The sequence below is a fragment of the Marmota monax genome, unplaced genomic scaffold, assembly GCF_021218885.2.
Source record: "Marmota monax isolate L192 unplaced genomic scaffold, Marmota_monax_Labrador192_F-V1.1 WCK01_AAM20220418_F8-fsc00017, whole genome shotgun sequence".
In the NCBI taxonomy this organism is placed as follows: domain Eukaryota; kingdom Metazoa; phylum Chordata; class Mammalia; order Rodentia; family Sciuridae; genus Marmota; species Marmota monax.
The window spans coordinates 859,172-981,067 of NW_026695241.1; the positions used below are offsets into that span (position 1 = coordinate 859,172).

General features: G+C 38.7%; 1 protein-coding gene across 3 annotated transcripts; it reads right to left on the reverse strand.

The window, feature by feature from the left end:
• Nucleotides 1–39,946: 39,946 nt before the first annotated feature.
• Nucleotides 39,947–119,419, reverse strand: Vrk1 (VRK serine/threonine kinase 1). Of its 3 annotated transcripts, none has more exons than XM_058577722.1 (14): nt 119,304–119,386; nt 104,051–104,186; nt 84,674–84,839; nt 79,581–79,636; nt 70,287–70,356; nt 69,343–69,430; nt 65,890–65,998; nt 65,653–65,745; nt 63,422–63,554; nt 62,538–62,658; nt 62,186–62,244; nt 58,751–58,929; nt 44,695–44,782; nt 39,947–40,366 (listed from the first exon to the last, which is right to left on the reverse strand). In XM_058577722.1, exons 3-14 carry the CDS (start codon nt 84,831–84,833, stop codon nt 40,335–40,337), a joined length of 1,188 nt encoding a protein of 395 aa, XP_058433705.1. In that variant the 5' UTR covers nt 84,834–84,839; nt 104,051–104,186; nt 119,304–119,386; the 3' UTR covers nt 39,947–40,334. The 3 variants fall into 3 exon arrangements, with proteins under 3 accessions (XP_058433705.1, XP_046296468.1, XP_046296467.1); XM_046440512.2 differs by having other exon boundaries at nt 44,695–44,785; XM_046440511.2 differs by lacking the exon at nt 104,051–104,186 and having other exon boundaries at nt 44,695–44,785; nt 119,304–119,419.
• Between the last annotated feature and the right edge of the window lie 2,477 nt (nt 119,420–121,896).

A 121,896-nucleotide genomic window follows, 5' to 3' on the forward strand; every position in this document is an offset into this window, starting at 1 on the left:
AACACACGACAGGGTATGTGTCCGTAATGAGGCATATGCATGCCAGCGAGCCTCGGGACGCGCGAGGCTGAGGGCGGAATGCTGGAAGCGCTCCTGGTGCTGCGGGTTCTCATTAGGGCCTCGCGCCTCCTCCGAGGGAGTTTCCATCATTAAAATAAATAAATAATAAATGCGCTCCTAAGTGAACAACACACGGACAAAGCCCGAGTCTGTGTTGTTGTTGGTTTTTTGATTTTGTTTTTTTGTTTTTTTTTTCCCAAAGAAAAGGAAATTCAAACATTTTTGAGGCTCCAAGATACAGTAAAGGCCTTCTTTGCAACCTCATCCTCCATCTTTTTGATTTGTTTCTTCATTTTCCTCCTTTAACTTCACCAAGATAAGGAGTAACAGACTCCAGGATGGAACAAACCTCCCTCCTGTGCTTGCACAAGTGTTTGAGAGGGGGCCCGAGTTCCCAAGCAGGGCAGTTAGAGGCACCTCACAGAACACCTGGAGACACTGCTCCTTCCTGGCTTCCAGGGCAAATCGCGGCAGTTTTACCCCAATCAAAATGCAAACCCCTGGGAAGGGGAGTGAAGGCAGGTAAGATATATCACTATGGAAAATTAGCACAGGAGGCACAAAGATAGGGAACATTAGGGATGGGAGAGAGGCCTGTTGTTCTGTTTTATTTCATTCTGTCATCTTTGGTTTCCCACATGGGATCTCTGGAATGGGTTTCCCCACGAACAGCAATGTTTTTATGCCCATGTTGCATGGATGTAAAAAGAAGTGCTATTGGATTTTATTGGATGGATGGATGAATTGATAGATGGATGGGTAGATGGGTGGAGGGGTAAGTGGGTGGATGGATGGATGGATGGTTAGATATGTGGATGGATGGATGTATGGATGGATTGATGGACAGACAAGTAGGTGGGTGGGTGGATGGATGGATGGATGGATGGATGGATGGATGGATGAACAGTTGGATAGAAAACTGAATGGGTTGGGTGATGGATGGATGAATGGTTGGACGGGAAAGTAGGTGGAGTGATGAATAGGTGGGTGGGGTGTGGGAAGATGGATGGATGGGGAAATGGGTGGATGGATGAGCGCAGAGGTAAGCCCACTGTGAGAGCTCACAGGTATGGCTGGGGTAGGTTCTCTGGAGAATCAAATGCCACATTAATAACTTAGACTGTGTTCAGGTAAAGGTTTGAAGCTGGGAGTGAGATGGCCAGGTCTGCATGACAGAAAGGTCACCTGGCTTCAGTGTGTGCCATCATGGCAGTTCCATGGAGCCTCTCCAGGAAATTTCTTAATAAACCATCCATTTAGAAGTGACTTATTAAATTTAGTGCCACAAACTTCTAGGTATCGATTCTGGGTGTATTTCAGACAGGGTCCTTGAGGTACGCAACCTAAATGCCTAACGGCTTAAGACAGCAGTTAACTCTCTGCTCATCCTTGACATCACAATGTCCATAATGTCTCTGTTCCAGACGGTTCCTCAGGGACCAAGGTCCCACTATCATGCCCTTCCACCATCTGGAACATTCTGCCTCCTTGGTCACCAAGATCTTGGAGAATCCCATGTGGGCTTTCTCCTGCTCCAATCCTTGCCTTCCCACCTGTGAGCAGTGCATGGGCCAGAACTAGCCACATGACCTGTCGATCTGCTGGGCAATGTGGGATGACCAATGGAACACCAGTGAGCGTCCCTGCCTCCGCCATCATTGGGAGCATCCTCAAGCTAGAACAACAGAGTAAGATCAGTCTTCCATCAAATGCCCACAGAATGATACGAAAGATTAGAAACAGCCTAAACACCCATCAAGGAGACCAAAATAAATTAATTATGCTACACCCATAAATAGGAAAAAAGAACTCACTTATGCAACAGTATGAAATAATCTCAAAGCATCTTAGGAGGTGCAGTGTGGCACAGAACAGGAGGTACAGAATCCTGACATATACACTTGTTGGTATTTGTGAAATGTCTCTGATAGGATGAGCCAGAAGCTGCACCGCTGGTGTCTTTAGGAGGAGGGTGGATGGCTGGGATAGGGTGGGAGGGACAATTTCCAATGCTATCTTTTGAATGTTGAATCACGACCTATTCAAAATAACAAATGCATAACCTGTTCAAAAGTACACAATTATATTGTAAAAACCTTTGTCATAACACTGAACCTTTCACAGGCCTAAACAGGAAACTACACATACACACTGACACACACACACACACACACACACACACACCCCAGCATGACTGAGATGCTCTGAGCTGCTGCCTTGTGCCCCTCTGGGCCTCATGCAAAGCCACCCAGTTACAGCTGTGGCCACAGGAGCCTAAGAAGTTCCCATACCTCCGAGCAAAGCTCTTTTGTGGCTGACCTTGCTAACACTGGCCTCTGGAACTCAGGAGGAGCCACTGCCTTGATTCCTTGGCACAAGACACCAAAGCTTCAGGACCTTTCCATTCATCAGAGAAGCCTCGAGCTAGCCACGTTGCTTCTGGACTGGGACCCTCAGAGGCCACAGACCTTGCTGAACAGCTTCCCCTGCCACCCCAGGGACCACACGGCCCACATCCTGGGAGTTGCACCTCCAAGCCCAGGCCAGCCTCCGGGGTAGGTCCGGGGAGAGGCAACACATCAGGGGGAAGCCCCTCCCAGCTGGCAGTTCCTGTCCAAGGATGGGCCCAGGAGCAAGATGATTGACAGTGATGGTAGCCACTGCCAGTGGCCTTGCCCCTGCCCAGTGGAACAAGAGCCCCAGAACCCAGTGGTGCGGCATCAGCCAGGCACCGGCACATTTGGCAGAGGTGGGAAAAGACGAAGACTTGGGTGGGAGGCAGCCTGCTTCCGGGGCAGCCAAAGCAGCAGGCACATGGAACAGGCCAGTAGCCATGCGAGAAACCCTGGGCCAAACCCAGCCTGGCAGGGGTGGGAGCCCCACCGAGAGGGAGGCTCATGGAGGCTCTGGTCCACCTAATTAATTTCAAGCGTTTGGGGAAATCAGAGAAAATTTGCTGAAGACAAATCCCAGACCTCCAATTGGACAACTGCTCCCCTGCTTATTTACCCCTCAAGTATAGTTCTCATGCAAATGTGTCCCCAGCCAGCCCTCTCCTCCTGTCAGTCCCCCTCCCTGCCACCAGCCCTCCTCAGGAGGAGGGCTCCCCCACTCCAGGGAGAGCCCAGACTAAGCTCCTGGCAGCCCCTGATGTTACCCTTGCCTCACCTGGGCAACAAGTGCGACCCTCCAGGTGAAGATTTCAGTTGTCACGTGTGCGGGATGCAAGTCATGAGTCTGGCTGCTGAGATCCTGTGAGACCACAGAGGTCCCAGGTGGGGGAGGCCTGCTCCAGAGCACACACACGCATCGACTGTGTCCTAATCGCTGTTCTGGACATGGTCCCCAGGTCCTGCTCTAAGGGAGGACACACCTTGTAAAACAAGCAAGAGTGGCTAGGATGACAGCCCATAATACTCACAGCCCTGGAGTCCCACAGGGCTGCAGCCAAGGGTGGAGGCCAGAGGCAGGGGAGGGAGTGGACACTCCCAGGAGAGGCCAGGAGGAGGAGGCTGTGGAGCGGGTCAGCAGCGGGCAGAGGGAGCAGGTGTACACATGCGCCATAGAGGAACGAGCCGGGTGTGTTCCAGAAACTGGTGGAAAGGAGGGAGAGTGGGCCTGGGCAGACAGAGCCGGGGAGCTCACGTGGGGAGGGGAGGGGATTCTACTCCAAGGGCAGCGGGAGGCCATCAGGGGGATTTAGCAGGACAACTGGCAAGTGTGAGAACAAATTCAAACTTCATTAGAATTCATACCACCAAAAGACCCACTCTGGGGAGACAGTGGGCTCAGCCTTCGTATCTGTGGGCTGCACATCCACAACCCAGTAACTGAAGATTGAAAATAACCCAGGGGAACTTTGCCTGTACTGAGCACGCGGGCCCTTCCTGCCCCTGAACACTCCTGAACCACCACTATGGACACAGCGTGGGCACGGGAGAGGTGCTACAGGCTCTCTAGAGACGACCTAAGGTACACAGGAGCACATAGGTAGGTCACATGGAAACACCATACCCTTTAATTACAGGGAGTTGAGCAGTGTGGATTCTGGTATCCGCAGGGATTCTGGACCCAGTCCCCTTTGGATGGCAAGGGACACCTGTATTTGCTACTTGTATAACCAGCAAAGGGAGATAATCCAGGACATATACAAAGAGCATCTACGAATCAATAAGAAGACAAACACAACTGAGGAGGAAAGAAGCCCACAAATAAGAAGATAACCACCTCAAAAATAGTTGGGAGGCTGGCGGGTAGTAGAGGATAGGTTTAGTATGTACAAGTACCGGGTTCACTCCCTTACACACAAAAAAATTCATAATAATAATTAGGAGAAGCAAATTTGTTGTCCATGGGTTTGAGAAGTTGTGGAGACTCAAGAGGGGACACCTCCGATTAAGAAGTAATCGTGTTTATTTAAGAATAAAATAAGAATATATTTCTTCAGTTTGCATAGATGTGTCCTTCAGATGGCTGCTGTCGTTAGCATATAAATATGTACTTAACAAATGGAGCTTTTGGTTCCTTCTCTTGGTTAAGGGGTGCATGGGAAGCAGCCAGAACCGGAACTTTTTGGGGGGGCCTAGAGAAGATGACGCTGGCCTGGATGAGGCCATGAGGCAACCCCATAAGCCACTGAGGCATGGAGAGGGTAGAACTAGCTAAATCAGGGACAGCATTCTGCTGGGGTTGAGGTGACAGAAGAATGGACATGAGTTTTACCCTTGGGGCATCAGAGTTCCTCTGAGTGACAGCCGTAGTGCCCTGCCACTGCAAGTCTGACCAGCTATCAGTATGACCAGAGGCCTGATGGGGTCCAGAGGCAATAGTCCAGACCCCATGTCCCCTGAAAGAGGTATGCCCAGGCCCTGACCCCTGACCCCTGTGACTAGGACCCAGTGGAGAGTTAGGGCTCTTCACCGACAAGACACAGTGGGGACTCTGGGTGAGACCAGGCTGGAGCCAGGAACCCAGGACGGGCGCTCTTCTCAGAGGGATCTCCGAGGGATGCCCGGGGGATCGAAGACACACAAGACGCTGCAGGGAGACCCTGATGTGAGTGCCGAGGCAGACTGCAGCCAGGCTGCCACCCCCGAGGAAGGCCAGAGACACAGGAGGCCTGCCCTGGCTCCGTGGGAGGACCGCCTGCCCATGCCCTATTTGGATCTCCAGAACCTCAGAGAACAAACGACCCGTTTGTGGCAACTGTCGAGGCTGCCCCAGTGGACAGCAGGGCCGGCCGGATCCCACCCGCCCCAGGAATCAGGGCCTGGGTCGTTCGGGTTCGGGACAGGGCTGTCACCCACCAGATCATCCCGTGAAGCAGCAGCTCAGGGCTGGACATGGCCTCCTGATGCAGGCTCACTTATTTTCTTCAAGGTCAATAGCTTATTGGGGGAAGTAATAGACACACACAGAACCTAGGAGAGGCTGGGGAGCCGTGTGCTGGGTGCTGGTCCCAGTTCCCCCATGTGGAGCTGTGAGCCTCTGAGACAATCATGTCCTTCTCTAGGAAACCAGGGCCCTCTGCCAGTGGCCTTGCTAAGGAACACACCGCATCTGACCTTCAGACCACCTGCCGAGGACCCTGGTGTGTGCCTGTTAGCCTGCGGCACCTCCAGTGGAGTCACCACCATGGTGACGGTGACGTTTCTAGCCTGGGGAGGGCCGAGGAGGGAACGCTTCCTGAATATACGATTTGCAAGCGTTGCTGTGACGGTCCCCCACACCAGGCACACCGGGCGGCAGAAACAGCAAAATGTATGGTCTCAGCTCAGGAGGCTGAAAGCAGGAAATCAAGATGTCAGCAGGGCTGTCCTTCTAAGGCTCTGAGGAAGAATCTGCTCTGTGCCCATCCCCTGCCTCTGGCAGCTGACCGTGCTCCCGGCTTACACATGCCTGGACGCCCCTGTGTCTTCACATGGTCCCCCCTGCGTGTCTGTGTCCACATGTCCCCTCTTACGAGGACACCAGACGCATCAGATGAGGGTCCACCCCAATGACCTCGTTTTAGTATGTCACCTTCTATAAACTCTATCCCTAAATAAAGTCACATTTCAAAGAACTGGGGGCTGCAGGACTTCAATGTACCTTTTGGGGGAGGTCACAATCAACTCATGAAACTGGAACCAAAAAAAAAAAAAAGGAGTAGAAAATCATGTTCAAGCAGCTCTTCCTAGCCTCTCACCGTCGTGGGGACAGACTGTCCTAGAAGTCAGTCACCTGGGGAGGGAGGGAGGGTGTGACATTGACATCATGGCTGGGGTCAAGCCCGTGGCCACACGGCCTGGTCTGAAGTCCAGCTTTGTTCTTTTCTAAAAGCGGAGGCGATTTTCTTAGACTCGGTAAGCCCTCACTGCTTCTTCTGTGACATAAGATAAAGTTAACAGTCCCAAGCACACACGTGAAGTGCCCAGGACAGTGCCTAGCACAAAGCAATCCCTCAATAAAGTCTTCCTGTCCCCAACTTCTGGAGACTATGGGAATGTCATTCATGTGTGATGAGAAAGTGGGATCATAAGGGATGACAGAGACACAGACCAAGAAGTCGGCACCATGTTGATGGGCTACAAATGACCTTAGCTCACTCACGCACAGAAAAACAAATGGACCCAGCATCTCACTGAGGCTGAGGCTCGTCCCCACCAACGAACCCTCGGAGGGAGAAGGTAGGTTCTCCGTTGCTCCCACCGTCGACTAGTAAATGGTGTAGACTTATTTACCAGGCAGAGCAATTATGTATAATTATTCCATAATGCAAACACATTATGAATACTTACAGAGCCATTTTTCCCTCCTCCCAAGGAATCTGGCTGAACTCTGTGTTAAAGATATTTTGTGTAATTGAAATTTGGAACAGGTGTAGAAAGGAGAAAAGAGCCCTCCTAACTGAGGTTAAGGAAACTGCAACAGCCTCCTTGTTAAAATAGGAAAGCTATTCTGGAACAGAACAGAATCGAATTCTTTGTGGAAGAATCCTGCGCATTAGGGGATCAAACACACATGTGCTGAGAAATCGAGAACACCAGTGAAGGGCCCCCCAACATACCCAGTCCTAACATGTCACTCTTCTTCATCGCTTCACATTCTTAGCGTTTCTGAAATGATTCTTTATCGCTCACTTGTCCATGGCCTGCCTCCCTGACTCCAGGGAGAGAATTGTTGGCCCAGTTAACCAGTATGTACTTGTACCCCTCAGCACCCAGAAGAGTGCTGAGCAGGCAGTAGGCACTCAATAAATGCCTGTTGAAGGAACAATACACAAATGCGTAAGTCCCTCCCTGAAGGGAAGGAGCAGGAGAAAAGGAATTATCATTGAATAAGCACTTACTATATCCACATAAGTCACATGATCTCATTTAATTCACACACAATCCTGGATTTGGAATTTTACTCCCAGTGCACAGATGAGGAATCTGAGGCTCTAAAAGGTGGCATGATTTGCCCAAGGTAAGCCAGGTGCAAAACTGTGAACTTGGCCTCTCACCCAGGCCTCCACACCGGCCACCCATAGACAGTCTTCTGTATCAAACATAAAATGATAAAAGCAGCATTGGGTACAAGTAGCCAGAACATCGTAAGTCACCCAACAGGACAGGCCTGATGTCATTGAACAGGAGCAGTCAGACACAGACTATTTGTAAACGGGAAAAGAGGATCCGAGGGGCAGGGGAGGCCACTGTTGAAGGAGCTCACTTTCCTGACATTGGAGGGAAACTTGAACTCTAGCCTTGCGGCCTGAATGTAGCTGTGGCCTACGTCCATACAGAGTGGCGGCAGTCGGCCATCTGCCCTGGCCCTGCCTCCAAGGACCTCAGACGGTAGACCTCACCCCCCCTCACTTAGCCTCCACACACATCCAGACCGATCTCACTTAAGAACCAGTAAGGGCCTGTATTCCACCACCCTCACAGCTGCTGGACAGTCACCTGTCCCCATCTGCCACCCCACCTGGGAGAGTTAGAGGTGGGGACCCCACTTTATAGGGAGCATGAGGCGGATAAGCCCTCCTGGGGGAGAGTGTATTACCTGAGGTGTGACAGATGAAACTCACCCTGAGCGTCACCCTCAGGGCCACAGGAAGAGACTGTGGACCTGGGGTCACACAGGCCGTGGCTTGGATCAAGGCCCCTCACACACCAGCTGTGTGACCCGGGCAAGTCACTTTCCTCCCATGCTCAGATGTCTCCGCTATAAAAACCAGTCCTTGCCTGTGGACTCACTGCTAAGATTTAATTCACTGGGACATTGAGAATGGGCTTCTTAAACATTGTCACTGTTGGATTAGGTGGACTCTTGGTGAAGGTCCTGCTCCCAATGTGGCTACAAATCTCATTCTTCCTTGAACAACCCTCCAGAAAGCTCCCTGTGTCCCGGAGCGCCTGGCTGGCAGCTCCCTGTTGCTCCCCGCTGCAGGGAGCTCGGTACTGTCACCAGCATGGGGGTCTGCATGCCCCTGCCATGCCTGAGCTTCAAAACAAGACTAATCAGTGAGCAAAACCAGATCTCTTCCTGTCCACATGACCCAGAGAAAGTGACTAGTACCTGGAAGGCACGTGGAAATTCACAGAGAACTCTGCGGGACTGGAAAACATTCGCAATGTGTAAGTCAGCAAAGGCTCACCATCTAGACTGTGTAGGACGCTCCTGGAAATGGGTGAGAAAAAGAGCAGACTAATAGAGAAATGGGCGAAGGAAAAGATCAGGCTAGCTTCAGAGGAAGAAAAAGGAGCAACGAATATGGCAGAGGGGCCCCCTGCAGAGGGAAGCAGAGAAATGCCACTTACCAAGGGGAGTCGTGGGGTGCTGGCGATGCTGCGGGACACGGAACCCCTTGGTCAAATCAGATGTCCCTTGCCTCAGCGCCTCCTGCTGGTTTACAGCCCAAGGGATACTCCCACCAGCCAGAAGGGGACACGTGAGGGCCAACGCGCCCATGCAGTGTCACCATACGTCACTGAAGCCAAGGCTCACTGCACCATAAGACATGCCAGCGTCTGAGGCATTAATAAGAAAGGCAGGAGCGAGTGCTGCTGATTAAACAATGACCAAGTGCGTTCCTGCACTTAGAACTTTCATACTCATTGACAGGGCTCTTGTAGCTTTGCTCAGATCATTTGTGAGTCATTCTTGTCTCCTGTGCATGCAGTTCAAGGACAGCATGGTGGAACTGGCAAGTGCCACCCCCCACTCGTCCTCCCGACCCAACTCAGAGCCATCGGCACCAGGGACCTTCCAGCGTGAGCCACAGAGCGTCTCCCAAGTGTGCGCCAGTCCCCTTGCTGGGGGCCAACCCTAGTAAAGAGCTTGTATGGGGGCCCCAGTGGCCACACATCATGACCGCAGAGGGCAAGTGTAAGAGGCCACCCAGTTTGAGATGCTAAATGTGCACTTAGGATCTCTGAGACGTGGCATCTGTGGGGTTTTCGGGCATCAGGGAAAGTTGAGAAAATGAGGTGGCAGGCAGCTCAATGGTGTGAGGGAGGGGAGGGTCCCACCCTGCTGGCAGCTGCCCCCGTGTCACTTTGCCTCTGTAGAGGGAGAACAGTCACACCTGCCCTGGTGGGTGACTGGGAGGCTAAATGAACATGTGGAACATGCAGGTGCTCAACTCAGGGCCTCAGTTTCCCCTTCTGTGAATTGCAGATTTTAGTAGTTGGAGGATCGAATGGGTTGCATGAGTGGCCTCTCAGCATTTCTAAGACCCCACTCTGTTGTTAACTGCTTGTTTAATTAGTTGTTCCACTTCTCCCCACTCGGCTCTCCTGTGCCCTCCCACCACACAGCCAGCGGCTGTGGCAGGCATCCCGGGTGTCATTGCCTTGGTTCACAAGAACAGCGCTCAACAGCTCCCACCTGGAGCTCTAGCTGTTGCAAAGGTGAAACTCAGAAGGGCAACTCTTTTTCCTGGGACACACAGCTCTTAAGGACAAAGTTGAGATCTGAGTTTGGATACGGGGCTCAAAACAGTCTCTCTGTAGCTGCCCTTTTCACCTTGAGGCCAGGTGAGAGGCTCAGGCCAGGAAAGGAAGCAGAAGGAATTCCATGTATCCCGAAGCCGAGTCTGCTGTGCATGCAAAGGCCCTGTCCATCAGGAGACCGAGGACCGGGGGCAGCTGCCAACAGGGTGGGGAACCCCCCCTCACACCACTAAACTGCACAGAAATCAGTTTCACTTGCTGGGGGCAAGCAGGGTCAGCTTGGTGGACAGACCACCACAGGCATCTCTGCTTGACCTCCAGGCAAGGCACACAGCATCTGACTCCCGAGCCCCCGTCCCTCTGTCCTTCCTTCTGCCCAGGAACACTCTGAACCTAATCGGAGGAAGATGATTGACACCCCAGGGATGATTCTGATGCAGCTGGGAGTCAGGGAAGCATCTAGAAGAAAACCTCAGAACTGGCAGAAAGAGCAAGGGCAGCCACTCGGCAGGGGGAGAACCCTGTGAAGAGGAAACAGCAAGTCTGGGGGTCAGACAAGGACCCACCCCCACCTCTCCAGCCAACCAGAACTGGAAGTCCTGGCCAGAGTGGCCAGCAAGAGAAAGAAGCAGAAGTCACCAAGTGGAATGAAGAAGTGAAATGGCCTTCGTTTCCTGATGACGTTTCATATAGAGCACTGTCATGGTGTGGACGTGAGGGGTCCCCCCAAAGCGCCTGTGTGAGGCAGTGCAACAAGGTTCAGAGGAGAAATGATGGGGTTATGAGAGCCTTGACCCAGTCAGTGGATTAATCTCCAGATGGGATTAACTGAGGGGTGACGAAAGGCAGGTAGAGTGTGGCTGGGGGAGGTGGGCGTCAGGGACGTGGCTTTGGGGCATATAGTTTGTATCTGGTGAGTGGAGTCTCTCTCTCTCTTTCTCTCTCTCTCTCTCTCTCTGCTTCCTGATCACCATGTGAGCTTCTTCCCTCTGCCACACTCTTCCACCATGTTCTGCCCCACCTTGAGCCCAAGGAATGGAGCCAGCCTTCTATGGACTGAGACCTCTGAAGCCGTGGTCCCCAAATAAACTTTTCCTCCTCTACAATTGTGCTGGTTGGGCTTTCAGTCACAGCAGCAAAAAAAAAGTTGACAAAAACAAACACCCCTAAAGATTCCACATAAAAGCTGTTAGAACCGATGAATGAATTCAGTGAAGTCAGAGGACATAAAACCAACACAAAAAAACAGTGACATTTCAGCTACACCCCTTCTCAGTATTTATCCTAAAGAATTGAAGTCATCGTGACACAGTGACACAGGCACACCCATGTTCATAGCAGCACAACTCACAATAGCCAACCTCGGTGTCCATCAGTGGATAAATGGATAAAGAAAATGTGGTCTATATACACGATGGAGTTTTATTCAGCCATAAAGAATGAAATCGTGTCATTTGCAGGAAAATGAATGGAACCTGGGAACATTATGTTAAGTGAAATAAGTCAAACTCAGAAGGTCAAGGGGTCACATACCTTCTCTCATAAGAAGCAAGAGAGGGAGAGGGAAAGAACAGCTATGGGGGCAGGATCTCACGAGAATCAAAGGGAATCAGTCGAGTAGAGGAAAAGGGCCAGGGGAAGGTAGGGAGGGAAAGGGGGAATACTGGGCCATGTGATGTCAGCCAAATCATATAGTTATATTGTCTACATGTATGAAAATGTAACAACAAAGCCTACTCCTGCAACTACAATACACACATAAAAACACAGGAGAAAACACTTACTGACATTTCTATGTACTCACAATCAACTATTCAAAAAAGAAACCAAGAAAACAATTCCATTTTGCAGTAAGTGTTAAAAAAGAAAAAAGTATTAAATACTCAGGAATAAATTTAACCGAGGAAGTAAAAGACCTGTACACTGAAAACTATAAAATGTTCATGAAAGAAATTACAGAAGACATAAAGAAATGGAAAGGTGGCTCATGTTCATGGATCGGAAGAATCTGGATTGTTAAAATATCGACACGGCCAAAAGTGATCTACACCTTCAATGCAATCTCTATGAAACTCCCAAAGTCATTTTTCATATAAGTAGAAAAAGTAATCTTAAAATTTGTATGAAACCATAACAAAACCCGAGTAGAGAAGGCAATCATGAGCAAGAAAAGAAAAAACAAAAAACACTGAAAGAATCACAAACCTGACTTACGACTATACTTCAAAGCTATAATAACTAAAGCTTCGTGGTACTGGCAAAAAATACACACACACACACACACACACACATACACACCTCAATGGAACTAAATATAAAGCCCAGAAACAAACCCACAAAGGTAAGGCCAACTGCTTTTTTAAAAATTTTTTTAATATCCATTTTTTAGGTATAGATGGACACAACACAATGCCTTTTTTATTTTTTTTTTATGTGGTGCTAAGAATCGAACCCAGGTCCTTCCCGGGCTAAGCAAGCGCTCTACCGCTGAGCCACAATCCCAGCCCCAGGCCAACTGCTTTTTGACAAAGGTGCCAAGATTATAAAATGGGGAAAGACCAGGCTTCTTAAAAAAATGCTGGTGGGAAAACTGGATACCTACATGCAGAAGGGTGAAAGTGAAGCCTTATCACATACAACATTAAAAAATCAACTCAAAATGTATTAAAGACTTAGACACAAGACAAGAAACTATAAATCTACCAGAAGGAACTATAAAGCATTGATCTGGGCAATGACTTTTTTGGAACAGGGAACAGAAAGCAAAAATAGACAAATGGGATTACAGGGAGGTAGAAACACACAGAAAACAATCAACAACACACAGCGACAACCTATGGATTAGGAGGAAATATCTGCTTGTCATACATCTGATAAGTGGTTAATATCCAAAATACATAAGGAGCTCAAACAACTCAGTAGAAAGAAAACAAAACAAAGAAAACCCAATTAAAAGCAGGAGACCTGATTCGACATTTCTCAATAGAAAACATCCAAATGGCCAACAATTGTGAAAAAATGCTCAACATTACTAATCACTGGAGAAATGTTCAGTAAAGCCACAGTGACACATCATCCCACACCTGTCAGAATGACTGTTACCCAAAAGATGAAAGATTACAAGTACTGGATGAAGGTGTGGAGAAAAGGAAGGCTTTGCACACTGTTGATGGGAATGTAGGTTAGTACATCATCATAGAAAACTGTGGAGAGGTTCCTCAAAGAAATAAGTAAATAAAACTGAAAATGGAATTACCAGGTGACCCAGCAATCCTACTTCTGGGTATTTACCCAAAATATTTGAAATCCGTCTCTTGAAGAGAGACCACCATACCATAGTCACGTCAATCTCAACAGCCAAGCTGTAGAATCTACCTGCCTCAGTTGGCAGATGAATAGGCAAAGAAAAATGTGGTGCATATACACAACAGAACACTACTCATCCATAAAAAGATCGATGTCTTCACCACACAGGAGTGCTGTTCGAGGTGACAGATACGTTCAATCTGATTTAAACATTATACAATGTATACATGTATCAAAACACCCCATTACCCTATAACGATGTACAGTTTCATGTGCTTATACATCAGTTAAAAAGTAGATTCAAATTTTTAGAATTCTGAATTAAAAAAAAAAAAAGAATGAAATTCTGTCCTTTGCCACAATATGGATCAAATTTCAGAACATCATGCCAAGTGAGAGAAGCCAGGCACAGAAAGACCAGCACCACCATTCTCACCCAATGCCGAATTCAAAACAGCTGACTTCAGGGAAGCAGAAGGAGGAAGGGTGATGACAGGGGCCTGCCACAGTCTGGCTGGGCACAAATGCCACAGTCTGGCTGGGCACACAATCACGAGCCACCACACAGCTTGTAGATTCAAACAGCCACTCTTTATTCCCGAACTCACACCAGCCGTCTACAATCACGTTCTGGGGAAATCCACGTTCTCTGCCCAAATCCACCTCCACTGGGTTTCTGTCTCCCAAAATATACTGTCTGAATCCCGTGAGAACTCAAGGGGAACTCAGGCAGCAGGATACGCCCTATTCCCAGCAGGAATAATCTTAAACCTTAAACCTGGAACCTAAACCGGGAACGCCCTAATCCGCCTTGGTCCTTGAGCAAGGTCACCTACATTCAATGTCACTGCAACATGGGGTACGCTGGCAAGGAAATTGTCATACCTACTTGGCTAATGGCTCCCAGCAGGGGCCGGGGGCTGGAGGAACAGGGGACGATGGTCCAGGGTACAGAGTCCCAGACAGAAAGAATATGGCGGCTTTTTAGATCTATAGCACAGTGTGGTGAATAGGGTTTATAATAGAGTATTACACGTTTCAAAATTGTACAAAAGAAAGTAAATTTCAAATGTTTTCACCACAGAAAACGTTAAGTGTTTGAGGTGATAATATGTTAATTTGATTATTCCTCATTGTGTTCATAAATTATAACATCATTGTTTGCCCTATAAATATTACAACTATAAATATAAACATAATAAAAGATGAAATTTCCTCAAACCCACCAATAATTTAACTCATAATTCAGTTGGTTAGCAATTTGGGTGGACCTCCGCTGAGAGGCTCTCCTGCTGGCCCGTCAGCTCAGACACTTGTGCTGGTTAAGTGGAAGCTCACCCATGTGCTGGATAATCATCTGATGGCAGCCAGATTACAAGGGTACCTGGGCCACGCATCTCGCTCATCTTCCAACGGACTATCTCTGGCTTGTCCACATGGTGGAAGAATGACCAGGCAAACCCCTAATCATTTGTAATCATCTGTACAAGTTGAACACGGGACACAAGAGGGATAATGATGATGTTACATCCCTTTTCTGATATTCAGTTGGCTAACACATGTCACATGGCCAAAGAGAGGAGAAATGGACTCTATCTGTTGATGGAAAAGAAGACTTGTGGCCATTTTCACAATCTGTCATTGCCATTATTTCAGAAATGTCACAGGTGTCTAAAAAAGAACTTAGGAAGTCTTTGTCAACAGTCAGATTCAACGGAAGCCTGGGAGTCCCACTGGGTATGCGAATGTCTCACCTCTCTCCCTACTTCCCAGCTCTCTGTGATAAAAGCCAGGTATTTTGAGTGGCAGAATAGCTAATGGCAGAAATAGGTTTGGCTCTGTTTCAAAGGGCCCTTCCCCTTTGGGAGCAATGGCTGAAGCGCAATCTTGGAGCACGCCTTCTCAGGGACAGCCACAGCCCTCTGCGTGAGGCATCATTCTGAGGATGGCACTTGGAGCCTCAGCCTCCACAACCCAGTGGGGAGAAGCCTGATCTCACTTATCTCCTTCTCAAACAATCATTTGAAATCAATGAGCTCCACTCCACCATCCTCCTCCCCCGTGATTACGGAGTTGGAGACAGGGAAACAGGCATCTCTCCTCAGAGCCTCCACCAGTGATTACCATCATTGCATAATTGCGGACATCAGAAGCAACGCGGTGCCGCTCGTGGCCAGGCCCAAGCTCCCCGTCAATGACACTCTGAGTTCAGCTGCCAGAACACAGGGAAATGCAGCTAATTGAGACTAAAGACTGCTCTGCGCAACTTTCTAATTTCCACAGTCAGTTCCTTTTTATTCTGCAGTGGTATCCTTTGGTAATTGACTTTCAAATACTACTTGTTACATATCACACTTAAACAGGAGAATTTATGGCAGAATTGAGCTGCCCAATGGATCTCGAAGTGGATTTCATTAGGGGAACCTGCTCTGCAGATCGGAGGCCCCTCCACAGTGCTGGCCACACGCTGATGCTCAGGAAAGGTGAGCCCGTGAGACATGTCCACAAGGTCCTCAGTGTGCAGGAATCACGGACCCATCTGTGTGCGTGTATGGCGACCGGGCACATGATCAGAGAATTCTCTTTTTTTTCCTCTCTCATTTTATGCTACCCAGTGAGTTTAGGAGGACAGGTGGTCAATGGGAAACTGAAGTTCATCAGAGTTGGGGCACTCATTCTCACGGCTCGCCAGCATGCACATCAGCTCATGCCAAGCCCTGGAAACAGACGTGAACAAGGCAGCCCCAGACTTCAAGATGGCACAACATAGGGGAGAGGTGGGGGGAAACAAAAGGCCAATAAATTATAACAATGCTGCAGGTGAGTATACCTAATGTTTATACACATGCAAAACAGGGCAAAGAGGAGAGTAACTCTGTGGGTCCTGGAGGAGGGGGGTCCAAGTTAAAACTTGAAGGACAGCGAGGAACCAACCTGGTGGAGAGGGATCTAGACAGCCCAGGCAGAACAGCAAGGCTGCCTCCTGCCAGGAGGGAAGCTCTTGGGAGACGCTCTGGCAAGGCCATGGCAGAGCTGAGACCGACCTCAGCCCCCACGTGACATGACAGCAGCACACGGTGGCAGGAACTCTGCAAGGGAGTGGCCGTGCCCCACTCCTGTGCTCCGTGGAGCTTTCCTGATGCTGCTTGGAAAGCCGCACACTCATTTTCCTGGGGCTGTCACTGCTCCAACCTCATTTGGATTCTTATTTTTAGAATTGCCACTGGAGTCCATTTGTAAGCCATAGAATGGTTTTGTTTTTATAGCAATGCATTGTTTTTGATCCCAAGTGCTATATTCCTCAGCACAAATACCCACTTTGTTGCTAGATTTGGCTCCAAAGAATTTGCAACTATTCCAAGCATTAAATATACCCTCAAAGGTTGATGATGGCCACTTCACTGAGCATGTACAAAGAAATGCGCTCTTGTAGAAGGAGGAGACACCTCAACCTGCTGCCTTTCTCACCCCTGGCCAGGGAAAAGGCACCTCTATCAGACAGGTCAGCTACCAGGACACACTGGACTACTCTGGGCAGGCAACTGGCTAGAAGGCCAACAACCTGTATGTCTACGGGTGACACTTTCCCTCCATCCAGTGGGACTATTAAATTGGCTCTGTCCCTATGTCTGCCTTGAACGTTCAGCCAATTTTTCCCCCTCATCCCAACATGTCTACACTTCAAACTGGTGTTGCACCAGGCCAGCCAGAGGAGCCTGAAACCCTAAGGTTTGGATTATGGTGAGGAGGAGGGTCCGCTTACCTTGGTAGACAATGTATTTATTAAGACACAAACAAGGCTCGGGGCAGAGCGCTTGCCCAGCATGTGTGAGGCACTGGGTTCGATCCTCAGCACCACATAAAAATGAATAAATAAAATAAAGATATTGTGTTCATCTACAACTAAAAAAATATATGTGTGTGCTTAAAAAGAAAGAAACAAACAACATGGAATGCTTGTCTTAAAATATCTGACCATTAATTAAAAGACACATCTTATGAAAAAAGCAAAGGCCGAATGTTTTCTCTGATAAGAGGATGATAATCCGTAAAGTGGGGGGGCATGGGATGAGTGGAGGAACTTCCGATGGGCCAAAGGGAGGGTGGGGAGGGGAGGGGGCATGAGGATAGGAAAGTCGGTGGGATGAGACAGACGTCATTACCCTACTACATGTATGATTGCACGAATGGTGTGAGCCTACTTTGTGTACAACCAGAAGTGAAAAATTGTGCTCCATTTGTGTGCAATAAAACAAAGAGCATTCATTCTGCTGTCATGTATAACTGATTAGAAGAAAGAAAGAATAAACTTTTAAAATCATAAGACTTAAAAAAAAAAAAAAAGACACACCTTATATCCAGTCAACACCAGAAAGGTATATTCCTGTTAAAAGTGATTACAAAATCCTTTCCTTGAAAGGATCATGATCTGAACCCAGATGGGGACTAGGGACAAAGAGCCGTTTCATGCCCAGCGTGCCGGCCATAGCTTCTCTTCCAGGCTCTGTGCACCTGTCCTCACACAGGGGAGTCTCCCCCACCGGAGACTGGTGTGAAGCCACCACCCAGAGGCCTGGCCCCGGGAGGAGATGGGCTACGCTGCCCAGCCAGCACTCAAAATCACATGCTGTGAACTATTGGAAACAAACCCCCAGGGCCACACAGGGCACCCGAGAGGAGGACTGGCATTTCTAGCTGGGAATTGCAGATCGTGGCTCCACGGGGGGAGGTTGGGGGTTCCTGCTCCTGAGGGCAATCAGGGCACCTGGCTGCCCTGCTTTCCACGGGTGCTGGCGAGCACTGTGACACTGTCACTCACTAAGAAAAGTCACTTCCCAAAATACCATATGCTGCAGGTAAATGGAAGAAAGGTCAGAATGATGTCGGCGTGCGTGTTATAAACCACTTCGTACATAAAAATTGCCTAATTACTGGAAGATACGGAAGAGGATCTAGCACTCTGTGAGCAGCTAACCCTCCGGCTGGCTTCCATGGGGCCACGTCTTGGAGCAGCTTAACCCATCAGCTCTCAGGCTGGCTTAGCTGCCGAGAAAATGCCAAAATTCTGTATGCCCCCAGCCCTGCCGCATTGTTACGTAGAAAGCAATCTGTAAAAACAGCATGAAAACATCATATGTATTTGAATCTTTGTATTCATTTCATACTTAAGTAATGTGACTAATCATTGTTTTTTTACCCTTTGTCCTTGGATTTTCATTATGAAGATTCAAAAGGTATAAATTTCATCTATTAGGTTTGGGAGCATACATAGTATGTTATTTGAATGAATTAAATTTTGTTGACGTCTTTCTGCTCAGCCAGATTCTGAAATAACGTGGGCAAACCTCGCATCGGCCATCATCTGCTTATTTTGCTTGGTATCTAATCTCTGTGCCCCCAAATCTACAAATGGGGTTATTACTCCCCCAAATCCCTTTGAAAGCAACATTTCATTAAAAATTCACTTTTTTTTTTGGCTGAGTTTTCATTATATTGTGGGTATCAAGGACCAAGTTGGACCCAATATTTCTATGAGCTTGTTGAAAAATACAAGGACAGATATATAGTTGTAAAAATAGCCATTTGTAGATATGAAACAGGGAGAGAATGGGAAGGACAGCTAAGCCGGACAGTGGCATCAGGGGAGGCTTCCCAGAGAGAGCCGTGCAAGACTCCTACATCAATAGGAGTTAGCAAGGTGGAAAGAGGAGAGGCTGCCGGGTAGAGGGGGTGCCACATGGTGAGGACATGGGGCTTGACATCGGTGGCAGCTCATCTGCAGAGGGGCAAGCAGCTCTGGAATGTGCATGCCGGACAGGCATTCTGAGCGGCAAGACCATTGCTTCCAGTTGGTTTTCTGGGCAATGGATGTGGGACATTCCTTAATCTTCCTTCTTTTTATGGAAACCCTCAGGGTATGATTGTAAATCCAGGCATTAAGTTTATACCTTTGTTTTAGGTAATAGGCAATATTAGAGAGAACACATAAGCCAAGGTAACAGGTTCCTAGAGACACAGAGGAAAGTTAGGGGACTGAGAGAGCAACGAGACCATGTCTCTAAGTGAGTGTGTGAGTGTGTGTGTGTGTGTGTGTACCCTAGGGGACATCTGGGATAGCTCTTGGGTCGTTTATTGAGGTAGAGGGTTGACTAGTGACAGTGATTACATGACTTAGGAAGAAAACCTCAGAAACAAGAGCTACTTCATCAAAAAGGAATAATAATTGCAGAGCAGACACTGAGTTGTGTATATCCCAGGAATTGCCTGGATGCTGGTCACAAAAGCAAGAATACCCCCAAGATCCTACCTGTTCATAGGAAGGAAATGTCTATAACTATGGTGTGGAGGGAACCACTTTGATCTCTTGAGGTCTCGCAAAAATATTGCTTCCTTGTGAACCTCACCCACCAAATGTATAATGCAAATATCACCCGGTACGTTCCCTTCACTGGAGTTCCTTAAGCTTGTAGTTTCCTTGCACTGTTTTCTAAATTTCCAATACTCCCATTTCCCCAAAGATAACAGAAATATATCAACCAGAACTCTTCCCAAAAGTCAATCACACAAGAGAAATTCCTTATCAAATGCACTGATCATGCCAACACAGAGGTTCCCACTTAATCAGTCTTTCCATTGGTGCAATAGCTTCTGTGACCACAGACATGGAGGGCATGGGCCCAATGCCGATGAAATTATGGCCCTAGTTGGAAAAATTCGATTCGCTTAGGATGTAACAGCATACACCAGAAGGAAGCCAACAGCCTGAGACACCCGTGCAGAATGGGAGACCCAGTCTCCAGAACTTTACTGAGCGTTTAATCACTGGCTCACCCTTCTATCCAATATCCTACGTCTACCAAGCACCTTGCAGGTGCCAGCAGCCGTGGGGATTCTAGGGAGAGAAAGAAGTATGTTTCTTGCCACTGAAGAGCAAGCTGTGAAGACATGACTGCAGTGTGGGGGCTCAGCCTCAGAGGGCTACACCTGCACCGTGCAGGATGGAGAGGAAGAGTGGTACCACCTGCCCTTCCCTAAGAAGGCCATGGGGCCCACTGGGCAGGCTTCGAGCAGGTGGAGCATTTTATCCAGACCTGGAAGGACAGGGAGGAATTGCATGCACCTCCAATTCTCAGGGGTGAGTCTGGGACTCTCATGTGCCCCCAGTCTAGATGGTTATGCTCTTGTGCCACCTTAGCACTGGAGTCACCCACAGAAGACCTGCAGACTTCAAAATGTATGGGAGCTGCTTGTGCTGAGAAGAGCCATGGACTCGCTGTGGTGGACCTTAGCTGGATTCCAGATCTGCTATTGGCTTAGTGACCTAGAAATGACAATGACCACCCAGATGCTCCTGCAGGACTGGGGAACCCTCCTCCCAGCTGCTCCCAGCACCAGTGGCTGGTAGCTGCGGAGAGCTGCCCACAGTGAGAAACAGCCGCCTGACCCTGGGGCAGCCTGTATCTTATGGTCCACGGGGAGTGAGGGGAGAAACTTCAGCCAGGTGTCTCCAGCGCTTCCTAGGACTGCCTGAGGCTTTTCTTGTGACGGCTGCAGAGTTGAACTTCTTCCCTGCCTGGTCCTGCTTGCCTCACCCCCACCTGCAATGGGGTGCTGGAGCTGGCAGCCCAGCCGGTAGAAGTGGACGCCATGCCCCTTGCCCCACTCTGCACCTGCTGACATAAAGCTCATGGGAGAATTTACACCAGGAACCAGGAGCCCCCCCAACCCCCACCCCATGGCTGTCAATTGCAAAGCCTTCTCAGGAAACCTCCTGGTCACAAGACTCCTTTGTGTCCCAGAATCTATTTCTCAGGGACTGAACTCAAGACAATTGGTGACTTTAGGAGGGGTACATCTGCAAACCAGCCAGGCCACTGACTTTGGGCATTTCACCTAATCTCACCTAGCCTGTTTCCTCATCATAAAATGAAGCGCTTGGTCTAGACCTTTGAGTTTGGGGCTGTGCTACATGGAGCTCTTGAAGGCCCAGGGTATCTTAAGATCAGGAAAAGGACGTCAGATCCCTGAGAGGTCTGAGACCTAAGTACTAGAGCCTCATCTACAAAATGGGGACAGTCTCAGGTTGTGAGACATCCAAGACCACTGACCAGAGAGCTCCTAGCAACACCAGCCTACAGGAAGCTCCGCAAAGGAATGTCAGGTTGGACAGTGCTCCTGGACAGGGTCCCAGGAAAGCAGTCATCACTCACCCACAACCTAAGACCTCAAACACGTGTCAGGCGATGACAGGAAACAGCCGAGATCGCAGAACACAGCATGGAGACAATCACCGACCAATCCAAACCCAAGATCTTCACTCCAATTTCTTCTTCTCTGTTAGCGCCATAAACAGAAGACAGTTGGAGAATTCTAGGAGAGGTTTTCAATGGCCAAATGGTCTGTTGGAGCCACGTCTTTAGAACTGCATTTTGCTTCCGCCACTAGGCTACCTGCTAGTGCCTAGGAAAGCGTCTGCCTTGGGGCTGTGCAGGGCCCTGGTTCTTCACAGCGGAGATCACGGTGCCCTACCTCCCTTTGTCCAGCCACAGTTGAGGCTAATTGTTACCATGGAATGGTTGCGGCCGCGCTTCTCCCTAGCAGAGGGCAATGGAGAGGACGTCTGGTAACACAAGACACAGCATCATGCCTCCCCTGGAAGCAGATGAAAGCCACTGTCTTTGACATTCTGTCGAGATCCTCCCTGATTCCCAAACTACGTGTTCAGGAATATAATCTGAGACGTTGCTACTGCGTGGCTGCTCGGCAGTGTAGTTCCTGAGCTCTGTCTCATAGTATCTGAAAATTAGCAGCTGCTGTGTCTCAGGTGGGGCTTAGCAAGTAGAAATGCAGGATGCCCAGCTGAATTTGAATTTCAGATAAATAAGGATAATGATTTTAGTATAAACATATCCTTGGCAATATTTGGAGCATATTTTTGCTAAAATTCAAATTTAACTGGACATCTGCTATGGTTACAATGTTTGTGTCCTTTCAAAATTCATGTTGAAACATAATCCCCACTGTGGTGGTATTCAGAGGTGCTGTCTTTTGGGAAGTGATTATGTCTTGAGGGATTCACCCTAGTGAAAGGGATTGAATGTCCATTCAAAAGCGGCTTCAGAAAGCCCCTGTCCTTTTGGGGTTGTCCAGTCTGTGAGAGGCACTGGGTTTGATTCTCAGCACCACATATAAATAAATTAAATAAAGGTCCATTGACAAATTAAAAATATTTTAAAAGAGAGAGAGAGAGATCCTACCCTTTTGCCTTCCTGCCATAGGAGGACAATTGGTGTCTTTAGGAGGGGTACATCTGCAACAAGAAGGCAACATCTTGGTAGCACAGAACTAGCCCTCACCCCATGTGGAATCGGCTAGCACCCTGATCTTGTATTCCCAGCCTCCAAAACCATGAGAAACAGACTTCCAGTACTTAAAACTTACCCAGTCTAAGGTATTTTCTTATAGCAGCAGAAATGGACTAAGACAGCATCCTATATTTTATCTGGCAATCCTAACTTTATGGACTTCCGGAAATCAAAAAAACGTAAGAAAAATTGGTGAAGTTCCAATTGAAGCAGCTTCAGCCATTTCTTATTCTGTGTTCTGAGGGCATCACTGCAAGTCATCTCCTCTTGTCAACTCTAGCCTCTCTAGTAGAAGGTCACAGTTGAGAGGAATATGGAAATATGCTAATGAAGGAGACCCAAACCCCTCTATGGCCCAGGACTTGCCCTGCAGCTGTAGACCGAGATCCCAATGGATTCCTGCATTCCTGGACCAAAGGCAAGAGCACAAAAGCAGGGCCCATCCAAAAGGCTCTATTTCTGTTGACTGTAGTACAATGGGATCACAGTTCACCTGTCCACCAAGACTTACAGCCAGGGGGGTTACTGAATGAGAAAGTCCACTAGTCATCAAACAACCCTTCCACAAGCTACAAGGGAATTCAAGTCTCATACTGAACATTCGTGCCATTTAGGCCATGATCTGACGTCAACACTTGACTGTGGTTTCTGACTTCCTATTGCAGAGGTGAGAAGTCACTCGCATTGGCCACCAAGTCGCTCTGGTTCTCCTGCTGCAGCCAGGGTCACAGAACACTGAAGAGAAGCAAATCTCTGTTTTTTTGTTTGGTAAGATTTTATTTTTTTAAGAACAGTTTTGGGTTTGTAGCAGAACTGAGAGAAAGGTATAGAGTAGGGTTTATTATTGGTGTTATGCATTCCATAGGTTTGAACAAATGGGTGACTTATTTCCACCATTATATTATCATCCTTGTGATTTTTATGCTACTGAGATTTCAGGACCCTGTTACTGCAGCATGACTTAGCCCATGCTAACTAATGCAATCAATGTTGAAATATTTGGGTGGTTGGTGCAGGGCCCAGAGTGTGCAACTATCATGTTACTCACAAGGATTACAGCTGCAGAGAATTGTAAAACTGTGGATTTTGAATGATAATGATCTGTCAATGTAGCCTCATAAGTTGTAACAAATGTGTCACTTTGGTAGGGAATATTGAGGATGGAGAGACTGTGTATATAGTGACAGGGCAGTGGCTGTAGGCAACTCTGTAGGCTCCAGAACCAGGGTTGGGCTCTGATGCTATTGTACAGCTCGTTAACTATGATTCTGGGCAAGCCACTTGACCTCTTTAAGCATGAGATTCCTGGGAAGTCACAGCTCTCTTGTTATGAAGATTAAATGAGACAATACCTACCAAATAGCACAGCGGCTAGGCACAGTGAGCACTCAACAAGTTAATATTAATAATTTTATTTTATTATTAATAAGATGGTGGTTCTAACTAAGAATTCCCACAATGCATTTAGCAATCTCCACTTGAAGTTTCCAGAGGTGAGGAGTTTATAGCCTTGGGGTCTGCTGGTTTCATTTGGACTTAAATTGCTATCAGTCATTGCTTGTGTTGGGCCATCTCCCTTTAACTTCCACTTCATTGGGCCTAGTTCTGCCTTCTCCATTGACTCAGAAAAGTCTTATTCTTGTTTCACTTGACAGATTTTCAAATACTCAAAGACACTGACCTTCTCCATCGTGCTCCCCATGATCACCTCTGCCCTCCTTTCCAGATTAAATAATCCATTTTCTATTTCCTCATGTAACACGGTTCTTAACTATGCTCCATGCTGACCCCCTCATTTGGAAGCGCCTCAGTTTTTCCAGGCCCATGTAAATGGGGCACCAATATGAGAGGTCTGTGGGTGCCAAAAGGAGTGAGTCTGCTGGGTGGCCTCTAGTGCCACTGCCCTCAGTTGACCTGGCCTAGGAGGGCGTCCAACTCCAGCCTCCTGCTCCTTCCCCACTTTGCTGTTTTGCTTGTCTCCTGCCTGTTCGTGGGCAACTGACCTTTTTCCATTAAAATATATTGATTTAATTTGCTAGTTTCCATCATATTCTAACCATTAATTCATTCCACAAGCATTTCTCTGACTCCAACCATGGGGCTAACACTGTGCTTCATACTAAGGCTAAAAAGATCTAGACAAGAGATCTGAGGGCTGCTGAGACGGCAGGCCATTGGTGACTCCTCTGGGTGAGCTGCACCAGCCGGCTGACTCCACCCAAGGGCACTGTGTCCATGCGCTTCCACTTTCCCCAGGCCCCTTTGCCTTGTTTAAATAAAGTCACACTCTCTTTAGTCCTCCTTAGTACTAGCAAAGTAAACATATGGCGGGGCGGGGTGGGGTGGGGGAGGGAGAAAGAGAAAAGAAAGAAAACTTAAAAAGTGAAGAAAGAAGGAAAAAGATTGAGCAGAGCATTATCTACTGAAATAATTTCATGCTATGGTGGAACACTGTCATTTGAAGAGGAGTACAACACTTGACCATTTCAGGTCTCTGGAATTTTCCACAATCATTCAGAATTCCCCAACAGTGCCTCTGCCACCACCCACTAGCACATTCTAGCTGTCCCCTGGCGTGCACTGGTCAATGCTTGGACACTTGGATTTTTGAAGTGTGAGATTGTTCCTCTGAACTCCACACTTCTCTTGAGCCTTGAGCATGCCTTAAGGAAGAATTTTCCTTATTAGGAGAACTGAAACAAACACGGAAATAGTCCTGCCTATTCTTTCATCTGCAGCATGAACACAGAGCCTGGCAGAGTACGAATCCAATCAATATGTTAAATGAGAAAATTTTCTGCAAAAGTAGAGAGGACGTAGGCAACTGACCTACAAAGCAGAGGAAGTCCTTGAAGCACCCCCTACCCTGAGCAGCTCAGGATTCCACTTTCCTCTGGGAGCTGGAAAGGAGGTGGAGGGTTGAAGATGAGGAGGCCCCTCTACTACTCAGCATAAATATACTTATATACTTTAGAGCATAAATAAATAAATATGGTGAAGGATAAAGATGAATAGCTCAAAAATTAAAAAAAAAATAGGTGAGGGTTTCAAAACATGGCGCCAAAAGTTCTTCTAGGCTTCGTACTAATATGAAGCAGAGAAACTAGAAAAAAGGAAGAAACCCAGGAGCAGCTCCTCACACCAACAAGCACAGCACTCTGGTCTTTGAGGGCCATTGAGTCAACACCACATGGTGTGACAATCTGAATGACCTCCTTCCTCATGGGTCAGCCTGCCACCACTCTTGGCACTCTGGAGCCTCTTGTCCAGGGCTGCAGGGGAGATTCTGGAAAGTGAACAATGAAGCCCCATTGCTCCCTTGAGTCTCACTCTCCAAGCCACCTCCCTCCTGTTGGCAGTCCTACGTGATAGGGCTTCCGCGGAGCTCACCCTTCATTTCCTCGCTCTATCCTTTGTCTGTCTCGCTCCAGCCACACCATTCTCCATGTTCCTCCAACACACCAAGCTCAGGCTTCCCACTTGCTTTTGCCTCTATCCAGACTGCTTTCCTCCTCCCTCCTCCAGGCCTCAGCTGTAACCTCACCTCCTGGGAGAGATGTCCCCTGGGCACACTAACAGAGTGTCTACCATCCAAAAGACCATCTTCAGCTTCATCTTTCTGTTTTATATTCTTTGTATTTGTCACTGTCTGAAATTGTATTTATATATTTCTTATCTTTTTTCCCTTACCAGATTATAAGTTCCATAGAGCACAAATCTTATCTTTCATATTCACTACAGTATCTCTAGAGTTTAGAGCAGAGCCTGGGACAAAGTAAGTCTTCATTATTTGATAAAACTATTGAGTTCCCAGGACAACAAATGACAAGAAGTCTCACCAAATCACATCACCATGAAATATTATAGCGCCAAATATAACAAAAGGCTCCTAAGAGTCTCAGAACAAAAACAGAATCAGAATTGATGAGATTTTCCCTCAGCAACATTAAAGGCTAGAAGACAATGAGTGTTTGACACCTTAGAAAATCTGAAGAAGATAACTTCCAACATATGGTTCTATACCTAGCCAAACTATCTACCCAGATGTAAAGGTGGATCAAAGATATCTTCAAACATATTAAGACTAAAAAACAAAAACAACAACAAAATTCTTCCCATTCACGGCTTTAAAGAAGATTTTGAGGTTGTTCTGGTGCAGAGCAGGAAAGAAATCAAGAAGGAGGGAGCTTTGATAACCAGGAACAGGAGATATGACACCGCAGGGTGGTCAAGAAAGTTCAGAATCATGTCAAGGAGGAATGTTAGGTAATGACGTGTGCTGAACCCAGAAAATTTTTGACTTTGGAGGGTACAAGGAAGAAGGTTCCAGAAGAGTGTCCCCCAATTAAAAGAGAAGAAAAATGAAACTGAAAGCTACTGGTGGTATTCTAATGGATCTGGTAGAATAATTGCAAATAATAAAATATGTGCAGAAAAGTTAGAAGTAATAAAAAATGAGTGAGACAATTTTTAATTCCAGAAGAGGACTTTACAAAAAAATGGAAAAGATATCACAGTGCACTAAAATAAATAGGATCTACTAGGTCAAAATAATTTAACTCCAGATTATTGATTTATCTAAAAAATTTCAGTACATAATTGTGGAAAACAGAGCATAAAGAGAGCCAAATTCCTATCTACATAGCAAGACCTCAATACTAAATTGATAGTGGAAAAAAAAAAAGTAATTTTGTAGAAAGCTATTTAATGATGTAGAAAAATTCCAAGCTATGTAAAGTTAAAAATAATATCAGAAAATACTTATATTATAATCCTCTTTATAAATGCATATATGCATGCAAAAAAATGACAGTGAATTCGTCAATGTCCTGGGATGCAAGGTCAAGGCATATAACTTAATCGAATATTTTTAAGCTAACAATGAACCTGTGGAAAACAAAAATTAAACACACAATATATTTACAATTACTTCAAAGAAAATTAAATACTTAGATATACACTTAATAAAAATAAGTACAAGATTGGCATATTGAAACTTAACAGAATACTGATGAAAGACATCAATTAAAAGCCAAATAAATTGTCACATATATGTTCAAGGATTAGAAGAGTCAACATGGTAAACATATCAATTCTCCCATAATTGATTTGTCATTTTAATGCTATTTCTATCAAAATACCACCATGGTTGTTTTGTTTTGTTTTTAGTAGATATAAATAAGCTTATTCTAAATTTCACACAGAAAGACAAAAGTTCTAGAACAGCTAAAACAAACTTAAAACTCAAAAGTGGAAAGAATCAGTCTAATGTGAAGACTTACTATATTGATATTTTAAAAGTGTGAAACTGACAGAAAGGTGGACACATAGAAGAGAATGGAAATCCCCCAAACAGACTCATTTATAAATATTTCTAAGTAATTTTTTTTATAAAGGTGCAAAATCAATTCAACAGAGAAAGAAAAGCTTTTCAGAACATTGTCCTGCAAGAACTGAACACCCATAGGTAGGAAACTAAACTTTGACTTAACAAGAGATAAAAATCTTTTGTAAGGAAGTCGACCAGTTCAGGATGAAAGACTCTAAGACAACAACATGGCAGGGAGCAGGTTACCTCTTGTGCACTGATTCAAATTGGCTCTCATTCCAGCCCACTGGCAAAGCCCAAACCCATAGCTTCCCCAGTGCAACCCATTAGCCCTCGCCCTTCCTTGTCTGCAGGTTGCACTGCCTGCCAGAAAGAGTGGGCACTCCACAGGCTCAACTTAGAAATGTGAAAAGTTAGCACCCAAAGACGGGTCCTTAGGTGCATTTCACATGCTCTTAGGAAGAGCCCGCATAATAAAGAGTGCCAGTCACCCTGAGCTCTGGCCAGCTTAGTGATGCACCAAGTGATTCTCCCTTCTTCCCTGCTATTCCACCCTGTCTCTCACTTCTTCCGGGGGGGGGGGGGGGGACTACATTCACAAGTAAACTACATACATGCCTTTGTCTCAGGCTCAGTTTTCAGAAGTTCCTGGATTAAAAGATGACATTCTTCTAGAAATAAATAGCCACCCAAGGAGTTGGGAAAAAAATAAATAAATGACAGCTCCAAGTGACCTCCCCTCACACACACAGACTCAGAACTCCCCATCAACTGGTTAAAGTTTTACTTTTTCATATCAAGAAAGCCAAAGATTACCAGGCATTTGAGAAAACCAACTAAAATTGAAGTCAAGACCAAAACAGGACCAGCCACCATAGCACACACCTGCAATCCCAGAGACCCTGAAGCCTGAAGCAATAAGATTACAAGTTTTCAGCAACTTACCAAGACCCTGCCTTAAAATCAAAAACAATAAAAAGGTCAGGGGATATAACTCAGTTATAGAATGTTCAAACCCCAGTATTACAAAATAAATAGACAAAACAAACAACAACAACAAAACAAAGACCAAAACAAATAGCATAACTTGGAAAAATAGAAACTATGAGGGACAATGAGGCTTTAAAAATTATAACAAAAATTCTTAAGAGATATAAGAAGAACCTGCATCTGTGAACTAAGATCAGGATGATTTTTTTTTTTAAATAATGGGGATTGAACCAAAAGTGCTTCACCACCAAGCTACATCCCCAGCCCTTTTTAATTTTTATTTTGAGACAGGGTCTCTCTAAGTTGCAGAGGCTGGTCTACTTGCAATCCTCCTGCCTTAGCCTCCCAAGTAGCTGGGATTACAGGTGTGCACTACCATACCAGATAGAAAATTAAAAAAAGAAAAATTAAAAGGGGTGGGGATATAGCTCAGTTGGTAGAGTGCTTGCCTCGCATGCACAAGGCCCTGTGTTCAATTCCCAGCACCATTAAAAAACAAAAAACAAAACAAAACAAAAAAAAACAAAGAGCTCCTAGAAATTAAAAACATGATGTCAGGGAAAAAAAGTCTTCAGTCCAAAGATCTAGAAGAGGACATTAAGGAAACTTCCCAGGAAGTAGTGCAAATAAGACAAAAGAGAAAATGTATAGAAGTTCCAGAGAGAACAAAGAAAAGGGAAGAAATCAACAAAATCTTCTGACAAAAATTCCCAGGACATGTTTTCTGATTAATAGGATGTTCCCAGAAAACAGACCCACATCAACATATCTTTGCAAAACTGAGGTCATTCGGGAAAGAAAGAAAGCCCTTCAAACATCAGGAAAAAAAAAATAAGCCATACGCAAAGACCAGAAATCAGAATAGTTCCAAGTCTGCTCAACAGCAGTAATGGAACCAGAGATAGTAAGCAATGCCATCAAAATTCTTAAGTGAAATTATTTCCAAATTGATAATTCTATACAAGTCAAACTATCAATCAAGAGGAAAGGAGGGACAAAGACATTTTGATATAAACAAGATTTCAAAAAAATTGTATCTCCCATACAACTTTTCCTTAAGCAAGTAATGGTGGATGTGCTCCCAGATGAAGAGGGTAAAGCAACAGGTGCACACCAGATCAGGAAGCAAGTAACCCAGCATGAGAGAAGCACAAGGCCAGGGGCAAGAGTAGGGGCGTCCCATGAAGACCACCGTGCAGATGTGCAGCAGGCAACCACTGCAGGCCAGCAGGGCTTGGGAGACCAGTGCCTGCCTGCGTAGGCTTGAGTCGGTCACTTCCCTCTGGATTCCACTTAGAGGTGAAGCCAAAGTATCTTCCACTGATGGAAGTAATTAAGAAATCTTCAAAGGTAATGTACAATTGAGACCAAATATATTCCCTCCCTTTATGAGTTAACGTTCACATCTGGCGTTTGAACCCATAGCTTGGTGAGAAGCTCTATTAGTCGGTGTTCTCTAGAACAGAACCAATAGGCTGCAGAGCAGGAGAAACCAGTAGCTCTAAGAAGCTGGAGCCTCAGAACTGGAAGGACCAATGATCCCAGACTAGGAACAAAGGCTGGAAGCTCCCTGGAGTCTCTGGTCAGAGTCCAGTTTGGAAGAGTGAAGGAGTTGGAGTCTGAAGACCTCAGAAGACCACAGAAGTGACTGAAGCACCACTTAAGAATGGAGCTGGGTCTGCTGCTACTTCCTCATTCTGCCACCTTTTGTTTCAACCAGGCCCCCACCAAGTGGACTGTGCTGCCCATATGTAGGTGGGTCTCCCCCTCAGTTTGCTGTCCCACGTGCCAATCATTCCTAAAAACACCCTCACTGACATACCCAGAATCTTCTTAATCTTACCCCCCCATCTCTTAATCCAATTGACAATTCGGATTAGCCATCACAGAGACTTTATCTCAATAAATTGCAACATAGAAGCTATAGGGACATTAATTCCCTCTCTCTCAGGCCATTATTTTGGGCTCCTTGTTGCAGAGGTTCTGCCCATGCTTGGCTGGCTGCAAGTCAGAAACACCATGGGAGAAGGGTGTGATGAAGAGAGATGTGGGAGACAGAGAGAGACTGAGATAGGGAGTAGGGGACCCCACTGCCTACAATTGCCATCCAATAGTCCATTCAAATTATTAATTCATCAAATGGACTAATCCACTGATGAGGTCACAGCTCTCCTAGTCCAATCTTTTCCCCTCCGAACATTTCTGCATTGCCTGACACGTGAGCTCTTTGGGGAGTGAACTAGATTAGAATTTAATTTTTCCCAAGATTTTAGTTTTTTAACACAATATGGTCTTATTTTCTACCCAGATTTCTTGGAGGTCCATGATCTTCAGTATAAGATCTTTCACTATTTACCTTTGTCCCTTTTGATTTTTGTGTCCTGTATTGAGAAAACAAAACTTTCCTAAAGATCAGTTAAAAATGAGGCAGGGGTAGATGAGGGTTAACTGCACTTGGAGCCCACAACCCTTATCAACTAGAGGGGCCTTTTAAAAACCCAGCAAAGTGGTTGCTGCTTCAGTCTGCAGAGAAGCCATCAAGCCTGACCTCTCAGAGAGTCTGCGACCTGATTTCCAAAGTCAGTTCTATTTTTATCAAAGGCCAATTAGCTACACATACATTTTTAATAATGTATTAATTTCACTTCATATAATCTAACAGTGAATTAAATGGCCTCTTTTGCCCTTTTCCATCAGCTTCTGGTATAGAACAAATATCACCAGAGACCTTCCAGCATTTTTGGTCCTTTGTTAAGACACATGAAGCCCTTTCTCTACCTGTGTCAGGAAAGCCACATTCTGGCTGGCAGTGCCTCAGCCCTCTGGCGAAAGCTGCAGAAGCAAATGGGATGAAAGATCCTGTGTCACTGTGGGCAACTACATCTGTTTTAAACGGAAATACAACGTAATGAATGTTTGGGTTTCTCTAGAATTACTTCCACTCAGGTGCTGTCTGCCCAGTGGCCTTCTGTAGGGAAGACACTTCAGGTAAAGCTGAGGTGGCTCTGGGGATGAGGGGCAGCTAACGGGAAGAATGGTCAAATACAGGGAGATTAAAATCACGCAGACCAGCGTGGCACTTTAGAAACTGTAGGGTTTAATTACAATTCCTGGTTGTCTTCTGGATGGGCCAGCAAAGGACATGATTTAAAGTGGTTGTTTTCTTCTGTACATTTTGAAGCAGAAGAATGATTCATTTCAAAGCTGGATGGTGGCAAAATGGAGCCCTCTGTGGAAGGAGCCTGTTCGGACTCAGCTGAGCCAGGTGAGGGGATGTCTTTGCCTTAAGTTTTGCTCAACATCTTCATTCCCAGGGTTCTCTCAGTTCGAAGATGAAATGTAAACGGCACACACCCTGTGCCCCTCTGATCTGACAGTCTGTATCATAAATCATAAAAATGTGTGAAATTGAGTCTTTTTTAAAAAGTGGAAACCTGACCCAGTGTTCTATCTTGGAGAGAGGAGGACTCAGCACAGATACTGAACTCCTGGTAAACCAACTCGCCATCATGGGCATGTCAAAATGGGCTTCTGGATTCAGCTGTAACAATGGGGACTATCAATTAGGCAATGAGCGCTCTGAGCCCATGTGCTGGCTCTGCTACAATTTTTTTTTTTTTTTTAATGTCTGGCAGAATGTTTTACAAACTGAACCCAGCAAGACTACAATCCTACCAGAAGGTGCCTCAGATGGTTTTGCTAATAATTTTGATCAGCTGAAATGGAGAAAAACATCATTTCAATTATTCACTTTTCAACAACCGTCAATTTTAATTTGGAATATTAAAGGCCTCTTTCTTCCTCCCTTTATCACCATCAACCAAGTAAATGGAAACCCAAAAGCACCCTCAGAGAAAGGAAAAAGGGGCGGGCAGTGACATTTTTGAATATGGCAGCATGCTAAAAATCTTGTTCACCTGCATTTCTCACCACTGTGAAGGTGGGTTCCGCCTATGTGTAACTTGTGGATGGAAAGTAAGTAGATTCCTTTAGGAACTCGGGGGAGGCTGGCACTGCTACTGCTGCAGAGATGCAAGTGTGAGCCACCATATATTGGCTTTTGTTTTAATAGCCTTTTAACCAACTTTGTTAATGGACTGAATGCAATTTAGATATGGAACTTGGCTAAAACGTAGCTTCAATTGGCTATTAAAATTTAAGAGCCAACTAAGATAGCTAATTACAAAAAAAGCTCCAGTGATAATGCTGAGCAGAATTAGTAATAGCAAATGACAGTCTGTCTAGTCTTATTCCCATAGGGAAAGAAACTCTTAACTGAGAAGTCAACCAGACAATGTGCAACGAACCTAATTGCATTACTGGTATTATGGCATACAAATCTGGCAGCTCGCTGGGACAAAACAGGGAGGAAAGTCTGTCAAACTCAAGTCAGAAAGCAACTGACCCTCTTTTACATAGCGGTTAGAGCAGATTTCAGAATATTTTCTTTTTACTGAGTTGATGGGCAAATGCTCTTTTACTGAGGAACATTCCTATAAAAGCCTAGTGGGGAGGAAGGGACAAGGAGGGAGGAAACAGACCTTCCAGGACGCACACTGCTGAAGGAGGCTTCACCTGGCAGAGTCCCATTCTCCCTTGGGATATTTAGGTCTAAAAGAGGCAACAATAAATATCTGACTGCTAAAAAGTTGAGCTTAAAGGTGTTCTGCTCCTTTGCTTCGTTACAGATGCCCTCATCATGGCATGGCGAGTGCAGCCAAGCTCTCCTGTGAAGATTTAGCGTGCTTGGTGGCCACTTTGAATCGAGGTACTGGAGTCTTTTAACATTCCCTCGTCAAGTGTCTCCCTGCTGTGCCTGTAAATGTCAGTCCAGTTTTTTCACGGCTGTGCGCACAGATTAGAAACAGCAGGAGAGCGGGGAGCATGACTACAATACCAGTAAGGACACTTGTCTTCCTGGCACTACTCAAGTGATTCTTGGAATGCAGGACCCTGCTGTTTTCTAATATTTACACACAACTGGAGTCATCAAGAGCAGTAAATGCAGTCTAAAGGCAGCTCGATTCTTTTGTGTTAGGGACTTTACATTCAAATAGGGATATCAACAATACCAAAAAAAAAAAAAAAAAAAAACTCCTATTTTAAAGTTTCATATTTCCCCTCAATTTTGTCACTAAAAGACCAACCAGGTATTATCATGACTGTTCACTTAGCTTGACCCTCCCTTCCAAACACTTTCTATGTGCATCACACAGTTCATTGGGAACAGCAGGTGTTTGGGATTCTTGACCTCAAATTGTGTTTTTGTAGGCTGACCTCTACAGGAACAAGACAGGGTCTTGGAAACCATTTTGATGTCATTTCAGCCACCTGTGTTTGCTGAACATTTTGCCTGACATATCTAAGACTTACCTTGAGAGTGCAGCATCCAGAACATAGCTTCATTCAAAAGCCTGCTTCGGAACTCAGAAAAAGGGGAAAACTCACCACAACTGTGTATAAGAAATGTCTAAAGGACCCTTCTGCAGATTATAAATGGTTGGGTAAATTATGTATTTTGTCACAAGCTTTTAGATATCTGCCAAGGATTGTACCTGAAACTTGGGCTGCCAGGGGGGTGGGGGGTGACACAGAGCCCAGATATATACCTTTGCAACTCAATGTCAAGCAGACCAAGATGGGGACATTTCCCCAGTTGAGCTGACTCCTGTTAGCACCAAAATATCCTACACCAGTTAATGTAATAATAAAAATAATAATAATAATGTAATAAATGAAGACAAGAGAACGGAGTTTGCGTGGGCTTTTGTGGGGGCTGCATGTCTAGAACAGGAGAAGTCTTTGAAGAGATCTTCAAGACACATCTCTTGTGTGCCATCCCTCTCTCTGGCATCTCCTTCACCTTTCAAACACCTCCAGGGACATTAATCTACAGCCAGCCCTAAGTGTGCAATGGATACTGTGGATGAAGAGCTTTCTGTGCTTTGTGTGCTGGTGCTAGGGCCTAGTTACCTCCAGAAAAGATCAAGAAATAAACTATTACTCTCTACTTTCTTTACAGGCAACTTAATAGAATCAGGATGTACTTCCCGATTGTAACTTCCCCTGCAGTCACTGTCCTAGGACTTCCCAGTCCTCAGGGTTAAGGGGCCCTTCAGTTGATATACTCTTAAGCACTAGCCCATATGGGTGTGATTTTTGTAGTAGTGGTGAGACCGTAAGTGAATTTCTTCTTTTGTGATTTCTGTTAATGCAGTTTGGATAATAAATGGGTCCCCTATAGGGAAAGCCTGAGGAAGTATGCTGGGCCTCTTGGATCTGAGAATTTTACCATGGACTACTATCATGAACTTCCGTACTCATTTTTGGTCAAGTGGAGGTCAGAGAGAATATTAAGCACAGCAATTTTCCCATTTTAAAGAAACCATTGCCCAAGTGTTAAAAGCTGCTTGTTTTACTCACTTGTAATCACCTTTCACTACTTTCACCTTACCACCCCCTCTACTCTGGATTCACTCCTCAACTTCCTGTTTTTGTACGATAAGCACAAGCATTATCTTACAGATCACCCCAACTCATATTTCTGATATTTCAGAATACCATTCTAACTAAGATCAAACTTAGATAAGTTGTGAGGCTCTATTTTTTTTTATTTAATTTTTTTTGGTACTGGGGACTGAACTCGGGCACTTAACCACTAAGACAAGTCTCCAGCCTTATTATTAAAATTTGAGTCAGGGTGTAAGTTGCTTAGGGCCTTGCTAAATTGCTGAGGCTGGCCTCAAACTTCTAATCCTCCTGTGTCGGCCACCCAAGTCACTGGGCTCATAGGTGTGCGCCATAGCACCTGGTATAAGGGCTGTATTTATAAAGACCTTTTTACAGCATTTCTTCTTTAGTGTGCTTTGTACATCTCTGTATCATAGAGCTCAATGAATGAGGGGGCTCAGAATAACCCATGGATCTTTAAAAAAATTTACAAAAATTTTATCCATACAACTACTATACTATGAAAACTTATAAAGCTAGAAACTAAGGTAGGAATAACCATGCCAAAGGGCAAGAGTGTGATTTTTGTAGTACTGGTGAGGCCATAAATGAATTTCTTCATTGTGATTTCTGTTAATGCAGTTTGGATAATAAATAATAAAGTAAATAGCCTTAGTTAAATCAGTGTGGTACTGGCCTAATGAAATGAAACAGTCCAAAAACAAACCCTGGTAGAACTCAGGATGAACACAGCAGGCACCACGAGCCAGTATGCAGGAGGGTGGGGCAGATGGTTTATTCCTGCAGTACTGGTTTGCTCCTTTCCGTGTGAGCCTTACCTCATGGCATAGACACACCAAAATAAATTCCACACAGGCTGCAAAATTAGAAATTGTTAAAACAAAAAGTCTAAAAAAAGTCACAGTAAATATTTCTGATTTCAGGATAGAAAATATTTTAAAATGGTGGCAAAATTATGATGAAAAGATCAATAGATTAAAGCCATAAAACTAATCTTCATGCTGGGTGCAGTGGCGCATGCCTGTAATCCCAGGGTCTCAGGAGGCTGAGACAGGAGAATCACAAGTTCAAAGCCAGGCTCAGCAATGGCGAGGCACTAAGCAACTCAGTGAGACCCTATCCCTAAATAAAAATACAAAATAGGTCTGGGGATGGAGCTCAGGGTCCAAGTGCCCTTGGGTTCAATCCCTGGCACCAAATAAATAAATAAATACTAATCTTTATAAAAACTAAAACCATATCCAAGAGGAAATAAATAGGAAAAAATAAGTCAGCAACAAATAGGACAAAGGGTTAATTAAGGTCATTAACATATAAACAGTATACTAACACAACAAGGAAAAAAAATAGAATGATGGGGCTGGGAGTGTAGCTCAGTGGAAGAGCACTTGCCTAGCACATAGGTGTGAGGCACTGGGTTCGATTCTTAGCACCACATAAAAATAAATAAAATAAAGGTATTGTGTCCATATACAACTAAAAATAAAAGTTAAAAAAAAAGAAAACCTATAAAAAAGGAAAAAACAGAATGTCTAGTATATAAATAAAGAATCGTTCAGGTTCACTAGAAATCTAACAAAATTTACCTTATCAAATAAAAATAACAATGTCTTAGTTCGATCTGGTATAACAAAATATCAGATTTGATGATTTAAACAACAGACATTCCTTTCTCACAGTTCTAGACACCGGGAAATCCAAGTTCAAAGTACCAGCAGATTTACTCTTGAGGAGGGCCATATCCTGGTTTTTGCAGATGGCCATGTGTTGAAGAGAGATCATCTGTCTTTTGTGGGCACTAATCCCTAGAGGGGCCCTGCCCTCAAGACTTAATAGGCTCCACCTCCTATAACCATCACTTGGGAATCAGCCTTCAACATGAATTTGGGGAGGACACAAACATTCAGTCCACAGCACTTAGGATAAAACCGTAAGTTTTAGGCTTTCCAATTTACTGGTCAAGGCATTAACGAATAGACTTTTATAAAATAATTTGAGAACATGTATCCATTTCAGTCTTTGACCCAGCGGTTCACTTTTTTAAATCTAAGGAAATATTCATACATGTTGACAAAGATTTCTACCCAATTTTGTTCAAGAATTATTTATAATGTATCAAAAATGAAAATAACTTCAATGTTAAATATTAGGGAAACAGTCATGAAAGCATCATACACCCATGAGAAAAAAAATTAAAACACAGAAGTTATATTCATAAAGCATCTGTAACTACATGAAAAGTATTTCATGTTAGTTTTAAAAAGCAGAATATTAGCTTTAAAGTATTTAGACTAGATAAAGTGTATAGAAAAGTTTAGAAGAAAATGTGTCAAAATACTGACAACACTAACAGTGGTTGCCTGTGGGTGGTAGTAAAGCTGTTTTGCCTTTTGACACTTGTCTATATGTTTTCAACGTTCTACGACAACCACAGATTGTTAACACACCATGATAATCAGAAGAATACAGAACAATGAAAATAGGATTTTAAAGAATAAGAACGCTCAATGGCATATAGATAGATTACACACCAACACATAAATTATTTATATTTCAACACTAATTTACTGTTATGGAACTTAGGTCTTTAGATGCACACTTAATTAATTCAAAGAAATGATCAGGGTTTTATAGCTCTGCTGTACTGGCATTTTGTCTTCAGAAACACAAAGAAGAACTGTTGAAGAACACCAAGAAGCTACTTTACACTGGGCTTTAGTTAGTTATCTAAGACTTATCAGCTGCTATCTAGAAAACACACAGCACACATAAATTCTATCATGTGGGACAAGAGTTTGGAACAGGTGCTGATCCTCAACAGACTAGAAAACCTCAGCTCACTAAGGACCCAAGAAAATGGCAGAGAAAGCAGGACACAGTGGTGTTATGACAGGTTAGAATATGGAGGCTGGACTGTGGGGGGGAACAAAAATAGAAATCCACTTCTTTCGGATTGGAAAGAAAATAAAAATAATGCAGAATACTGGGGGAGGGGGGAGAACTAAAGAACTGCAAAGGGCAAGGAAAAAAGCTTACCACTGAATGCCAAGTAAGTTGCTTAGCCACTTCTTAAAAATAAAGGGTGGAGGAAAATCCAGTGCACAGTAGGGAATAAAAGAATATCAGAACAGGGGCTGTGGCTGATACATCAAACTGGCTAGCATGGATAGTAGTTTTGCATTAACTTCTGTAGCCCTGCCAATACAGTAACATTCGAGAAAATGTCAGCACTTGTTTAAAACAATATGTGATGAAATATTTGTTTTCTTAATGTTTAACCAACATGTTTTTCTATGTTTTTGTGTTTTGAAAAATAAAAAGGGCTACAGCATATATACAAAAACACATCACACACATTTTATCCTATTTTAAGCATCAATGTGTTTAAAACAGAACTTGAGAGTTGATTTAGGTGTTACAAATAAACTTGGGCCCATAACACTGAACAGTACTAAAATCCAACATTCTACAGGAAGCAGGACTCCCTGCCCAAAATTTTATTCTCTCTTCTGTAAAGACACATAACTCGATACCTTTGGGAGGCATTAAAAAATTGATTTTAAAAAACTGTGCAGATCTGTTTTGCATTGAAAAATATCTGCCCATTATAGGGACAAATACTTCACATGACAGTTCTACACTGGAGAACCAAAAGTTATTGTCTTTGGGTTGGTTCAGTTTCTCAAACTTGGTACAACCTTGAAAATTTTTGGTATGCCATACCCCACCTGTATTATTACAAACTTATTATGTTTCTATATCAACTCACTTTTTAAAAACCCAAATATCTATTTTAGGCTTGTCCTAAGCTGTAGAGAAATCAACACCTTAATGTGCCAGTAATATTTTGAATACTTGTTAAAATACTTTAACATTTAAATAAGACTGTGTCCACACACTACTTTAAAACACTGAATATGCTACAGGTGATAAGGTGTTCTACCCACTGGAAAATATGTCTGATCCCAATTTTCTAACAAAGTAAACTATGAGAAATATATCTTGGAATTATTCATAAATATTAAAATTCTGAGGTTTTGTTCCCAAGACACCTTAAAACCTCTAATCACTGAAATTTTATAGTGCTTGGTTTGATGTACAAATAAAAGTTTTATTTGCTACACAAATAAAACTTGTAAGAAAATCATCTCCTGTGAATGAATATATCCGGTAGACAGGAGTTCCTTAAAGGCAACCAGGCTCTACACAATCTGTGACAGTGTCCCATGTGATCATTTATCCCATTTTCTTGTCAGAAGGCTTACATACTCATACCATTCTTCTATAATCTAATTTTCAAATATGTGTGTTTTCTCTCTCATAAATACACTGTGCCTACTGCATGTTTTTATAGCCCTTGCCCTTGTGTGCACCTCATGTCTCATACAGCAGGTGCTCAATAAACATTATGGAGAACAACAACAACAACAACAATCAATACAAACCAAACCTTACCACCACAAAAAAAACAAAAACAACAACAACAACAAAAAAAACAAAACATATTTATACCAAGCAAATAATGAGACCTTTATTTTTCAATTTTCCTTAAAAATGAAGACTCCAAACATTTCTGTCCACTCTGAGAAATGCACAATGATTAGAAAAGTGTATTTTCATAGTAATTTTTCTTTTATGTACTCTAAAACTTCATGCACACACAGACTGAGATAGCTTAAAGAGCAAACCTGAAGAATTTGGAATTTCATAAACTAGTCTTTAATAAACTGTACAAGGGTTCATTTTAATTAAAAAAAAGTTTGTTTTTCAAAGACATAGGTATTTAATTATTATTCCCACCCCTCAACACTCCCATGAAAATAAAACTTAAAACAGAAAAGGAGAAAAAAAGTCAAATGAAAAGGAAAAAAAAGTTGGTTCACTGCATTTGATTTACTTCTGGACTTTCTTTCTGGTTCTTGAACCTTGAAGAGAAATCAAAGAAATTTAAATCATTAATTTATATAAGCAAAAGAACAAACGTACAAATACTTCTATCTATAGCTATTAATACTTTAAAATCTAATAGACTCTGATGATCAGTTTGTGGATGAAATCTCCACAGAAGGTACAACTCAACATCATAAAAATCTTAGAAAATTATGTTAATTCTTTTAATATGTCAAAAAATATGCTAGCAAAGTCTATCTGCATTAAGAACTCCTCTACTGGTAAAAACAGATCCAACTTACATTGGTACTAAAATAGTTCTCCCCCAAATTTAAACTACTGACCCCAAATGTAAATAAACTACAGCAACAAACACCCACTTCCTAGGGGTAAGTGAGAAGGCGAAGCATGCCAGGGATTTGGGGTTTAAAGTTTCACCTGTGCTCTTTAAGTACCAGACTAGGTTAGAATAAAAACCTTTCCCACTGGGAATCAAGTGGGAATCACACGGCTCCCACCAAGTGGTCTCCTAGACAGGCATCATGTTTGATGCTGTTCAAAGTCTCCAGTGACAATCCCTGGCCCTCCACCCCAGCTGAAAGAAACAGGGCTGCTGGAGGCTTGCTGCAGCCAGGCCACACTGCCTAGTGCTGCCATTTCCTTCCCAGGCCTCCTACTTCTCCCTAAACAGAGCAATGGCACCAGAGCGAGGCACAGCCTTGCAATTCCTGATTTATCAGTGAACACTTTGAACAGCAAAGAGATCTACATTTCTTTTCTGAAAAGGACACAACATGTTCTAGTCTGGGACAAAATTTCTACCATGTATATAATAATAGTCTCTTACTATTAAAGATTTTCTTACTGTGGGTTTATTTACTTACTTAACTGGAAGATCAATTTAAAAAGTAACATGTTATTTCTGCAAGTTACAGTTTATTCAATTACCATACATTTCAATTACAGCAAACTTTAAATTTATATAAATTACCCTTTTTCTTGTCACTTAAAATACACAGTGTTTGAATTAAAAACTTGAGATTTTTTTCTTAAGTTTTTGTGATATAGCCTTCTATTAAAATTACACCACAGCAGATTTTTAGGTTTGTATTTCAAGAATTTTTAAATTAATTTTACATCAAAAATTGGAAGTATTCTGGTTGTGAGATTGACAAAATGATGTATCACAAAAATCAAGGTCAATTGATTAATCAATACAAATCAATAAAAAAATTTCCATAAATTTTGAATTTATGGGCATATTACAAAGAACAATACAGCTATATCCAAATAGCACTATTCTCATTAATGTCCTAATTTGACATTTTGCTCTTAACTATTACTGCTTACCAGCTTCGGTCTAAAGTTTCTCCCAGCAAAAAAAAATCAAAATGCTATTGCTAACCTGAATTTATTATGTAATTAGTATGAAGCACCTTGGAGACTCTGTTGTATTATTAATTCAACATTTTCCCTAATACTCAATTCTGATTGTTATAGAATAGTCTGTTTTCTTTTCTCTTTAAGTTAAAACATAATTGTTTTCATAATACACTATTAATGACGATAGGTCATAAGATCTGTGTAAAATCTGGTATTTGAAAAATAACATATATTAGTTTAGAATACTCTTCTATAATTGTATAATGAAGACAGTAAAAAAACAAGTGGGAAACTTCTTTGTAGGGTGCCTTTAAAAACATGTATTTCTTGACCAGTCATTCCTTCCCGAAAAAAATCTCAGGAATGGATAAAAATCCATGATAATTCAAAAATAACACCAAGAGTAATCTCCATTTTATGAACAGGAGGGACATGGTATACTAGCCATAAATATCATGGTTACATTAACTAATTTTTAGTACAATTCTAAAATATTGGCATGGTTTTGAAATGCCAGAATATGCACTTTTTTTTTTAAGGTTTATCATTCTGTAAATGGGGAAAATTACTTGCAGCAAATAACCAAATTTTCTCAATTGGTAAAAATTATGCCTTGCATAAAAATAAAAGGATTAGAGGCCTCTGTTCTTCTTGAAAACCACCCCATCACCCCTCTCTTTTTCTGAGAAAGCCCCCACAATGCCCGTGCAGAAAGCTTTCAGAGTACGTTCTCACACAATGGACCCCCAGCTATTCAAAATGAGCTTAGGTGTATCAAGAAAATTATACATGTTTTTAAAATGGTCTAAATAGATATTAAAGGAAAGTTGCTCCCATTTTGCTAGGCACAGCATTCTGAAAGATCACACAGTGAGAAAAATCTCTTACCATATTGTAAACCATAAATTGTGTTTGAAAATAAAATTGTTAATGAAGAAACTGACATTTCTAAAGCTGCTGTTAGAGGTACCTATTCTTGAAACATGATTATGACACAAAATCTTAAAGCCCTAAAACACAAAATTCACTGAATTGTATTATATATTTCTTTAAATTTTTTTTTAAAAATCAAACAGACTTACTCCTTCAAGTTACATTAAACTGAGAATACACACACATGCATGTTTATTTATATGAGCCTATAACTTTTTTTTTCCTTCTTTTTGCTCAAAAGCAATCACATTTTACCATTCCAAATAATATTTCTCTTAAATGAGTATTTTTAAAGTAAAATACCTTGACTTGCACTTTAGGCGAAAAATGAATTACAATGGGAAAACTTTTTTAAAAATTAAATAAAGCAATTCAGAGTTTATATGAATAAGGGGAAATTTGATCATTTTTTATCATCTTAAGTTATATCAAAAAATCTGAACTGTTCTCCTTAAATTATCTATGAGTCTAGTCTCTTTTCTCATTAATAAAATAAAAATATTAATATATTTTCTTACAGGAAAAACTATCAATGTGAGGACCTTACATTAAAATTTCAGGCACTAAAAACATTTTTCAAATTTTACTAGAATTTAAAATCACTTATCTATCAAAACAAATACCTCTGGTGCTCATTAAGCCAAGTTCAGGTAACAATGGCCTGCAGGCGGTTAAGAGAAGCCTGAGTCTTCCCACACACAGCTGTGACTCCGCTTGCAAGCCTAAGTCTTACTGGGCAGCAGCCTTAACTAGAAAAATGCACCCTTCCTAAACCAAAAACACCAGTCTTTAAATGTAAGGGATTTTGAAAAGTAAGCATATCACCCTATCTTTATCAGTGCTCCTTAACTTGGTTCCCACTCACTGTCACAGGGGCTGCTGCTAGCCTCTAGCTGAGACAGGCTTCCATAAGTTGCTCCTTGGGGCGCCTCACTTCCTAACAACAAAATGAACAAGACAGGGGAGGAGGGAGGGAAAACAGCAAATAACAGAAAAAAGGGGACTACTTCAAAACCTTTAGTCTCCAGAGTAAAGTTATAGACTGCCTCCTCAGATACCTCATGGTTCTCAGTTAATGCAGATATGCAGATAGGCTCTAAGCACAACATATAATAAAGAAAATGTTAAAAAAAAAGTCAATCAGGACAAAGATGACTCTCTCTGAAAGTTGAATATTTTGCTTTCCATACACAGACACCAGGGAAACTATCAAAGGGAAAAGTAAAATCCATCACTGCCTTAAGTCAATGGGACATTTATACTATAATGAATTTTTTACCAAAAATAAGCCTTTGCATTAGAAATCAAGAAACAGTCCAGAATCAACAAATAATAAAAAGGTAATGAGATAGGAGAGAAATCTTGAAAAAAAAGTTTTTCTGGGCAGAACTGACTCTCTTCCTCCCTTACTCAAGCAAACATCTCTCCTGAAACCTGGAGCACACTGACTGCACATGTGAGACAAAGTCCACTGAGTCCTGCCCTTGCATATGCTGCTCTGCTAATGTCATTTCTGGAGGTACTCCATTATCAGAAGTGCCTTCAGCCCAGTTTATCAGCCACCTAAGAAATGACTTCAGACCTTGCCTTTCGCCTCAAGGGCTTTGAAAGCTGACAATGTAATGCTTCTTCCTTGCCTCCTAACTTGAGAGAGAATTGGCAGGCTTCATGGGGACTAACCAGGCAACTCAGCAAGAAGTTTGCAAGTGTGCTAAGCCGTACTGACTCCTGACCTTCACTTTTCTCTCCAGGTATGTGGATCAGTGGGAGGGAGTGGAAGTTACTGGTCAGAGAGTTAAGAGTTCTGGCCTCTACCTCCTGCCCTTTCACAACAGTTCTGCCATTTAATTGCTTGGTGCCAACTCCCAGTCCCAACTTTATGACCAATGTTAAGAATAAATAAGATAATGTGTGCATAGAAGACATTGTGATACGTGCTATGCAAATATAAGATTTATATATTTTGTAATAAAATCAAAATGTTATATAACCCAAATAACACATCTTTGTGCCTAATATAGAAGGTATGCAAAACTGTTCAACTTACGGGTTTGTGCGGCCTCCTCTGTCTGTATATTTGAGCATTCCATATCTTCAACACTAGATTCGGTGCTTTCCTCTATTTCTTTCTTTCTCTTCTTACATATAAAAATAGAGAGATGCAGTCTGATTAACTAACTAGTAAATATACAAACCTATCATAAATTAGTAATTAGTATTTACATGAATGTATATCAGTGTGGCTGTGTCAAAACATATGGGAAGAATCTTTATAATTTCAGGGTAGTTATTACTTAAGAGAAGGAATGGGAAGTGGAACAAAAGGGGAGTAAGAGAACTTCCGGCTACACAGTCTGGATGATGGGCATATTTGTTCTATCCACCTCAAAGTTTTCATATTTAATATAGTTCACCGTTGAAAGCTATGTTTGACCATTAGGATGATCAAAGAAACTCACTTTCAAAATGAAACGTTTTACAAATTTGCTGTCACCACTCAGGCCAATGATAGTCATGCTTCTCACTTTCAGATGTGGCAGGGGTGGGGGCTGGAAGGGGAAGGGTAGCTACTTGAAAAATGGAAGAATACACACCTTACCTCACATATTGTGTCAGTGGTTACACAACACCAATACTGGTGATAAAATCATACTCATGAATCAATAATGACAAACTTCTAATAAATTCTCTTTTTTAGAGTACTTTTTTAATAAAAGTTTAAATATGAAGGTCCTAACCTTTACTGTGAATGAACAACCTTAAAAGTATGAAGCTTTCCTAAACTTTCAAAAACCACTATTCATCTTCCAGGTTGGGTGTTACCATCCATTCTTCCCAAATATTCATCCAATTTCCTCTTATTACATTCTATCATTAAAACATTTTTAGCTAATCCAGTCCTATGTCAAGTTTTTAAGTTACTTAATATCTCTCTATATAATTAACAAGGGACATTTGTCATGAGTATAAAATGTATTTTTTATAACTTTGTCCCATGTAGTTTCAAATTTAAATGGGTAAAAATCCAAATTTTAATTCAGAGCTTCTGTAGGTTACTTAAAATAAGTTTGTACCATTTAGGAAATTATCTGATATGTCCCAAATTTCAGAGAATCACGATGCACCAGAATGTCCTCACTTATAATTCCTAACAATTAATATGAAGTTAGACTCCATCTCAGAGCTTTCCTTGCTGCGGGCCATTTTGTATATCGCTATAAAACAAGATAATACCTGCTGACAGCACATTGTTCTGTCTCCTAATGGCAACAGTGGGTTCTTTTCCACAGAGAACTACATGAGAAAGCTGAACTCTATTCAAGCTACATCATCTTAAACCCCACAAATGGTCAGAACTGTTATTATCTAGGTATTACAATTAATCCCACTGTTTCAAAACATGCTTAAGGTGGCTGTGGAAAAAGATCAGAACTCAGAGACACCCACCATGTCCCTAAAGAAAATTCTTCACAGATACAAAAACAACAACTTGACTAATCTTAAACTTTAAAAGGCATTCATTTAGCCGATTTGTATATGGAGGTATTGTTTCTCAAAAATAGCTCTAAGAGTGGCTATAACTTCACATAACTGATGAGAGAAGGAGAGAGTGCCTTACATCTTTCTTTTCCAAAGTGTTGCTTCATGATTACCATCTAAACCCTGCTGGGCTGAACAGATTGGTTCGATAATTACATACAATAACTGCAGTGGGCAGGTAACCCTCGGCTGGCACAGGGCAGCTCCCCCGTGAGAACTTCCATATGCAAGCTGCACTGATGGAGTGCATTAGGTGCATCCTGCCTGCCGGTGCACAGGCCTGATTAACGCCAGCCAAGACTCCAAGGTTAGCATGTCAGCAGATTTGTGATGCATTAGGCAGGAATAAACACAGACACTTTTGTTCGTTCAGACCAAAATTAAGGAGGAATATTTCAGTACTATATTGCTTTCCACACAAGAGAGAATGCATTTTCCAGTTTGGGGAGGGCAGATTTTTAAATACTCATTATAAAGGGAGCTATCCAATATTTTCTACCCAAGAACCTAGAGCATTCATCTTATTTTCAAGCTTATTTAATAAAAAGGAGCTTTCTTAATCTCCATGCAGGTAAATTACATAGGAATGAAAATCAGACAGTATTCAACTAACAAAAGAAATACCTGTGCTTCAAGACTGGATCTACATTTTGGCCAGGTATCGCCTGCCCAACTTTTCTGATAACATATGTAACTGTGATAGCAAGGACCAATGGTCAAAGACCAATGGAAAAGGCCAAAGTTCTTCAAGTTTAATAGTATTTAAGTATGTTATTCATTTTATAAGGCGATGAGTAAAACTCCAAAAACTTGCTGTAGGCTTTCTTCCGAGTATCTCCAAATGCCTCCTTTCATGATGTGTCACCATGCTTAGGTTTCCAGAATCACTTATAAAATACACTCAGAATAGGGTATTTTGGGAATATCATATCGTTAAAATTAGGTTTATTTCAAAGGGCATTAATATACATATTACACATTACATTCCTGAGTATACAAATATTCTAGGTTAAAATTTAGTTAATTAGGAGCTTCTCACTTCCCATTTAGAAAAAGGAAGAGAAACCAGCTAAATAAATTTAGACTGATAATGTACTGATGGTCTCAACACTGACTGGAGACCAATAAATCTGTTTCAATGGAAAAAAGAACAAAAATCTTCAAAAACAAACCCCCAGACCAATTCTCTGCTTCCCAAGTCAAGCACCAAAAGATTACCTCCAAATGCTCTTGGTAGTCTCTAGGAAAAGTCTATCAGACACACAGCAACATCCAAAGGAGACTTGAGTGCCCTGGCAGTGTTATTGGGATTCCCCTCCCCTTATTCCAAAATCATACATATTTATTTTTATAACAGAATTGACAACCTAATATTTATAAATGTTTGGTATTGCACATGTGTTAAAGAACTCTGAATATAAATTATGTGACTGCTCTAATTATTTAATCTTATTTGATTAAGTCCATTTGAAGTCATCATGCAAATATAGACAATTTACAAATTATTACTATATTCCTTAATAATAACTAAAAATAGGATATTCATTGCCCAAAAGTATCTGAAAAAAATGAAAATACAGGATGTATTTTCGATGAAGGGAAAGCAAATCCATGATTTAAAACACAATATTTACAAACTAGAAGATTTAGTTAAAATCCACGGGACAGACAGGAAAAACTGGGGAAAGAAGAAAGCCAGAGGAAATTTGCTCAGAGTTTCTCAGTTGGCGGTGGCAAAAAGACTAGAACTCAGAGCTCCCTATCCTTTCCACAGAGCTATGCTGCCTCCCTATGTGACTTTTTAGTATGGAGCAGCAGTTTCCCATTGTTGTGACTTCGATGCATTTTTTCCAAACAGGTACAGTGCACAGATGTGTGTACTTCTTGATGATCTTCACACCCCTCTGTAGAATCTTCCTCCTATGTATGGCTCTTCTTGGGAAAGGACTGTTTTGCTCATTTTTCTAATCCTTGCTGAACTTAGCACAGGTTTGATACGTAAATATCCATGGATGTTTACCCACAGAGCAACTAGTCAACTAGTGTTTTAATAAAGAGATGATTTCAATATCTTACCCTGAATCTCACAAAAACTGTTATTATTTGAATGAACATTAAATAATTACAGATATGTTGTAAGAAATGCATGGAAAGATTAAATATAAGATATAAAAAGATGCTAAGCAGGTTAGGAAATAAGTGACTTATAAAGAAGAACATGTGAATTTGAAGAATAATCTAAACATATTTTGCTAGAAAACATTGAAGTGCTTTGCTCTTTTAAATGAGCTCAGTGATGAAGACTGAAATATTAAAAATTTTCTTCCAAAATAGTACTGATCTCCTTCTGAACACAGGCAAAGAGTACAATGTAATCCCACTTACATAAAATTTCATTCTGTGAGTATCGATCCATGTGTAAATGGACCCATACATGGCTTCATAGTCAACCCTTGATTTTGTTTGTTTCATTTGTTGTTTGTTTACATTTAGATCTTTTTCCTGTCAACACTTTTAGTTATCTACTCTGGAGGTGGGAAAAGAAAATGTAACGCAAGTAATGTGCTAACTATTAGCAGTTCTGGGGAAAAGAGTTTAGTACTTGAACTAATAAAGAAAGTTGATATTCTAAACTTTGTTATAAGTTTAGAATATCAACTTTCTTTATTAGTTCATACTATCTCACTCTTTAATACCATGAAGAATTTACTATAATTATCTGAAAATTGTACACCCAAAATTACCACTAATCCATATGAGAGCAGCTAAAAATACAGATGCATTTGTAAAGTCTGTCAGAACAAGTAAATGAGAAGACGCGTGGGTGGCTGTCGCACTGCCTGGTCCCTCCGCCTGGTCCCTCCATGGATGAAACACTGGTTAGCAGGAGACTGTTTTCACACGCAGTCATAACTTGCCTACCTCTTCTCTTAAGGCCTACTGTATTCCTTTAGTTTGGCCAACTGATAGAGAAAGCTGCTTCAGAGCCTCCGGCACTTGTTCTGGTGTTAAGGAGCACAAAAGCTGAGAAAATACCATGCCTCGATTGCATGACCTACGGAAGAGTGCCAGGCAGCAGAATGTACTCTCATCAAAATTTCATATAACAGCAACCACAACCTAGAAAGATCTTACAGCAGCACTTCTGAAACCAGTAAATCCAACTTATTGGCAACAATGGCCTTTTCACATCACAAGGACCATGCAACTTCAACATGAGCAAACTTATGGTAGTTTAACAAGCTAAAAGATGTTTCCAGAGATTCAATGAATCAAGCTCTAGAAGACTAATTTGTCAGAATCAACAGGACATCTATTCGTCACACCACTGATGACAAAAACTTTGAGTGAAATTAAAATGTTTTAAGGACAATTTATGGAGAAAGGCAAATGGGTAGCTAGCATGTCTTCATTACCTTTAGGATTATGCTTAAAACCAAGTACTTTAAAAGAGATGGGGGTAGGGTAGATTTTTAAGTACCTTGAGTTTCTATGACCCCCCAAAATAATGCTCTATGAATATATATGAATGTATAGTAATATTGCATGACCCAGGGCAAGTCACTTGGCCTCTTCTGAGACTTAGCTTCATCATTCTGAATGGGTGTGTCTCATGTGAAAGTTACAAAGTACACATAACCCTTGCTGAGTTTAAAATAGTGTTTGACACATAACTACCTACATATATTTTAAGAAAGCATAGAGTAATTTAAGTCCTGACAGAACATAGAGTACTACACAAATGCTCAGCAACAACCTAAAGTTTAAAGTGTTGATGTCCTATTACCAGTACCAATTCCTCTGGAGAATACCCAAAATAAGAATTAATAAAAATAAGGTGTTGAAAGCTAAACCAAGGAAGCTAATATTTATATGGAAAAATACTTCAATGAAAACCTAACAGTATATGGTAGTGGGAATTTAAATGATCTCAAGTCATTTGTGAACAAGATTCTTAGAAAACATAGGGTTATGGTAGAATTACTATTTTTAAAGAGACTGACTGATCTTCCTTCAATAAATCCATGTCTCTCAAACACCTAGTCCTTAAACACACAGGCAGAAGACAGCAGACAGAAAATTTGCCTTGTGTCAACTGCTAGTATCCTTTACCAATCAACAGCTTCAGGAGGAACTCCATTAATTTGACATATGCTTTTAACTTAAGTAAGATGGAGCTACACTCTGGAGTCTTTATTTCACAGTAATCACCTTTTTCTCTTTCATTGCAAAATCAACCTTTACCAATTCATAGTCATTTACTATCTAAAATGATCTACAGCACATATGCTCACCAAGCAAAAGTTAAGCTGAGCTTCATTCATATGTATCTGATACCTACTTCATAAACTGGACATTTAAGAATACACAATCTTAGTTCTAAAGATGGTGTTAAAAGAGATTCAAATAAAAAAATTCCATGTGTTATTTTCTTATCATCAAGAAACCAGAAAGATGAGAAAATTTAAATGTCGGTAAAATAATTATTACCACAGTAATAATGTAGTTAACATTTGCTGCACACCTAGTAAGTGCCTGCTGCGGCTCTAAGCACTTAGTACACCTCTTCTAATCCTCATAACAATCTTAAAGGCAAAACAGAAAATCTCCACACATACACACACAAAAAAAATCTTTAAAATCATCCTTCATTAAAGACACAGAAATGTTTAACATTCCCTAAGAACTTGCCTAGTATCAAAGAAACATGGATTCATTTTATATTGAGCATATCTTATAAATGCATTCCCGTCATTACTTCAACAAATAAATCCTCCATCCCGTGAAACATTTAAGGCATTTGTATGATACAAAATTTCTTTCTATAATCTCTTATAGCAAGGTACTTATTATACACAAACATCAAAACAGGGCATGTGTGTATCATTGCTTACACAGAAAAAATGGTCAATGAGGCTGTTAATGAAAACTACATTAAAAGGTTCACAGGCATTCCAAATTGGGCTCTAGAATGCAGTACTAAAACTAGTCAATCAACAAAAAATATGATCAAATAATAGACTGACAAATATCTGGGAAATCAAAGAGTCAAAAAAGATACTAAACTCTAACAGAGAACTAATCTCTATGCCAAGAGTCAATATAAAAAGCTTATAATTGCTATTCTCCAAGAGACTTAGACCATTACAATAGTAAAACAATAAGATGAGGTGCAAAGAAAGTAACAGTTTCCTTAAAATATGACTGGAAGGGAAGTTGGGAACGTAGCTCAGTGGTAGAGCATGCTCCAGGACAGGGGATGGAATTTCAATACCCCAAAGAAAAAAATATATATGACTGAAAACAAGGATGGATGAAATGAGTGAGCTAGAGGAAGCCACAGACCCACCCAGAACAATGTTAAGGACAGAAAAGAAAAATCTGAAGAAGAGTCAGGAGATGCAGAGGAGAGAGCTAGCTTCCACAGTTCCCAAGCTCCTCCAGCAGGAGGTCCTTGGAAGGGAGATAAAAGAAAGCACGTACATATATGCCAAGGTCAAGTTTGCAAGAGTTTAAAGATGGGTATTAAGTGTTTAGACACTAAGGGGCCACCAGGTATCAGGAAAGATGAAATACACACTGTTGTGAAATTCAGAATGCCAGGACAGAGAGAAAATGAGAGATTCAGCACTAGAAAAAAACAGGAATCCAACAAGAAACGGAACCAACAAAACTGGATGCTAGAAGATAACAAAGCAATTTCTTCAAAAATAAGAACTCTATACATGGCCAAATAACTCAAGTACAACAAATACAGACAGGATTTGAAAAGTTACCACTCAAAAGTTCTTTTAAAAAACTTACTTGAGGGCTGGGGTTGTGGCTCAGAGGTAGACTGCTTGCCTACCATGCATTAGGCACTGGGTTTGATCCTCAGCACCACATAAAAGTAAAAAAGATACTGTGTCCACCTATAACTAAACACAAATATTTTTTTAAAAAACTTACTTGAACATATACTCTGAAAACTGATTCCAAGGGAAGGGACAAAACAAGAAAAAAAGTTGGTAACAAAAATATCAGTAAGACTCATCAACTTAATGATACACAGCATACAAAAAAACAAAAACTACAACTAAAATCTCAGACAACTCTAATATGAGAGATAGTTGTGAGGAGTTAAGAGAATTCATTCTCGTGGAAAAAAGACTCAGACTCTAAATGATCACGCAAAAGTTAAAATGTTTTAAAAAAGAAATGACTGGGGACATTTGGGGACATTTCACAGCTTCCTCCCACCTAAAACCTGAAGAAATGTACCCAAAATAACCACTAAATATTTCAGAAATATTTCAGCTACAAGCAGAAGTGGAAGAACTTCACAGCTCAACCTCTGAAGGTGATGACCAAGCAGTTTGCCAGAGCCTTCCAGGAAGCTTCAGGGAACAAAATATGAGTGAACACCATTCTCAAGTTGTCCACCAGTGCCTCTCAATTAGAAGGCAAAAAGTTAGCCAGCTTGGAAAACAAGACTTTGAAAAGACCCTGAAAAAAGGAGATACTCCCTACTCCCACAGACCCACCAAGAGCAAGACCATAGATTCTGCTTTCCTCCCTCACCAGAAAAAAAAAGTCTGGATAAAGAAAGCAAAATAATAGAAATCATTATAGACTAATTATCTTCAATAATAATCAGGGAATCATCAGATAACAAAAAGAAAAAGAAAGAAAACATAAAGAACTAAAGCCATGAGGCGATATGGTAATGTGGGTTACTAAAAATGACCCAAGTTAATGACTCAAAATTTTGCCTCTTAACTAGGAAGAGAATGGAAGCAACTAAGGGTGGGCTGACCAAACAGTTTGGCTATGGCTCACCAGGTTCTCCTCAAACACACACACTTAGACAAATAAAACAAACTAACAATACTGAGTCCTCAAATCAAAACTGTTAGGAAAAAAGAAAAACAGTCTCATAAGATGGGAAAGTCCAAGATTAACAAATTCAATAATCTGGCAAATCCAGATAAAACTCCCTGTTCAATATGAATAAGATCAAAAGAAAAAGCATGCCAATGACATCAGAGCACAAAAAGAACTCTCTAGCATGCAAACAACTACTGAAGGCTCCACCCTGAAAGAAAATGTCACCCTCCAAAAGGAAGGATAGTTTATAAAATGCATCAAAAGCTAAAAAGATGGAAGAAATGACTTTTTAAAACAGGAGAACAAAGGCATAAGGAGGAAACTGTAGAGTCCAACAAAAAACAGTCATCATCACAGTACTCACATGTTAGAAACAGGAAAAACAGCAGAACCAGCGGATGCCTGAACGACACAAAGGAAAGGCTTGAATTAATCCCAGAAACTCAGAAGAAATAATAATTAAGCTGTTAGAAGAAGATAGAGATGGATGATGTGTAGGATGCCTCCAGACATAGAAAAACCACAAACACAACTGAGATAAATGAAAGAACATCTAAATAAAGATAGGGTCAGCCATGTTCACAGAAGAGAGCACTGCTGCTGGACGAGTCAGTACACACATGTGATACTACTGACTCAGGAGACTGAGGCAGGAGGACCACAATTTCAAGACCAGTCCAGGCAACTTAGCGAGGCCCTGTCTCAAAAAAATAAAAGGGGCTGAGGATGTGGCTCAGCGGTAGAATGCCCCTAGGTTTCATCTCCAGTTCTACATGCGTGTGCCCACATGCACACACAGTTTCATACATGCACACCCAAAAGAATACTATAAAGGAGACAGTTCTTACCAAATAGATCTGTAGTCATAATCTGATTCTAAAATTCATCTGTAAATGCAAAGGGACCAAGAATGGCAAAGACAATCTTAAAGAACGACAAAGTTAGAGGACTTACGCCAGCAGATTTAATCATGAAGCCAGTAGTTCAAACAAGTAATGACACTAGCACAAAGAACAAGCCCATGTGCAGAAGGGGGTATCCAGAAATAAGCCCCAAACCTACAGCCACCTGAGTGCCCACTGTAGTGGTCTTTTGGATAAGTGGTTCATGCTGGGGGTTGGGAGAGACACATACTAACTCATACCATGCACAAAAATCTATTTCTGTTAAATTATAGACCTAAATGTGATGAGTAAAATTATCTTCATGATCTTGAGGTAGACACAATTTCACTAAGTAGAATACAAAAAGCACGAAACAAAAAGACTGATTAACTGGGCTTCATTAAAATGAAAAACTTATTTATCAAAAGGCACCATATTAAAAGAATGAAGAGATAAACCACATACTAAAAGATAGTGTTGTACATGTAGTACATACATACCAAGTGCCTGACTTTGACAAATTAAAAGAAAAAATTTTTAAAGGGGAAAAGAATCACAATGCACGTCACCAAAAAAGGGATAATAAAGGCCAGTGAGCATATGAAAAGGTGCTCAAAAATCAATATTCTTCAATGAAATTAACTTAAAACTACATAAAAGTCAGTTCACACGTTAAAATAGGTAAACTGAAGTATAATGCTATAGCTAGTGTCAGTGAGCAACTGGAACTCTCATAGATTTCTGAGAGCATCTTTGGAAAAACTACTTGTCAGTATCCACTAAAAAAAACTGAACATAAATAAACCCTATGCCTCAGTAATCCACTACATATATACCCAATGTGAAATACATACATATGTTTCCCAAAATAAATTATAATAATGTTTGTTTTAAGTTGGCTTTTGTGTGACTGTGACCAAAATATCCAATAAGAACAGCTTAGGGGAGGAAAAGTTTATTTTGGGCTCATGGTTTCAGAGGTCTCAGTCCACAGACAGCTGACCCCACTGCTCTGGGCCCAAGGTGAGGCAGCACATCATGAGAAAAGGACCCAGATGAGGAAAGCTGCTCAGCTCATAGTAGAGTCAGAAAGCAGGGACGAGGCACATAGGCAGGTGGGCAGGAAAGATGCACACTTTCAGTGGAAGGCTGCTGCTCTATTCAAATCTTTGTACCCTGCTCCAGGCTGAGCACCAGCAGGGGTTTAATTGACAATAGTTGATAAGTTTTAAGAGAAACTGAAAAAAAGGACAACTAGTACAATACAATTGAAAAAAAATTTAAAAATGGGAGGTAAAATGAGGGACAGGAAAGAAGATATGTGTAGATCATTCATAGGGATAATATATACTGTCAGAAATTGAAAAAATAAAACACAAATTTCAGGGCCATACTCTAGATCTACTAAAAAATTCCCTAGGGATAAAAGTCAAGTGAGTCCAATCAACAGCCAGCCCTTTCTTTTGAGTTGGGTAAGCATCTTAGTCAAAACCCTAGAAGAAAACAGCTAATGGAGTTATTAGCATTCTTTTAACTTGCTGAGTTCTTTCCAGTAAATTAAGCCATTCTTAGTCCAGATGGGAGAGAGAGTCCAGTAAATTAAGCTATTCTTTAAGGATGGACCACACATTATTGACCTGGGCAGGCCTAGAGACTTAGCTCAGATCAGGTACATAATTTAGGCAATCTACAATGACTATTGAATGTTCATTTAAGAGTGCACACTAACTCCAATAACTACTGCAATGTACATTCTAATGAAAGTGTTTAGTTCTAATCAACAATGAAAATCTTTGGGCTTTGTACTTTTTAAGGGCATATTTATACTTGGCCTCTTTCTTTTTCAGCCTTGCACCATTCCAAAGTTCTGGGCTTTAAATAAAACTCTTTAGCTATTGGGAAGAACATATTTTCCCAAGTAGACAAATTTCTTATTTAACTGCAGTTTGCACATACATTTCACCATAAAAGAACATGGTTGCAAGATTCAAAAGAAACTTTGCTTTATTCCATTATTAATTTATTCCTAAAAATTGTACCATAAAAGATATCTCTAGTAACCCTACAAGAAATATATATTGACTTCTTTAAACTTACCCCTTTCAAAGAGAGACTTCTGATAAACACAAAGTATATATACTTTTTACTTCCAACAATTATGACAAAGGAAAAGAGGGAGCAAATATACTAATTATAAGAATTAATAGTGTTTCTAGTATAAAGCACCATTTTTAGTTTTGAGTCTCCTGGAAACCAGAGCAAAAAAAGACAACTGAATTATAGGCCTTACAAAAAAGAGACAGAGTACTAGTTTCTCAGAGAAAGCTCCCCCCCACCACCACCCCAGGGAGATGCCAACTTTTCCATCAGTGGAACACTGCTTTCATTTGTTTTAGTGGAGGCATTTACAATTTATTATAAGAAAATGTTTTCGGAAAGAAAGAAAAAAAGAAAGGAGGGAGGGTGTCGGGGCAGGCAGGCAGGCAGGCTGGCTTTTTAGAAAGTGGTATCATCAGACCATTTCATCTCACAAATGAAAAGAGAAAAAGTGAGAACTAGTTAACTCACTTCAGTTGCATGGATATCAAGCAGTTTCATGATCTTACCTAAACTAATCTTAACCTGTAATAATATCTTTTTGCTATACAGAATAGCCCTGGGTCAGCAATAGGTATTGAAAGGGGTGGGGCAGGGAGGGAAACAGTAAACTAATGAAGTAAACCTCCTCATAGTTCAATTTGGCATACTTTTTTTTTCCTGCCTTAAATGAAGCTTTAAACATGTAGGAGATGGTCCAACAGGAAATTTCCAGACCTGTGAACCACCCAACGACACAAGAGAATTATGAGGTCACAAAAAACAAATTTTATCCAGCATGTAGATTCAAACAACAGGGATTTGCAAAGGAAGGAGGAGTTACTCTAGACAAGTCTCACTGTAGGAGAGATCTTCTCAATCAGCAACAGTTTAGAAAGCAACACTATAGGAGCTAGCTATAAATATTAACGCAAAGAAATCTGTCCTAATCAATAAAATGCATGCTGTATGTTTAAACATGTGTGCAACAATGAGTTTACTATCTTAATGAAAAATTTCACTCAAGATTTCCACTTTACCCTCTTCATTTCAATCCTGAATCTGGCTTTCAGGCCATTTGTAGACCACAAATATGGAGTAAATGCAATTAAGACAAACTTATGAAGGAAGAAGAAAAAAATTACACATATGACAACACACATGCATATAATTCCAGACTCTATAATAAAATTACGAAAAAAGAGACCAGCTATTCGCCAAAGAAAGTAAAATTCATGAACCAATTTTGAAATCCCTATTTCCTTTTTAAGTTAAAGGCTTAGGAAAACCTTTTAATAGGCTGTTTCTGATTTTAAAAGAGAGGAAAATTTTTTCAAGCTTTTTTCTAATACTTTGGAGTCTGAAATTACCAGAGAAATGTATTGGGATTTATAGAATTAACAAGAGTAAAACCAGCCAATAATTTGAAAAAAAATTTTTCTTCTAAATGTAGTTTCCATTTCCTTATTTAAAAAAAAAAGCTAATTGATTTTACTAAATAATTTCAGATAATGAAGAAAGTAAGGTTATCAATAAATAACCAACAGTATCAAAAAATAACCAACAGTAAATTAATAACAATGCACACCTATAAATCTAAATTTTTAAGTGATACCAAGAGCTCTTTACATGCTTATGTAATAATTCCATGATAGCAAGTTATTATTTCTTCATATTTCCAAAATATGCAGATACACTCGACATTTCTTTAAAGAGCAAAACAATGTTAAAATACCAAAACTAAAAAAAAAGGAAGTTTTTGGGCTGGGGATGTGGCTCAAGCGGTAGCAAGCTTGCCTGACATGCGCACGGCCCTGGATTTGATCCTCAGCACCACATAAAAATAAAATAAAGATGCTATGTCCGCCAAAAACTAAACAATAAATATTTAAAAATCCTCTCTAAAAAAAAAAAAAAGGAAGTTTTCATCCAGGTGTGGTGGCACACACCTATAATCCCAGTGGCTCATCCGAGCAAAAGCAAGGCACTAGGGGCTGGGGATGTGGCTCAAGTGGTAGCGCGCTCGCCTGGCATGCGTGCGGCCCGGGTTCGATCCTCAGCACCACATACAAACAAAGATGTTGTGTCTGCCAAATACTAAAAAAAAAAAATAAATATTAAAAAAAAAAAAAATTCTCTCTCTCTCTACCTCTATCTCTCTCACTCTCTCTTTAAAAAAAAAAAAAAAAGCAAGGCACTAAGCAACTCGGTGAGACCCTGTCTCTAAATAAAATACAAAACAGGGCTGGGGATGTGGCTCAGTGGCAAGTGCCCCTGAGTTCAATCCCTGTTACAAAAAAAGAAGAAAGGTAGGAAGGGAAATTTAAAAAAAGGGAAGTTATGCCAACTTTCAAATGGTAAACACTTTTCCTCTACCCATAAATAAGATCAACCCTAAGGGAAGACTTGAGAGAAAATAACACATAAATCATTAATTTAGTGCTCCATCAATATCCCACTGCCAGACACCAGTATCTCAAGTTAAAATCATTTTAGATATTTAATAATTTGCTACTGGACATGAGAAATATATAAATATTTATTTTTCTACAATCCTGTACATACTGTTATGTTGTCATAAAAAGAGTTTTCCTTTGCATAGTGGTGATAAACATTTAATTGCCAAGCAATCTGTTATTTTCTTCATTTAGCTACTGTTTTACTTTCCTAAAAATCAGTATTCATTGCAATTATAATCAGAAGAAGCCTGAAGGATAAGTTAATAACAAAATTCACCTTTGTTGCTGTTTTTGCTTTCAAACCTCCATTCTCCACAACACTGAGGTCCAGCTTGCCATCATCCTTACTTCCTATAGCTTTTAGTCCTTGCAAAAGTATATCACGTAAATTTTGATAAAGAGGTTTTTCTGTATAGTCCAGTAATTTCACAGTTTCCATGTATTTAGCAATTTCACCTGAAAGAATAACACAACCATTTCTAACTTTTAATCACAAATATGACATGTTTATCTCTTACTCCTAAGAAAATGATTCACGGTTATAGTAAAATCAAAATGGAAGCATACGGACACCTTGTTAAGATATGAATTTGTTAATCATTTGTCCAGCGAAAGTATGTTTTTCAATTCAGGAATTGTCAGGCAAAATAAAAACATATTTTTAATTGTGAGAAATAACAAAAGAGACTTAAAATTTAAATATGCATAACATAACTGTAGTTTTCAGCTTAAAAAAAAAAGAACCTAGAATAAAATTCTGGAACTAAAATGTCCTTAAGTACAACAAGTATCACAGCCAACATTTTTTGGGCATGGAAACCAATATTACTATAAAATAGAGCAGCATTCTTTGTGTTAATAAAAAATAAAACACACCAAAAGCAATTAAAGAAAGGAACAAGAAAGCCCAGTTTTCCCATAAAAATCAGCTTCTGGTTTTTCTGCACACTATGGCAGAACCTTATCATAAGAATAATTCCTAGAAGATCAGCATTGTTTAACATTCAAATTCCTTCCAGGGCTACTGCCACACACACACAGTTCTTTCCCCTGACCCACAGACCCACATATTCCCTGCCTCACATGCTGGTTCTTAGATATGTAATTGTCCCCTCAAATCCCAATAAATTCAAATCGAAACTCCTAACCTAACCGTAAAACCTACTCCCTGCAGTTTTCCCTGTTACTGAGTATTCCATCCCGGTTGAGGCCAAAATCTGTTTTTCTTAAATCTCCTCCTCTTCTTCTTCCATTCCACATCAATTCATGGAGGCATTCTGTCAGTGGTACACAGACACACTCACTAATTCCAATACTGGAACGCCCGGGGCCCAGGTACTCTGTGTAGATACTTGGGACACAACAAGAAAAAAATCCCAAACTTCCACTTTTTTATTCTGAAAAAAGGGATCTACAAAACACCTAAAACAAACATCACTGGGTCTAGCAAATACTGAAAATTTTCCCTGAGAGAGAAAAATGGAAAAGATCTAATTTTACTACTTCTATTTAGCATTACTGAAAAAAATCATACATTTTTTTAACCAATATAGTAAGGAAAGAAAAGAAACAGAAGGCATAATAAGCAAAATAAAAAATATAAGTCTTTAGCTGCAAACAACATGACAGTACATGTAAAAGAATCTTCTACAGAATCTAAATTTTAAAAAAAAACTACTAAAAAAACTACTAGAATTGGTGAACTTAGCAAAGTCACAGAGACAAGGTAAATATATTATAAAACCCATTCTATTTGTACATCTATAAAAAATCAGTTGGAAAACAAAAATTTTAAAACATACCCCTTAAAATAACATTCCAAAACATCAAATGCCTAACATAAATACAATGAAATATGAGCAAGATTTTTTTTTGTAGGAAAAAGCTATAAAACCCCATCAAGAAAACTGTAGGACAAATTTAATGAATATATTCCCCATATTAGTCAAATGGAAGACTCACCACTACTACAAAGATGTCATTGTTACCCAAACTAATCTAAAGAATCAATTCAGTCCCAAAGCTCTAGCAAACTTAGTGCATGATGTACACATGTAGAATTGACAAGGTGATTCTAAAATTTATTAATTAAAATGCAAAGTGCCAAGAATAGCAAAGTCAAGTTTAAAGAAAAACAGTGCAAGAGGATTTAAACTACCAGATTTCACCAGATGCCAAGATGTAAGATAAAGCTACAATAATTAAGAGTGTAGCTCAAAAACAGACAAAAAAACAAATGAAAGAAAAAGTTCAGAAATAGATCTATACCTGATTTATAAGAAAGTGGCATCAGAGGGAAAGAGCAGTCTTTTTAAGAAAGACTGCTGGGTAAACTCCATACCAACCTGGAGGTGGAGAAAAAAAAAGTGACCTATTATAGAACACACAGAAGTCAACTGCAAGTAGACAACATACCTCTATGTATATGCAATTGGCAATCTGTAACTGTTGAAAGTTAGAAATGACCTAATAGTAGAACATATAAATAACGGTATATAAACATAATGGAATACTACACAGAAATGAAAATGAACAACTACTCTTCAACATGCAACAATGAGGATAAATTTCACAAATGAAGCACTGAGTGAAAGAAAAAGGATATTAACAGAACTAAACGCTAATTTCATGAGGGCAGGACTTGTATCTATTTCATTCAGTATATGATTCCATTTTTATAAATCTCAGAAACAAATCTTTGGTGTTAGAAGTGAAGCCAATGAGGACAGGTTAACTGGTTGGAGGCACAAAGGGTAATTCTGGGAAAGCCATATTATATCTGATGTGGGTGGTAGTCTGCAATGTTAAATAGCATAAATAAATAGGACAGACATTTCTCTGAAGAGGAGGACAACTGAGCAAAGGCCAGAAAAGACTTCTGTATATATGATGTGAGAGAAAGAGAAAAAGAGAGAGAGAACGAGCACACTTGTCCCTCCTCCACTGCCACTTCCCTTGCTTTGATTACTATAGCCTCAGAATCTGCCCCTCTATAGTGTGTCACAACAGAAGCCAGAAATTTCCCTTAAAGTCAACATCACTATTTCTCCAAACCTTACACTCTTGCTCAAAAAAGGACATATTTCTCAAATCCACTTGGCATCATGTCCCTTCTGCCTAGAACACTAACTATTCCTCAGCCTTCCAGAGCTTACTCCCTTACTTCCTCTGAAAACTGCTGAAATGTCCCCCATTCAGTAAGGCTGTTCCTGATCTCTTTATGCAAAATTTCTATCCTCCTCCCCACTTTATTACCTCTCACATCTCTATATCCTAATCCTATTCTCTGTTTTCTTATTGTTCCAGAGTACTGACATGAGGTATGATAAAATTCACTTACTTGTTTACTATCACTCCCAACTAGAATGTGAGCTTCACAAGGGCAGGGTTTTATTCTGTTTTGCTCAATGATGCATATATCCCAGTGCCTAGAACAGTCCCTACCATACAACAAAGCCTCAATGAATACCAGCTGAACAAGTGAGTGAAATTGCTTCTTTTCCTCAAAGCACTGAATAATTCAATGGAGCACGAATATTCACTTGCAGCTCACCTCTGAAAAGGGAAGTGCTTTTTTAGTCGAGCAGGCTCAGTACAATGTCCCCACTTAAAACACCTATACGCTTCCAATAGAAGGCACTTCACAACACCACACATTCTTCTTTCCAGAAAAACAAAACCCCTATGAACATTTTAAGAAGTCTTTTCCTACCTGGCTTGTTTTTCTCAGGAAAACATTTCTCCATCAAATCTGAAATATTTTCTCTGTATCTGTTAAAAATTAAAGAATGGGTCATTGTTTGAAGCTTGAAGTCACAGAATATTGTTAAGAGTTAGTAACAGTAACAAGCACATTAAGCAACATTGAATTACATCCTAAATACTCTCACAGGCATTCTTCTAAAATAAATTGAAGTCCAAGAAACTTTCCTGTTCAATAAGTACTTTCTTACTTCCAGATTAGTATCATTTAAAACTACAGTTCCTATTGAGAGATTCTGACCAAAAAGAACATTTGCCCTATCATGCTTCCACCCCCCAAAATAACTCAATTTGTTCTTTACCTAATTTTGGAATCTCTAACATAGTTAGGATCTTTCAAATTATCCTCCCAGGGGAGTTGGCCACTAAGCCACTGAATCATGCAATAACCAAGTATTTCCAAATCACCACGTCTTGATGGCGCTACAAACACAAAAGAAGAAAATTAAGCATAATAAAATAACTTTTATTTCAAATATATGTGTGTCTATATACACCTATATTATGTACTATATATGTATATATAATATGTATTATATAAAAGCATATATATTACATATACATATATATAGTACATATATACATATACGCATAATACATATAGTGCAATAAGGTAAAAGAAGTATTACTGATAAACCCTAGGATTTCAAACTAAGTCTATACATGGAGGAAATAAACTATAAAACCATGACACATTTACTATTGTCTTTGGAAAGCCTGAAGATACTAAAACTGTTAAGAACTGGGTGTTTGAGACTCTCCAGTGTTCGACATAGAAAATATAAATGACTGCAGAAGAAATAAGCTTAATCGGTGACAAAATAAAAGCTACCTGTTCTAATATTGTAGCTGAATAAGAAACTTACAGACATTAGAAAAGAAAACAAACAAATATTTCAATTAAAGCTATTTAAAACCAAAAAGAAATCTTCACTGGAATGAAATGAACTACCTTGCCACTGCAACATTCTCAGACATCTTGGAAGGATAGGACATGAGAGGGAAGAGAATGCATGAGGGCCATGTTATATAACTGTAGGAGTCTAACCTCTGCCGTCTTTCCCCATCCCATTCTGCCTCTTTAATTCTTATCTCCCTGTTTATATTTATGCATAATTAAGACTCATGTAGGAATTCTGTTGAAAACATTAGCAGCATATTTCTCATTCAAATACCGAGGACATACCCACGCCATTGTGTGCATCAATGCTGGTGAATTCAAGAGTGCCATCATGACATCTTTTGGGGTCCTCTTTGTATTCTTTATGAACTCCTTCTGGACAGTACCGATAAGCAAGGCCATAATCTACCAAGTAAACCTATAAATTTCCAAGTACCAAGACAAATTAAAGCCAAAATCATTGTAACTATACTTCTTTGCTGTACAGAAATAAAATACTTTATTTGAGGGTGCATTCACCTACAAGGACAAACTACAGCACCACAAACAGGTTAGAAGCAAAATGTACACAATAATAAATATTCAATTCCGAAAGGCTTTCAAAAAAAAAAAAAAAACAAACAAACTTTTTTACTTATTTTTTGCAGTTCTGAGTACCAAATCCAGGTCCTTGTGCATGCTAGGCAAGTTACTCTGCCATGGAGCCACACATCCAGCCCAAGATTTTTTTTTTTTTTTTAATAAAAATGTTAAATGATATGTCGCCATGGTCCAAAGTATTAATTGACTTTGTATACTTTTTAAAGTATGTACTAAACTTGTAACCAATCTTGTCTCCTCAATTTACCAACTCTTATAAATCTTAAAACAAAATTGAGCACAAAGTCAATCATCAATACATGTGGCAACACAACTAGCACTTCCCACAAAGAAAAGCACACAGAGCATAAGACTGCTAACAGAACAGATAGATACAAGTTATCTTCTATTCCTATTACTTCACTTATAAAATAATCAAATATGAATTTACTTCATAAAAATGGTTCAAGGATCCTAATAAAGATCATTAAGAACTTTTAGATAAGGCCTTTATCGGCATTTAAATACTGTATATTAAAGCAAGTCTTCATAATCTAAGTTAAATCTGAATAATACATACACACATATCTGGGGGCAGATACATGTGGATCTGAGTAGCACACAAGACTGCATATTTGGCTGTCTTCTATCCTATAGCCATATATCACATCTCTAATTCTGGGTAACTATTACAAATATATGCATGCAGGCAAAACAGGAAACTGAAGTAAAAAATACAAAGATAGATCTAATACTGAAAGAAGAATCTCTGAAAGATAACAGAGCTACAAAATATTTCCACATAAACAAAAGCAGCATGCTTTAGCCAAGTGCAAACTAATGTAAGTTGCATTTTTATCATATTATACAAGTCCACACCACTTTAATTAATGGAATCCTTACTGCTCTGGTTCTTGGCTATTTTATTTTCAAGAGAGAAGCATCTTAAATGAGATGGCTAGAAAGAGTTGGACTAATTCTGAGACTGCTTTTAAGATTTGTGAGTCAAACTATAGCAACTTTCTTCTGTTAAGCGACCCTTATGCCCACCACCACTGATGTGGGAGTGGAGGGGAGCAAACATACAAGATAATGGTAAAAAGGAGAGCCAAAGCAAAAAGCAAAATGAAGCAAGAGGGAATTAAAACAAGGTTTGAAAGAAAAAAAGAATGACATAAAATACTAACAAATGATTGCAATAATCAAAGTACCCAACATATTTAGAATGTTTAAATCTTCTATGTATATCAAGCTAAGAAATGAGAATTATGGCCCAACTATGAGTGTCAACTAAAGCTTACTTTTATCAAAATTATGGAAGATACAAGAAAATTATATAGATTCCTCTACTCCAACTAAACTGATCCCCCAAAAAAGGTATAATAACATTAGCTTTTCTCCTTGCCTTAAACAGTAAAATATCACAAAGAGAATGTAATAAACTAAAAAACGCACATTTGAATTCCAAACACTAAGGGTATACAAATTTAGACAGCTCAGATATTTCTGTAAACCAATTGATTTGAATAATCAACATGTTAAAGACCAAATTTTCCAAGTAACAGAACACTTACATTTGATGGATTTCTTGAACAAAGGAAATAAAAAAAGTGACAAAGCAGACAGGCAAACATAATTCATTGGTGTACTATATAATTTTAAGCTTCCACCCCCAAACAGCTATTTGAAATTCATTTTGTATCACAAGTACTTCTTCTGAATATTATTTAGGGCAAAATAGCCAACTTGATCAAGTGCCAACAAATTGCATCAAAAATGTAGAATGTTAACTAGATAAAAGTGTCAAGAAGAAATATTATTATTACCTTTTTAACTTCAAAAAGTAAAACTTCTGCATGGGTTCAAGAGTTCAAAGCAACCATATTTGTTTTCAAATAATACATTTTAAACAGAAGAAACTAAAGTTCCAAAGCTACCTGGTCAGGATTCTTGTAGCTCAGAAGAAGATTTGAGGCCTTAATATCTCCATGTACATACTCATGCTCATGAATATATTCCAGAATATCCAGCTATGGAAAATATCATACAAAATAAATTAATGCAGTACCTAACACAACCAGCAGAGGACCAAACTTCAATACACAGTTAATACAGCCTTTGCTTTATTAAAAAAATGATTTTTTTAAAAAACATGAAGAATGTAGCTCACATACAATTCTTAAGCTTAGCTTCAAGACCGTTTTCCGAGAAAATCTTTTGGCATTTGCTTCATATATTTTCTGAAGGTCACTCCCAAAGCGATCCATTATCATAAACCTGTAACTGAAGTCAAACAAGAAAAGTCAATGAAGAAAATATAACTCAGGAAAACCATACTTTGCACTGAGAACTCTGCTTTCAAAGTAATTTTTTTCAAGGAAATATAGAGTAAGACAGTAGTCTAAAAATGAAACAAAGAAATATACACAAACATTTGAAATATTTCTCTCAACCAGAAATCTCAAAAAAAGTCAGTGCTTTCCTACCTTGCCCTTTACTTGTACAAGGGCTCTCTTCCTGGTCTCAACTAGTTAGAAGAGATAATATTTAATTTAAGATAATGCCCACAAAGAGAATCCACCAGATTCATCTACAGCAAAAATAAAACAAAATAATAAAAGCACTAATTATTCTCATAGTTAGTATGAATTTATGTTTCTAGATAACAGCTTCATTCTTTTGACTATTTTCTCTATTTTTAAGGTACATTTCAGCAGCACTAATAATCTATACCATGATCATCAACAGATGCTATAATAGATACATAAAATGTCTAAATGGTATAAACGGATGATACATTAAAAACTTATTGGCTGAGATTTACAGAAGAAGAAATATCCAGGAAAAATATGACGATTTTTAGTTTTGCAAAAAACCAATCATGTCACCTTGGGCAAGTAACATTACTTCCTTAGGCCACAACTTCTACAGACATAAAATGAAGTATTGAAAACTCACCCTTTCTAAGGTCTGTTATAGCTTTCCAATTCTAAGATTCAGTATGTACTGAAAAACATTATTGCTTTGCAGAAGCTTTCCAATTTCTAACTTGTCTAGTTAAATCATTCAAAAAAATAAATCAATAAAAACCAAGACCACACTCAAAATGTATCCAGCTATCTTCCAATAGGGTAGGATTACGAATCATCATCCTCCCAAGAGCAAGCATACGCTGGATGCCTGGAGTGAGCACAGCACTGCTCTGAGCACTTCAGCCTGGCCCCATCCATAAGGCAGATACTCTGATCACCCCATCTGTCCTCCAGCAGTTAACCACTATATCCACAGTACAAAATAAACAGCACTAGAAGACAAAAATCCCACTTAAATGTTGTAGGCTTCTATATTAGAAATACAACATGAATTTAAAAGGGAAGGAAGAGCTAACTAACATTAAAAGACAACACACCAAATTTACAAAAAAAAAAAAAAATCAGGATTCTCTCCATTTTTGAACTGGAAGAGAATTAAAGATCTTCTTGTCTATATATCTTTTAATAAACAAAATAATATAGGGAGTCAAGTAATACATCCAAAGTCATACAATTAATTAGTGGCAACAAGGTATTCATTCCTGTAAGATTTCCTGGTATCCTGAAATAATAGAGGGAACAGTGATTTTGACTTTCTGATTTCTTTTGTATAACAGGGTTTGAAAAGTTGAGATGACACCAGGACACATGTACATTTTTGCTTTAACAAATAAGTGATGGGTGTAATTATTATAATAACATATGCATAACAAAAATACAAACTTCTGCTGACAGTCTGAAAGAGGGTTAAAACACAATTACTTGATGCAACATAGGATCTATTAACAAATCATATCAAATAGGTCTTTGTCTTTATCCACAGATCACCCCATCACTATTCCAAACAATCCCTAATCTCACCATTTCTAAATTATAAATATCAACTGAAGCATGATTCTAGAAAGACAATTCTATCTATCATAGAGTAGTAAAATAAAGGTTATTTCTGAAGAACTCCTTTAAAGTAAAACCTTTCATGTACTTTCTTCTGGGGAGTTGGATGTGACAATTCAAGTAATGGGAAAATATAGATCAGTATAAATGATTTCATAATGATAGCAGCTACGTTTTTACAATCTTAACACTGTTCTAAGCTCTGTGTGTGTATTAATTTAAATAAGCTACAGGGAAAAGTGATGATTTTTGGCAGGAGAGGTGGTTAGAAGAATAACCTTACTATTTTTTTTAAACTGTTGATAGACCTATAATAGTTATTTTTAAGAGCTTCCACCTAAGAAGTAAATCAAAACCTCATCCATGATTTTAGGCACGAGTCATGTACTCAGTTTATAAAACAAACAGGCTGAGGTAAGGTGTCCCATCCCCCACCCCCGCACACACCACTTGTGAACAGTGAGCTAACACAGGCAGAAATGTGTCTGGTTCCAGTCCCCACACTCTGGCACTTCTGAAGTTCTCTTCCGGCGTCCTTGCCACAGCTTACACCAGCCTATGACCCACCGTGTCTCTCTGGCTCTGGTCACCTCAAAGCAAACTTGTTCCATCAAAACCACAGGTAATGTTACATGTGATATCAGGGAGTTCCCATACTCCCCAGAAACAGATGATTGTCAAGAGCTGCCCCTGCTCTATCTTTTCTAATGGCACCAATTTGGTCTGGGCATCTGCCCTCCTCCACACAACCATGTGTTGCACCAAGTCAATACCTGTGACCACCTTGCCCCTCCCAGTGCCTAGTGAGAGAGAGCACTAACAAAAGCCTGACAAGAAAATGTAAGAGGAATTCTGCCACAGGACTCCAGGGAAGGTTTCTAGAAAAGGGAAACTCAGGAGATGATGGTATCATTTTCTGCCATTGGGTCTGTGTCTAGAAGTGGGACATCCACCCTGAGGCCATACAATGGAGAACTACAGCCAAGATGAGGCAAAATAGGAAGACAAGATACCTGGGCCCTGGGTGATTAAGATGGCTGAGTCAAAGTTTTCCTTTCCTTGTAACTAAGAGCATTCTAACCAATATACCCAGTTCCAATCATTCATATGAATATTTAAAAGGCACCAATTATACAAAGTATTAGGAGTTTTCTCCAACTCAACTATTCCAACAACATTCTATTCTCTCAATTCCTAAAATATCTTGAGACAAAGTCACAATTTAGCATTTAACTGTTCTTGAAATGTTTCATGCATTTTGTTTTCTCTCATCAACTAAACTAAAGCCTTCATAAAGAATAAGACTCTAATTTCCCATGGTCATCGATAATATATCCAACATGAAATACCAAATGGAATCCTAAGGGCTCTCTTTTGCCCCAAGAATGTAGTGGTATGCATGTGTTTATTTCAAAGGGAGGGAAATGCAGGGCCCTTTGGGCTTTGTTCCCTTTGTCAGGCTTCAGCTAATTGATATTGCTCCATAGAAGTAGTTAAATTAGAGAGGCACACCCTTTCTAACAGAGTATCAGTCTGCTGCTATGTAAAGCAGAAGGTAGAGATAACAGCTTATTCTTCTTATTCGCTGACACACTCTTACCTACTGACATTGTTGGATGCTCAATACATAATTCTTGACTAAACCAAATGGATAGGAAATGCTCAAAAGAGGGAAAAGAAAAACAAACCATGCATTTTTACCTTTTTCCATTTTTATCATGTAGGCCAGATCCCCAATACTTAGGAACACCAAGGTACTTCATTTTATGTGTACGAACCCATTTCTGAACTGTAAGTTAAAACAGAGGCTTGTGATTACAACTACTATAAACATAATAATTTTTTTTAATCACTAAAAAAGTAGGATGTACTTACACAAGACTTCATCTTTATTCATAAAAGTACAGTATAACCAAAAACAAAAAGTACAAAGCATTTTTATTAGCCTACAAAATTGTTACCTAAATTGCTTTTAAAGTGAAAAACCTGCAAAAAGCATTTTTTTAAAAGCCACTGTACTTCAGTTGCATTTCAACTCTGGCTATGTTTACTTGTTTCCACAGGACAACATGCCCTCTAGCCCAATCTGTAAGTTTGGTTTTCTTCCCTCAGTCATTAGATCTCTTCCTCAATCAGCAAACACAAATCTAGGAGATACGGTAGCTTCGTTCCTATTGTAAGTTTTGGATTCTTAGAGGGGAGGTGTTAAGACAGAAGGAAGCAGAGCAGCTGGAAGAAGTTCTGCTCTTGACTCAGACACTCTCTGTTCTATCTCATCAATTATGCAACCCCCCAGGTTATGCTCTACAGAATTTAGAAAAATACTCAAAAAGATTTGGAGATTCTTGAGTCTAACTCACAGATTAGAGTTACTGCTAAATTTTTTAACAATATTCCCTAAATCATACTTTATCTTTGTTCTATTTTTTTATCTTTATTCTATATATCATCAGTAAAATCTTATAACAAACCTATTAAGAAATCCGAATCATTTCATACAAGTCTCATTTAAATGAAATTTATTTATAAAGCAAAAATAATCAAGGGTCAAAAGATGTAATGCTCTAGTCTTAGATGACACAAAATAACCTAAAATGGGATTGGTCATTTAAAAAGTATTAATATATGTATATTGTATTTCTTACTTTGCTCTGGTTTAGCAGCTCGCTGGTAAAATTTCAATTCAGTAAAAAGAGGTCCATTGTCACTAGGTTCCTTAAAATATAAGACTTAATTAGTACCAGTACTAGTTAAAATTATTGAGTTATTTACAGTGAACTTTCAACACAGACTAATAAATTAATTTCTTTCAAAACACTGTAATTCTCATACTTAGATTTATAACTATTTAAAGATTAAGCCCAACTATTTAAGAATCTTTTCGATACTCTCAGAATAGTCCATAACTTATATATCTCTCAAGTTCCATTTTCAAAACCAATAAAATATACAAAACCAGATACACAGCTCAGTCTTTGCAGAAGTTTAAGAAAAACGTTTAAACTAATTTTCATCTTTATTAAGCTTTCCCTTAAGCAAAGACCAGCAACCATGTTAACTGTATCACCAAGGGGCTACAAGATATTTCTGAGATTTAATAAAATCTCAATACCTGATTTAACCAATTAATGGCAAACTCCCACTCTTCTGCTGTTTCTCATCACAGTTTGTTCCAGTATATCAGAACTAGAAGAAACAGACCTTAGCATTCTGGAGCTCCAAAGCAAGCGAGCACTGTCCACTGAACTGTATACTTTCCTTTCTGACACTGATTCCCATTATTTTCCAAACCAAGGAGCCCTACAACTTATTTCCCATATAATAATTTAATGTCTAAAAGAAAATGGGGCTTAGTGACAATTTTCCACCAACTTACTGAACTGCATTCATTTCATATTTTAAGGGACATCAACAAATAAAATTACTATCAAAGAGGCATACATTCACAAAAAGATATTCTGAACAACAAGAAATAATAGCTGGTAAGGAGTTTTGCCTTGTTAAATAAATATGGAAAGGTGAAAAACAGAATTTTATGGACTTCTTAAATTGTGAATTTTTATTCATTTAGTATTTACTTAGTGTTTGATATTTTCTTATTTATTATCTATCTTATTTATTGAGAATTGGGGAAAAGTTTAAAAGCAGTGAAACCTTCAAATAAGGAAGTAAACATTTCCAAATTAATTTGAGAGTTGCTCTTCTTTAGGAGGTATAAAGAAAATTATTTTGGATGGAATAGCTGCATAGCTGAAGTTTAAGGTTCAACAGAGCAGTAAGAGACCTCATAAATGAGGCCCATCATCTTAACTGACAGAAAACTTGTGAAAATATATACAACTGTTTTTTTCCCCCACTCAAAAACCCTCAACTGACACAGAAGTTCATTTTGCTCCATGAGATTTAAATAAAACCACACTTATACATACAGTGTCTTATCCTGGATTTTTGTAATTCAAAAAATAGAAATCCCTAGTTAAAGTACTTACAGGAAGACTGCCAATCTAGAGTCAAGCAATACCAGTTATGAATGAGTATAACAGCAAAGGGGCAACCTGTGTAACACTTGGATCAGGACCTAAAAATAAGCTTTCCTCTTCTGTCAAGGTAAGTATACTTGCCAGCCCAGCCTTGGAAGAGTGGTTCACATGGGCTTGGCATGGCATCAACTCCTTAGAAACATATCAACATATTGAACCAATCAACATATTGAAGTTCGAGGATACAATCCCTAAATTGCCTACTCAGCACCTCAAATTTTTCCATAACCTGTGCCCCCTTCTCTAGCAGTAATGGTAGCTGAGAGACATGTATGAATGTTGCAAGGCAATGACGGAGTAAGAGTCACAGAATCAGTGTAAGAAATAAAGAAAAGGAAATAAAGAGAAGGAATTTTGGTTAACTTTTAGAATTGTTCAATAATATAATTCAGGTTTGTAAGGGGTTTTCCTAAGACAAATCCTGGCTTATTACCATCAGTATAAAATTTTTGATTTATTCAGTTTCAACCTATGTCATATCAACTTTAATTTTCAAGTTTTCCTTCAGGCAATAATTTATTAAACTTATAATAATGAGAATCAACCATATAAATCAGGCCATTATAATGAAAGCCCCACTACAATGAAGGCTCTTTGAGCTCATTTCATACTTTTTTCTAATCCAATAAGCTTCCATTATAACAAAATAAAGGAGCTACTTCCTTGGCACTGCATTCTAGCCAAAGCTAGCTATTTCTGTTGGAGAAAATACCTTAACTCATAACTAAAATTTTATTAACATATTTCAAATCTAAAATACTTTGCCAACTCTATAATAGCCAAGATTTAGAAAAGAAATTGGGACTGACATTTTAACTAGAATATCACTAAACGTTTCTTTAAGACTTCTAAGTGTCAAAATGAAGATGACAACAGAAAAAAAATTAAAATGTGATATATTTCAATGGCACCATCTAAAATGAACTGGCTGCCATTTAAAAATTAAGCTGTACAAAGTTTCTTCTTCCTACCAAAAAATTATGACATATGAATTGAAAATTCAGGTCACTTCTCATAACGTCAGCAAGGAAAATCAAACATCAGTCTGCAAACTTCTTTCTAAGCAGATTTCTATCAGTTCACACTGGTAAAAGACTGTGATACAATTAACTATTATGTTACATGATCCAAAAACCTAATCTCCACCTCCAGTTCTGCTACTGGCATGAGCACAAAGGGTGAGTACAATTCAAAAAACTAATTTCTTGTTGTCTTTGTTAGCAAAAAAGAAAAGAAAAAGAGAATTTCTTTTTTTGCATTATCCAATTTATTATCAATCTGCCATTTCTCTCTGCCCATTTACTTTCCTGAAACAAAATAGAATATACGTTATCTAGAAGCAAAGAATACAAACTTCTATCCTTGGTGATTCAACATCACCATGTCACAGCTGTTTTCACAAGTCATGGATGAAGGCCCAAAATACAACAGATCTTCACTGGATAGAAGGGAGAACATTATTTCCAGCATGTGCCTAAACATCTACCTTAAATATATATGTCTTCGCTTCACTCCAATAACAAATACGAAAAATGTGTACATTAACTACTTAGAGTTCTTTTCACGAGCAGATACATCAGCAGTAACAAGTCTTCTACATTAAGGTGGAAACCCACAACAGAAGCACAGGGTACCCTACCTGCAAGCCCCTACTTGCCTAGAAAATGATCAAAAAACAAGAATAAAAATGTGGGTGCAAACATGATTACACTTAAAATAATTCAGGTGTTCTGTGTGCCAGATTCAATAGTGGTTCTCAACTTTGATGCACAAAAGAATCACATGGGAGCTTTACTAAAAATACCAATAACCAAACCCTCCAATCAGAGATTCTGATTATACTGTAAAACCAGGATTGCAAACCACTGTTTAACATACTATCACATTAAGTCTAACTTCAAAATAAAAATCAATTTCCCTTTATTTCTTAAATGACATTTGTAAGAATTTTCTCAAGACAAAATACATGCTTTTTTTTGAAATGTGAAAACATTTTGATATATTTTCTTCATATACAGTCATTTTATAAAACAATTTTTATATTATATAGTACATGCAAACAGAGTTTTGAATCCTACTGTTTAGTAATCATTAAATTTTCCCAGTTAAGTACTCATTCTCTGAAAAGATGAACTTTGGGATAGAGTGTGGCTGAGTATTAGAACACTTGCCTGGCATGTATGACAGTCCTGGGTTCTGTCCCTAACATTACCAAAAAAGAACAACAAACAGAAAACATGATCTTTAACAGTCCCTAATATCAGAATGAAAATTTCTCAATAAATATTCTGACTTTAATACTAGAAAGACTTGATACTCATTATATTGTCTATATTTAATGATTCATTTCAACTTTGAATACTATAAAGCTACAAGAAGGTCAATTATGAATGCGCCTATTTGAAAGAAAAGTGAATGGCATCAAGAAGTTTAGAGTAGGGCTGGGGAAATGGATTCAGTGGTTAAGCACCTCTGGGTTCAATCCCTGGTACAAAAAAAAAAGTTGAGACTAAATGAACAGAAAGAACAGTTAAAAAGGTGGTAGAAAAATTAAGGTTAAAAATAAATAAAATAAGCTTTTAAGGACTGTATACAAAAAAAGAAAGTAAAATAAGGCCCTCATTAGCAAATAACTTAAAATCTAGTTAGGGAAATAAACACATTAAAAAAATCTAAAAACAACTAGTGGTATAAGAAGGATATCACAAGCTTGGCATGGTGGCACACGATTTGATCCCAGTGGCTAGGGAGGCTGAGATAACAGGATCTCGTTCAAAGCCAGCCTCAGCAAAAGCGAGGTGCTAAGCACCTCAGTGAGATCCTGTCTCTTAATAAAATACAAAATAGGGCTGGGGATGTGGCTCAGTGGTCAGGTGCCCCTGAGTTCAATCCCTAGTCCCCTTCCACCTTTAAAAGAAGAAGGATATCACAGGTGATATTGTAAAATAAATGTTAATACAATGAGTGATATAAGAGTTTAAAGGAGTTCTGAAAATTCGAGTATCAGGAGAAAAAGAAGCAAATAGCTATTACTAAATTTCCCTTTTAAAGGGAAAAAAAAATCAATAACACTGCTTCAGTTATCAATTCTTTCAGGATTTCAAACTACAACACTGAAAAAGTTATTAAAATATTAAATACAAAAGAAGAATCAACTGAATATTTATTACTGTCCTCATTACAAAGAGAAAGCAATAAGGGTCAATGGAAACAGAACTAAATGAGAAGACAGGAGACGCAAAGAACTAAAATAGGTTTGATAACAGCCTTATAAAGACATGTAATTTGTTCCTCTCCAGTACAAAGAAAATATGTTCTCTATCCATTCTTCCCCTTAACCATATAAATTTAAGAGGGAGTAAAAGTAAAATTACACTGAATAACAACAATATTTATTTTCTGAAGAGCAGGGTATTGGCGATTTAACACAGGGATGTTTTACCACTGAGTTATATCCCTACATTCCTCATTTTTATTTTGAGATAGGGTCTCACTAAATTGTTTAGGGCCCTGCTAAATTGCTGAGGCTGGCCCTGAACTTGGAATCCTCCTGCCTCAGCCCCCCAAACCACTAGGATTACAGGCATGTGCTACCACACCTGGCAACTACTGAAATAATTCAAATTATTCATAATAAATGTAATTCTAAGATAAACATAACAAAATCTCAGGTAACTGCAGAAGAAAAAAAAAAAAAAAAAAAAAAACCACGTTTATATTCTACTTCCTTCTAAGAGACAGAGACCATTTCACAAATAAACCAGCCAAGAGGGTCCAAGGTAACCAGATCATTTGAACCTCATGACTATGAGAAGTCATAAGAGGGCTTATTTCTCACAGTGAAAACCTTTAGAAGATCCTATGAAGAAATTAATCTTGCCCATAGATTTAATATCTTAATTTGCTGTGTCAAAGACAAATGTAGATAATATTCTGCAATTCCATGCAAATGATCCCATTTAATGTTAACATTTTTAGTTCCTTGGACTCAGCAGCAAGCTGAATCATTCAAAAAGAAATGTTATTCCAAAGTGAGAAAGAAGAAAACTCTAAAATGAAAGAGCATCAAGAAAGGGGAAATGGTAGGAAAACAAAGCACTGACACTTAACTTTAATCATTTCACCTGTTTCTGGGCACAAGGGAGAAATAAGCAGGACCCAATTAGCCTCCCACTATAAACAAAAACAAATACAGGAAATCACCAGTTTCAGAAATTAGACAAAAAGTAGTTCAGGACCATGACCTCTAAAAGACAGAAGTGGAGTATGCTCCATGCCAACCTTAGTTTTTTTTTCTTGGAGGCACTTAGAATAAAAAGGAGACCAAAGCCCACTCACGTGGTCCTAATTCCCAAGCCCAGCTATGAGATTAGAGAACTCTAAATTTACGCCTTGATCCACTTTGAGTTGAATTTTGTGCAGGGTAAGAGACAGGTTCAATTTCATTCTACTAAATATGGAAGAGCAAAAAATAAAATCAATAATCAATAAATGGGATGGTATCAAACTAAAAGCTTCCGCACAGCAAAGGAAACAATCAAGGACATGAAGAGACATAAAGAGAGAGCCTACAGAATGGGAGAAAATCTTTACCACTAGCACCTCAAACAGAGCATAAATCTCTAGGATATACAAATAACTCAAAAAACTTAACACCAAAAAATAAATAAATAAATAACTCAATCAATAAATGAGCAAAGAAATTGAACAGGCACTTAACAGAAGAAATACAAATGGTCAAAAAAATATGAAAAAACGTTCAACATCTCTAGCAATTAGAGAAATGCAAATCAAAACTACACTGAGGGCTTCGGTTGTGGCTCAGCAGTAGAGCGCTCGCCTAGCATGTGCAGGGCGCTGGGTTCGATCCTCAGCACCACATAAAAATAAAATAAAGGTATTGTGTCCAACTACAACTAAAACAAAACATAAAAAAAAAAAAAAAACTACACTGAGATTCCATTTGACCCCAGTAAGAATGACAATTATCAAGAATACAAGTAACAATAAACACTGGGAGAATGTGGAGGGAAAAGGATACCAATTTGCTGATGGGACTGCAAATTGGTTCAACCACTCTGGAAAGCAGTTTGGAAATTACTCAGAAATCTTGGAATGGAAACACCATTTGACCCAGTTATTCCACTCCTCAGTATATAACCAAAGAATTTAAAATCCACATACTACAATGGTGCAGCCTCATCAGTGTTTATAGCAGCTCAATTCACAATAGCCAAGCTATGGAACCAATATATATATACACAACGCAATATTACTCAGCCATAAACAAGAATGAAATGATGGCATTTGCCAGTAAATGGATGGAACTGGAGACTATCATGCTAAGTGAAATAAGCCAACCCCCCCAATCCAAAGGACAAATGTTCTCTTTGCTATGTAGATGCTAACCCACAATAAGGGAGGGGAAGATTAGCCATTCATTGGACCAATCAAAGAGGAATGAAGAGAAGGAAGGAGGCATGACAACAGGAAAGATAGTAGAATGAATTGAACATATCTTTCCTATCCTCATATATAAATACATGACCAATGTAAGTCCACATCATGTACAACCAGAATAATGGGATCCTAACTGGAACAAGTTACGCTTATTCTCTGTATGTATAACACTTCAAAATATACTGTCATGTAAAAAAAAATTATAAAAAAAAAGAGAAAATTCTAAATTTAGAAATACTGGGGGGAAATTTAAAGACTAGTATCTCTTATGAAAAAAGACACAAAAATCCTTAACAAAATATTATCAAAGCAATTTCAGCAATAGGTAAAAAGCATAATACAATTTGACTGGGCAGGGTATGTGTTAAAAATGCAAAGTTAATTCTACACTCAATTATCATCAATGTAATTGCCATATTAACAGAATAAAGGAGAAAATTGTATGATCCATCTCAAAAGATGCAAAAAAAACAATCAGAAAACGAACGAGCAAACTGGGGGAAAATATTTACAAAACATGTTCTACAGGACTTATATCCAGAATAACTTTCTTTTTATTCAATTTAAAAAAAGCAAAAACAACCCAGCTACTAAAAAAAAATGTAAAGGAAGCATGGGAAAAGAATGGAGAAAGCACTCCATACACAAAAAATACATATGGATGGCTATTAAGTAAAATGAAAAGTCCTCAAAAATATTAGTCATGAAGTAAATGCAAATTGAAGCCAAAATGAGACATGGATGCACATCCACTATAATGGCTAAAACCCAAGCCAACCTGACAAGGACAATACTAAACTAGAGAGACTGAACAATCAGAATCCTCATGCATTACTGATAGATGTGCAAAATGGCACACTCACTTTGGAAATCTGTCAAATACCATTATAAATCTGAACATGTGATCCCTATAAACCAGTAATTCAAATTCTAAGAATTTATACAAGAGAAATAAAACTATATCTATAAAAACACTTGTACAAGTGTATTTATAGAAGCTTATTCATAGTAATCCAAAGCTGGAATCAACCCAATTGTGTATCAACAAAAAAATAAAAGGGAATGAATGACTGATACACCAACAATATATGTGACCTTTAAAATATTATACTAAGCACAAGCGGTATATATTGCATAATTCCATTTATGTAACACTCAGAATAGGAATAACTAAACCATGGCAAAAAATCTCAGACAAGTCCTTGCCTCAAAGAGTTTTGGGAAGCAGAGATTTAACTGGCAAAGGACATGAGGAATCTTTTTGCAGGGGTGGACATGTTAATAGGATTAAGAGTTAAACAGTTACACACACATTTCCAGAAATCTTTGAACTATTTTATATCCACATATTTCCCTGTAAAAATTATAACTCAATTAAAAATATATATTAAAAAATCACTTAAACAATTCCGTTCCAAAAAAACTGGGTGAAACAAAAACTGAGTGAAACAAAACGAAAAACTTTCAAGTAATTCTAACTCATGAGTTGTGAAGCCTTTAGGAAAAACAGGGAGTTATATATTAATTTCCCCAAATAACACATTCTGCTGACTCTTATGTTTAACAAAAACATGTTTTTCACATGTATCAAAGAATTCTGGGGGTCAGGCACAGAAGCTGAGGTTCCTGGAGGCTCCAGAGGCTGAGGCCCTATGCAACTCGGTAAAACCCTGTCTCTAAATAAAATACAAAACAGGGATGGGGATGTGTGTGGCTCAGTGGTCGAGTGCCCCTGAGTTCAACTGCTGGTACCAGAGGGAAAAAAAACACCCTGGGGGAGGGGACATACAAACATTGGTAAGTAAAAAGGTGGATAATTGATTAAAAAAAAAAAAAAGTCATCTTTTTAGTTCATAAATTTACAAATTGACCTGGTTATTCATAGTGTGCTTATTATGTAAGATGAGATGTTGTCAATCCTTACACACTAATTTTGACATTAGCATATCAGAGAAAGGCCATCAATCATAAATAATTTAATTTACTGAGCTGAACAAGGAAGGGAAGAAAATCAGGAATAAGTCAAAAGAAAAAATATTAACCAAGTGGAAGTCTAGAAATAAATGCAAAATATAATAAAATTACATTAAATCAGTAATGTAAATATTAAATGCATCTCACCTAATCCAAACAGATAAAATGAAAAGACTGAGCTGAATATTTTTACTCCACAGCTGCATATTTCTACACTTTTATTCACTTAACCCCAAATACCAGTACCACTCTAATTCAAAACAGGCCAGAAGGACTTCTTGGGTACAAGTTACTTCAAATTGTAAAGCTTCTTTTGTTTCTCATAAAATATTTACAAAACATTATTTAAAATGTAATACATTATGGTTTAATTAATTATACTTATCAAAAAGGATGTTTTACAAAATAAATATTATGTTAACTTCAGTTAAGCAAAGAAAAATATTAGCTGAAACATTTTCTTACCACTTTCACCACACAGGGTGCATCACTGCCAACCGATTTTGAAGAATTTCTATCAGCTGTTTAAGAAAATTAAATAATAATCAGAACAAGTAACATTATTATAAATATTATACCAATATTTAGATCTATATATCTGTAACCCCTTGAAAGAGTAAGTTTCAGTTCCCATATGTGTTTCAGGATATTATCACAGCACATTTCCTCAATTTTAGGACTGTTCCATGTTTTAACATGTCTGAAACTAGAACGCATCTTACAAACTCTGGTTTCTAGAATTTGATCAATTTAATTGCAGGAAACTCCAAGTTTACGTTAAATATTTCTTTAACTCAAAAGTATTCATGGCCTTTGACATTCTAACATGCGTTGTGAATTCCCTGAAGAATAACTGATATAATTTTTAAATTTTAATAAACTATGAAATCTGTTTATAAGGAACATCTGAAAGGTATGAAAATAGGGAACTGAAGTTCAAAAACTCCTAATTTGGGAAAAACTCATCCAGATCAATACTTAAGGATGTACCGGAAGTTTTAACTGCCATCCAAAATAATTTTAACATAACTGTCTTTTTATTTCATGCAAATAAAGAAGCACTGTTTTCTTAGAATACTGAGTTATAACATTGCCCATATTCTCACTATTTACCAAATACCTCTTAAATGCCAGTTTCTAGAAAATAGGGATTTAGAAAAGACACAGATAACAAATAAGTATGTTTGATGGCAGTAGGTACCAGGGGAAAAATTAAGCCAGCAAGGAAGGGAGGCAGAGTTACAGTGTAGGAAGAGGCCTTGTGGACAGCACTACTCAAGCACTGATCTCAAGGGATTGAGGAAGTGAGCCAAGAGTACAGAGGGAAAAAAACTCCAGGCATACCGGCACAAAGGACTAGATGTGGGAGCATGCTGGACAAGTTTGTAACTGGGAGAGAAGAAGTTAAGGAGGAGAAAAGTGACAGGAGACATCAGAAAAGCAGCAGGGTTTAACAGGTAACATCAAGGTTTTGAGAAGGGGACTGGCAAGATCAGACTCATTTTGGTGAACAGGGGGCAAAAGCAGAATCTGGCAGATCAATGAGCAAGAAGTAATAGTACTCCAAGGGAGAAAAGAGTGACCTTGAACCAGCGTAGAAAACAAGGGAAGGTGTTGATAATTGGTCAGACTGACCTCACATTCAAAAGAGAGCCAACAGGATTCATTGATGGATTGAAGGTAAAGGTTTAAGAGAGAAAAATTGAGGTATAGATGCCTCCATGATTTTGGCCTAAGCACTGGAAAGAGGAAGTCGCTAATATGGAGAAAACTGCAGAAGGAACTAATTCTTTGGAGTATCTTAAGCTGCAAATGTTTATTATACATCCAAGTTCAGATGGATGTTAAAAGGCAGTTGGATATTTAAATCTTGAGTTCAGTAGAACAGCCTAAGTAGGGAAAATATATTTGAGAGTTATCAACACAGATACACTATTTATATAAAGCTCTGAGACTGGAAGAGATCCCCTAGGGAATGAGTGTAGAAAGAGGAAAGAAGGAATTCTAGGACTGAACCCTAAGGCACTCTCACATTAGAAGCTGATGAGATGAAGAGGAACAGGCAATGGAAACCAAGAAAGTACAAATCAGCTGGGAAGCAGCAGTGTTTAGAAGGGCTGAAGCTAAAATACTTCAGACTAAAGAAGAAAGACCAACTGATAAAAATGGCTAATATGGGCAGATGAAGAGGTTGAGCTCCTTGAGGAACAGCCCCAGGGAATGTCACTTGGATATTAAATTAGTAATAAAGCAGGTTCAGATTTTTTAACAGAATATTAAAATGAAGATAGCATCCCAATAATACTAGATAATTCAGATGAGGAAAGGTGGGAAGGAACGCAAGCTCAATAATTCACTCAAACAGTACAAAGTGCAAAATATGCCAGGCACAAGGAAAATAAGAGCTGTCCTCGTCAAGAAGTACCTGTTTATTCTGGAATTTAAAAAAGTAATTTCAAGGCATGTGGAAACTATTAAGCAAGGGTAAACACAAGGGGAACATAAACATATAGTACCTGTTCTACACTTAGCTCTGAGGAGCAAGGAGCATCATATAAAGTTTTCAATGAGATATGTGCATTTCCATGTTTCTCTGAAGCATTATATACAGTTGCCAAGACATAGAAACAACCTAAATGTCCATCAAGGGGAAGAATAGATAAATATGTGGCATATAACAGACAACAGTGTTATGATTTGGATTTTTAAGTGTCCCCAAGGGTTCATCTGTTAAAGGCTTGGTCACTAGCTGATGGGGCTTATTAGGAGCTAGTGGAACCTTTCAGGAGGTGGGTCCTAGTGGAGGAAATGGGTTATCCAGCACATGTCCTTGAAGGAGCTATTGGGACCCTGGTCCTGTCCTCTCTCTGCTTTCTTTCCATCATGAGGTGAGCAGCTTGGCCCTGCCACATGCTCCATGCCATGACATTATCACATTGGCAATTTTATTTTAATTATATGTTGAAATGATTTCTGTTGGATGTACTGGTTAAACAAAATAAATCAGTAAGTTAAAAAAAAAAAGGCAGCAGCAGCATATTCACAGATGAGAGACAAAGGGCAGACTGATGGCTGAAGCATAGATTTGAGGAAACAAAAGGGGTGAAAACAAACATATATAGGGTCCTGTATGCCATTCTTTAAAAAAAAAAAAAAAAAAAAGCCTGGCTCTTTGAGGGCACTGAAGATCACTGAAGAGATTTAAACAGAATGATCAAATGATCTGTTTGGCATATTAGGCCACTCAGGCCACACTGTGAACAATGGGATGCAAGGAGGCCAGGACTAGATGAGAAGAAAGAATCTCTGGTTCAGTGTGAATCCAGAACAGACAAGATAATGGCCTAACCTAGGGTACTGGCAGGAAAGAAGGAGAGAAACAGATGGATGTGAGAAGTCACAGTTAAAGCAATAGGAGTAGATAAGGTACTAGAAAAATTAATGAGGGAATATTCAAGAACATCTTCCCAGTATCTAGCTTAACAGGTTTCATTTATTCAGACAATCCTCTCCTAATCATGACATGATCAGAAAATAAAATATGATATAAATTTAAGACATGTCTATGGGACATCCATCTAGGGACCTGTTGTAGGCCACTGGCCATGGGCCTGAATATAGGAGATCAAGCCCTAGGTTATAGATGAAAGATATGGAAATCAAAAATAAAGAGAAGTAACAAAAGCCATGAAATCTAATAAGATCAGTCTGAGAGAATACACAGAGGGATAAGTGAGACAAGGAAGGAGAGCTGAAGAACATATGAGTACTTAAAAAGAAGACTAAGCACAGCCAGAAGAAGAAAACAAGGGGGGAAGGTATAGTGTACCATGAAGACAATGGTGGAAGCATTTTTTTTGCGGGGGGGGGGGGAAAGAAAGATATACAGTATCGAATGCTACAGGGGGGAAAAAAAAAAATCAATGAAATTTCCAAGGCAATCTATTAATTTCATGAATAGACACTGAAAATGATCTTGAATAAGGTGTTTCAATGTATAAGTGTGTACAAAGAGATGAACTAGAGGCAGCCATATTCAAGCAAATCCATTCTTTTTAAATTGGTCAACCCAGGTTTACAAAAGCAAAGTTTTACCACATAGTGATATAAAACCATTGATGTTAAAAAATAACACTAGATAGCACCTGTTAATAATACATACAAACAAAACATTTAACACACATGCAGAGCAAGTCTCAAATTTGCAAAAGGTTATAAATTAAAGCAAGTTAATAGAAAAAGGGTCTACTTGTTTAGAGACAAGTTGCCATTAACAAGTCATAAATCCACATATCCTGCAGTAGAGACAACTTACATATAACCTACCCATTTCTCCTAAACCACTTGGCTAATATAGCTACTACTTTTTCAGGGTTTATGAAGATTTTCCCCTGAAGTCAAATACAGCCTAATTCAGTGGAATGGGTATGACTCTAAACAAGATCAAGGAATCAATACCTATTTTCCCAAAGAAAAGTTTCCCCTGCCTATATGAGTCTTATACAATGTATAAGATATAGAAAAACACCAATTTTGAAGCTATGTTTTATGAAGACAGGCCAAGAGACTGCAGCTGACTAAGTGAAGCCTACTGATGGCAGAGGAAGTTAAGGTAGGACCTCTCTTGAGTAAGAGTAGCTGCTATTTTACCTGTGCTGTGGTTCTCAAACTTCAAACACACTGCTGGGCCCTCTCCTACAGTGTTGAATGCACAGGTCTGGAGTAGGGCCTAAGAATTTGCAGTTCTAACAAGTTTCCAGGTGATTCTCATCTATGCTACACTATTAGCTTGAAAGAAAAAAAAAGGTTCCATGACTAAAAGTACAATTTCATAAACTGCCATGGAGAAATTAATAAACAGTTAAATAACTAAATTGAGATGAGGTGGGATAACAACAACAATTGGAAAATTTAAAGAGGAATACCAAAAGCTAATACAAAATGTTTTGTTAATACAACCCCTACTAATATTCTTGGTGAAGCAGAAAGCTTTACAAATACTCAGGTAAAATATTTTTTAAATCAATAATTTAACCTACAGAATTTCTAAGTTCTAAATGTATCTCCAAAAATTTCAACGTAAGTATGTTAATTAGTGGTACATTTGATCAAGCCCAATATGCAGTTTCCAGGTCATTCTCCTAATTCCATTACACTGATTATTTGGGTTGTGCAGAAAGGAGAGGAAAAATCCACACCTGTAAAAGACATGTACAATCTGTCAAAGAGAGAATAAATTCTAGTTGGGTAGAAATGGGGGAGAAAAGAAGTACATAGATTTGAGTCTCAAGACATTAAAATTGTATAAAATACCTTAAAAATCTAAAGCCATAGTGCACACTAGTGATAGTATGACATATATGTTATCCTTTTTCCACTCTGATTAAATGAGCAATCTTCTACTCCTGTGTCAGAGATGCATTTTTGCTTAATCATACAATATTAAGTTGACTGCAGATTATTAGGAACATCCAATAATAGCTCATAAATGAGAAACCATTTTGATAAGAAAGCACATAAATCTTTGGATTGATGATTAGAAGTAGTCATACACTTACCAAGATATATACAGCCAAAGCCACCTTGGCCAATGGGTAATCCTAGTTTCCATTCCTTTTTTGACATGTCAGTTATTATCTCTCCAGCTGCAAATTGTTCTGCAAGACGTCTCTTTGCAGGGCCCTGTCTTACAGCCTGAGCTGCTTTCACACGAGGCATTTTTCACTGTAAGACAGAACAAAGCAACACTCATAATTATAATCTCAGTAGTGTTCAAAACATTTTTCCTAAAGGAAAGCTTCTGTGCAAAGAGGTTGTTCGAATTCCTACTTATCCCAACACTTAAGTTAAGGACATCTGCTAATTCTGATTTATAATGGCTGAAATTCAATTTCATTATCTCTTAGCTTGGATAGGAGACTATAAATAAAATGATCTATGAAATTACTTTCAAGGAAAATATTTAGTTTTAAGTTTCAATTACATATCATCTACAATCAAAATGCTATTTTTAAAAAATCGTTCCATGAAGTTGAGGGGGAAAGGTGCACCAAATAGAATGCACACATTATAGCAATGCCATGAGTAGTTTATAAAGGTTAACACTGATGTGACAGGTACACAATACTATTGTATTATGAAAACAAAATACAATTAAATACAACAGGCCCTTAGGAGAGCACTTAGGACACTAGATTAGATGCTTTAAGTAGATCTCATTCATTCTCAAAAGTCTGAAGACCACAATATCACCTCCATTTAACAGAGGAGGGAATTTAGGCTCAAAGTTAACCCTGAGCCTGGTGGTTGCAGCAGCACAGCTGTTAATTCTCCTTGAATTCCCCCCAACAGCAGACAGGACAACATAAAAGCAAAACTCCAAACCCACGGATAACAAAACGGGGGGCAATATCTCTATCTCCAAAAACCCAGAATTTGAGCTGGTAAGACAAACCAGGCTGGACTACACAACTCTCCAAAGTAACCAGCCAGGCTCCACCCAAGCTAAAGAGAAAACGCTGAGGATACAATCCAAAGTAGCATCACGAGGATAATACAAGGTTCTAATAAAGTGCATCTGGGTACTAGCCCCCACATTTTAGAAGACTACACAAAAACAAATAGAGAGGGACCTCTAGAAATAATTCAAAGTCCAACTAAAACTAACTGTACATAAAGAAAACTACTTGTATACAAATCTCAGCAACTGAAAAGAATCAAGGTCTAGTCCCACACAAAATTCATATTAAGGGGAAAAAAGAACAAAGAAAATATCCCTTCAGAAAAACACTTCTTCCCAGAAAATTAAAAGCTATAAATGTTTCAAAACAAGGTAAATAAAAATTATATACAAAGATTAACAAAAATCATCATTAGAAAAACTCATAAATTAAGTGGCAGAAAAAAAGTAATTAAAAATAAAAGGAACTAGGTGTACAGCTCAGTGGCAGAACCTAAGGTTCGACCCCCTACACAAAAAAAGAAAAAGAAAAATAGATTCAGAAATGAAGACTAAATTAGAAGGCAAGTAGGCTGAAAAGAAAAATAGGCTTAAGAGAAACAGAAAGCGAAAAGGAAAAAAACAAAAATTCAGAAAGGGCAAAAAAGATGAGAAAGTGTTTTTTTTGGTTTGGTTGGGTAGTGCTGGGGATGGACTCCAGAGGTGCTCCACCTCTCATCTACATCTCCAGCCCCTTTATTTATTTATTTGTTTGTTTCTTTAGTTTTGAAACAGGCTCTAAGTTGCCAAGGCTGGGTTCAAACTTGGGGTGCTCCTGCTTCTGCTTCCTGAATAGCTGAAATTACAGGTGTATGCCACAATATCCAGCCAATGAAAATGTTTCATGTGAAAAATCACGAATTCATAAAACAAAGAAAACCAATACATATAATAGGGAAAATCAAAGTACAAATATTGTGAAGTGTTACTAACAGGGAAAAAGGTAACAAGAATCTACTACAGACCAAGTCTCAGATATCCAAAAGCACTAAGGAAACATCAATAGCACTGCACACTAAATTAATAAATATGCATACATATACAAGTGTAGAACTGAAATGAAAAAAGGGTTACAAAGGAGAGAATGGAGTACATAAAATGGGCATATATCCAAACAATGCAGACATATTCCAACTATAAAAAGTGGGAGAATATATATATAAAAGCAGCAACTTTCCAGTAATCATACTGTAGTGATACTTGCTTTTGTAAACTAAAGCTATTGTGTCCATATATGTGGAATGATGCAAATAAGTAAAATAACCCCTCACTAATCCTTTCAGTTATCCAAGGATGAACAAGGTTTGAAAATATTAAATTGAAAATTCCAGAAATAAACAATTCATCCATTTTAAACTGCATGCCTTTCTGAGTAGCATGATGAAATCTTGAGTTATACCACTCTGCTCAGACCTACACGTTTCATCTTTTTGTCCACTGTGTCCGTGCTGCATACCCTCAGCTCCCATTAGTCATAGCAGTCATCTTGGTTATCACCACTGACTGTCACAATAATGCAATGCTTTTGTCCAAGCAAAAAAGGTGAGCAGTAGTAGCCTAAGACCACATCATAATGTCCAAGTCACTTCATCTCATCAGATAGGCACCACAAGAAGAATAAGTGTAGTACAATAATGTTTTGAGAAAGAGACACACATAGCTTATTAAGGTATAATTATAATTCTGCCACTGTTATAATTTTTATTGGCTTTTATTTTGTTCATTTATTTATATGCAATGCTGAGAATCAAACCCAGTGCCTCACACATGCCAGGCAAGCATTCTACCACTGAGCCACAGTCCCAGCTCCATAACTGTGGGGTTTTTTTAATATTTATTTTTTATTTATTTATTTTTATGTGGTGCTGAGGATTGAACCCAGGGCCTTGCATGTGCAAGGCGATCACTCTACCACTGAGCCGCAACCCCAGCCCCTTCATAACTGTTTTATATTAATAGTTATTGGTGTTAATCTCTTACTCTAAATTTTAAGACATTTATAAATTTTCGACAGGTATGTATATAAAAGAAAATACATAGTATACGCAGTATATCTGCGGTTTCAGGCATCCACTGGGGATCTTGGAATGATTTCCCCTGTGAATAAAGGGAGACTACTGTAATAAGTAACATTCTTATTCTATTATCCTTGGTGTCTTTAAAAATCACAATTCAAATTTGGAAGAAAGGAGATATAAATGAGAAAAAAGGAGAAGTACATTAAAAATGCTGTATTGAAAATACATTTAGGGCTGGGGATGTGGCTCAAGTGGTAGCACGCTCGCCTGGCATGTGTGCAGCCCGGGTTCGATCCTCAGCACCACATACAAACAAGGATGTTGTGTCCGCCGAAAACTAAAAATAAATAAATATTTTTAAAATTCTAAAAAAAGAAAATACATTTAATTTATAAGACAGTTCACCTTTTACAAAAAGTACACACATACTTATGTATACGAAACTTTGTACTCCCTATCCCTATTCACAAAAAAGTTTAGATATAATGAGCATCCCAGAAAGAACAAACATCCTGGTGGTGAACTGTAAAGAAAACTGTTTCCATTAGAAGAAACTAGGTTTCTTTAATAATTGATTCCAGTTCTGGAGCGGAAAATCTCTAAGAGAAGCTTAGGACATCTTGTAATACTAAATGGCAAGAAAGTTATCAAAAACCACCAGGGTTTATATAAAATAGTCTAAGGAGCCAGTTTCAAAGATAGTCCAACTAAGGGGAAAATTTGAGTCAGTAAAAATAATAATCACAATGCATTCAAACACATAAAATGGATATATCCAAGAGTTCACAAAAGAAATCCTAATGAATAAATTTTAAGAGAATAACAGGAAACCAATTCATTATAAAAACTGGCAAAGAGAGAAAAATCAAGGTTTTATTCTCTTTCATGCATGAATTGTACCACTGGGTAAGCAAATAGAAGATGAAGAGAAATTTCTCTTTAATAAATATTTCAGCTAATAAAAAAGAATGGTTTTAGATTAGTACCATTTTCCCCAATTCCATCTCCTAATGAATTAATGGATCCGGGCAATAAGCACTGGTAGCAACTACCATGGAAATGAGAGAGAGATCCACTTGTCTCCTGATTCACACCACCACCCATAAAGCAATTACACCAAAACATAAACCAAAACCAAACAGAACTTGAATCTGATCAAGCCTATTAATTTACAAGATACGACAAGAAGAACATGATAAACTAATACAGGAATATGATCAGTAAACTCCTGTGGGAATCCTGAAGCACATACAATTTTCAACAAATGAAGGAGGAACCAGAATAGGGAAGAAGGAACTGGACTTTAAAAAACTTAAAATATCTAAAACAAAAGAAAAAGCAGGTAAATTTAAACCACAGTACTTAGGGGATGCAAGTTAACAATGAAAATAGGAAAGCGGTTATCATAAAAGATAGACTTTACTTGGGGTAAGCATGTGGAAATTGTGACTAGGATGGGAGATGTGGCAGGCAAAGTTTTATTTCTTGATTAACATGGTGCTCATGAGATCACCTTGAAAGATACATTCATTAAACCTGTTTGCTTGATACAGTTTTCTGTATTGTATATAATTTTAAACATTAAAAAACTACTCCTCCTATAATTAACAATCACTAAGGGATCAAAACTGGAAACCTTTTTATACTCAGTAAGCTCATCCCATTCCCAGTCAACAAAAAGAAGAAAGACTTCTAAGCAAAATCTGTACTTCATTTCCTGTGAACTATTAGTGAACTGTGTTCATTTTCTTTCAGATTGTTATTCTTGCTTTTTGTTGATAGGCAATTCTTATATATTACGTATTAAAGAAATTACTTCTTTGTATTGCAAGTAATATTCCCAACTTATCTTTTCACATTGTTTATTTTTAGCTTTTGGATTTTATGACACCCTCAGAAAGACCTCCACTGTTTAAAAAAAAAAAACTTTTAATGGCTCTCATGTTTTCTTTTATTATTTTATGGTATATATTTTGCTGGTAAAATTTTGATCTGTCTGTATTTATTTTGGTATGAGGTAGGAAACCAGCTTTTTCCAAATGGTTAATCAATTTTGTTCTTCTTTTTCTCACTTCTCATACACATCAGGGGAACCCACAGTGCTCAAGGAATTTAAATATACCATAGCAACCCAAGAAAACCAAGCACAAAAAATATTCACATAAAAGTGACTGGCAGGAGACAGGGCGTGGGGAAGGAACCACCCCTTATAACTCTCAGCTCCACCAAGGACTCTCTCAACATTCTACCTGAAGCCCCTTCCTTCAAGGGAAAACTGGGTCATCCTGTGGTTAAAGGGAAAAATGTAGAAGACCACAAAAGGAATTCAAGATGAAGGGAAAGTCTCCCAAAGATCTTCAGTCTATGCAATAGCCCAGAAACTGACCTAAAGTTAACTTATTACTAGTTAGCATATCATTAGCATTGCAGTTTGCTTCCCTCTGGTGTGTGTGTGTGGGGGGGGGAGGGGTGAGGGGACACTTATGCATGGGTAATAAAGAAGAAATTATGCCAGGTTTTGTTGTCAAATCAAGAGTCAATCAACCCCAGATCCACCTCAGGAAAAGGTGGAAAAACTAACACTGCCCAAATAAAATCCAAAATCCAAAAGTAAAAGTGAGCTCCACTGTGTAGATGGGACTCCAAGTTACTCTGCAGCTCAATCCATCTACTCTCACAGAGCGTTTTCTCTCAATTTCAATAAACCTCTGTCTTGCTTGTTAACCTCTCAGTTCTTGCTCAATTCTTGGCTCAGGATGTGAAGATCCTGGACCCAAGACCCTCTAGGGGACCCTGGCCTTGCTACAGGAACGAAAGTATTTACATATAGTTCCTAGCTAATTGATTTCTTTGCAAAAGTCAAAGAATGAAAAACATCAATAATATCTGAAACTAACTTTGTCCTTGGGTTAAAAGCATACTCACACCTAAGTTAGCTCCACATGAATGTTAAGGAATCACTGACATATACTCTGTGGCTCAGACAAAAATAAGTCACTATGACACAGAAATATTTCTTTAAAATGTACCTAGATGAAACTCCTACATGTGGTTCCTAACGAAAAAAAAGATGTGGAGGACTCCCTTCTGCTGCTCCCTATAATCTCAGGATGACCTCAGGCAACCAATGGCCATGTCAGTGCTCAGGGGCTGCTTCTCATGGGTGCAAGAGGCTCAAGGACAATGTATTAGTAAACAAGCATTTACTCAACATCTTGTCTCTTCAAAGTGTTGAGAGTTATAAAAAAAAAAAAAAATGTAAAGAAATGCAGTTAGTATACCACATACTTGTAGAAGGCATTTCAACATAACTGTTCCTAGAGGGAAAAAAAATTATACTTGGTGATGATGATTCTTTAATGTGCTTCTGGGTTATTTCTATTTGTTAACATTTTATTTAGAAACAAAATTCATATAAGACTGATCTATAAATTAATTGTCTTCTGTCATACTTAAGTATTAATAATATGCTCACTTCACAAAAAAAATTCTGGAAGCTTTTCTTCTTTTAACACAATCTAAAACATCAAAACAGCATTTAAATATCTATTCCTTAAAGGTTTTTTTAAAGACACCAACTGTGAAAGTCTGACAATACCAAGTGTTGGTAGAAGGTAGAACAACTGGGACTCTCTTACATTCTTTACCATTTCAACCATTCTGAAAAATCCATTTGACAGTAGTTAATTAACTGACCTAGCAATTCTTCTATGTATGTACCTAGGACAAATGAAAATATGTCCATCAAAAGACAAGTACAAGAATAATAGCAGCTTTTATCACAATTGCCACAAACCGGGAACCCACATACCCATTAACAAGAAAGCAAATATAACACAATGGATTAACTTCCCAAACACTATGTTGAGGGAAAAAAAAGCCAGACAAGAAGAAATACTATATGGTTTCATTTATGTGAATTTCAATAAAAACAAACCTAATCAATGGTGACAGAAATCAAACCGCGGATACTTTTTCAGGAGGAAATGACTTAAGAGTTGGAAGAAGGCATCATGAGGAAGGTACCTCAGGATCTGGCAATGTTTTAAAGCCAGTCTTGATGATACTTAAACTGTATGTTTACTTCCTAAAAGTTAATCAAAGTGTACACTTGTGATTTATTTCACTCTATTTATGCAAAATTAATAGTAAATTACACAAATCATGAGTTATAACAGGGTTCACTCAAAAGACAGAAAACATATAAGTAATTTAAACAGAATCTAATACAAAAATTATTAATTTATAAAAGGTGGTCAACCACTAAAGGGAATAAAAAACAATTTTAAGGAATGTGGGAATAGAAAATGCAGGCAAACTGTTACTATTTCAAAGGCTAAGTGAAAGTACCCAAGAGAGTACTCTTCATTGGAGTGGTTGTGGCAATACCCTGTTGGATGGTAGAGTTTTCTGGAGTACTGGTAAGCTGGAAGCCGGTCCATTGGAGAGTACTGGTGGGAGCAATAAGCTGCCTACTGCAGTGCTAAAAACACTCACAGTAGAGAAAGCACTGCTGGCAGCTGGACCTTGAGAGAGAGAAAAACGAACAAATGAAGAAAAAAGACACAACAGCAGCAAGAGAAGCCCCTTCCTCTGCTATGCCTTGCAGTGACCCCCTCTCACCTTCTACCAACAAAACCTAACATTACTCCAGAAAAGAGAAAATATTTACAGAGTCTAGCTCAAGTATTAAACAGAACAAAGAAGGGGAAAAACTGGAGTTGAGAGGCCATAAATTGATAACTGCACACATGTATAGAATGATATTCTTTTATATATGAATACACACTAATACAACAACAACATAGGACATTGTGATATCACAACATTGCCTAACGTCCTTTTCTGTCAATACTCTCATGTTCTTCCAAACAAAAGCTTAGTAGTGTGCCTCTCAAGGGATGCACTTACTTTGGAGAACAGGATTCTGCAAGCTTTGTCTGGGATCTGTGTCTACACCTGAGTGTCCCTTTCAATATCCTCCCATACTCCTGGTTGACCTCACTGCTCTGGAAGTGCCTGTTATTTTCTAGTTAAGGACTATTATAAGAAGCCAACTAGTTTCTGAGAATATAAAATCTGTTGTATCTCAATCTCCTTGTTCCTTTTCAGATAATTTCTGAAAGGGGAATTATTTAAAATCAAATCCCTGCTCTCAAAAGTAACATAAGCACAAGTCCTTGCCTTAGTAGTTAACGAGTGTTCTAAAATACTAATTTGAATTAAACAATTGCATTAGTACATTCCAGACTTCTTCTAATAATGAAACCAATATCTTCATTAAGGTTTCCATTAAAGAATACACTGGAGGGTACAACCCATAACCAAATTAAATCTTTCTGCATTAATTTCAGATAACTTCACTCAAATCTACTATAATAGTAGCCAATGCAACAGAGAGGTTTCGAAGAAAGAAAAAAGTTTTATCACATAATCCATTACATAATCTGACTGCTTCTTTTCCCTTTGATACTAACTGGAATGCAGATGCAACTGAAAAGCACATCAAGATGCAAATCAATACTGCCCTTTGCTGAAATCACTCACTGGTATATTCCATATTAGCATATTCACCAAAATTTAATTGTAAACAGAGTAATTATGGTACTAAAGTTATTAAATACACAAAGCAAGCTTGGAACTATACATATTCAAATAGAATTTCAGTGGCAGATCAACTTTTATATCTGAAACAATAGCCTAATTAATAGTCAGCTCTGATGATAAAATGGTCCTCTGTTTTTCAGATAACATTCCAAAAAAGTTCTGCTATGAATATTAAAACAAAGTTTTGTGAATAGATTTTAAAATTTCAATAGCTATATTTATCATAATATGGTACTGTATTTAGACAACTGGCATTTTTTCAAGTTCTGGATTCAAATTTGGAATTTTTTTTAATCTGCTGAGAGGGCAGGGTGGGGGAGAAGCTTGAATGGATCACAACAATGATACTAAGACACTAAGAGCTCTATGAATTCCTCATACCCATGCTGGGAAATTACAATGCTGTATAAAGCTCATTATACATTGCATGACTACTCAAAGTTTCCCTAGAATAGGTATGCATATAAGCTCCTTTATTGGGTCATATATTTTTATGAAATTTTCTTTAAAGTCTCAAACTTCTCTGATGTTTCATACTATACAGAAAGACACGGATTCAAGGATAATTTAGGACAAGCTGGACTACTCCTCATTCCACTAACATGGTACCAACACATTACCTCCACTCTTTGGCCTTTTCTTCCTTATACCACTCCCCACCCAAATACATTTATTAAAACCTTTCCCATACCTAAAAACCTATCTCTTCCTTGAAGTACTGGTTCACCTCTTCTTGCATATGAGAAAGGTTCACTATAAATTTATGGGCGGCCTGGATACAAAAATTGTCTTATTCACAATACATTATACTTTGTAGGAACTCCATAAATTTATTTTCTATAACTAAGAGGCAAAACGTTTAAGTCTGTTTTTAATCCAAGTCCCTAATGCCTAACTTTATGCTGATATCACCCAACTACAGAGGACACTGCCACTGCTTTTAAGCTAAGCAATCACTCCCTGTGATTATGTTATTTATTCTTCTTCAAAACTGTAATTCTCTTCCTAACTCATAATTCTTAACAGATGATATAAATCCTAGTTTTGAAAGAAAACAGGCTGGGCACAGTGGCAAACACCTGTAATCCCTCCCTTTTCTTTCCAAGAATCAAATCTACATGCCACTTGCACCCACTTCAAGTCCAACTTAGCATCCAATCCTAGCTTCCTTCTCTCCTATCACTATGTAAAAAAGCTATTCTCCTATGGAACATCAGGTCCTTCACCTCATATTCTATCCTCTCCAACCTTCTCAAGATTTATACTATTAATTCATCCTTCTCTCATATAATCAGTGTCTACGACAATTGCATCCTTCACATCAGTTTTGAAAAGTGCCTCAAGGCTCTCTTGATAAAAAATTTAAAAATAAAAAAAAATGTTTAATCCCCCTCCAATAGCATCCTTTATTTTCCTTTTCAATGCCAAATGTCTCAGTAATCATCTGTACTTGCTATAATTTCCTTTTTCCTCACATACTCGATTCATGCCACCTGGACTCCATTTACATGACTCCACTCTAACAACTCTTGCTAAGTTCATGACTGGCCACCACGTTATAAAATCCAGATGACATTTTCAATCCTTTCTTATTTACTTGCCCAATTGCACTCAACACTGTTGCTTCATTCTTCTTTTCTTGAAACAAACTCTTCCTTTTGCTTTGATTGCATTCTCCACTCAGGTTATTCACAGTTCTAGATAATTTGTGTGTACAAGTAACAGCTTTTTCTTTCAAAAAGCTTGCTGTCCTCTGTGAAATATAATTTTCCAGAACTGTACCAAAGGTAGAAGCATGCCTGGCCAACAAAGAGGAAGGATGCCAGTGTGGCCAGGGTGAAATGAGCAAAGAGAGTAGTCAGAGGTGAAATGAAGGGGCTAGCAGAGCCTTGAAGGCCACTGATGGGACTCAGACTTTGGCAAAAGGTCAGACTTTGGCAAAACCTACCTTCTACAAGGTTTTGGAACATATTATACTTGCATTTTAATTTGCAATGTTTCATTAAGAACATCTAAGTCAAGTATTTTCCCACTGACTTATTTCTTACCAAAGCTTTTACATTTTTTTATATTTTTCACTAACATGTATAAGTTCATTGTCAAAATACATTCCATCTATAAAATGAACTATATAAGCTTGAATCCAAAATTTTAAATACTTCATAGTATCTGTGTCAAAAAAGTCACCTCAGGGTAGGAAAGGGTTTATAATAGATCAAATTCATCCCTGAAAAGTAGATGATGGAGCTGGTTGCTATGGCACACACCTTTAATCGAGAGTGAGTTAGGAGGACAGCACATTCCAGACCAACCCTTGCAACTTGGTGAGACCCTATCTCAAAACAAATAGGAAAGGGAGGGTTGGGAATGCAGCCCAGTGGTAGAGCACCCCTGGGTTCATCACCAGTGCCACCAAAAAAAAAAAAAAAAAAAAAAACGTAGAGGATAGACTAAGCCTTATTCTTCTTTACATTTTATTAACTGAGCAGTTCTATTAGACTGAACAATTTGCATCTTTGGTCTGGCGCAGGGGTGGGGGTGGGGGGGTGGGGGTAGGAGTGGCTTGAGGAGTGAACCCACAGGCTCTTTACCATCTAGCTAACTAGCTTCCTTCTCTCATTTACATAAAATTTACCCTAGGAAATTTTATTTTTTATTTTGAGACAGTTTCTCATTAAGTTGCTTAGGGCCTTGATAAGTTGCTGAGACTGGCTTGGAACCTTCATTGATCCTCCTGTTTCTCCCTGCCTCCCAAGTAGCTAGGATTACAGGCATGCACCACCATTCCCAGATGCAAACTTTTTGACAAAAATGAATATTTTTACCATACTATGCCACTTACCTTAAAATAAAAATATCAAGTCCCATAAAATCCTATGTTATTACTATGTATACTGCTTGCTTCATTAACTCATTTGCTCAATAAATATTTATTGACAGCATACTGTGTCCAGCACTATTCTAGAAGACAGGGATAAAACAGCAAATGAAGCAGACAGAAAGTCCTAGCCTTGTGGAGCTTATATTTTATTCACAATAGAAAGATAAATTTTAAAAATTAAAACATGTAAAACGTCCAAGTGTAATAAGAGCTAAAAGGGGTGGGGGGAAGCAGGGACAAGGAGTTGGGGCATGTGGGGAAGGGGGATAGAATTTAAAACAAGGTCTGACAAACCTGACAAGAAAGTGATATTTAAGCAAAAATAAATAAAGTGAGAACAGACAGCCATGTCAATGATCTGGAGAAAGCATCCCACATATACGCAGGGGCAGGGGCAGGTGCAAAGGCAGGAACATGTCATGTCCATCTTGTTCTCAGACAAGGCACATCGCAGCTGGAGAACTACCCAAGAGAGAGAAATGGCTAATGTAAATGGGCACAGGGTGGAGAATATGTCCCACCCATGGGCCACTGTAAGGACTTAAACTTTAGTTCTGAGTGAGACTGGAAATCATTGAAAGGTCCTGAAAACAGAAGTACCATGCTCTGACTTGTATTTTAAAAGTATCACTAAGGTTGAAGCATCAAACATAGACTACAAAGCGGCAAGGCAGAAATAGCTAACAGTTGTTAAAATAGTATTGCTAATGCAATAAGCACTGAATGCATTCATCTTTATTGAGTAATAAAATATCAATTTTTTAAATAACTGTACTGACTGAGCCACTAAACAGAGAGGAACAGAATAACTTAAAGAGTGTTTTTTTGATTTTGTTTTGTTTTGAACTTTATCCAAGCTGCCCTCCCCTCCAAAAAAATAAAATAAAATAAATCTACAGTGCCAAGCAGAAACAATTGATCTTAGTGACAGATGGTCTAAGAAACACGCTTATCATCTCTTAACTCTACATTTCCTAAGCTTTCTCTTTATAACAGTTTAGTTCACCAGGAAATTAAACACTTGAACCCATCTATTCCAAAGGCATTTATAAAATACCTCCGTAGTATGTGCAGGAATCTGTGATGGGCTGAAAATTCAAAGATGAATAAATAGCAACCTTTGGTCTGCACTGAGCTTCATGCATTCACACAGTTATAATTTAAAATTATTCCACCAGCTTCAAATATCAATAAAAACTCTTCCAGGTAAACAATGTTTCTGAATGCTTTGGCAAAACTATAAAGACACTGAACAGTTGTAAACATCTAAAAAATTAAACTGTATCAGGCTCACAGAGGTGGGAAAGTGCCTCTTTCAATGATCCAAGTTTTTAAGATATCAAAGAGTCATGAAACTGCTGGTTCCTCTTTTCAATGAATGTCAGGAAGTTCTGAGCAAAATTATAAAGTTGCTTACATAAGTACCCATCATCTAAATCTAGGGCAATAACTGTCAATCTTGCCTTGGCTATATATCAATTAGCAGTAGAACTCTGGAATAATAATGACCCCATCCCACAACAGCCCCAGCATCTGTATATCTTAATGCTTCAGGGGACAATGAAGCACAGACTAGACCATTGGCCTAGATATTCGGGTACATATTCCTTTCTCCATTAAGTCATTCATATGCAGTGTAAATACTCTGTTATCTCCATGTCTACTGTATTTGAAGATTTTAATAAAATCTGGGCAAAAATATAAATTAGTGAACAAATGATTCAGGAGGAGCCCAAAACAAGGCTTTACCCATCCCTAGGCCAAAATGACTCATTTGTATTTCAAACTTATTTGGGATTAAGAATAATTACATGTTTTGGTGCAAATGGCTTCCAGCCAAACTATAGTAAGTCAAAGAATAAAATCAACAGAGATAATCGGTCAACAAAGAACTTCATCACCTCTTTCACTAAATTACATCAGGAACAATTTGAAAGCAATACATCTAAAGACAATCCTCTCACAAATGAGTCAGCTAATCGGAGGTTGACTAATGCATTTGATTAGTGCTAAGAAATCATCTGAAAAGTAAAATACAGAATTCTCAGTTTATACAGCCACTTCCCAGTAACGCAGAAAGTCTTCATCTAATTTCTTCTTTTTGTTCCCACAATTCTACATTTGTGACAATACTGTAAGAATATCCAATAAGGATAGAAAATGTGCTTTTTTAAAAAAAAATAACTTATTACCAATACCATTTGACATAAAAATCTGGGGCAGAGGAAAGGTAATGGACCTTCCTCTGGGTTTCTGTTTGGAACACCAACTCAATCCCTGGTTTCACTCAGAGAACCATGCCTATCAATATGACAGATACTCAAGCTATATGATACCTTTTGAAACAATAACCATGTAATTATCAAAATATAACACAACAAACCATGAAAATGCAGAAATGAACCTCCAGAGATAATGAACCCATAAATTTATAGATTTATTCCTAAAAAACATTAAGCTAAACTCAAACTGTGACACAATCTTTAGCAGCAATTGTCACACTAGTCATGTTTTCACACCTAAGCTGGAAAGAGCTAGGTGAAGACTCAGGCTTCAAACTCAAAAAAAAAGAGCGAATATAATCAAAGAAAGAAATTTTCCTAGTGACATTTTTTTACTTGTATTAAGAAAGTAATTAACATTAGACTACAAAATTTTCAGTAGAGTAAAATGCTTAAAATATAGTACTAGATGTGCTTACTCAAATTTTATTTTCTTAAATGATTTTTTTTAAAGTTCTAAAAAGGTTTTACCAACTGCAGAACAAATTTTTAACTGAGAACAAACACTATGTTCATTTCCAAACACAAGCCCAAGCCACCTCACTGCCACCATTCCCCCATCTCCCAGAAGGAATGGATTCTGTAAAATCTACACATAATTCTGACTTTTTATGCTGTGGGTAGAAGATTCATGCCTGGGTTCAAAAAGATCTCCCAGAACCAATAGTGAAGACACCAGAGTAACATTCAACTATTTCTAAAAGATTAGAAACTCATTGCACTATTGATGCAAGATAGTCAGACATTTTTAAAATTGGAGCAAGCCTAAGGATGTCACCTTTAAAGGGAAGGGATACCTGGCTCCTAACCCTGACCCCAGGGCAAAAACTAAAAGAAATGCTTCTTTATGTAAGGCAATACTAAAACTCCTCTAAAACCAGAAAATTTGAACTGTTTTACATAACACTGAGAATACTCAAAAATTTTGTAAATAACAGATTTTTCATTAACTCTTATGGGAGGGGAGGGCAAAATTAACCACCAAATTTTGTTTACAATTAATTCTCTAAGTGTTCACTTTTAAATCATGATACCTACTGAATAACATTTTTCCTGAATTACTCTTGAGGCAGAGTTCTAGGGGAGATTATTACTAAATATACTGAGAAAACTATGATGACTAAATAACGTAAGCATATAAGCATCATATTACAGCAAGAAAACACGAAAAAGCTTTAGAGTCTGAGAAGTTTTTCTAAGCAACACATAAGCCATAAAGAAAATTGATAAACTGACCAAAAAAATTGAAATTCTACACAGATTTTTTTAAAAATGCACCATGAACAAACTCAAAAGACAATGAAAAATAGAAGCAAGAGCTTCTCTACATTGGATATTGTGAGCATAAGACAAAAGGCTAATTTTCTATTATTTAAAAAAATCCTTGAAATGGTAAGAAAAATAAGATAAAAGTCTAATCAAAAAAAAAAGGAAAATGGCAGACCAGCAAATTCATAGAAAAAAAAAAAAGAAATATAAATGGTTTTTAAAAGTAAGCTTCTTATTACAGGAATTTCCAAATGCTTACAAGTTACAAAGTGATACAATGAGCGCCCATATATATATATCACTCTATTTCAAAAATGAAACACATGGTCAATTTGTTTCATTTATCCCAATGCACTAGTTCCTCCTAAGATTATTTTAAAGCAAGCCCCAGACACCACAACATTACAAATAAAAATGCTTTTAACAGTTACTTTTAAAAATATATCTATTATACATCATTGCCTTAGAAAATTAACAGTTCCTAATAAGGTTCAAATCTCCCCCAACTACCTCAAAATATATCTTCTTACATGCTGATCTCCAAACAAGACCCAAAAACTAGTCACTGCATATGGCTGATCTGTCTTTGACTCTCTTTGCAAATGCCACCTCCCTATTTGTTTTTCTTCTTGTCATTTGCCTGTAAAATTTCCCACATTTTGAATTTTGATGATTGTAGCTCTATAATCATTTAATATTTTTTGTTATTGATATTGTTGCTCAAATTGTTCTACCTCTGGTGTCCTTCAGCCAAAGACCACCAGGAATATACACAGTGAGGAATAGTGGAGCATGTGAGTAAGGGGATGATAGAATCTATTCCAGGATTTGGGCATTGCTTTGGTAATTTGGGAAATGTTTTAGGAAAAACCTTTGGATATTGTGAGAAAGTGGGACAATTCTATAACTGAGTATCTCAATTAATCTGATCTAAGCTGGGGTACACTAAAAGAAAGACAAAGCAGCCATTAATGAAGAAGAAAATCACGCATTCAGGCTAAGTACTCTGTAGGCAGCACACTGACCTTAGTTTTGGTTTTGTCTATGCTTTGCCTCATTTTATCATGACCTGAAAGAAAACTTGTCCAAGGTATTCTGTGAGACTCATCATGTTTACCAGGAGAAAACATGGCCTCACTGAATGCAGGCCAGCTTCTGAACGGCAGGGCTGGTTTTCTCTTTTTTCCTTTCTCACTAAAAACAGAACCCCTTTGTGTTGTCACTGTTTCCTTTTGAGAGGACCAACAGTCTTAAAAATGTTTCCTTGCTTTCCGCTGCAAGATGTTCCAGATTACTCCTATTCACTTTCCTGTTCCAAACCTAAAATCAGCCACTCCTCCAAGGGGCCTTGTTTCCTTTCAATTGAAATCACTATTTGGAAACCAAAATCCAGTCCCAAGATAGTCACTATTCCCAGATTGTCATTACAACCTGGAGTGAGCTACAAGAATTCTTTATCAGGAAAACTATATCACTATACTGGCATTTCCTTTTCAAATTTAGGATTACAGGATTTTTGGATAATTTGATTTCATATTTGCAACTCTTTTCTCTTGTTAAAAATCTTAGTTCCTATTAATGTTAGTCTAAATACGTAATAATTTTTTCTTTAAATTTTTAAAATTTTATAAAACATTTGTTTCCAAAGCACAAAAAACAAAACATGTGTCAGAAGCACAACTACTATTTCTTCTCTCCTTATTCTTTCTCTTTCTCCATAGTAGCTGCTTTTTAGTTTTTGGTTTATACTTCCTGTTTTCTCTTTATAGATATCAAAAAGACATTTATCCGCATCCCCCACTACCTAGAAAACAGGTCAAATATGATACATCTTGTCCTACACCATGATTTCTTTCACTAACAACACAGCTTGCAAATAAATAGCAAATTGGCTCAGCTTCATCCATTAATAAAATGCAAATTAAAATTATTAAACTGACATTTTTCTGCCACATATTAGCCAAATTCAAAGAGTCAGAAAATGCACTGGGTGGGCTGGGGATTTGGCTCAAGCTGTAGCGCGCTCGCCTAGCATGCACAGGACGCTGGGTTCCATCCTCAGCATCACATAAAAATAAAATAAAGATGTTGTGTCCACCGAAAACTAAAAAATAAATATTTAAAAAAATTCATTCTCTCTCTCTCTCTCTCTCTCTCTCTCTCTCTCTCTCTAAAAAAGAAAGAAAGAAAGAAAATATACTGGGTTAGTAAGAGTATGAAAGAGAAAAAAAAAGCATATCAATTTGGCATTATCTATCAGAATTTAAAACGCATATTCACCCTTCAGCTCACCAAGTCCACTTTTAGTGGTTTATCCTGCTACACAAGCTGGAATGCCTGCCTGGATATTTACTGCAACAATGTATACAGTAACAGAAAACAAGAAACATCCTTAACTTAGATCAAGAGGGGACTTATTAAATCAATGATGGTATAACCACAGAATGGAATATCATGCAATTTTTAAAATGAAGTAGATCTACATACATCAATATGGAATACTCTACAAGATATATTGCTAAGGGAAAAATGTAAGAAAGAACCATGTATTTGAATATGCCTATGCACATAAAAATAAAGAAATCTCTGATTCATATGCTACAAATAATTTTTTATATATTTATATATATATAAAACTGGCACCCAGAAAAGTTGCACAACCATCACAAAACACACACACACACACACACACACACACACACACACGGCTGACTGCTAGAAACCTATGTAATTAATTAGTAACAGGCAATGCCCTAGGGGTAAGAGGCTTACTTTTCATTTTTTACCCTTTTATGAAACTTTTTAAATTTATTATTTGTGGTACATACGTATTAACTTTTTGATTAAGATATTTTTTTAAAAATTCTTCATAAATAATTAAAAGAACTTGATTAAATAAAATGTCAAAGTAATGCTTTCCAATGTTCTTAGTTTGGAATCTGCCAGTGCTTCTGTAATATCAGGTTCAGTACAAGTTGGCCCTACCAATTGCCTCAAGTAACACTACAATTAACTGTGTAGAAAAACAACTCTCAGTATCTTCATTTGCAGACAGATCATGCCTGAATGTTTTGATGGTGAAGACTAGTCAGTCTTTAAAGAACAATACAGCTTGTACTCTTCAAAGAATAATACATCTCTAAAAGACCAGTAACTGAAAATGAACACCGACATGAAGTTCTTACATTAACACAATGATTTATTTTTGCTCAATTATGAATGACTGAATCTATACCAGAAATCATTTAACCACTAATTATAACATACAACACTTACGTATAAATGAAATGTAATACATTATTGTTAGGCATCTATGTAGCAGGCTGTACATTAACTTAAACATATTATCTCAATTTTTTACAGTAACTATAGAACATAGGCCTTATTATACTGACTGTACACAGAAGGAAACTGTCCATAAGGGAAACTGAATAATTTGTCCATGGCCTCACAACCACTAAACAGCAAGGCCAAAGTTCAAAATATATGTATGCAAAGTATAATTTTTGCAAAAATACCCTTTTCCTAATTAAAAAACACACATATTGTAAACAGATCATTTGCAAAACTAAAAGTCTTAAGGTGGTAAAATATTTGCTTTAATTACTAATAATACAGCCAAAATTATAATTTTCATAGAGTATAAAAAATAAAACAGAAATATTTTCATATTATTATAAACACATATCTCACAGCCTAACTCTACTAAGTAAAATGAGTGTGGCTTTTAAAGATTAAAAGAACAAAAGCAATAAATCACTGAAATAAGTCTTCAAAAATATGTTTTAAGTTGCTTTTTAAAATGGGTTAGCCAGGCATGGTGGCACATACCTATAGTCCCAGCTACTAGGAACACTAAGGCAGGAGGATCACTTAAGTCCACAAGTTGAGACCAGACTGGGCAACAGACACTCCATGTTGAAATACGTGTGTGTGTGTGTGTGTGTGTACACAAAATCAGTTTGAAAAAACTTGATATTATAAACCACTGCAGGATATGGGGGAGGGGGGTTAGAAAATATTACATATATAAAAATAGTACATTTAATGAGACTATCTTCTTGGTTCCAGTGCAAAACCCTGAAGATTCTAAAGTCAGTTTCTTCTGTAATATCAGCATCTGAATGATGGCATTTTTGTTAACACTTTTTACTAAATGGTCCAGACAAAATCAACTACTCAACAATCTAATCTGCCTACATACAAAAGAAGCAAGATAAAACTCTCAGCACTGGGGCATGTTAAGAGCACTGAGCATACACATCCCTGTATGCATTTCACAGCACTAAAGACACTGTATTGCCACTGGCAGTATATCTGTCAGTCTCTTTTGACATATTTTGTCAGAATCTGGAAATCGGGAATCCTGTCTTACTCACCTTGGTATCTCTTGAGTCTAACATGATGAGAAACAAACGGATATTTCCCAAGAATGGGCTGAATTAAAGTCATGGTCCAGGTCCACCTCCTATGAATTCAGACAAGACCCAACTTCTCCAGGTCTTTTTTCTTAACCTGTAAAATGAGAAGCTTAGATTACAGTCCAAGCCAGGCATTTTACCGGTTTGTAGGGAAAGGTATAGTTCATTTTAGAACCAGTAGGAACACAAAGGATATACATTTTCTAATCTAAGATAATCTACAATCACATATGTTGCCAATGGAAGGTCTGGGAATTCTTTTAACCCTCCTGCTCACTACAGAATGACAACTCCCTGAACACAATAGAAGAAAAAATAAAGAAAAAAATGTTTTGAGTTAAAGATAAATCAAAGTGAACATCAAAGGTTAATGAATTCAATAATAAAAATAATTCAATTTTTAAATGGGCAAAAAGGATTTGGATAGACATTTCCCCAACAGAGATAAGCAAATGGCCAATAAGAACCCAAAAAGATTCAAACTCATGAGTCATTAGGGAAATAGAAATCAAAAACAGGAGATACTACTTCATACCCAGGTATAAACAAAAAGGCAGACAATAAATAACAAGTATTAGTAGCATCTGTAAAGATTGGAATCCTTTACACATTATTAGTGAGAATGTCAAATGGTGCAGCCCACTTTGAAAAACACTTCATTAGTTCCCAAAAGTTGAACCCAGAGTTATGGAAATACACATCTAAACAACAATTCGTACTCAAAAGTTCATAGCAGCATTATTTACTATAGCCAAAAAATGTAAGCAACCCAGCATTCCTTGACGAATGGGTAAATAAAATATGGTATATCCATACAATGGAATATTATTCATCAGTAAAAAGAAATTAAGTCCCAATATATGGTAGAACATGAATAATCTTAAGAATATGTTAAATTAAAGAAGCCAACCATAAAGGATCACAAAGTGTATAATTCCGATTATAAAAAATTTCCAGGATAAATTTATAGATAAAAATCAGAAGGTGAATTCTTAGGAATGTAGGATAAATGGATGGTGACTGCTAATGGGTAGGGGGTTTCTTTTAGCACTGATGAAAATATTCTGAATTTCATTATAGTGATCACAAGCCTGTAGATATACTAAAAACCACTGAACTGAAACTCTTTAATATATTGTATGATATGTGAGTTACATCTCAAACTTTTTTTAAGTCAATGAAAGGAAAAATGTAACATCAAGAATAACAAAGGAAGGAACACCAGCTACACTAAGTAGTACCATTCTGTGGAAACCAATCTAGACCTACTGAAAGTTAAGAAGTCACCACAAAGCAGGATGCTAAGAACACAAAAGCAGCAGCAAATGATAGATTTTCTGTTATTCTAGATTTTCATTTCATGGAAATCTGGCTCCTGACTTACCCTTCTCTCAAGGACCTAGCATGCAAACCTGATACAGAAATGTATAAGGTATGCCACTTTCCTGGAGCAAATATTAAAGATGGGAGAGAGAATTTGTCAAGATTAGAGCTCATTGATCATGAATGACTTCTGCTTATTCATGAACTCCACATTTCATCTATGATTCGTATAAGTTCAAATAAGAAACTAAAGGAAACAAAAAATAAAATGAATAGCATGTACAGATGACTTTCAAAAATGAAACTGGTATCCTCATTCATAAATTGCTAACACAGAATGATGAGCTCCTCCTAACAAAGGACAAGAGTTCGTGTGCCAGTAAGATGAAAAGAAGATGCCTGAACAGAGATTAGTCAACATGTCCTTCATAAGCCACTAAGATATGGATGCATATTCATACCAAGATAATATAAACCTGGGAAATATCATAAATACATTAGAAAATAGAATTCAGATACAAGATTCTAACAAGTCTCAATAATACTGCAAAACTAGGTTCAATGATCTAGCAAATCCAAGTCAGAGTGAAATCAGAAAACATTCCATCCAAATTCTTCAATTTACAGATGAAGCTGAGGCCAGAGGGATTTAATAACATACCCAAATTCAGAAGGCTCAGTAAAGGTAACTGAAAGCTGAAAATAAAATCCTAACTCCCAGGCTGTGTCCACCTGGCCCAATGTAACCTGCTACACTTGTACAGATTAACTGTGTAAATTAAAAAAAAAAAAAAAGAAAGAAAGAAAAAAAAATCCTGACCCCTACTTTACACCAAAGTCAATTCTAGAATTCCTAGAAACTTAGACCTAAAAGTGAAAGACAAAATATAAAGCATCTAGAAACAAGTGAATATTTTCATAACCATGAGGTAGCAAAAACTTAAGTGGAACACTAAAAGCACTAACCATAAAGGAAAAGATTAATAGAAATTAATTAAAATATAGAATTTCAGTTCATCATAAACACATTACAAGAGTAAAACAGTAAGCCACATAGAAGAGGGCTTTAGAATTCAATATTCAACAAAAGATTGTATTCAGAATTTACATACAGTCTAACATTTTGATATGAAAAAGGACAGAAAACCTGAATTGTTTAAAAAGGTGGGGGGCGGCAAAAGCTGAATACTTTTCAACAGTGGAAATATAAATGGCTAACAAATACATGAAACAAGGTGCTCAAATCATAAATCATGAGGAAATATTAATGAAAATCACACTGAGATCTTCTATGCAACTGTTAATATGGTTTTAAAAGGGTTTTTAAAATTGCTTAGCTGACAGTTTCAAGTAGAAGCGAGGCTTAAGAGCAATTGAAATTCTTTATGTTGGGAGGAATATAAACTGGTACAACCACTTGGGAAAACTGGCAATATCTATCAGTATCTATTCAAGCAAAAGACATTACAGCATACACTATGATCAGCTGTTCTACTCCTGGATATACACCCAACTAAAACTAATATGTGTACCAAAGACATCAACATACTATAATTACTTTAAAAATGTTACCAAAACTAATAATTACTTTAAAAATGTTACCAAAACAAAATAATTCTACTTATTCATAATTATCCAAGTATTAACTATTTAATATCTATCTGTAATAGAATGGATAAATTCTAGTATATAATTTGTGGTGGCTTTAAAAAACGGCCACAAATTCTTTGGTACAACTTCCTAATGCTGGGCAGTCTATGTTCCCTTTCCTTGAATCCCGGCAGGCTGTGTCTATTTCAATCAAGAGTGTGACACAAGTGACGTTATGACTCTGAAGCCAAATCACTATCAGGAAGATACCTCTGGGAACTCAGCCAACATGCTGTGAAAAGCATGGCCTTATGGCCCCCATGAAGGTTACTTCAGTCAACAAGCCTGGATGATCCTGGTCTTCAAGACATCCCAGTCAAGATACTAGAAACAGGAGTGATGGAGCCTCTAACTCATTCTAGACCCCAACCATTGTAGAGCAGTGACAAGCCATCCCTGCCAAGAATTTATGAGCATGACAAAATGTTTTTTACACCACTAAATTTGGAGTGGTATGTCATGCAGTAATCAGTAACAAAAATTAGTGTGTTTGGCAGTAACTGATGACCAGACTACAAAAATAACATGGGTAAATCTCAGACAGTACAATGAATGGTAAGAATCTTGCAAAAAGTTAGGACAAAGTATATATTACCCCATTTACACGAGTTCAGAACCAGACAAAAGTAATCTATAGTTAAGAAGTCAGAACAGTGGTTACCTTGGTGGAAATTTCACTGGAAAGGAGCACAACAGAGGTATCTGGGTGCTAGAATAATCCATATCTTGATCTGGGTAGTGGTTATTATAGAGTTGAGTTTGCATTTTTTTGTTATACTTCAAAAAATGTTTTAATCAGAAGAATCCAGTAATCAAATAGATGCAAATGTGTGAGGAAGAAATGAAGAATGACTCCAAGCCTCCAGGCATGGAGACTAGGTACTGTCATTAACTCAATAGTTACGCAATTGTGGCAAATAAATACAGGATCGAAAAGCAGCAATCATGTCCTGTTCATTTTGTATTCCACTATCTACCAGTCCTTAATCCAAGTCATTCCAAGATACTCCTCTCATTTTCATCCTACCTCTATGACCCCCTTCTTGGTGACCTACATTGCCTCCTCTCTGTCTAGTTGCCTTTTTAATTTCAGGACTTTCCACCCAGGCTTCTCTCCTCAATTCTCTTTTCAATCTGCACACCTAAACATGTGGATAGTCTTTTATCCCCCATAATTCCAATCTCAGCTGGTACAACTTCCATAATTCCAGTCTCAGCTGATGACATCATCACATACTTGTTCTTTTAAGCTACAAATTTCTAATTTGATCAGGAACCAGGATTCCAAAATATCTTAACAAGTTGAGTTAGGCCAGGCACGGTGGTATACGCCTGTAACCCAATGGCTCAGGAGACTGAGGCAAGAGGATTAAAAGTTCAAAGCCAGCCTCAGCAAAAGCAAGGCACTAAGCAATTCAGTAAGACACGATCTCTAAATAAAATACAAAATGGGGCTAGGGTTGTGGCTCAGTGATTGACTATCACTGAGTATAATCCCCAGTAACCTCCCCCAAAGAAAAATTGAAATTATCAAGAGCTCTGTAATGTTTTGAACAACCAATAATAATAATAATAAAAAGAAAGAAAAATTGAAATTAGCCAAATCCATTAAAAATAAACTTAAGATCATAAATATAAGCTCCCATGCCTGTGACCTAAAACTAATGCAAAACAGCAGAATGAAGAGACATCTTAGTCAGGTTTTATTCAAGTCTAGGCTCAATATATGGTATGGTCATCCAAATAATGTAGCTATATATTAATAAAAATACAATATGTAGAAAAAGGAAGGCAATATTTTCCCCAGAGTAACAGAAGAAAAGTGCAGTATCTAGAATAAGAGATGCAACTCCATTTTTTTAATACATTTTTTTTAATATGGAGTACTGTTCTCAATTCTAAGCACTATAACTTAAAAATGGAATTTTAGGGCTGGGGATGTGGCTCAAATGGTAACGCACTTGCCTGGCATGCGCAGAGCGCTGGGTTCGATCCTCAGCATATTTATTTTATTTAAAAAAAAATATGTTGTGTCCACCGAAAACTGAAAAATAAATATTTAAAAAAATTCTCTCTCTCTTCTATCCCTCTCTCTCTCTCTTTTTAAAAAGAAATGGAATCATAAAATATAGAAAGCCACCAGTGTGGTGAGCCAACATAAAACCATGCCATGTAAGAAATAGCTAATGAACTCAAGATGTTTCACCTCAGAAAGATTGAGAACACTTGATGACTTTTCACATATTTGAAAGGATGTTACATGGAAGGGGGATTCGGCTTGTTGTATGTGTTTCTAAAAGAACAGAGTAGAAAGAATAAGATTGACGATAAGAACTTTATCAAAAATCTATCAAAACTTTAATAAAGAAAGATAGGCTGTCTCTAGAGCAAGGTTCTCAACTAGGGATGAATCTGTCCCCTGGCCACTAGACATCATCCTACAATGCAAACAATCCCCAACAACAAAGAACAACACCTCTAAAATGTCAACTGTTTAAGGGTTGAAAAACTCTGCCCTACATGTAGTACGTTTCCTTCACTGGAGTTCTCTGTCATTGTATATAAATAATACCAGCCAATCTCTAGATGATGTCCAATAAATGATTTTCAAGTATGGAGAGAACAAGTCACAAAAAGACATTGTTCTGCATAACTCCGGAGCTACAGAAAATCACCTTCAGGTATGTTAAGGTGATAATGATGATGGTGACATTTACTGTAGGTCAAACATTACACCAAGGTCTTCCTCTACATACTTTATGGCTAATTCTCACAACTTTATAAAATACATATTATTTTACCTTGATTTGATGTTAAGCTAGACTACTCTAATGTCACATAGCAGTCAATAAATGAGCTCTAATCTACCTGATTCCAATGACATATATCACTATACAAGGCATAAAAATTAAGTGACTTTCAAAGCTTTCACACTCCAGAAAAGAAAAGAAAATATATTACAGAAGTATCCGGACAAAGTCAAACAGGTTTATACTCATTGCAAACCTAGTTGGCTAGAAAAAATAGGATTATTTGAAGTAGTCCTCTGATGAAGGAGAGAACAATTATCCTGATTGTCCCCAATTGCCTACTTCTATAAGAGCCAAGAAGCTCTATATACCCATGGAATCTCAGTCAGAGCTGGGATTAATGATGACATCCCTTTATCCATAGGCGTGAAAGCTCAGGATGGACAGACGTTTGAACATCCCCGACTGGGAATCCTGCCCTTAACAAATACACTAGATGCAGATACATGGTTTCTTGGCTGCCTATACTCACGCCCATCTGTCAGGATGGCAGTGTGCCTGCTCACATGTTGGTCAAACTGTCACTAGGGCATAGGTGCCAAGCAATGATAGTTTTAAATGGGCAGCTTGCATAGCACTGTAAGAGCTTGCTCTTCATAGGGGGAAAAAAAAAAGAAAAAGAAAAACAACTCTGTCTGATAATACTGAAGGGCTGCAATCACAAACGAAATATCCTTGATCAACCTTAATATTTAAGTAGAAAAGAGATCTGGACCAATAGAAAAGAGTCAGACTAAGGAAGTTAAACAAAAAGGTATTTTTGAAACTCAACTGAGGTGTCACAATAAAGCTTTTCATATCACCGTTTCACGAATGTAAATCATCATAACCTTTTACACAGGAAAGCCCTTTGCTCACCAAATTACTGTCTTTAAATGGATGCTATTTTTCCATGATCTAAACAAAAAAGTAAAAATGCATTCATTTCTAGTAGTTTGTTTAACATTATATAAGTTTCATTTGTTAGCTGGTTATTTTTTAAATGGAATGTCTTTTTTTAAATATATCTTTATTTTTTTTTATGTGGCGCTGAGGATGGAACCCAGGGCCTCATGCATGCAAAGCAAGGGCTCTACCACTGAGCTACAACCCCAGCCCCAAGGTAATCTTTTAAATGCCTAAAAGAAAGCAGAAAACACATGAAATTTCCACAGATGAAGTGGGGGCAGTGGGGATGGGAGTACAACTTATATGGGAAAAGAAATCAAGAACTAAAATAGACGATAAGAAAACAAAAACCAAGTATTTTAAGTCACAAATTAAAACACTGAGACTCAAGGGCAAGGCTATTAATACTATGAGGTCCCTTTCACTGAAAGCAGAATGTTCCTAAACCACATCTAGGTTACTATTCTATCTTAAAGCCCTTTTGGATCACTGGCATTATGTATCTAATTTCTTTCCTGTCTGGAAATTCTTCCCTAAGACTTATACCCTAGTACTGCAATTTTAGCCATTTGTTCTTATTCATTCATTCCTCAGTGATTTTTGAAGAACAGCTGGTCATCATCATTCTCTGAATAGTTCTTCATGAAAGTATCAGGACATACTGATTAAAGAACCCCTGAGTTTCTTCTTTGCCATAAAAAATAAATCTGATAAATAAATCTGATTCCAAAAATTCTCATTGGACCAATTTATCAACTCTTTCTTATCATTTCAGCTGCTCAATTCCTGGACCCTTTTCAGACTTGACAAAAAAAAAAATGTCATCTACATCAACAATAAGTCAGCTGAAACTACTACTCTTCACATATATACAACTTACTAAAAGTAGCATTGATAATGAAGTCCAGCAGAATTTTCAGTGTCCATCACTGAAGACAGGGCAAAAGTCTAAAACACACCATTAAATTACCCTTTGCTATAAGTTTGGATAAGAACCCCAAAGATCCTTGTGTTAAAATACAGAGCTTTGATCACACAGTGTGGTGCTACTGGGATGTGGTGAAGCTTTAGAAAGTAGTCTAGTAAAAGGAAGTTAGGTCATTTCCTTGCACCTATGAAGGAAATACTGGTACCCTGCCTCTGCTTCCTGAAAGCCACGAGGTGAGCAGCTTTCTCCACCATATACTCCCTCCATGATATATATATACTGTCTCACCACAGGCCCAAAAGTAACAGGGTTAACTATGAATTGAAACCTCTGAAACTGCAAGCCAAAATAAACCTTTCCTCCTTTTATGTTGATTACTTCAGGTCAGAGTGATAAAAAAATGACTAACACAGTCTTCTAGGACACACTAGTTTCTTACAGTATTCTGAAGCAACATCATTTTTTTAGCTTTTTGGTAGACCTTTGTAACACAAAGTCAAGAGTCATGGTTACATCCTACTCTTCCTAACAACGTATTATGGCCATACATGTCCCTAAAACAACTTCTCTTAAATACCAATTGTACCATATCATTTTCCTGCTCAAAAACAGTCAACTCTGTAGCAGCCAATGAAACTGATTATAAACTCTTCAAACTAGCTAGCAATTCCTTTAGGCATAAACAAATTATCCTTCCTTAAACTCCCTACTCCCCTTAATTCACATGATTCCCCCAGTCAGATATTACTTATTTTCTCTAGGACATGTCTTTGCTCATGCTATTCTCTAAAATGTCTTCCCACTTTTTTCAAGATTCAAGTCATGTCATGTCATACCTTCAGAAATCTATATTCACATTTACTTAATTGCTCATTCATCTCCTCCTGTGTTCACTTTGGTACTCCAGTGTACAATGTATTTTTTGATCATAGTTTAAAAAAAATTTTTTTTGATCATGGTTTAAAAAAAAATGTTTAATGAAAAAAAGGTACTCTTTTCAACAAATGTCTCTGAAATAGCTAGACATCTATAGACAAAAACTAAAAGAAACAAGATCTAAACCTCATATCCTGTGCAAAACTTAACTCAAAATGGACCATAGATATAAAAATAAAACATAAAATGATTAAACACAAGAAAACAAGAGAACATTCTCCTAACCTAGGGTTAGGCAGAAAATTCTGAGACATGCATAGCATCAAAAACAATCCATATACTGGATAAACTAAACTTCATCAAAGTTTAAAAACTTTTGTGCTATGAAAGATACCATAAGAGAATGAAAATACATGCCAGAGACTGAAAGAACACATTTACAAATCAAATATTTAGCAAAGGGTTATACAAAACATACAGAGTTCTAAACACAGCAATAAGAAATCAATTACAAAATGGGAAAAATACTTAAACAGAACAGTCAAAGAAGATATGAATAGCAAATAAACACATGACAATTAGTCATTAGGGAAGTGCAAATGAAAGTCTTGGTGATTACTACACACACACACAAAAAAAAAAAAAAAAACATAACCAATAACAAACAATGGCATTGATGTGGGGAAACTGGATCTCCTATTACAGTGATAACAGGACTGTAAAATGACACAGCTATGCTGGAAGTCTGGAAGTTCCTTAAATTAAACATACACTTACCATACAACCCAACAGTAGCACAGCTGGGCATTTATCCTAAAAAAAATGACAACTTATATTCACACAAAAACCAGTACATAAATGTTCACAGAATTACAAAGAATGCTTTATTTGTAATCACCCAAAACTGTAAACAACCCACATCCTTCAATAAGAAATGTGGTAGTCATATAATGGACTTACTACAATTATCAAAACAGTGATGAAATCTAAGACACTGACCTTGCTATAGTATGAGTAATTAAACTATTCATCCAAGATGCATTTTTAGATTCTTTATGTGTGTGTATAGTCCTATGACCTTTTATCTTCTGTACACATTCATATAACCACCACCACAATCAGGATACAGGGCTTTTCTATCATCCCAAAGAAATCCATCTCAACAAACATTGACCTGTTCTTCATTTTTATAATGATAACATTAAATGCTATATAAATGGAATTGCTGGCCTCCAGGAGAGGCAGGCACTTTTAGGAACTAGTTCCTATACTTATGGGAAGTGGGAGCTGCTGCCCCATTAAAGATTATTAATACACCTTCAAAGTTCTTTTACTTTTGGTTTCAGCTAAGGTTCTTTGCAGAAACTTACAAGGAACAAGCCAATTTCACCCAGTCACTGACTCAATTTTAGGTGCCCTAAACTTTGCTCATTATAATACCAATTTCTCAGCCCAGAGAAAGTCCTGATGACCTTTTTTTTTTTTTTTTTTGGAGGGGGGAGAGGGGAGAGACATGTGATTACCACCTCCAAATGACCATGCACAGGAATGTGTTTATCTCTGTATTTAAGGATGAATCTTCCCTATATGAGTAAGTTTCCCCAATAAAAACATCTGGCTTTCTTTGTTCTGAGAGAACATTAATTTGCACACAAACTCCACTGCTCACCTTACTTGCTACAAGAAATAAACCCAGACTGGGGATATAGTTCAGCTGGTAGAGTGCTTGCCTTATATGCACAAGGCCTTGGGTCCAATCTCCAACACCACAAAAAAAAAAAAAAAAAGAAAAAAAGAAACCCCTCTCTTCTCCTTTATCTTCTGGTTGATTATTGGCTTTGCACTCATTCCATTCTGCTGAGGAATCATATAATCATAGATCCTTTGAAGATTGTTTTTATTTCACTTTTTCCACTTTTTTCCTGCAAGCCCATAAACTCCATCCAAATTGGTGCATCTATCAAGAAATCATTTACTTTTGTTGATGAGTGTTGTTCTGCTATTAGGGTTATGCCACATTTTATTTAACTATTCACCCAGAGAAGAACAGGTGGGCTGTTTCTGGTTTGGGGCTAGTATGAAGTTTTTGTATAAACACAAGTTTTTAATTTTTCCAGATAAATGCCCAGCAGTACACTTGCCAGGTCATATGTTAAATAGTATGGCTAACTTTGAGGAACTGCCAATCTAATTTCAAGAATGACTATACCTATACATTTAGATTCCCATGTTACACATGAGAGGTAATATAATAGTCATGATTTCTAACATTTTTTCCATAAGCCTAAAAAAACTAGATCGTCTCCTAAATTTTATAACCTTAAAATTTTTTAAAACAGAAATTTTTAAAATTTTTTTCTGGTTCCCAAATACTTTTTATGACCTCTACAGGTAATTTACAATTTATGATATTTATACAAAATTTATAATTATAATAATCTGTACATTGATAGCTATGGTCATATAGCAAACTGCAAAAAAAAAAAAAAAGTGAAGTACATTTAAGCCCATAGTAGAAACAGTAAACATTCTTCTTCCAGTCTATGAAGACTAAAACTTCAACAGCACTTTCTAGTACTTAGTATTGTGAAATGTGATCCCAATGCATTAATATATAATCATCAAAAGATGATACACATGAGTTCCACTGACACATGGTAAACAATTTGAGAAAAAAAACCTGAAATACAGTGTAGTTATCTTGGCTATAAGATTTCATGGTTTACTTTTTAAATTTTAGATAAAACTAACAATTATATAATGCAGTCTGGGTTCTTAAAACAAGGAGCTAAGTCTAGAGCAGACATAGTGGCTCACATGCAAACAGTAGGTACACTGGCAGTCCACAAGGAGAAAACTAGCACAAAAAAAAATTATGACTTCAAAAAAGGTCTTATTAATAGGATGGTACTGTCCTCAGTCCTACTAATTTTTCAATTCTTATTTGTAGCTCTTTGTGCAACCATTGTGTTCCTGATACTGAGTTGTATTAAGATGAATGTTTCCTTCCAATGTTAAGTATATTTACTTTAAATACATATAACATTCTTGAATCTCAAACTAATTACTTGGCAATTCAATTATATCTTCACATTTAATGTACAACTTACTGGTAAACATTTTAGTGTATGTTTTTGTTGGGGTTTTTTTATTTGTTTGGCACTGGGGATTGAACCCAGGGGCACTTAACCACTGAGCCAAATTCCTGGCCCTTTTTTTGTATTTTGAGACAGGGTCTCACTGAGTTGCTTAGGGCCTCGCTAGTTGCTGAGGCTGGCTTTGAATCCACAATCCTCCTTCCTCGACCTCTTGAGCCACTGGGATTACAGGCATGTGCCACCAGGCCCAGCCTAAAATATGTTTAATGATCATCCCAAAATATGCCAGTGTAAAGAGTGTTTATCTTAATTTTGAAATCTGAAAACACTGGTTCTCATTCTTTAGGGTTAAACCCACTGAGAGATAGGAGTTATTTCAAGGACTCATCAAAATCCATGGACAGTCATGTGCCACACAGTGACATTTCTGTCAATGGATTACACAAATGAAGCATCACCTTGGGCTGGGGTTGAGGCTCTGCAGCAGAGCACTCACCTAGCAAATGTGAGGCCCTGGGTTCGATCCTCAGCACCACATAAAAATAAATAAAATAAAGGTATTGTGTACAACTAAAGGTACAACTAAAAAATAGATATTTTTTTAAAAAAAAGTGACGTGGTAGTAGTCAGTTTGTATCAATACTACAATATTCACACATCACTTAACGATATATTTCTCATTTCTCAAATCATGTCTCTGTTGTGCAGTGAGTCATGACTATACTTACCTGAACACCGAATAAAATATATGGTTCAAAAAAAATTTTTTTTTCAAAGTTGACAAAAAGATGCTATGGGTAATAAAATTCTTAACAAATTTACTGAAGAATGTTAGTAAAAGTAGTTTCTTGCCATCTGTACTTAGTGATGAATATTAAAAACCTAATATTAGTATGACTGGGGAGGATACTACATACCTCTATAGAATTTTTTTTTTTAATGTTGCCTGTATGTCATCCAGAACAAGGATGTGTATGGTTTTGAGCACAAAGATTTAAAGCAACATTGGGAGAGATGGAGTAATTGAGAAAGCACATGAAATTACTTCAAAACAGCAACCTCAAAATATGGAGCACTTAGATCATCATTCAGGAGTCAAGTGAGTCAGGATCCAATGGCATAACCTTCTTCACCTCCTTATAATGGCAAGTAGGAAGAGTCACAGAAACTTTGGTTGAAAAGGCCAAATATAGAGTACAAATACATATTGGTTAGCACCTAGCAAAATGCTTTGTGAGGCATTTATAACCTTTCTAAATTAATCTTGCATTCCTATAAAAATTCCACATTTTCTACATTTCACCAATACTGTAGTTTTTCAAATGTGCCTTATACATTCACCAGCTGTGTGTATGCCAGATGTTAAATAACTAAAGTCAAAAAGAACAGTCTACATTAATTTAAAACAAAGAAAATTTGCTTCAACAAAACAGGACAAGAATAGACTTTGCACCTAATGCATTCCCGGTAAATGGTAGGCAAGTGATCTCTAGTGAATAAATGAATCCACTTTTTTCTCACTCTGAAAAATAACTTCAGCAAGTATACAAAACATCCAACCAGTCTGAAGAATATTCTCCAGTCCTATTCAGTTACCAATCATTTTCAGAACCCATCAAGACCAATTTTCAGGAAAGTCTCCCTCACTCACACAAAGAAGCAGCATTTAATTCCCATAAGGCTCACTGCCTGATATGTGCAGATAAGAGCATTTGCACATTTGCATAAATTCAGGAGTCATCCTTTTTCATTTGATGTAAGGTAAATTTCAAAGCTTTGCTGCATTTCCAAATTTTTATTTTTTCAAATAAAAGACATTTTAAAGTTTTATTTTTCTAATCAAAATCCTATTCATAGTATATCTTATTAGGGATGCTTTAAAGGGAAAAAAAGTTGTCAAAATTAAAATCTTGCTTCTCCTCTCCTAGACATCTGGGACAGTTACTTTATTACTATTTCACATTAGTTCTCAAACTTTAAAAAAAAAAAAGGTTGGCCTGTTTCCTTTAAGAAATTTAATTTTAGGGTCTGTCAACATTTTGAATGCATTACTGTTATTTTTAAAATACACATTCGCATACTGGAATAAAACTTAGCATAAGCTTCCCATATAACCATTTCCTGGGCACTTACTAACTTAGTATATGCCAGGCTCCATGCTTAACACATTACTCCATTATCTCATTTGTTTAACAAATATCCTCTCATAATTTCTGCAGCACTGAGCATAACAAGAAGGCATTACACTACAAAACTGATATTTGTACTGTATACTGGTACTGTACTAAATTGACAGTAATGCCTAACACAAGCTTATTGTTATTAAATTCTTCTTCTGCTACTGTATCTGATCAGCGATGCTAAGATGCACAAATACCATCTGTGGTAGCATCAACACAACCGAGAAAGCTATTATTAAATGACAGAGTACTTAAGTTACATTCCCTTCTACAACACAGGTAGCAGACAAACACAATCTTATCTACCCATAAATTTAATTCCAGTTAGTACATGTCATTTTGAATGGCAAAACATAACCCGCATAAAATGACTATGTAAAGAACTCTTGGGGCTGGCGCGGTAGCTCAGTGGAAGAACGGTTAGGTTCGATCCTTAGCACAACAAATAAAATAAAGGTATTCTGTCCATCTACAACTACAACAAATTAAAATTTAAAAAACTCTTGCTTCTGAAATTATTTTAAAATTGTAGATATGCTCAGCATGTCATAAACAGCACGATGCCTTTATTCTGAACTCTTAAAAATAAATGCTGCCCTTCAACGTTTTTCGGTCTGTTTTTTTAATTTCAGACTCAACAGATGGACAAATCCAGTCAAAAAAAAAAACTGAAACACATAATTAATGAGGCTCTTCAACAGTCCCCTAAATTTAACCCCACGATTCTCCCAGGAGTAAAACTGGTATTTCCAAGTTGTTCCATAAAATGGAAATGGGACACCACCCTCCCCACCGCCGCCACGGGTGAAGAGTCCAGAAAAACTGGTGACTTGAAAGAAAAGATGTTAAAAGGGGTTAAAAAAAAATGGGTGGCCTCAAACTAGCGTCTCTGTCACTGCGACTGTCTGTCCCGAATTACTCTGTGGGGAAAACGACGTGCGGCCCTGGAACGTCAGTAAAGGGTGGCGCCCTGTCAACTAGAGACCCGAGGGGGAAGCGTCAGGACGACCGTAAAAACCGCGGGCGCCGGCGCGGGCTCAGCCCCGCGCGGCAGGAAGCCGAGCTGAAGCGGCGGCCTCGGCCTAGACCGGGAAGGCCCCAGGTCCGAGTCACCCCGCCCGCGGCGGCCTGGCCAGGACCGGGAAGGCCCCTACGAACGCGCACGCCGGCGCTGCGCGGCCGTCCCGTTCCCCTCCAGACCCGGCCGCGGCCTGGCCCGCCCGGCGGGACGCGGCACCATCGCGCACACGGGGCCGGGTTCCCGCCGCCCGGCCCGGCGGCCGTGCAGGGCTGAGTGCGCCCCGGGCGCTGGCGGCCCCGAGGGAGGCCAGGAAGGCGCGAACGCCGGTGCTGGCTAAGGCGGCCGCCGATGCCCTCGCCGCCCCAGTCCGGCCGCCCGCCTCCGGGCCCCAGCTCGGCGCGCGAACCCTAGGACCGCACCGTCCGCGGCCTCCCTACCCCGAGCCGCAGACCCGTCGCCTTCGGCCCAGTACGAACTTCCCGCCGCTGTCGCCGACTCGCAACTCGGCGGCGACGCCGGCCCCTCTACACTCGGCAGTACGGAGCCTTCCCATTGGGTCTGGGCGACGGAGGAGGCGGGGCGAGCGGTACGCGGAGGGACGGGGGTGGGGCGGTGCTTTCCCCGTCTCCCTAGGCATGCCGGGAGCTGTGGTCCACGCGCCCGCTGCATGCTGGGAATTGGAGTCTTGGCGGCAAAGTAGGGCGCCGTCCCTCCGGCCCCTAGGGCTTCTGGGAAGTGTGGTTCACAGTTTCTGACTCCGACCTTCTGAACACACACATACTGAACCATCGCTGGTAGGAACCAAAGTACATGTGGCCGGTGTTCAGAGTTATTGAGTGTATTGACAGAGCATAGGATGAAAAAGAAGACCTATGTCCCCATTGGCTGAGTGCCCTGCACACTCGAATTTGCCTTTGCCTGTCTATGGAAGAAACCGCATGCAGTTCAAATCCTAGCTCTTCCATTTTAGAGCTTTGCAGCCTAAGGGAAGTTACTTAACCTCTGTGAGCCTTGGCTTCCTGTTTTTGTCAGGATTAAATGAGACAATGTATAGGCAATAGTTTGCACTTGGTGCTCAATAAATATGAGAGGGCCTTAGTATTATTATTCTGCTCACCTGTTGCCCGGTGTCTAAATTCTGTCTTTCAAAGTCTGTTTCAGTGTATACTGTAATTTCCTTGTACAAGTTTGCCTTGTATTTATAATCACTTGTCTAAGTCTGCATATCCACACAGGCTTTTTGCAGACTGGGGTGCTGTTCTAGATCAAAATCACAAGACCATACACAGAGGGAGATTTACAATGAAGCATGAGTGTCAGGACCTCTCTTTCATGGTATGTTTCAAAGCCCTGGGAAGAACCTTAACTGTGTTTATACATCACTTTGGAGATTTTTTTGGAATGATTTTCTTAAAATTGCATGAGCTTCAGTCCCCACAAAACCTGTAATCACTGTCCATTGGACAGTGCAGCATCGCACTGATGTCTTAACATTTGCCCCTCTAGATACCTCGCCTCACCAGATTCTCCCCATCCTGCCCTCTGCCCACGGAGGCTACTCCCTACAAACCATTCAAGATCCCTGTGCTCCCTGGCTTCTGTTGTGTTCAGCCAGTGGGGAACCCCACAGAGGACTGGAAGGAAAGCTAAGGGTTGGTTAATGGGTTCCCCCTGGTTTCCTCTGTCCCAAGCGCCTCCAGTTGGTCTTAGCCAAAGGTCACTGCTCCCTGCCTGCCCCACCTCCAGTTTGCAGGATCAGCCCTCCCTTTGAGCTTCAGATCTGGAGGCGGTGACACCATGACTTGCTGAGCCAGTCATGACTGCATCCTCCTGGTTTCCATCCCACACCTCTTTAAACAGTCGTATTACAAATAAACCCTGTTCAAATGATCCTATTTCAAATGTGTCATCTGCTTTCTACTGAGACCCTGACAGAAACATACAGAAGGAGGGCACTCGATGAATATTTGTCAGCAAAGAGGTCTCAAGATTCACACATCTCATGAGTGTGGAATCCCCCAGCAAGACTCTGTGGCTAGAATCCATTCAGTGAAAGACACTCTGTGCACGTAGACACACACACACACAGGCTAAGAAGACTTGGAATAGGATTTATCTGTTACAGTGTGACCATGTTCCCTGAACCTCACTGTAGACCTGCAGAAGAAAGGTCCCTCCTTCCACACTGGGTTAACAATTGGCTGGCCTTAAAGCACAATTAAATCAACCACAGTGAGTGAAGTGTTCCAAGGTGAGAATAGACTGTATTTATTCTGGAGCTCGTGGCTCTGGCACCTCAGTAGGATGGCTTACTGCTCAATGCTCCTTAAACGCAGCACATTTCAAGGCAGTTGCCAACACCTCCAACACCACCCACACATGCAGAGACCTCCTATCAGGGAAGAGCCCACAGGACCCCAGTCCGAGCTGCTGTTGCAGAGGAGGTGTGTCTGAAATGCTGCAGACAGGAACACCCTCAGCACTTTGTTAAGCGTTGATAGCTTCATATCAAGGTCAAGGTTATGCAGAAGATTGACCAGTCAGGATGCTCTGTGGGTTAGGCTTTTGGAATTGAGAATTGAACCAGAGAAGAAGGGTCATGAGTACAATCCTGCCATGTGTTCATAAATACCTGGACAGTCAGACTCAGCACCTCCTGCGAGCTGGGGATTGGACTAACCTAGGGATACTTGTTTAACAAGTATTTAAGGAGGCCATGCTACCTGTATTTTTTCACATACATTATCTCCCCAATTCCTGGAAGGAAGAAAATGTCTCAAAGAATTTAAACAATTCCAGGTCCTCTGTTTCACCTTCTAAGTGTGTTCTTCACGACCCCTTTATACCCAGCTTCATGTGCTACATCAGGACAGTTCTTGTAAATGAACCATTTCGGCACAGTGGTGGAGACTTGTAGAGATCTCTGGCAGAGATGGATAGTGGGAGTCCTGGTTAAGAAGTCACCAAAGATGATCAGAGCAACTCAGAAGTGGGCCAGGCACCGTAAATAACAGTCTTCCAGCTGCCCAG

Coding starts and splice junctions, on each gene's coding strand:
- Vrk1 (XM_046440511.2), bottom strand. CDS start 84,833: ATGCCTCGTGTGAAAGCAGCTCAGGCTGTAAGACAGGGCCCTGCAAAG. Junction 70,357..79,580: donor CACCCTGTGTGGTGAAAGTG/GTAAGAAAATGT, acceptor TTATATTTTAAG/GAACCTAGTGACAATGGACC. Junction 58,930..62,185: donor TCCTGAGAAAAACAAGCCAG/GTAGGAAAAGAC, acceptor TTATTCTTTCAG/GTGAAATTGCTAAATACATG.